This window comes from Carassius gibelio, chromosome A6 (assembly GCF_023724105.1).
Source record: "Carassius gibelio isolate Cgi1373 ecotype wild population from Czech Republic chromosome A6, carGib1.2-hapl.c, whole genome shotgun sequence".
In the NCBI taxonomy this organism is placed as follows: domain Eukaryota; kingdom Metazoa; phylum Chordata; class Actinopteri; order Cypriniformes; family Cyprinidae; genus Carassius; species Carassius gibelio.
Genome location: NC_068376.1, coordinates 21,547,366 through 21,691,544, shown reverse-complemented (window position 1 = coordinate 21,691,544; position 144,179 = coordinate 21,547,366). Strand labels below are relative to the sequence as shown.

At 37.9% G+C, this 144,179-nt stretch overlaps 4 protein-coding genes across 9 annotated transcripts; 1 reads left to right on the top strand and 3 right to left on the bottom strand.

The window, feature by feature from the left end:
• Nucleotides 1-29,878: 29,878 nt before the first annotated feature.
• Nucleotides 29,879-32,477, bottom strand: sft2d2a (SFT2 domain containing 2a). Its single transcript, XM_052598827.1, has 8 exons — nt 32,272-32,477; nt 32,006-32,095; nt 31,664-31,749; nt 31,491-31,572; nt 30,787-30,822; nt 30,627-30,685; nt 30,490-30,519; nt 29,879-30,275 (listed from the first exon to the last, which is right to left on the bottom strand). Exons 1-8 carry the CDS (start codon nt 32,335-32,337, stop codon nt 30,224-30,226), a joined length of 501 nt encoding a protein of 166 aa, XP_052454787.1. The 5' UTR covers nt 32,338-32,477; the 3' UTR covers nt 29,879-30,223.
• A 1,070-nt stretch (nt 32,478-33,547) lies between these two features.
• On the bottom strand, nt 33,548-36,374 carry LOC128015119 (transmembrane protein 45A-like). Its single transcript, XM_052598808.1, is given in 6 exon segments — nt 33,548-33,764; nt 35,150-35,292; nt 35,377-35,561; nt 36,171-36,179; nt 36,210-36,303; nt 36,306-36,374. Coding segments are annotated over 6 exon segments (597 nt in total). The 3' UTR covers nt 33,548-33,667.
• Nucleotides 36,375-39,682: 3,308 nt separating this feature from the next.
• On the bottom strand, nt 39,683-47,902 carry LOC128015695 (leukemia NUP98 fusion partner 1-like). The gene is made up of 4 exons (XM_052599744.1): nt 47,477-47,902; nt 44,471-44,701; nt 41,829-41,927; nt 39,683-41,597 (listed from the first exon to the last, which is right to left on the bottom strand). The coding sequence occupies exons 1-4, from the start codon at nt 47,630-47,632 to the stop codon at nt 41,454-41,456; spliced, it is 630 nt and encodes a 209-aa protein (XP_052455704.1). The 5' UTR covers nt 47,633-47,902; the 3' UTR covers nt 39,683-41,453.
• Nucleotides 47,903-52,556: 4,654 nt separating this feature from the next.
• LOC128015694 (dynamin-like 120 kDa protein, mitochondrial) lies at nt 52,557-88,766 on the top strand. Of its 6 annotated transcripts, none has more exons than XM_052599738.1 (31): nt 52,557-52,745; nt 55,438-55,756; nt 56,069-56,165; nt 56,299-56,406; nt 57,521-57,568; nt 59,676-59,764; nt 61,667-61,819; nt 64,058-64,111; nt 64,237-64,341; nt 64,472-64,558; nt 66,215-66,328; nt 66,426-66,506; nt 66,591-66,665; nt 66,752-66,823; nt 66,919-67,018; nt 67,120-67,250; nt 67,470-67,542; nt 67,631-67,703; nt 67,789-67,904; nt 69,252-69,316; nt 69,973-70,049; nt 70,937-71,102; nt 71,251-71,403; nt 71,517-71,625; nt 71,701-71,780; nt 71,905-72,045; nt 72,135-72,251; nt 72,536-72,629; nt 72,800-72,910; nt 86,843-86,911; nt 87,357-88,766. In XM_052599738.1, the coding sequence occupies exons 1-30, from the start codon at nt 52,717-52,719 to the stop codon at nt 86,905-86,907; spliced, it is 3,102 nt and encodes a 1,033-aa protein (XP_052455698.1). In that variant the 5' UTR covers nt 52,557-52,716; the 3' UTR covers nt 86,908-86,911; nt 87,357-88,766. The 6 variants fall into 6 exon arrangements, with proteins under 6 accessions (XP_052455698.1, XP_052455697.1, XP_052455700.1 ...); XM_052599737.1 differs by having other exon boundaries at nt 61,664-61,819; XM_052599740.1 differs by lacking the exon at nt 57,521-57,568.
• The last annotated feature ends 55,413 nt before the right edge of the window (nt 88,767-144,179 follow it).

Here is a 144,179-nt window from a genome sequence, read left to right as displayed (position 1 = left end):
ATTCAGTTTACCACCTGAATTGATTTCCTTACTTAGGCTTCATTTAAATGCAGCTGATGCATTTCAACCAGGTTTTCCTTTCCCTCTGCAGAGGGACCTCAGCGTCTTCGAAGATTTCAAAGATGCTCTTGGATGACAAAGACAGTTATGTGTGCCATCTGGGATGGTTTTCGAATGAAGGTTTGAATGTTTCATATTCAACATGCTTTCTGTGATCATACCTTGCGTGTGGACAAAAATGCACCGGGGATAAGGCTTGATTTTGTACTTTTATTCTCCTGCTATAATAGTAATTCTTTTTTTCAAAACGCGAATTGTTTTCTTGCATTATAATAAGCCCTGAGTTTTCCCCTTCAACCAAGCACTCAATTCATAGCCAACTCTCAACTGACGTGACTGCACTTGTATTGTTTTTGGAGTACCATCTGATGTCTCCTCTGTGAATTAGTGTTATTTATCTCAGCCACATTCACAGGTTCACGGATAACATGACAAAAAAGGGTGCCGTGTTAACCTGGGCCGTTATGCATTCAAGACAACAATTTTACCAGTGTCCTATTATGACAGAATCAGGATCAAATCGTCAATCTTTTCAAGCTGCTCACTGTCTTCTTCAATAACGGCGCTCGTTTTTTTTTTCCAAATCCATTTATGCCAAAGCACACATCATCTTCGGTTAGAGCTCCTTTTAATATATCGCATATAATGACCACAGGGAATAACAAAGAACTTCTAAATGACCTTTTCTGTCAAGTTATAAAGTTATTATCAGCCAGGTGATTACTGCTGGGGCTCGGCCGACTCACTTGTCTGAGTATTGATGATATTCTATGATATTCAAAATATTATATATATTAAAAACCATCAGCTTGAAGACCATGAACATTAAACCTCTAAATGTTGTATACTTCAATATATAGATGGGATATTTGCTGAACAAGGTACTGTAATCCCAAGAGGTTTTGGCTTGCCAGTCAATGATAGCACTAGTCCAGGAACTGTTAAAGGGAAGAGAAGAAGGCAGTGGCTTGTAAAATTGATTATTCTACTGATCTAAGTTAAAATGATGTGGAAAAACATTTCGTTTCTGGTGTATGTACGGAAAAAGGAAAGGAGTCTCCTTTCAGTTTGATCATTCATGTGTGCAAATGTTCCTATTTCTGTTCCAAATGATCAGAAGTTCCCATTTAACTGGCACACAGAGATCCATCAATCACGTACGTGCAAAAAAATAAAAAAATAAAAATAAAAATAAATAATAGCACAGAGGAATTACAATGGAAAACTGTAAATAATTGTATTCACATTGAATTATTTAACTCTTTATTAATTTTTATGGAGAATTCCAAATGAGCATTACATTTTAACTTGAGATAAATATAGATACTGTCGTAAAATCTTTTTTAGGAAAGCTGGCTTGTAACACATCATCGGATATTCGAATATGAGCTCTACATCTTTTGCCGTTATGACTTCCATTTGACAAATCAGACTGTTCAATATATATCCGCTTAGAGAACAACTTTACAGTCATAAAATAGATATTTTTGGCTGAGGTTATGATCAACACCCTAATTTCCCCCTTCTGCTTCATCAAAGCAATGACCTGGAAATATGTCACCTTGTAGTGTCACCACGTTCTGTCATCTCTGGAGGCCACCTGCAGTTTGAATGTCTCATTTTCAGATTCTGCAGATTAAAGTTTCTTTATGAATGACATTTGGCAAATACTTGAAAATGACTTGTGATGTTTCATATGAGGTTTTATAAAACAAATTCACACTACGTCTTTACAAGGCTCACTGGTACAGTTCAGGGAAGTTAGCAGAAAATAAATGTGTGCCCATTTATCATTTGTCAGACTGCCATCTCCTGATCTCACCCCTTCTGCAAAAAGTATGCGGAAGGTGAAATTAAATCGACGACAGACGGAACCCGGCCTTTAAAAATGTTTGAGACATGATAATGCTCTCTATTGTGAGAAAAAAATAGCCCTTGTGCTATGCTGAAAACAGCACCTAATTTGGTGTTTCTGGTCAAAAATGACTGGCCTTTTAAAAAATATCTCTAATTATGCTATACTATCATCAAAATTTGGATTCCAGCTTTAAGTCAATTTGTTTTCCTTCAGTTAGCACAGGTACTGTATATCTTTTTGGCAGACTTCAGTTTTTGAGCAAAAACAAAAAAACTGAGGTGCATTAGCTCAGACCAATGATGGCAATGGACCAGTAAAAAAAAAAAGTGAAAGTGAAAGCGAAAGAAACAAGATGACAAAAAGATTGACTCAAATATTTGCGAGCAATTTTTGTAGGCCATTCATTTTTGACAGGGAAAATCAATGAATCAGGTGGGGGGACAAATGCAAAAATAATTTGGAAAGTTGTTATACCCTTTGAGAGCAAAGTCAGTTATAGTCCACTGTGAAATTAAAGCTGCAGTTGGTAACTTTTGACGCTCTAGCGGTTAATAAACAGAACTGTTTGCGTCTTGCAGAAGAACATCGTAGCCGGAACTACTTCTCTCTGTTTATGTCTATGAAGAATCACAAAGGTACAGGGTTACTCCGCCGCGGTACCCCCGAAGCAATCTAAAATAGTCAGAATATAAACACTTATTATAGGTGTACCCTAGTGATTCAGGACAAGCTAAAAACACAGTTTGGAAAATTGATTCATGGTGTACTTGCTGATTATATAAATTTTTCTACATTTTGAACACAAACAAAGTTACGCAGCTCTGATTGGTTGTTTTCTTACCGGGAGCGGTCTGTAACTGCAAATGGCAATAGGACCATTGGGAGGAGCCAGAGGAGCTTGATTTCTCATATTCTACTGTCAGGACATAATGACAGGTTTAACAAATATGTAAAAATGATATCTTTACAAAAGTTACCTACTGCAGCTTTAACTAGCATTTTCATGAAAAAGAAAAGCCTCTCCATGCCAAAATGATGAATAATTAACCTTAAATAAAAAAAATTACCAAACTAAATAAACAAATAAAAACAACGGATGCAACTGTAAAGCGTATTGCATCAAAATGATTTATCTTACAGCCAGAAGGCAACCTCCCCACATCCTTGACACCCCATTCTCCCTTAAATTAAGGCACATCAGAAACGAAGCACCTTTTGATATGCCTACTGTTGAGGAAATGAGCTGTGCTGAACAGATGGAGAGAGCAGCGGGGGTCTGGGCGGACACACATTCCTACAGAGATTCCCCCGGACAGACAGTGGAAAGTGACTGTGGTAATTAATCCATCTTCCTCGGTTCTTTCTCTTTCTTTCTTTCATCCCCTATAACAGGATGGGGTCATGGTAGGGCAGCAGTGTTTTTCTGCTATTTTAAATGTCCTTTTTCAGCCGAAAGAAGAGGTTGGTTTAATTGGAGGCTGGTGTGATTACGTATCAGGATTCACTGTGGCCTCTAACAATATAAAGACTGTAGATAGATAGATAGATAGATAGATAGATAGATAGATAGATAGATAGATAGATAGATAGATAGATAGATAGATAGATTTTAATGAGGTGATAGTTCTTCTGGCCCTCCATCACGTGCACAGAATATGTATGTTATCCTTCACATTTCGTTCACTGACCTAGTTTTCTATACTATGCTCATTTCTAATGGACAGCCATTCATGTCAATTCCTGGCTTTAGGGCACAGTAAGACAGGAATAAGAACAGTTTGTGATATGTGTTAGAATAGAGAGTGTATACTAAATTATATTTGAATAAATCAGAAACCGTGGAACCATGGGATATGGGGCCTATTTCCTTTTTAAGATTGTATTTGAAATGTAATGAAGTGTTGTTTTAAGACATATATTTCATGGAATAGTTACCGATGGTGGTTCTCAGCTTTCACTAACAGTGCTTTTTTCTTGCAGTAGTGACCAATAGAGATGAATTTTAATGATGATATAAATAAATAAAATGTCTGCTAAACAGAAATATGCAATAGCCGATAACTGAAAGCAGTCCTTGTAAATGACGGTGACTTATTTTCATTCCCAGAAAATATCTGCCTCTTCCTCCCCCTTTCTAGCTCTTGAAAACAGAAAGTGTAAAATGAACTGTGAAACATGGCTTCAGAAAGAGACTTGAGTGATTCTGAAGGGTTTGTCTCTGAGGAGCTCTGGAATGATTCATAAATTGCTATCAAATTGGTTTAAACGTGGTTTTCATTTATTTCCTAAGTTCGATTTGCTTCTCATGTTCCAGGTTTAATTAATTATGCCACACAATCTCTTAATACAACATACTATTAGAAATTAACTCATTATAATGTATACAGGTCAGGAAGGTCCGACAGTCAAAAGTAACACAGAAAGACACATTTTACCCCATTCAATCTTTATTGTCAGGACTCATACCGCTCTTGAGTGAAGAGCAGGTCTGGGAGGATGACTACTTTGATTTTTTTTGTCTCATTTCAGCTTTCATTGCTTCCCACAGGGCAAGAGATGAAGGCTTTTCCCAAAAGACTGCTGCTGTAGACTCCGTTATTTTTCTGGAGGAGGTCCTTGAACACAGGACTGACCTAAGCATGGAGTTTTGAGCTTGACTACACTGATGTAATGCGGTAAAGCTTCTTTGTCAGTTGTTATATAGAGCTGTGATGCCTCTTCCTTTGTGAGTCACAGAAAAAACACCCAGGCAAATGAGCCAGAGGGGTTCCTTGGATGTGCCGGCTGCATATTTAGTTTTCTCAGACATATCTCACCTGCTGTGAACAACACGTTTGAATTCAACTGACCAAAAATAAGGTCCACATAGGAGAATAATAACAGGCACAATTAGAAAATTTGAGTGTGCCTAGTGGTGGTGTTTTTATTTTATTTTTTGCACTTTCAGCAAGAGAACTGGTTAGCCTATAAATGACAACAGTAACAATGTTTACTTGAAACAAAGCAATATTTAATTGACAAAACAAAACTTTCAGTACACAAAAACTTTTTAAAAGTTGTGAGTTATGAAAATTGCATGATAGGACCTTTATACATTGTGTGCTATTTTTAGTGTCTATCTGTATCATCCAGATCGTCTAACTAGATTGACCCTTTTCACATTTCTGGATGGAAGTTGTCAAATTTGGGTAAACTCCTATTGTGGTGAAGCTGAGATTACATAAAATATATATTTGCGTTCCATTTGCTAAAATAGGAAAAGATAGTGTTTTCACAACTTTCAAAATGAGGAAAAACGGAGAAAGATTGAAGAGTCAGAAGAGGAGAAACACTCGGCAGCCATCTTTGAAACGCCTCTCGGCATGCAAGTGCAATCTCTTTGAATGGGGAAAAATCTAATTCTACAAAATGGTTCACTAAGCTTACGATTAAATGTCATATAAGACATCTGACAACAACTGTGTCATAAATGTTGTTACATTTGATCAAATAGCATTATAAGAAGCTTATTATTCAGACTAGATCAGCCAGTGCTCATGCGCAGTCGTAAGCGCATGTCTCAGAGTGCTGACTTTTTCTATAGGAACCGGGAATTCTAACACCAGCTGCAGTGACACGATGACTTTACCGATTACCGTATTTTATAGTCTTTGTGTATATATGGGGAAGTCGTGTATATATGGGGAAGTTGTGTATATATGGGGAAGTCGTGGCCTAATGGTTAGAGGGTTGGACTCCCAATCGAAGGGTTGTGAGTTCTAGTCTCGGGCCGGACGGAATTGTGGGTGGGGGGAGTGCATGTATCTTGAATCTTGAATCTTGCTCCGTGTGTGTGTGTGTGTGTGTGTGTGTCCACTGCTCTGTGTGTGTGTCCACTGCTCTGTGTGTGTGTCCATTTCGGATGGGTTAAATGCAGAGCACAAATTCTGAGTATGGGTCACCATACTTGGCTGAATGTCACTTCACTTCACTATATATAAAAACACTGCAGGATTTACAATGTTAATGACTGTTGAAATGGATCATCAATTCATCAATTTTTTTCAAATCATCTGTAAAAAAGGGTCCATTGCAAGCACACTGCCATCTTTGGAAAGATGTGTTTGAACTTCCGTTTTTGCAGTAGCTCTCACTGCATAAGAATCAAATACTTCTCTACTACACAGTATGTGAAAAACAGTCTGCCAAAAGTACAGTATGTTTGAATTAATGAATTCGAAAAACAGTAAGCGAAAAGTAGCCGGATGGCCAACTACTTCCACCCAGATTCTGTAGTGCACATTTGATGGATACTTTACTATCCATTGAGGCCATAGGAGAGGATTTATGAATGACAGTGAAGCAACGCAACTGATACTGCTAGGTCATGTAATGGTTGCCGTGATGCACGTCCTGATTTTGCTGAGTTAGATGTGTTCCAGGGTCAACATATTTTGTTGACCCTGGAACATTTTACTCCAAAAATGTATTCTTAAACATATCCCTACACCTAAACCTAACCTTAACCATGAGTAATCCCTAAAATCAGGGGAAATGATAGATTAATGACACTGATGTACAAGCACCAAATAGTGATTTTAAGCATAAACTTCACAAACTGTATAAACTGGTTCTTCAAATCTGATTGGTTAATCACAATGTTGTTCCAGGGACAACAAAGATGTTGTCCCAGGAACATGTCTCACTTAGAAGCACCTAATCCTGATTGAAAGCCTAAAACTGACATTTCCTAAAAAGTTATATCTCAACTCTGATTGGTTGATTGGAATGTTGTTCCTGGATCAACAAGGTTGTTGATCCAGGAACATGTTATACTTGTTGAAATCACGCTCACCGTCATGTAACAGTAACATGGCAGATATGGTTCCTCCGAATTCCATTCCTAGGGCCTGCTACCCATATTCAAATAACATAGAATGTACCTTTTTAATGTGCGCAACATAAGTTCAAATTCAGATGTAGTACCTAACGTACTCAGACACAAGATTTCGGATGCACCCTCTGCATATTTCTACAGCATTGCTGTAAAACAGTAGGCTAATTAGCAGGTGAAGTGAATTTACTTAGTGTACAGTTAACAAAAGTCATCATGAGCACAGTAATGTTTTAAGCTGCTGTAATAACAAATGACAATAGACCGGAAAGGTTTTTAAAATGAGCGGTTCATTCATAAATTCATAACATCTTTCCCTCATGCTGTGAAAATACAAACTGGAAGACAGAAGACTTGAACCGTTGCTGCGCAGAATGCTCAGTGTATGACATGGAGAAGGATCCTTATGTTTTTGAATGCACTTCGCAGTATTTGATGTCATACACTGATTATTCTGCGGCGCCGCTTCAAGTCGAACACACCTAATGAGTGCAGTGCTGGAACAGGGCGTGGCTACATAAAGTCTGAAAGTGTCGCACATATTGTGAAATAAATTTTGTTTCAGTATTATTTTGTTCGAGTTTGTTTTTTAATACTATCATTACTTAGTTTGCATCGGATACAATTGTCGTTTAAACTTTGCCACCTTTTATTGCACTGAATCTTGATGATCTGTGATATTACCATGGCAACAACACTTGGCAATTTTAAGGATCACCCGGCTTCCCCTCTCAGGAACAAAACAGCAGCCCTGATACTTACTGAAGTAACTCCTATAAAATGCTCCCACCAAATGCAATCAAACTGAATGAAATACGGGGCCTTTGGAAGAATCAAAAATGTGAATTCAGCACTTCTTTTTTCTTCCTAGATGAGATGTTTCCTCATTTGATATTCCTGTCTTTATTTGCCATAAAGAACATGTTAAATTGGAATTTAATGTTGAAATACTGTTTCATTGATCTAGTGGGGGTTCAGTAGCCTGACAATGAACTGTTACAGAACATGCTCAAAGAAATCTATTGTGACAGCATCATTTCGCATTATTATATCATCTCCGTAAACAGAGTCAATTGAAGTTGAAAATGGAGGGTGGTTTTTAGGTCATTGTTTGTATATTCATTAATGTCATTTTGTGTCCTAGAACAAAGCTATTCATAGTGTCACAGCTGTATATCACTTTCTAGACTCCACATCGAGGATCAAGAGATGCAACCCCATTGTCAGACTGCTAGAAAAGAGGAAATGTCACTGATCATATATGGCTCTGTATTGAATAATTCAGTAGTGTAAAAATAGAATGTGTGAAACATTCCATTCTGGGTGGAGCTGAAAACGATCTGAAACATAGACCTTATGAGATACTGCCCCCTAAAGGACTACCACGGAAATGCAGATTCTTTACCAGGGCCTGAGCCTTTATTATTATATTGGATTATTACGGATTATTTTCTAATTAGGTCAGAATGCTAATGTACAATAACATCCCCCCAGCAGTATTGATTTGGTATTAGAAAGGAAAATTAAATATTACCATTATACATTTTTTTTTTTTGCAACACATTCAACTATAGTGTTACTGGAGGACAAATAAATAAATAAATAATATATTTTACCTAATTGAAAAACAAATGACCCCTCTTGTGTTAGTGAAAATGTAAGATTATGGTAATAATTTATAATAAACTTCCATAACATTCCACAGAAACATTAGGCTATAACATAAATTAATGCTTAAAAGAACAAATAGTTTCAATAATTACAAAAGCAACTGAATGAACATTAATGCATTTTTAATTAAGAAAAATAGCTATTATCTCAACAACAGCATTGGTTAAAAATGAAAAGGATTTTGATTATATATATATATATATATATATATATATATATATATATATATATATATATATATATATATATATATATATATATATATATATATATATATATATATATATATATAAAGAAAGCAGGCCAACCATCTGATTGTTACTGTACCTCTAATAGGACATGTAAAGAGTGCCATCTTAAGGCACAACAAAGCAAACATCAGAAGTTTTATCCTGTAGGTGATAAATGTGAAGATGTGAAAACACTGTCACTTCATATTTTCACTGACAAACCTTCAAAATAGTTCACAGAGCTGTGGTGCAGTTGATGGATGACATAATCCTGGATTTAACTTGTTTAATCTAAAAATTAACCAGCTATAAAAATACTACGTTAGAGATCCTGTTCCCATAACCTTTTCTGTCACTGCGTTGAGTAATCAATCGTTTTATTTCTCATCTCATTTTAATTACAAACTAATAACAATTTCTCCTCAGCAAATCATTTTTGGATTCTGCTAATATTGTTCATATGAGGATTATGTCAGTCCCTCAATGACCAAATCATCTTGATTATATTGTTACGGTTGATTTATAATAATTAATTCCTGATAAGCCTCAATAGGAAGGTTTACACTTTGTTTAATGGGGCTTAATTAACCTTCAGTAGCTCCTTGAAGACACACTTAATGAATGGAGCTCTCTGATATTCCATCCTGACAGATGTTTGAGAGATTTTAAAACATTTTGACAGGTGTCGATGCTTTTAAGATATATTTCACCCGAAAAAATAATATTCTGACATCATTTACTCACCGTGTGTAATTATTTGAACACAAAAGATGGTTTACTCTCTTAAATAAAAATTTAAGTCTATGGTTGACTGGGGATGACAAACTTCAAAAAGGTGACCCTAAAACTAATTTTGTGGTGGAAAAGACATATTTAAGTTCCCTGAGATATGGGAATGAATGCTGCGTCGATAAGATGCTATGGGAAAAACTGCTTTTCAGATGACTGAAGCCTTATTTTAATAACGCAGGGTAACCGCAAGACCACTGGTTCGAGCAGTGATATAAAAATCTAACCAATGGCTCAGTAGCAGAGTTCCATCTGGATATAGACAGTTTGAACGGCAACAACATAAACATACGTTCCTGCGCATGTTCGATTTTGTGGCCTTAACTTCTGGTAGACTTCCAAATAGAATCAATAACAACAGCTAAGTAGTCCCTCGTAGATTATTTTTGATAACAAGCAAAATACGTTTGCTGTGTATAAATCAGACTCATACCTTTTACTGCGTTTGTAGATGGCGCCATACCCAGACTGGCGCATGCACCCGATGAAATCATCTATATCAGCTGGCCTGTTGCCATAGGATCCTCAGATTACTTCAGCTGAAGCAAAGACCAAGTTGTGCGGCTGCAAAGCACAGGTAGTTATGCAGTAGGCTACTTGTTCCCATATCTCAGGGAACTGAGGTTACGTTAGTAACCGTGTACATTCCCTATCAATACTTCACTCTTGCTGCGTCGCTTCGATGCTATAGGAAACCTGTACAATCCCGCCATGTTATGCTAGAGGAACACCTCATACTATAACATGCCTTAAGTACTACAAGGGGCCCAGAGGGACCAAGAATTTAGCAGGGAATGTCGCACAGGAAGCAATAGGGCTAAACTCACAGAGGTCAGCCCGGCCATGAGTAATTGTTCCAAGACCCTTATAAGAGAGTTGTAGACTACTATAGCTAGTAGGTAGACCTTGAGTGTGGAAGGGGAGAAGCCCTTGTCCAACAGCTCTTGCAGGGTGGACAAAATCTGAGATATGCCACAGGAAGCTGGGTCTTCCCCGTGTGTCATGCACCAGGTGGAGAAGACTAACCGTTTAAGGGCATTTGATGTGCAGCTGTCTTTCCTCTTTCGACCAAGAGCTGGTTTGCAGTCGCACAGAGCTCCCCAACCTGTGTTGGTAATAACCTGTCGAGACTACCTTCTATCTGCTGACCATTCCCAGGAGCACAGCCTGTTCCATACAATGCGGAAGTAAGCTGTTTTCTGTGAATCTGGGAAACTTCCACTTCATTAGCCATGACATGGAAATAACAACAAGAATAACAAAGTGCAATAAATGGTAGAACTGTTTGTGCTACAACCCAGTTTATTAATAATTAAGACAATAGATTAATGTAATACAGTAAGAAAAGATATCAAGCAGGAAAACTAGCCGTTTTGTACAGCTAAATGTAACTGTATGGATGACCTTGAAGCCAGACAAATTAAATTTACAAATGGCCTGCTCTTACAGAAAAATAAGGTGAATTGGTTCTTTCTGGTCTTCGAATCTGGTTGGCTGAGAGCTTTTTGCAGGAGTGCAATATTCTAGTGATAACAGAGCTTCATCTTTTTCACCCTTTGTATCACTCTACTTGCGGTATTTCTCAAAGCATCATAGCTGATGCCCAAATCCATTATTATTGTATAAACAAAACTGTTACTGTTTGTGTCACAGAATGTAGTTTTAAGAGTTTTTTAACTTTAGACTTGTTAATTGAGATACTGTCCATTTGTAAGACTGCTTCAATGTTTTCGGAGCTGTAAGCTCCAGGGTGTACGAGCCATTCATGAGTGCTCATGAACCCGCCGAGAGCAGTCTTACCATGGCCAGATATTCTGGAATTTGCCACTGGCTTTGATATCTCTATAGTGGGTAAACAAGAGATCTAATTCATTTTTGTGGTAAATTAAATGTACAGTCTTGGTCTCAATTGATTATTAGTTCCAGAGCAAATAGTTTTGGCTAAATAATAATACATTGTTTCGCCATTAGATTATGACAAGAGACTCAGCAGTAATGACTTGAAACAGAGTTGTAAACCAAAGCTATTCTTACATTCAACAACACCTTATTAGAGACATCCAACAAATGCACTGAACACCGCTGTTATCAGAGATCACTCTTAACAAATAAAAGGAAAGTACGACAAAGACTCCTTTTATTCAACGTTCTAAAGTGACGGTTTGGAATTAGTAGTGGAAGCTTTAGCTCAGCTGTTAAACTGTCAATTTGACATTTGTATCCATGGCGGAAGGAAGTAATCCCACACAAAAGAGGGACTCTGTTGTTTCTTATGCATTTACACACTCATGCCATCTAATTGTTTTATAAACACAATATCACTCTTGTAGCCCTGCGACATGGCTGTATATTGGCATGCTGTGATTTTAAACATATGATGTTGCTAAAAATAAAATATTTTTTTGTGTATTTGGCGTAATGAGATGTGTTTTGCGGTTTAAGGTTAAAAAAACACATTATTTTTCACATACTATACATTAGTGTTTCTCCTCTATGTCACGCCTTTCTGAAATGTGGCATTTTTTACAAAGCTTATTAGTCTGAAAAGCGAGGTGTGCTCTGATTGACCAGCTATCCAGTGCACTGAGGATGGTCCAAATGCCTCAAGTGTGTGATGGAAATATTATGCCCCCTTAATTATACTGGGATGGCGTGTCATGGTCAGAACCCAATACAAACGAGGCATTTGTTGAATCCAGTAGGGACATAATTACTGATTATAATGACTTGCACAAAACGGATATCGTCCTCTTTTGGAAGGCCAAACAAAGTAGTTTTGCTTTCACTATTAAACACACAGCATCTCCACGACATGGCGCCAGCGGCAACAGCGAGAATAAAAGGTATGCCTTTTTTTTTTGCGTGAACATTTGAGTGGTGTTATGCAAGACTTCCTACACAGTGATGTAGACATGTGGGGGCGTTTTCAAACAAGGCATTTTAGGAGGGCGTGGACAAGTCTTGACATTTATAAAGTTGATAAATATCTCTTTGGATTTGAGACTTTAGTCTTTGCAACTTTACAGATCTTCTTTAAGAGCTTGTAACACTCCAAAGAGAAAGGAAATTTTAAATCACATCATATGACCCCTTTAACTACAACACTGCTACTCTTGTGATATTGCTAATATATATTATTCTGTGGTTGCAGTTATTTTGACTGAGTTTGTACTGCAACTAATTTATTCTTTTTTTAAGATGTGCTCTAAAATATAGGTTAGGTTGAGATGACTTGTACTTTTGTCCCTCCAAAACCTATGATGTCTATTCTTGTACAAGTTGTACAACAAACCATCTTAATTCTTTCTTTTATTAAAGGGGGGGTGAAATGCTCGTTTTCACTCAATATCCTGTTAATCTTGAGAACCTATAGAGTAGTACTGCATCCTTCATAACTCCAAAAAGTCTTTAGTTTAATTATATTCATAAGAGAAAGATAGTCTGTACTGATTTTTCCAGGAAAAACACGACCGGCTGGAGGCATGACGTGTGGGCGGAGCTAAAGAATCACGAGCACCAGTAAGCTTTTGCGTTGAGAGCATGTGGAAGCTGTGACATTACCGTGAGGGAAAAACCATCATCCAAAACAAACCATGGCTTACAGTCAGATTCAGCCGTTTATTTATGATCCAGAATCAGATCCCGAGGCTGAAACTGAACGAGAGCAGCAGCAGCAACGACTCGCTCCGAGCGGGGCTCGAACCCGGGTCTCCGGCATGGGAGTGGACGCACTAACAAGGAGGCAGAGATATTTTAAGCAGTTTTACTCACCGCCTGCGGTTCCAACCATAGACTGTAAAAAAATATGGACGCAGTGTCCGTGACATCACCCATAGACTCCTCAATAGCGGTTTTGAAGCCTAAAGTGTGCAGAGTGGGCCGTCGCCATCTTGGAAGCGCGTCACAGCGCGACTCTCCCGGATAATCGAAAATGGGCAAAAAGGCGGGAGCTGATTGCTGAAGCCACGCCCACCTAGCGCGACTGCATTATCAGCAGCGGCAATCCACCTGTCACTCAAGTGGCCACGCCCTTAATTATGCAGAACTTTAAGGCTTAATATAATTTAAGCGGATGAGTTATAAAAAAAATTTCCCCCCTCACAGTTGTCATGAAGGGCAAAATTAGCAATATAGACCAAAATCATTTTTTGAACCAGGCTGTAAACATGTTTTTTTCTTCTGCAGCCAGCCTCAAGCGGCCAGTCGATGAATTGCAGTTTAAGTCACTTCCTTATTGGCCTCACGAGAGAGAGCGGGAAGTTGCCGCTCGGTTCCAACACACGATCGTGACCCTTTTTCGTTGGGATTGCATCATCCTTAAGAAATAAACGATACGCAAATCCAGCGTCAAACTGGGCCTTGGTTTAAAACAAGCATCTTCGAAATGCAGGGAACAAACTAAAACACTTGCACAACTCCGTTGATGCTCTGTAAAAATAAACTCCATCCACTGGTCCCTTAATGCTGTTTTTTTTTTTTTTTGGTAATCTGTGCAGGGTTGTCTTGCCCTGGCAACCAAAAACACACTCCTTTTGTGACATTTCGCGACGCTCTCGCTCTGATCAGTGAATGTCTGTTGTGCTCTCAGTGCTCTGCTATACGGGAGCGCTCGCTCTTCCGGCAGAAGTGCCCTCAGGACCCATATAAGGAAATTCCCCTCCATCTAACGTCATACAGAGCCATACTCAAAAAAAAACTTTCCGAAACTTGTGACAAACCAGAAGGAGTATTTTGGGAACAAAAATACTCCTTCAAACGTACAACTTAATTTTTGAAACTTTGTCCATGTTTATTATGGGAATCCAACTCTTTAACACTGTAAAAAACTCAGTATGCATGAAATAGCATTTCACCCCACCCCCCCCCCCCCCCCCCCCCCTTAAAATGAAGAGGCCAGGATCATCTAAGAACATGAAAATCTCCATGTTTTGCTAAAAAAAAAAAAAAAAAAAAAACTGGCACATTACTTATGACTCAAAAGGAAATTCTAAGGCACAACACACATTTTTTGTTATAATAAACTCTACAGTGTGTGATGATATTGTAGTACCGGCTTCTTTCAGGTTCTCCCAACAACAAGAAGCATGTGAAAATGTTTGCATCTGAAGATTTCTCCACCTATATTGGGATGGAGACAATAGTGGGCAGCTCTCGGATGGGTGGAGGGTTGTACTTCTCAACACGCATGAGTCGACGAAGAATATCATCACAGTCTCTGGGCCAAGTGAAGATTTGTGTGCTTTGAAGCCATAAAGGGACATGGCACTGACAGAAAGAAGCAGACTGAAATGTTGTTAACTAACAATGAGGCATCATTACATTTAATTGGATTCAAGTGGAATCCAATGGAGCAATCCTTCGGGTGTTACTATAGTACTGTACAAAAAAACACAAATGTTTGTTGCAGTTATCATAATAGCTTATCACAAATTAGCATTTTGGCTCCTTGATCGAGTACTTGTTCAAACACAAACATCCTGCTCATTAAGTAATTGCATTTATACGTTAATGGAAAAAGATGCAGTTTTACCTTCTTGGCACCAGGAAACAAGATGGGGATGAATCTGTAATTCCTGGCACCATTCTGAATAAACTCGTTTTGTAACTAAAAGACATAGCAATTTTATGAGTCATTACACAAGAAAAATAAAGAAAAACCTAGATTATTTTCCAACCAAGTTGTACCTGCTTGTGTATGTAGACAGTGTTGAGTGTTTCATCATTTTCCATGCAGAACGAGGCATTGGTCACAATTTCATGGTACTTTGGACTAATGACTATGATGATCAGATAGTCTTTCTGTGCATAAAAAAAACACAAACATACAAAATTAGACAACTGAATAGATGTGAGGGAAAAATTAATTCAGAAACTCAGCAAAGAAAATCTACTGAAATTAGTCATGAATGCTTTATCGTTCTCAGAGCAACTGACTGGCACTGCAAGAAAATGATGGCAGAAATATGTCCTCCCCCACTTCAGCTCTTAATTAAAATTATATGTTTCATGTTTCTTTTTTTCTTTTTATTAAATGGTCTCCTTTCCTCCCCCTCAAAATGCATAAAATTAAAAGTTTTTTTCGGACTGTTTCCAGCTATCATGCTTTCTTAAATATCAGTCGGATAAATTAATGATTTCCAGCTTCAAAGTTCAAACTGGTTCTATGAATTCAGAAGCAAATATAGTATGTTCAACAACAAGTCGGGTCAATCCTTGCCATTTATCATTTTGACATTCTATCAGACATATAATGTCAATGAACAAAAAAAACTGACATTTGTGAGAGCTGAAAACATCCTCAAAAATGGAGAGCAATAGGCTGTAAGTATGTGTTGACCATAAACATTGATATTAGTTCTTCCACTGTTTGGGATTCAATGGGAAACATTGCTATATTATACAACTATTGAACAAGTTTTCCCAGTTGTGGCCTGTTCTATTTAAAAGGTTACAGGGATTGCCATGTCTTTGATGATATATTAGAAATAATATTTGACCTTTTTTTAAGACAGGGATACATGTATAACCCTCACCAATGACACAGCAGTGAAAGTGTTTTCAGGAAAAAAAAGAAAAATTGTCCCAATCTTCAAAGATTTACTTGTTTAACACTATGAATTAATTATATGTACATGGTATAGAGTTAAAAAACAGCTCCACACCGCAGAGCGTTGATTTTTCCTTAACACCAGTGTAAAGAGTTACAAATTAACACCTTTAAGATAGATATTAACTCTTGATATTTTAACTCCAGTGTATTGAGAAAGCATTACAAAAAGTCTCCTACACAGCAAAAAAGTCAGTGTACAATTAACTCAATTCAATTCAAATTTAACACTCCTTGAATGTATACTTATATGGCAATAAATAAATAAATCCACAAATCAATAAGTTAACATTTATTTATTTAAATTGAATCATTGTAACTTTATCCCTGCACCAAAATATCTTCACATTCAGTGTTTTTAATACATGTAAACATGTTCTTACAAAAATTAAAACATAATGTCAAAGCAAATCAGTCTAAAGGAACAAAATACATATTCTTATTTGGTCCATATGTATTCTGAATTTCATTAGGTTTATCCACCTTTTTCCTGACGTAAAAATGGGTGACTCCATTTGTAAATTCTACGGGTGTAGCTTCAGGTCTCATTTGCGTCCAGCTATTTTTAGCTGTACAAAACAGTTAGTTTTGCTGTTTGATATTGACAATTAATGTGTCCTATTATACTATTTTAATCTGTTATCTATTTTAAGAACACACTTGTTTGTACTGTAAACAGTTTCACCGTTTACTGCACGCTGTTATTCTCCTCGTTATTTACCTATAGAGGCTAATCAGAATCAGAATCAGAATCAGAAAGAGCTTTATTGCCAAGTATGCTTACGCATACAAGGAATTTGTTTTAGTGACATAAGCTTCCAGTACACAGAGACAACAACACACATAAAAAAAAAAAAAAATAAAAATAAAAATAAAAAACAGAGATTTACAAATTGACAAATAAATAAGTGTATAAACAATTGTGCTATAAATGATAATGGGATAGGATTGAGTGAGATGCAGGAATGTTCTAGGATGGAGGGTTAACAAATAAATATAAGGATATTGCACGTTTATAAGCATAAGTAGGGAACATTTAACTGTTCATGAGGTAGATTGCCTGGGGGAAGAAACTGTTCTTGTGCCTTGCTGTTCTGGTGTTTGCGGCTCTGAGGCGCCGGCCAGATGGCAAAAGTTCAAAGATGGGGTGACTTGGATGTGAGGGATCCAGAGTGATTTTCTGAGCCCTTTTCCTCACTCTGGATGTATACAGTTCTTGAAGGGTGGGCAGGGGAGCACCAATAATCCTTTCAGCAGTCTGAACAGTTCTCTGAACATTCGGATGAAATGGAAGTCTCACCCACAGACTTCCTTCTGCGTTGAGGAGAAAGGTGGATAGTGCTAACATTTATCTGCTTAAACCACAGCATCTCATTCATTACCATCAACCATGAATGCTGGGCCATCACAGACGTTTTGTTAATTGAAATAAAAAAAAATGGCATTGGTCATTTAGTAGGGACAACCAATAAGCTTTCAATTTTAAAGCCACCCCAATGTACATGTTAGATGGACTGTCAATGGTCAGTAAGATTACTTTACACAGATATTAATGCTTAGTGAATAAGCTTCAAAGTGTAGTTTTGTAATCCTTATATTTAGATGTTTAATCTTCTAAAATGGGTGTCACTTCTAAAAATGGAAATTGGTTGCTTATTCTGACTGTATAATTGCACAAATGTATCAAAAATGTTTCTAGTTGGAACAGGGTGGATACATTTCCTGCAAGGCTGATAAAGAATTTTAATGACAAAAGGCTTATAAAGTTGGCATTAATTATCATGAGCCTTGACTGACAAATGAAGCTCCATGTACAGTAAATGAAAGAAACTGACTCACTTATGAGGCATTCATAAGAGACAAAGGATTTTAACAAAGAACTGAGACTTACTTGAAGGCCAACAGGGCATGTGGTAATGTGGCCTGTAATAAGAGCCCTGATTGATTTGATACCTGTCTACAGGATATTGACTATAGCAGGACAGCCCACGGGGTGCACAGGGGTGCAGGGGCATGCAGTAGCTGTGAGGTGTGAACGCATTTGGGATAGAGTGCAGTGAATACGCCTGTTCTAGATTTCCCTCTCCTAGACTGTGCCTGTCTGGAGAGCAAGAGTAACTGTAGTAGTTTCCAGACACTAAGCAAGAGGGGAGGTTTCCACTAAGGTATTCCACCGAACCGCTACCCACAGAACTTGAGTGGAGCAGGTCTACACTGTGCGGCTCAAGGGTGCTCAGAAATGCTTCCAGCCGACTAGGAAAATGTGTCTGGGGACTGTAGCCAGAGGGTAGACCTAACGGGGGCTGGTAAGGGCTGTAGCTGATCTTTGTGGAGCTGTAGTTGGTCTTTTCGCCTCTGCAGATATCTGTGAAGTCAGTCTGTGCACTCAAAGAGGAGTCATTTCCAGACATGCAACAGTTGGCATGAGAGAGTAGGGAATCGGTGGAGTTTGAGACACAGATGGAGTCCTCAGTAATGATTTTCTCCATAGCCTCGTCGTTCTATTCTGGAAAATTGAGGGATTGTAAACTGCATTGGTCAAATGGACAAAATATAACTAGTAAATGGAGGGGGTGAGTGGGGTTGGGGTATACTGTATACTCTACCAGTACGTTGAAAAACGTACATTTGAAAATTAACAAGATCAAAAAATATATCCAAAAAAATTTACTGTAGCTAGCAGATTTCTTAATATATATTGAAATAGCAATTACAGCAAAAAAATAAAAATCCTCCTTTATGCATTTTGAAAAACAACAGATGTGGTGCCAGAATAACCTGTCAGACCAAAATGTTTGAAAAAACAGGGCAATAAAAAAGACTGCCAGTGTAAGTTCGGGAAAAAGCTGTGTTGTTGCTATATTTATAATATTATTTACGTGTGGTTTAATACCTATCAAACTTAACTTTTTATTTTTATATATTCAATGTACTAAAGTAGACAGTCCATGTTTTTTTATTATCACTAATAGATTAGAAACATTTTAACTGCAATTGTCACAATATGATTTCAAATAAGTAGAATTATTAAAATAGAAATGTAAAGACATTTCATGACAATGCAAATGTATTTATGTTAATCTGTCGATTTTCTTTTGAAGGCATTAAATATAAAAAAATATTAATAAAAACACTGAATAAAACAATATTATCAATATCTATAAATATATATATTTTTTTATTTGCAGTTAAAAAATATTTTAGTTTGAGCCTTGTATTAAGAAACCTGCAAGCTCCGGAAGTGGGTGGGACTTTATTCTTTCTACAATATTGTGTCACATACACCAATCTGCTATCCAGATTTGTTTTCAAAACTATGTTAAAAAAAAAATTATAAATAAATTATGTAAGGGGCATAAATACAACAGTACAATACAAGAATAAACAATAATTCTATGTTTAAAACATTACATAAACCGGGTCCAAAACTAACACTAGGAATTTGCTAAATGCAAAATGCACTGGCTCCCTATTGAACAATGAATACATTTTAAAATCTTGCTAATTACTTATAAAGCGCTGAATGGTTTAGCTTCTCAGTACTTGAGCAGGCTCATATTGCATTATAGTCCTTCATATCCGCTGCGTTCTCAAAACTCAAGCCATTTAATAATACCTAGAATATCAAAATCAACTTATGGTGGCAGATCCTTTTCCTATTCAGCACCCAGACTCTGGAACAATCTCCCCACACACTCTGTCAATTTAATTTAGATTAAAGTTCCATCACTTTAACCTGGCTTACACATAACACACTATCACATTTCTGGAATTGAAATCCGTTAAAGGATTGTTAGGCTACATTAATTAGGTCAGGTATTAATTAACTGGAACTGGGAACACTTCCCATAACATCCAATGAAATCGCTACATCGTAAGAAAAATGGCATCTACACTAATATAAGTCTCTTTAATTCTTGTTCTGAGGTCACTGTAGCCACCCAGATCCAGGTGGTGGATCAGCACCTAGAGACGACCTCTACGGCCCTGAATGTCAGCTGAGAGCACATCAACTAGATGCGCCCCAGAGACAGATCCCTTGTGAAGACCTCATCGCCTCGACGGCATCAGCACAAGACCATGGGAACCAGACAAGACCTCTGAACATGTGTTGCAACCTGGAATTAAACCAGGCCATGCTGGTTTTGTCTGGCCAGAGAAGAACTGGCCCCCTGACTGACCCTGGTTTCTTCCAAGGTTTTTATTTTCTCCATTTCAGTCACAGATGGAGTTTTGGTCCCTTGCCACTCGCTTAGTTGGGGACGCTTGACTGACTGCACAGACACTATAGGAAGAGAACTGAACTGGATGATGACATCACTGAATCATCAATAAACTGACTTAAGCTGAAAAATGACTCCGTTATCGTCTTCTCTCATCATTGACGAACTATTTTCCTGTTTGAGTCCATAAAGCTGCTTTGACAAAGCCAGTATTGTATAAAGCGCAATACAAATAAAGGTGACTTGACTAATTAAACACACCTGATCCAACTAATCAAGTCCTTCAGGCTTATTTATAAAAACTACATGGCATGTGTGTTGGAGCAGCATTTGTACAAAACTGCAGGGCTCCGGCCCTCCAGGAATTTAGTTTTACACCCCTGCACTATATGGACAAAAGTATTGGGAAACCTGACCATTACACCACCATTCTAAATACATAGATATATCTGCAATGGGGGGACCATTTACATAAAAGCTTCCTTTCTTTTGGGAAGGCTTTCCACAAGATTTTGAAGTGTTTCAATTAAATTAAATTTTCCAATTCATCCCATGCACGGAGCATTTGTGAGGTCAGGTGATGTGGGATGAGAAGGTCTGGTTCTAAACTCCATTCCAGCTGATCCCTAAGGTATTTAATGGGGTTGGGGTTAGGACTCCGTGTGAGCCAGTCAAATTTTTCCATGCCAAAATCATCCAACCACTGAACTCTTCAACTATGAAATGAGAGTGTTGGCATCACACATCTCGGCATTTGATTTGAGAGTTGACATTCAACCAAGTATGGTGACCAATACTCAGAATTTGTGCTCTGCATTTAACCCATCCAAAGTGCACACACAGAGAGCAGTGAACATACACACACACTGTAAACACACACCTGGAGCAGTGGGCAGCCATTTATGCTGCGGCGCCCGGGGAGCAGTTGGGGGTTCGGTGCCTTGCTCAAGGGCCCCTAAGTCGTGGTATTGCCAGCTCAAGATTCGAACCCACAACCCTAGGGTTAGGAGTCAAACTCTCTAACCACTAGCCCAAGACTTCCCATTTTTTTCACAAATATTTGTAAATGCAGAATAAGTGCTTGATTTTAATATACTGGAGCAATGGGTCTGATTGAAACAACTGAATACAATAATTATGAGTTGTGTGTTCCCATACAGTTGTCCATATAGTGTACCTTAATAACATTTGTCCTTATGAGATGTATAGTTTACCTATATTGCAAGCACTGCGAAGAAGGCATTGTTCTTGTGGCTAATACAAAAAAGCTGTAGCTATTCAATATCCCCAGTCAGCATACAAAACTGTAATAAATTATTAAGATATGAACACAAGTAACCTTGAATGATGACCACCCTGTTAAACAAAACTGCATTTGAGAAATACTAGCAATCTTTAGCTACTGAATCCAGGAACCCACAATTCTGTTAAGGGGATTTTTTCTCTAGCTTTTTCTCTGAACTTACAGTATGAAATCTAGTGGACTTTACACCATTAGCGGGAAAACACCTGAGTGGAAACCAACATGAAACATGGGAAATCACAGTTGACTAAGGCCATCAATATCAAATGCACAAATGGGGCAGAGAGGGTACTAATACATACCTGATGCCTTTAATTAGCACAACACTGAAAACCTAAAAAATAAAAATAAAATAATAATAATACATAATGCAATAATCTCTTCATTGACTAGAACACTTAAGAATATAGTGACACCTAGATGCAAAGTTAAATCATGTAATTCTCCTTTCTGAATAGTTGTACAGTTCAAAAATTCACGGATGTTTAAATAAAAAGTATGAATGAGTATTAAAGTAGATACTATACTTTCACAATCTCACAACATTTTAGCACCAGTAAGCATTGTTTCCGTCAAAATACTGTAAGTACTACATCATAATACATTAAATAGGATATTCTAGTAGACATTTATTAACAATAACAACTTTTAAGCAGTATTTTGTAAACATTTCGCGACGTGTCTAGTTCACGCTTTAAAATGATCACTGCCGCGGGGTAACGTTACATAACAAATCTAGGCGACATGTATCACATTTCGCTCTAACTTTGTACCATATTACTTTACAGGTAACACCTCCCAAAACTATAATAGAAGTTTAAATACATTATAATATACACAACACACGTATAAAACTCCCACCCAGCTCTCCTGACAAAACTAAACGTCAGTGTTGTCCGTGACAAACTGCTCGCTGACGTGACATAAACCACATAAAGCAAGTACACCTGTAGGCTGATCAGCAGATTTAGTCGCCAGAATTATTTAACTTAGAATACTTGAATGTCAGTGTACAATATCATGAGGGCACGAGCTGTACATAAACTGCTGTTTGGAAGTTTTTTGACACCTGCCAATTCTCACAGCATATTCCGCCCACTTCCCAGAAAGAACACCCTCGACTCGAGGTTGAGCGGAACCTGATTCTTTTCAGCAGATTCTTTTCTATTCTAAAGAACCGATTCGTGTTTGTAAATTACTTGACAGTAAAGGGGTGAACAATTACTCGCAAGAATACTGAGAAGAAATAATATATATTACTAAAAATGATAATATATTAGCAGTGTTGGGCAGAAGGCTAATTTAGTTACTGTACTGTAATAATATTATTTTTGCAGTAGCTAGCCTAACTAGTGAAACTAATTAACTTAATAATATAAGTTACCGTCCATAAAACAGCATATTACTTATGATGCCTCAACAACGCTGATTTTAAATCCAACAATCAAATAATTCCTAGATTTGTTATCATAATTTTCACAATTCGCACATGTATGTGATGTCCAGAGTGCAGCAGGTAATAGTGGAATATGGAAAAGCTTACATTCAGCAGATAGAAATATTGCATTGTAAGCCTACTGATTATGCCAGGAAAAAAGATGGTCTGAACACTTTTACTTTACTCATCAAGGCATTACATCCCACCCACATCCCTCTGACCAACATACATTATATTACTATTATTACAAATCTTTTTGGAAAGTTTAACAAACAGCTCTGTTACCAATATACGGTTATATTTCATTATGTATTTTTTCAAATCACAATCACAATTTGCTTCAAGCTACACAAGATAATTACTGAGATTAATACTTAATATGTAAAGAGAATAACACTTCTACTTGAACATCACTATCAATCACTATTGAGTGTTTGCAATAATTTCTTACTGTGATCAAATGTGGATTTTGGTCAATAATGAGGCAGCAATATGTTGTTTTTAACATTCTAGAAGAATTTTATGTGGAAGATACACCGTTACAACTTCTGTGGGGTGTGAAGAAAAAGTAATGTAAATAATGGTGTAAATAATTACTGTTACCAGAAAGTAATAAGCAACAATATTACTTTTGTAACTAGTAATGAGTAATTTAATATTATTTGTGTAACTAGCCCAGCTCTGTATATTAGTTACTATTACTGACAACAATAATATCTGAACAATAAAAACAACATTAAACACATGCAGATATTTCACACAAAAAATACAGGTAAATTGCAGCACAAGAACACCTGGGAACATTTTTGAGTCATATTGGGTCTTTGAATAGTAAGGACCAAATTTACAGCAGTTCTGATAAAATGACAAACCATGGGACCAAAAAAAAAAAAAAAAAAAAAAAAAGGACTATATTACTGTGGTTTAAAGGTGCCATATGCAGAAATTGAGGTAAAAATATCCATAACATGACCTACACACATCAAAAGAATGAGAAGAAATAAAGGCGATGATGTCATTAAAAAAATGTCAAGTTATAGTGCTGCAGAGATATCAACCTTAATTAGCATTAGCATTAATAGCCCCGGCCCGGCAGGTGTTGTAATACCAGTTTCGGCCGTGGGAGGCGGTATGCGGAAAACATAACCACCAGCCAACCTGCAACGAATACACGAATAACTCGCAGGGCGTACCTGGACCTGATGTCAATCGTGTGGAAAGTACAGCCCACTACTTTCAGTTCAGAGAAGAGAGCGGAAGGATAGATGAAGCCCTTGGCAAAAGACCAACACCCGCTACAGGGAAACAACCGCGCTCGGAATCACAAATCAAATCCGATAAGAATATCAGAGTAAACATCGGCACTGCTTTTAATCGCTGGAGACAACTGATGGACCTGAAAGAAATGAGGTTTGACTCCGAACTTGCAAGTTAGATGCTGTTAGTATTTCGCTAGAAGTTTGTTTTATATGTTTGTGTATTTGTTTTCGGGAAGTTATAACATAGAAATGTATCGAAGGCTGTTCGATAAACGTGCTAATGTTAGCGATGGCTAACCGTAGCTGCGTTTGATAATTAACGTTAGCTAGCTATAACTTAACGTTACCCATTTTATTATATAGGGCTGTGCATGTCTTTACTCATGTACATCTCATCAGTAAAGACGCTCCTGTAATTAGGAGTATATCTCCAGTACGTGTGTTCAGATCAGGATTGCCAGGTTTTCACAACAAATTCTGCCCAGTTGCTTCTCAAAACTAGCCCAATCTCGCTTCCAGAAGGTTCCCCGATAAAACATTGCTTCCCGGGGTTAAAATATAGTTTTCTTAGCAGGGTTGCCTTGGTATAATTCGCATTTTAGGGGCTAAATATCACGTTATTTGTATTGGGGTCACTGTGACCAGCGGACATGAAAAACAACCACCACAGACTTGGCAACACTGGTTAGCATTTACTACACAGAGCCGTAATTCACTGACAATCTACACAACATCGATGTTAAAATCACAGGCGATTCTTTGTCGATTTTGAAAGCGATTTTGTGTTAGTTGTCGGTAGACTAAGGCTCTGTGCAGTTACTCCCGCTCCACCTGAAGCAGTGTTGCCAAGTCTGCGGTTGTTTTTCATGTCCGCGGTTTGAAGCAATCCCAATACCAATAACGTGATATTTAGCCCCTAAAATGCTAATTTTACCAGGGAAACCCTTCCCAAAAATTTATATTTTAACCCCGGGAAGCAATTTTTATCGGGAAACCTCCCGGAAACGCGATTGGGCTAGTTTTGGACTAGTTTTAAGAAGCAACTGGGCAGGATTTGTTGTGAAAACCTGGCAACCCTGATCTGAATGCACATGCTGTAGATATACTTCTAATTACAGGAGCGTCTTTACTGATGAGAGGTGCATGAAAATCGCATTTGATTTTTTGCACAGCCCTATGTATCATAACTAACCTGCTCTGTCTAGTCTGTTGGTCTCCGTGTCCTCTTTGCTTCGTGGTTTTTCTGTGCGTGAAAAAATTGATGTGTGGCGTGAAAGCGTGTGAAAAGAGTCAACTGCGTGTGTCTCACGGTGAATGCTTGAGTAACGTTTAAGAATAAAACTATTAGCTCATGTCAACATCAACATGCTTTCTTGTCAATAACTGTGATAAAAACATACATGTTGTAGTATATTAGTTTGTTGTCACAGAGGGAATGTGAAAGGAAATGTGTTAAGGTGATAAGATATATACATGAAATATACATGAAGACCTCTCATGAAGTCAGCCTTTCCTGGTGCGCCCTGACCTTGATATGACATAGTGGAGAGTTCTGGTGACTTTGTAAGGTCTTCACTGTTACCAAGGGGACCGGAGAAGTGTAGGGACCCAAATGGCAAGGATGCTGCTGGGTCTGAGGCTGAGTGTGAGGTTGATGGAGTAGTTGTGCATGTTGGGGAAGAAACTGTAGAAGGGTGTGATGTGGATATAATATTATCTGAAAAACAAGTCAAGGATAACAAAAGATGCTCACTGCTATTTCGAAAGGCTCAATATACCTCAAACAAAATCGAAAGCAAAATCAGGGGAAAACAAAGTTTGTTAGTTAAGACTCCAAACCAAGACCTGTGTGTCAGATAAGAGAAACCCCAAAAACGTACAGTGTTGGGGGTTATCCAGGACCAGGTTTGGGGACCACTGGTCTATGGCAATTACATAACAGGAAGGCGTGCTCTGGGGCTCCCACTTTTGTGGCTTGAAAATCTTCTGTGGTTTCTGTTCAGTCTATTGAGGTCAGGTAAAAACATCAACACACCGGAGATCTGACGATTACGTTTTTTTTTAATTCTTATGTTTAATACTAAAAAGCTGCTTGCTTTAAAGCAATCAAAGCTTGTACAAACATATCCACTTCACTATTATTAGATTTATTAGAAAGAACACAGCCTTGAGGGGATCCTGTGGATAAACATAATGCATCTGAGAAGTCCGATTGAGCTGTAAATCCGATTACAAACAGATTATTTGGGTGCATGTAAACATAGTTGTGTTTATTTTGTTATTGAGCTGTTTTTACTTGCATGCTGTTTCTAAAAAAATTAAAGTAGTCTTTTCAGTTCTTTTCAGGTAGGATACATAAATGTGCTGATGCCTTTGGTAGCCAGGTGCTTGTGAATAAGTCTCTGAGTACCATACCAGTTGAAGCCTTTAGTGGAGTGACCAATCCGAGGCAGATGGACACTTGCTATTGAAAGAAAAAAGAAGAGAAAATGTTAAAATTTAAACTAAAGAGCCATTTACAAAGAACATGTTTGTTCAAAGCTGAAGTGCTGCCTTATATCAAATGCAATGGACAAATACATCCGGCCAGTGCATGTTTATACAGAAAAAAACTATGGAAAAGCAGCTTAATCAAATTCAAACACAGTCTGTGTAAATGACTCATTATAAAGCATGATCAGCCAATTAAAATGACAGCTGTTACAGACAAGAACAACCATGTTACAAACTCCCACACAAGGTCACCCGAGTCCAAATAATATGAGAATTTATGATCTCTATCATCTGATAGTCTCAAGCAAATCTAACAGGTGAGTCAAGGAGAGAGAGCATCTAATCTACACCAGGCTGGCCTTACGAATCTGACACATTTTTATGCTCTGCCATGTTTGTGAGTTAACAGATGTTTTTTCTCTGTCTCACTTAGATCTGTTTGATCATTGTTTTTGCGTAAAGCAGTCACAGCACTATGATTTTCACCACAAACAGCAATTACAGCAAACCAGTTAAAGAATATAGCTTTTAAAAGCATGACGGTCTAAACATAAAACCCTTAAGGTCAATGATGGCAGTTAATTGCTGAAACATTTGCTAAAACCAGCAGCTGTAAGTGTTAATAAGGTGCAAAGGTTTATGCTGCCAAACCAAGAGCAGGTTCAGTCTGTACGTCTGTGTGTAGGCACTAACAAAGTCCTTAATGGCTTCAGGCAGAAACAGACTGGGCTGGGTGAAGGTGAGGAGGAAAAAAAAACTTTTTGCAAGTTATTCTGAATAGGGGTGCCCAACAGCACTCGAAAACCCACTGTTAACTGTGAAGGCAGATGTCAGATGGCAGTCAATTTCAAGGAAAAGCTGAAACTGACAAGCAAGGTTAGGTTTATTATCAGGGGTTTTACAGACTGACAGCGACTGTAACCGCAATGAAGATGTAATCGGGTAACTTCTGAGGGTTTGGTGGAGCAATGATTCCTGGTACCTGGTGAGCCTCTTCGACAACTAAAATCTTCCATTTCCTTTTAACTGTGGAAAGAGTGGAGTGGTTAAATTAAATATGCAGTCACATACACCAATAAACTGATAATTATTTTTATTTTATGGCTGATAACTGATAAATATTATTTTAAAGATATTAGAATTCTACAGTTTTGTCTAAACAAATTTAAAAAACAACACTACAACATTTCTTTCTTTTATTTTTATTTTTAATAAAACACTACAAACTAAAACCTAACTTTTAAAGACTTCAAGTTACTAAATTATTAGTATATAGCTTTTAAAGATTAGATGGCCGCAAAGTTGCCTGCAAAAGGCCAAGTTATTGCAGAATTGTACTTTTTAAATATCGTCTATAGTGTAAATTATAAAACATAAATTATTTTTAAATAACTATAAAACAATTTTTTGACAAAATGTAATGATTATACAGTATTAAGACAAAGGTACACAAAACAGAATTCAACTAAAAACTACAAGTACATTTAGATATAAAAACAATATTTATAATGTACAATTTTGCAATTTGCTAAATGCTATTATTAGTAATCAGCTTTTATAGATTAACTACATGAATGTTAGAAGACCACCAAAGGTGTGTGTGTGTGTTTATATGTATGTATGTATATATATATATATATATATATATATATATATCTCCCTCTAGTGACAGTGACAACACATTGTCTTTCATTTAAAATCGGTTCATGCTGGAATATTCACACATTCATAAAGTGGCATAGTTTCACAGACCTGTAACAGAAATACATCAGTTGGCTATATCTTTAATATGCCTTCTTTGTAATCTAAACTGATGACTCAAGTCTGATTGTATACCAGCATCCCTTACCCTTCTACCTCTTGTCTCCAGTTCTCCAAAACAGATAAGGGACCGAGCATGAGGAACGGTCTGTTCATCTTAAGGTATCCTCAAGCATATGCCAGCAAAGAGGACACCAGAGGATGGTATCTCCGTTATCTGATATGTGACATCTTGGAACAAATCGCTGACTTAAAAGCATACATTACAAGCAAGATAACCCCATCCCCTTACAAACCTGGCAGGTCTTGCCCCGACTCATCTCATCATCAAGGATGCAGCCCCGCTGGTTCTTCATACACTGTGACAGCCACCTGATAACACCTCAGATGAGCTGCTTTTTGGAAGGAAGTAAAGATTGCAGTGTTGTTCACAAGAACACTTTTAGAGTCAAACCATAAAGTGGGCCTTCAATGCATTTCTTTTTCACTGGTTAAATTAATGTTCCACATAAAAAGCCAACACTGTCCGAAAGTTCTGTATGGTGAAAAAGATGCCATCGGCTCCAAAAGTGAACTTCTTGAGTTTGCCATGTACAGGAAGTAATAAAATACATAATTTCAGAAATACAAGTATTCAGCTTCATTCGTGCTTATTAGATTGAGACAAAGACACAATATCATGAATGCAGTCCATAAATACTATAATTATATTACAGATCATTAGTGAAACATTCTCATGCAAAAAAAAACAAAACAAACAAAAAAAAAAACAAATAACCTTAAATGACACACAAATACTTGGCTGTTTCTTTTTAACATATTAAAAGATTCTCTCGAGTCACACACCTCCTGATCCCCATTTTTCCAGGTCACTCTCAATTAATTCCGATTTTTCCTTTTCTGGTATGTTGCTTTTTACATCTCGAAGAAATTTTGACATTGTTGTGATTGATTTACGCTCACCTTAAGTCTTTCTATCTTTACACACTTCATTTAGTCAAGAAGGCTACTAATGTCAATTGCTTGCCAGAGTTTGATGTCAACTTCAGCATGACTAATTCCTGCAACAGTGAGTGGGCGGGTTCCCAAACAGAGGTCGTCCAATGACTAGTCTACTTTGCAGACGCGTACTTTAAAGGCACCATTCTTAAAAAGATAAATACGTTTTACACACGAACACACGAAGGTTAACCCAACCAAAGCCATGGAGCTGTACTGCAGGTCTTGAATTCACAACATCCAGATAAATCATCTGTGATAGTGTCAATTACAAAGCGATTTTTAGATATTCACACACACACACACACACACAGTTAGCTGATAAAACTAGGCTTTATTTACAGGGTGTTATCATACAATATTAAGAGAAAGGTAGACAAAATTTAAAGTGCAACTTTCAAAAGCCACCCCCAAACTATTTGATTATATAAATATTCATTTTAAAGCAGGCCTATAACCCTTTCTGATTTATAACACATTTCAAATAAAACACATTCAATAGAAGGCAGACTTATTCTTTACATTCAGATTTAACAAAATGTCCAACTAGCCATTACAGCAATGTCCCATCGTGCCATTCTGTTAATGATCATTTCGTGAAATCACAGAATACTTGAGCAAAACGTTCCTGGAGTAGTGAAAGGCCAAACCCCAGCTCTTCACTTCACACACATGCCAAACATCATGGAGAAAAACTTCAGGACGGCATCTCTGGTTAAGATAAAGAGAGTATGATGGCCTTAAAAAAGAAGTCTAGCAGACTACATTTTAAAACGTGATTACTGCTGTCATTTACCAGAGTAAAATATTGCTAAATATTTAACTTATATTTCCATACAATAAAAAAAATAACACACATTCATCAGTCTGTTAATATCTGTATTACTGTTAATTCAACATTTGGAAATCACGAAACATAACTCACCTTGCAAAAGGAATGTATGACAAGCTATACCTATAGAGAAGAAAAATTCAATTTATAAAATGTATTTCAGCACAGTACTAAACTGGGTGCTAAGCTACTTAAAATATATTTACTACACAACAAAAATGGAAACTTACCATGCAAATGCAAGGACTTGCAGAATGACAAATACCAAAGTGAGTGCAAAGATCTTCCACTGTGGCACAGAGATCAGTATTAAAAAGCATTAAATAATGCTGTATCATCTGATCTTCAGACTGAGTTTGAAATCTACATAAAGGATAGACTATAACTCACCCAAAAAGCTGCACAGAGTGTGAGAACCAGACATGTCTGTAGGGCACAAAATAAAAAGTGGAACTCTTAGTACCTATTTAAGCTGGTCAAAAATATTCTATCTATAATCAGAATTTGTATTCGCTATTACTGGCAGATTTCCGATGGATGCACATAAACTAAAATAATAATTTCTCCAATGGCTGGTGCAATTTGGGATGGCACTAATTCCAGGAGAAGTTTAAAAGCCATTTATTTAAATACAACACGAGTTTAACTTCCAAAATGCTAAGTATATACAAATTAAACATGAGATATTTAATGAGTATACAGAATACATGGTGGGACTTCATTGTATCAATAAGAAATGTATTGGATCATGGAAATTCTTCAATATTATTAATGACATTATTATGAATTTTTTGAATTGTGATATGATATGATCATATGATCTGTTCATAATAACACCATGGATCATGGAATAAAAAGGGTACATTTTGATTTCAAATATTTTCATGGCTTTGTATGAATGTTGTACAATTGGTCACCAATAATAAAGTTCTGTCAGTTGGCATTGCCTTTGCATCAAAAGGTTAATAGTCTGAAATTGAAAGACCCAACTGATATATATGCATTATTTTTACAGTCAGTCCAGATCCTAACTTTTGGTTTTATACGAGGATATTATTGTCATAATATAATAATGTTGGAAAGTAATAACTCACTATCATAACAATTGTAGCAAAGGCTCTGGTCTTGTCACACATCCGTTTCAGCTGTTTCACTGGCCCCATCAGAAACATGGTGCTGGGGGATAGGTTCAAATGAAACAGTAAAGTCATCAAAATGCAATAATAAATAGTTAGCACGCATTTAAGTTGCGAGTTTTATGACTTACCTTGCTAAGGTGCATATGTTGCCCAATGTGTAAAACACAATGAAGAGAATCAGCCCTACTTTATGAATGAACAGGCAACATACTCCCTGAGAAAAAAATTATAAAATAAATCAATATATATAAAATGGAACTTGGTCAACAGTAACAACGTATCTTCTCAAGATACTTGAAATGCCATTTTGCAGTGCTCATCCATCTCATTCCTGAGAGCAGGTCTAACCGGTGACACAGCTCTCCTTCCTCCAACTCATCGCCTATCCCTTCTCAACAGTCCGGAAGTTACCCGTGTGTAAGAGTCCACTGATAACCAAAATAAAATGATTTAACGTTTAAGTCACTGACCAGGATAGAGCACACTACTCCGATGACCATACAGATGAGGAATCCTTTCAAGCGCGTTCCCCATCCCAGCGTGGACGCTTCGTTCGCCGCCTTTACAGAGTGAACAGAATGTGATTTTTTTCCCTCCCCAAAATAAAGTTTCAAAATGTGAAGTCGTGATGTCAATACGTTCAAAATCCGCATCAGCTTATTGTTTACACATCTCTTAAGTATTTGTAAAGATTTGAATTAAGAGCTATTAGCAGAGCTCGAAGACTGTCATTTACCTGCAGTACATTTCTGGTGTCGTTGTTTCCATCACGACCGCCCAGAACCGCTCTGAGTTTGTCCATTACTGTACATTCAGTTCCCTTTATTAATCAAATCGGTTCACTCTAAATCCCTGAGAACGTGTTGTATCATCGTCCAGCTGGCACTCGCTTGTCATCACTCGCGTTACCTTCACCTTTTGTCTCCCTTCATTGAACATGATTATCACCTGGTGCTCACGCGCGCCACCTACTGGTACTTCACAGGTGCACGAAAAGTGATTTGGTTCAGAACATGAATCAGGTTCTGTGAGTTTTTTTTATTTTTTTAAGTAGGCTATTAATGGACCTTTTTTTAAGGGAGAGACCCTGTTTATTTCCTTTCCTTTTCTTTCTCTTTTAGTTGGGTCATATTTCTATATTTATCATTATAAAACATTATATATATATTTTTTTATTTATTGTTCTTATTTATTATTGTTCATTGAGAGAATATATATTTGGGTAAAAATGACAGCACATGGCATTTAACATTAATGCACTGTTGTACACTAAGAAAATAGTTAATTAAAAAAAATGTGTTTAGAACTTCTTTAAAAAACATATTTATTATCAAGTCAAAATAAATTGAATCGATCAATAAATTAATTTGATAAGACACTGTAGTTTTTTAAGATTCCACATCTAATGGCCCTTTTTCAGCCAAGGCAAATAATACTATGGCAAAAAAACAAACAGCACACTAGCTGAGGAATTGTTATGGCTGACAAGAATTATCAAGAGAACGCAAAAGCATCATTCATTTGATGAATAAAAAGTGTCTTTCACACCCTGCAAATCTCAGAGGCATTATAATATAACAAATTTAAGCATGCTTATTATACAGGAACCCCTAAAAGCATGATAAAAATATTATATTGACAAAATCTAAAATACTGACAAGGCACACGGAGACTAAAAAATAATAAATACATCATATTTGATTGACTTGATGCAAACATGCATAGAAAAGAATCAAGTTGAATGAATTTATTAGAGTAAGTTGGTCCTGAGGTGCAATAGGTGAAGTGAGTGGAGTAGTGAAATCAAAAAAGGAATTCACCTAGCATGAACAGAGAGCGGTTATCACTGGAGTGATCATACTAGGAACATGAGCGGGAGATATAACACTATGGCTCTGGAGATTTACTTCGAGTCACTCATTATAGTATATGATGAAACAGATCTTTTGAAGCAAGACTGTCACTGTTTATCATTTCCCATCCGCTCTTCAGGAAATGAAGACAGAGCTAATATTTTGTGACAATGCCTCTCTGTTCATATCTATCTCTCACTCTCTGTCGCTATACTTTTCTTTGGGTTCAGGTCCAAATGTATTTGGATGCTGGCTAGAACATGTAAGGATGATAAATACTCATAAAATCTCATCTTCAGACTCTACTTCTTTCTCCCTTGGTTTCAAAAGCCCCATTTCCAAGGGTGGCATCCTCCTTAGTCTGGAACGCACAGCACTGAAGGGAGAACAATGAAGGAAGAAACTGAGAAGAAACTCAATGAATCAAGCACACAAAAAGGAAACTTCAGTAAAAGTATTATTTCATATGCAATGTTCAATGTTGTTAAAATGTCTGAGTAAGTAAGATTTTTAAACGTTTAAGCATTTTAAGTACAAAATGAAGTGTGGGTATATACATGATTTTAGTTTTTTTTATAATGTAGTGAAATGCTATTTCATACATACTGAGTTTTTTACACTGTTATAGAGTTGGATTCCCATGCTAAACATGGACAAAGTTTCAAAAATTAAGTTGTACGTTTGAAGGAGTATTTTTGTTCCAAAAATACTCCTTCTGGTTTGTCACAAGTTTCGGAAAGTTTTTTTCGAGTATGGCTCTGTGTGACATTAGATGGAGCGGAATTTCCTTATATGGGTCCTGAGGGCACTTCTGCCGGAAGAGCGTGCGCTCCTGTATAGCAGAGCACTGAGAGCACAACAGACATTCACTGATCAGAGCGAGGGCGTCGCGAAATGTCACAAAAGGAGTGTGTTTTTGGTTGCCAGGGCAAGACAACCCTGCACAGATTACCAAAAAAAAAAAAAAACAGCATTAAGGGACCAGTGGATGGAGTTTATTTTTAAAGAGCATCAACGGAGTTGTGCAAGTGTTTGTGTTTGTTCCCTGCATTTCGAAGATGCTTGTTTAACAAACAAGGCCCAGTTTGACGCCGGATTTGCACATCGTTTATTTCTTAAGGATAATGCAGTCCCAACGAAAAAGGGTCACGATTGTGTGTTGGAACCGCAGGCGGTGAGTAAAACTGCTTCAAATATCTCTGTGTTGTTAACTTAGCTATCGGCGCGTAAGCACATCAAGTAAACAACATGCGATGTTGTCATCAAACTGCACTTTCCACATGTACAGCTTAAAAAATAAAATAAAGAAAAGACGACAAAGTGGAACTTAGTCATTTTCCAAAACCGCTAAGCAAATATATACAGTTTCAATGCATACCACATAGAGACGTCGTTGCTGATGCTGCTCTTGTTAAATTTCAGCCTCTGGATCTGATTCTGGATCTTAAATATACGCTGAATCTGACTGTTAGCCATGGTTTGTTTTGGATGTTTTTTTTCCTCACGGTAATGTCACAGCTTCCAAACGCTCTCAACACAAAAGCCTACTGGCGCTCGTGATTCTTTGGCTCCGCCCACACATCACGCCTCCAGCCGGTCGTGTTTTTCCGGGAAAAATCGGTACAGACTATCTTTCTCTTATGAATATAATAAAACTAAAGACTTTTTGTAGTTATGAAGGATGCAGTACTACTCTATAGGTACTCAAGATTAACAGGATATTGAGTGAAAACAAGCATTTCATGCTTATGTCATGCTCACCAGAGAACAGACAAGTAAACTATAGCTACAGTGAGCAATGCAAACGCTAGGTGCCAGCAGTAGCATAATGTGACAAAGATAGCGTTGTCATGGTCTATCTGATCCCATTTCACTTGACTGGGTGGGTACAGCACAAAGCCAATCTAGAAAAATACAAGAATGAGACTTAAACAGTGCTGAGTCAAAATGACTTGCACATTTATGTATGCACACACACACACACTAACCTGCCAGAACCAGCTGCCCTGTCGTACAGTGAGAGTGGCTCGGAGCAGTTCTAGTAGAATATTACCTCTGTGGAAAACCTCCAGAAGGCAGATGAAAGCTTGTCCAAAGATGGCATAGAGGAGAAGAGTGTGCACATGGACATCAAGCATATCTCTACCATTAAGATGGTCAAGAAACAGAAATCCTGCAAGAGGCAGACATGTGCAGAATTTTTTTTTTATGTTGAATTATCACAAACATAGAAAATTATTTGAAGAGTAATAAAGAGTGTTCAGTTTGGGTAGCAGTTCACACATTCTCCATTAAAAAAAAAACACATTTATAAAATACTCTTTTGTATGGTATTTTCGGACCATTTTAGAAACAGTAAAATACAAAAAACAAATAAAAAACAAGGTCCTCTCCTCATTAAAGAAAGCAAGAGCAATAAAATTTAAAAAATAAAACGAGGAAGCCCAATTACAAGTGTCACATCCACACCTGAAAAAGTTTATGGGTAGTTTTAAACATTTTTATGAATATAAATTGTCTAGCTATGCCAAGCTCTAAAATATTTTACTGTGTAGAAATTAGTAAAGTATTTATTATTATTATTATTTTTATCCTTATCCTTATCCTTAGCTAGTAAATGAAAAAAAACTGGAAAGTCATGGAACCTTTGTATATTGTTGACAGTGGTGTACCTTGGAGTCAAAATTGTTGAGAACCACTGATCTAGACTATAGCAAGATAAAACATTAATACCAAAGGAGAACCAATACATAAAAAAATTATACAGCCTATAGTTTAATACCAAACTCACCTATAAGAGAAAATGCTAAAATGACAGCTCATTCTTCTATGCGGCACTGGATAGCTCGAGATGCAAGTCTACCCACACCAGCACTTTTATTCCTGCGGGTGGTGTACAAAAATGTCTGTTTTGTTTTGCTGCCCACCACAGGCCTGTGATCAAGAAGAAACTTCCAGGCAATGCATGGCCTTTAAAACTACCCATTATTTCCTTAATGTCCTGGAAATCAGAATAACAATTGTATTTAAAAGTAATATAATAAAAAAAAGAAAAATCTCATAATAATTATGCTTCATTATATCTAAAAATGTGGCAAATCAAAATATAGTGTTTACTGGACACACTTAAAGACAAAATTGGAGACTCAGCAGTCAGAGTCTAACAGACAACTAAATACAGCATATCTATTGCCACCTTGAATAAATTATTCCACACACAACACACTGCAGGGGTTAAGTTGATGTAAAAATCAAAAATGCAGAGGAAGGTGCTGCCAGCCCCAGGCGGCCTAATGAGGGGTCCAGGCGTGCACCTCTCAGTTCTATTTTTAAACAGCAATGTGAGGATTGCTGGGGAAAAACAAGGCCCAAACCAAGTTAAATCAGGAAGTCTATACAATATTAAACTAGGATGTATAAACCTACATACTGAGAGCAGTCTCCTGTCTGAAACATTCACCAGACACAGGAAGAGTAAAGCTGACTTGCACTTGACATATGTTTAATACTGAGTTTAACATTTAACATTAAAGATCAATCTTTTTTTTAAGCTTCTAATCAGTTAAATATAAAGTAATCCAAACAAAACAAGTGTTTTCAGAGTCTGTTCTTGAGAATGTGAACTTTTAGTTGAGACAAAACTGATATTCTTATTGCAGTTTTTTTATTTTTTAATATATACTGTTGTGTAATGGCTTATTTCAATGGAAGGTCCCGTAAATATTATATTTAGAATGAAATTAAATTTATGTCATAATTTACATCATCATGACGACAGAATGAACTACTCCTGTATTTTATTATGCAATATGATATTGAAAATTATTGCAATGAGTAGCGTTTCTGCAGCTTTAATCAAATCAGTCTTTCAGTGTTCTACACTCTATTCTTCAGGATGTTCTGCTGTTACCATAGAGATAAACTGAAGCTTTGAGAGCCTCTCCAGTGAAGAGGCCCGATTCTTTCAGGTATTTATGACAGCATAAGAACGACATTAATATGTTATAATAACAACAGCATGTTTCAAGATAAGATGACAAAACGATAGGAAGGCTTTTTAAATCTTTAAAAATATATATTTTTACCTGAGGAAAAAAAAGTTTTAAAGATTATAAAGATAAAAACGTATATCTATATATATTATAAAGATTATAACGTATATCATTTTATAAATAAATGTCTGCTGTGTTCAAGCTTATGCTCTCAAGACGCTACAGTATAAACACCCATCTCATGCTTTTATATAATTATGTTTTCTTTTTTATTCACAAGAATACAAAAACTGTTTTAATTACGTTACACACATGGAACAGTAATGTTGCGTTAGCTCGCCACCCGTTGTTGTTTGGATATATATATATATTGAATAAAACGAAATCTCAGAGTTGATATTTTTTCTCTAGAGACTGTCATCTGATGCTGTAACAGTTCACTAAATTCTTTCAAACATCCTCACACGACTATTCTCCGTCTCTTTTCAGCATCGTGACATTTTATTCCATCATGGACAAGCACATTAACAACTTTTCCAGCTGTTTCACCACCAGATTTGAGGGTTTATGTTTTCCAGATCGTCTTCTCACTGGAACCCCCCATTCCATAAAACGATTGGTCATGAAGAGTCCAGACGTCATTTTTTTCGAATTTGATTGGTTAGCCTGCCTGTCTATCAACAGTTGGTGTCTTTTTCCACGTGCATTTTTTGTGTACTCTACATTCAAAATAAATTTTAGTCCAGTGGAATAAATGTATAAAATATATTTTAAAAACGTACCTTTGTTTAAAAACCTTGGTAAATCTAATCAATTTATAAATAGATAGATCACAATTTCCACGTTCTCTTTATAGGTCCTGTTCTTCGTGATCCCATGTTTTAAACTTTAGTTAGTGCGTAATGCTGTTGTTAGATTATAAATAATATCTGTAAAATAAGCTCAAAGTTCAATGCCAAGCGAGATATTTTATTTAACAGAAAAACGACCTGTTTGGACTACATCCCTCTAGTTCCTGCAGTAATGACGTCACTAAAACTGTTTTTTTGACTAACCTCCACCCACATGAATACACAAAAAGGGGGCGTGGTCTTGTTGCGCTCCGATGGAGAAGAGAAAGAGTTGAGTTTGTCGCCATGTCGTCGAAACGCTGTTATTTTCATCTCGGAAACCAATCACCTTTGTTTGGTCTTCCTAGGGACGCTGTACTTGGACATTAATGGTTATAATTTATGTTTAACTCGGTTCCCGAAAATTATAATCCACATGTAAAACTATGTTCAGCACATTTTGCTGAGGACAGCTTCCTCAATCTCAATCAGTTTAATGCCGGATTTGCACAAATATTATTCCTGAAAGATGGAGCAGTTCCCTGATTGATTGATTGATTGAGGTGATTGATTTGATTATTTAAGTTGGTGCGTTTTAACAGTTTCTGTAACTTATTACACAAAGGGCAATGCTGTTTAGCTTTGTTAACTAAATGTTAGGGATATGCAAATGCGCATCTCGTCAGTAAAAATGCTCCTGTGATTATAAGTACATCTCCAGCACATGTTCCTGCCCACTTGCTTCTCAAAACTAGCCCAATTGTGTTTCCAGGAGGGCCGCGTGCGCTAAGCTGCTGTCGAATCACAACACAAGAACTGCTGGCACAATCAGAACGTGTTACCTATTTCTGAAGGAGGGACTTAATAGAACACAGAAGTCATCTGCCCGTTTTTATGACAGTGAAAACAGCAGTATACAGATAGGTGAATTGTGTGAAAAATAATGTGTTTTTTTACACGCGAAACATGAACACATGTTATATTGCACACTGTAAACACAATCAAAGCTTCAAAAAAAAACCACGAAAAATGGGATCTTTAAAGTTCTAGTGCAATAGAAGATAATACGCTTGCCAAAGGCTAAAGTTTTCCTAATGGTTTAGTCCAATCGTTGTAGAATATTTTGATGACGTATTCTTTAAAGACAATTTTACAGAGTTTTGTTGGGTTTTTTACAGGTATTGTATGTTTTATTAATGTAGGGCGGTGGGCCATGAGGGCAGGGTTTGGGTATACAGTACGTGCACAAAGGCACTGTCACGAGAGGGTCTGGCAACAGAGAAGTGTGTCATTTCACTCTGTTATTTATTTGACACTTTATAACGTGGCACTCATATTACGTTGTCACATAGAAACTGAATTCATTTAAACTAAACAACATTCTGGCACCAAATAAATAAATGATGTAAAAACAAAGTAGGGTAGCCAATTAAACAACAGTCTACTTTAAAAATAACAGCACTATAGAAAATCTTTTCAACGAAATAGGTATTTATTAGTCGAACATACATCTTTGAAATTTACATTTCTGATCATTATAGAAACATCACAATATGTTGGACAGAGTCTAAGATTCTCTGCCTTTGAATTTGGCATGTGTACGTTTATGGGTAAGTCAGATGTGCTTTGTGCAATACATGAGATATGAAAAAAAGAAAACCAAAAGGCTCTGTGGTCAGATACTTCGCATGCATGGTTTTCAGCCTATCCAAACTTCCTGTCCTCCCCAAACCACAGAGGAAAATATGCAAGAAAGATGGAAAAGGAGGGTCACAAAAAAATAAAGACAAAACTCTCGAGATTCATAGACTAAAGGATGCACTTTCAAAACGGTCTTATCCTAGCTAGCGTGTGCAAGCAAAAGACATAATCATGCAGGACTGCTACATACATCCTCGCTTCCACCTCGAGAAGATGGTCTTTTTTATTCACATACAGTATAAACACAGAAAATCAGTGTCCGGGGTCACAGGTTACAAGCAGACATGCAGTGATGAAAAATGGATATTGTCAGGGAAACTGGACACGAGCAGAGGACCAGTAGAGGGGCTCAGGAATGGTCACATGAACTCGACAGGAGGGACAGGACTGTTTCTGCCAAAACCATTTCTCAATGCACTGAAAGAAAGGAGAGCCAAATTATGGAGGGTCATTCAAAGCCAGAATGAGGCTGTATATAAAAACTGAAAACTATTGAAACATACGTCTGCACATGCTAAACATATTGAAACATTTATTGCTTTTAAAGAACTGCAAGCTTAGTAAAACACACTACCAGTCCAAATGTAAGTTTACATGATGTTAAAAACCTTTTGATTTGCATATTTATGCTTAAATTCCTGAAACAAAAACAATTATTTGTCCACAAATATTTCTTATGAATTACAAATAGATGACTTGTAGTGTAGCCTATGCCAGATAAATGCTAAAGAAAATAATGTTCAACTATGTGAAATGTTTTTTATATATACATTTATATCACTAAGACCCATAGCGGAGGCATGATTGTACTTGCATGACAACTTCTTGCGTGAAAAACCGATCTGTTGACCTTTGAGGGGCAGTACTGTGACCCATCATTGATTTCCATTACAGTGGTACATGATTAGCTGCCACCAGCTAATTTCCATCATATGCATTTAACAAGCAACTGTAGCAGCTCCTGACTGCAAATTCAGGATTTTACCACATTCACAGAGCATCCATAATTCCAAATCAAAAACAAGTCAAAACATTTTATATTCACAGTTTGGTTTTCTAATCCAAAATAGCTGTATAAAATGAACAACAAGATCATGAATAATAGCAACAATCACAGACTATAAAAAAACATATTATTACATTATGTCACCATATAGGAAAAGGACAAAAAGTGCAAAATCATGACATTTCAAACAGCAATGTTTATAAAATGTAAATGATTTGTAATTTTGGAAAATAAATACAAATTTTAAGCAGTAGTAGTGAACCTAAAAACAAACTAAAACTGACAATTAAAATGTTTAAAAAATATATGTAATATACTGAATGATTACTGTTTAGTTTAACTACTTCTCATGCATACAGTACAATAATAATAATAAAAAAAGTAACTTTTTTTTTCTTCAAAATATTTAGAACCCTTTTCCACTGAAGAACCTTTTGTGCAATGGAAATGTTCCACAGATGGTAAAGGTCCTTTATATCTAATTAATAAATATAAAGAACCTTTATTTTTCAGACTGTATTTTAAACAAAAAACAATCAACGTTGTCTACGTAAAGAGAGTTGGCGACGGGGTAAGCTATATTCCTCTTGTCCAGGGCAGAAAGGCATCTCCTTTCCTCGCTCACAAGCAGGTGCAGAACTCCCACTACGTGGACGTGCGCTGGGCTCCGGCCATTTTGCCTTCCCAATCCATAATCAGAAACATCAGATTCAGTGTAATAGCTGGTACAAAAGTAGCAAGTAACCAGACAAACATGCATGCCAGGTGGGGAAAAGCACAGATTTTGAAAATACCCTTGTTCACTTGGTGATATGTGTAAACTTCTATTTCCATAAACCCACTGCTTCAGTTAACAATCTGATACTGTTAGAAGACAACAAGAGGAGAGAAATGATGCAGGAAATGTGTACCTCTTTGTGAAAATGATGGCCACAGTGAAGTTCTTGGACGCCACCCCTTCCATTCCGTAGTCCTTCATGGCAAATAAGACATTTGCTATCTGCATTACCCTACAAACAAACCAGAGAAAATCATCAAAAAGTGTTATATTATTATATTAATGCACTTTATGCATATTAAAATATATGAGATGCATCTCATTAAAGGGGGGGTGAAATGTTTTTTACAATGTTAAAGAGTTGGATTCCCATGCTAAACATGGACAAAGTTTAAAAAATTAAGTTGTACGTTTGAAGTAGTATTTTTGTTCCAAAAATACCTCTTCCGGTTTGTCACAAGTTTCGGAAAGTTTTTTTTGAGTATGGCTCTGTGTGACGTTAGATGGAGCGGAATTTCCTTATATGGGTCCTAAGGGCACTTCTCCCGGAAGAGCGCGCGCTCCCGTATAGCAGAGCACTGAGAGCACAGACATTCACTGATCAGAGCGAGAGACCGAATTGTCACAAAAAAAAGGGCAAGACAACCTTGCACAGATTACCAAAAAAAAAAACATCATTAGGGGACCAGTGGATGGAGTTTATTTTTACAGAGCATCAACAGAGTTCTGCAAGTGTTTGTGTTTGTTCCCCTGCATTTCGAAAATGCTTGTTTTACAAACAAGGCCCAGTTTGACGCCGGATTTGCACATCGTTTATTTCTTAAGGATAATGCAATCCCAACGAAAAAGGGTCACGATTGTGTGTTGGAACCGCATGCGGTGAGTAAAACTGCTTCAAATATCTCTGTGTTGTTAACTTAGCTATCGGCGCGTAAGCACATCAAGTAAACAACATGCGATGTTGTCATCAAACTGCACTTTCCACATGTACAGCTTAAAAAAAAAAAGACGACAAAGTGGAACTTAGTCATTTTCCAAAACCGCTAAGCAAATATATACAGTTTCAGTACATACCACATAGAGATGTCGTTGCTGATTCTGCTCTTGTTAAATTTCAGCCTCTGGATCTGATTCTGGATCATAAATATACGCTGAATCTGACTGTTAGCCGTGGTTTGTTTTGGATGTTTTTTTCCTCATGGTAATGTCACAGCTTCCAAACGCTCTCAACACAAAAGCCTACTGGCGCTCGTGATTCTTTAGCTCCGCCCACATGTCACGCCTCCAGCCACTCGTGTTTTTCCGGGAAAAATCGGTACAGACTATCTTTCTCTTATAAATATAATAAAACTAAAGACTTTTTGGAGTTATGAAGGATGCAGTACTACTCTATAGGTACTCAAGATTAACAGGATATTGAGTGAAAACGAGCATTTCACCCCCCCTTTAAATTAAAATGTTGTGGGAAAAGTTCATTTATTTCAGTAATTCTACTCAAATTGTGAAACGCTTGTATTAAATGAATTCAGTGCACAAAGTAGTCTAAGTCTTTGGTTCTGTTAATTGTGATGAGATTGGAACAATTTCAGTTCCGATCTCAACAAATCAGAATACTTCATAAGACCAATACAAAAAAAGTGAATTGTTGGCCTTCTGGAAAGTATGTTCATTTACTGTACATGTACTCAATACTTGGTAGGTGCTCCTTTTGTTTTAATTACTGCCTCAAGTCAGCATGGCATGGAAGTGATCAGTTTGTGGCGCTGCTGAGGTGGTCTGGAAGCCCAGGTTTCTTTGACAATGGCCTTCAGCTTATCTCCATTTTTGGTCTCTTTTTTGTTTATGAACATTAAGTAAACACTAAAGCAAAATAATTGAAATTGAACTTGAAAATGTTGTAGACATACAATACACAAAAATAAAGCTGCTTCACGAAAGAACCTTTAACATCTGAAGTTTTCTTTATGGCTAAAAAAAGTTCTTCAGATTATAAAAAGGTAAGAAAGAGATGGTTCTTTAAAGAACCTTTGACTGAATGGTTCTTTGTGGAACCAAAAATGATTATTCTATGGCATAGCTTGAAGAACCCTTTGAAGCACCTTTATTTTTAAGAATGTAGTGAATTGGGATGTGTTATATAAATGATAATAATAAAAAAAGCCTTTCCATTTAAGAGGATATTAACGAGATGAACAAATGGGGTATTTACACACAACAAAACATTTAATGCATTTCAACCATTCATTTGCATGACACTGGCATCTTGGGGGCTGAAAATGCTATTTTTGAAAACAAATCTCTGTGTAAATTAGCCACAACATGGCTAATTGGTAAATTCATGTTCAATTTGTGCACAGGCACATAGTGTGAGGCCTGGTGTAATGGAGGCCAACTAGTAAGAGCTGTTCAGATAAAACTCCCTCCCCTGATCTCAAAAAGCACCTACTGACACTAGGGGTCCTGGTCTTTAGTGTCCTTGTTAGCGTGCCCGCCTCCCATTTGAATCCTGCTCATAGCAGGTTAAGTAGAACCAGAGGGGTTACACTTGTGCCATGACCCAGATTGGACTGAGGTTTGGGGGGTGGGGGGGGTTAATGGAAGCCAGCTAATAACAGCCTTGGAGGTAATCTTAACTCCCCTGATCTTAAAAAGCATACTGGTGACTTATGCTGGTTCGATATTTGAATCGTATGCAATGATATTGAGACATTTTTAGTATTTTTTAAAGACTTTTCTGGTGTGCTGTATGTGACATGACATCTTCTGGTTCCTCACCTTCTGGTTATTGAGACGTAGCCTCTTCTCTAAGCACTCAGTGAGCTCTGGAATGGTGCTGATGTGACATTCAGGTCCCACCGCTTTGGTTCGGCTGTTTTCGTCTGAAGATACACGGCGGGCACGAGGATGAGAGTGCACCTCCTTCTCCTCACGGCCCTTTAGGTGGGAAGGGCCAGGGGCCATGGTGTTAGCATGGTGATGATTCACCTGCATTGCTTCTAGCTGAGACTTTTCAATACAGAATCCAAGATATGAAAAGCGGGAGAAAGACCAGGACACGGAAAAAGTAATAAGCAACACATTAATAATAATGTTAATCTTATTTAAATAATCAGAATCATTAAATGCTGAATTAATTAATCTCATGAATGACCATTGATTATTTGTACATTTTGAAGTATAGTAGATATTTTATATTGAGCTGAATGACATACATGGGTAAGCATTTGTGATTTCCTATAGCAAATGAATAATAAAGTTAGGGTTCAATATAAACACCTGTATAAGAAACTTGTATAATCATTTTGCACATAATTGCAGTAAATATACATAATAGTCTGTACGCTCTACCATGGAAAGGGTCAAAATAGGTTAATTATACTTGAGCAGCCCATAATGACTTGTGTAAGCATTTCACTTGAAGACAAGCTAATCATAGGAGCTTCACCTATTAACCTTGAGCTATTTACTGCCATTCACTACTGCCTCTTGGGCTGGATTAAGCTGTTCCCAAATAGCTAAATTACTTTCCCCAAGATATACTCAGCATGTATGCATTTCCAAAACTAGTTTCCTGACCTAATGCAACATAGTTCAGACATGTACTTATCTGCTGCTTGCAGAATATTACACATTAAAAAAAAAAGAAAAAAAAAGAAAAGAAAAAGGAAAACAATCTGAGAAAATGTATAAACCTATTTAACATGCCATCATGCCACCATGGAATGCTGAAAATCTATATAAATAGGTACATAAGTATGTAAGGATTGATTGAATTATTAAATTCCCACAAAAAGGTCAATTTTCTGTTCCAATTTAGTTAGATTCTGCGCATGTAAAATCATGCAAAGCCACCTTAGCTTGTGACCTTTGGAATATTTTTTTTTACACTGATGGCATTTCAATCAGATCTTAGCATAATGAATAATATGATTTCAGCAACAAAACAAATAGATACTGTGACATATAAAGCAAGTGGTAAACTTATGTGAAAGGATTTGATCTTATTTTCAAGAGAGAACTGCTTTCTACTCAAGATATCACTGTAATTCATTTAATCTACTTTGCACACCAACCAGCTGTAGATATATGCATAGTATATTAAGTATGTGTAAGAAAGCGCATGTGAAGTGCTGATGTGTGGGGGAAGAGAACAAATTGCTGCTGGGTCACTATATTGCTAATCAGAGCACTCTTTCCTTTTATGGGTTTTCATCCAAAAAATGTGTTACCCAACTTTGTTTATATGATCAGCTCAGGTTACATGTAAAACAGCAAAAACCATGTCTTAAGCCATAAACACACAGTAATAGACCCCTGCTGGACCTCTACTTACATCGGACATTGATAAAGGATTAGCTGGCTCCCAGATGAATTAAAGAAATAAGGTGTGAGGCTGTCTTACAGTGTTTTATTTACCACAGTAAGGGACAAATACATCCTTTCTTATGGATGTATAATGGATATAATGGATTCTTATGGATATATAAAATATATCATTCCTTTTATAAAATGGCAGCAACAGTACAATAATAAAAGACATCAATGCTTAATAAACAGTTGGATCTATTGTTAATAATTATGAATATTATTTATAATAATTTTAAACTGTATAAAATTATTTGAATTATTATAAAAAATATAAAATTTTATTTAATATTTATATTAATTAATTCTAAAATTATAATATTGTGGTCATGATCATTTATGAATATTATATTTATTATATATTTTACAGTCTAATTCATTAATTAATAAAATAAAATTAAGTTGATGTATTTGAATGATATAGTTCCTAACCCAATAACCTTTTTTACAATAATTTTGTCTCAGCATATCAGACTTTTACATTTAATAATTATATATATATATATATATATATATATATATATATATATATATATATATATATATATATATATATATATATATATAATGTATTTATAATTGTAATATATTTATAGTTTATGATCATATCATATCTAAAACAAGCCAAGCAACATAGTTCATAATCATAACTGTTGCCTCATTAATGACTTTGAACATGCCTCGTCAAATCAGAATTTTAAGTTTAAGAATTTTAAACAATATAATATAGTATTTAATTATTATAAATAATATCACATTTTTATATTTTATTTATAATATGTTTGTAGTTCATGATCATTGCTGAATATTATATGTAATACTGATGAGATTATTTAACAATTTACTATATTTATTTGCTTGGTCAATGTTGTGGATTTAGGTTCTTGCTGTTGTAGGCTGTAAATACCTTTTGAAATAACATTATTATATTATATTATATTATATTATATTATATTATATTATATTATATTATATTATATTATATTATATTATATTATATTATACAGTTCCTTATCCTTACTGTTTGCTCGTTTCATTTGTAATCAAATCAGAATTTTAAGCTGAATCATGTAAAACACTATACAATTATATTTAATTACTATAAATTAAAAACGTATATAAAAAATTATTGTAAATTATAAAAAAAAGTTTATATTATTTTTAAATTATATTATACATTTAGAATTATTAATATATTATGATAATTTCTGAATACTATATTATCCTAACTGTTGGGTCATTTTAAAATGACTTTGAATATAACTTTTCCAGTCAGTTGACACTATAATTTTTATAACAGAAAACTCTTACTATATAATCCAATATTGTTTTAGTTTAGTATTGTACAATTATTACTGCATAACTGATTATTCCCATTCTATAAACATAATTCCACATGTGTGATCACTACCTTACCATGCAGGGCAAAGAGGCACGACGGTCAGCTTTGTAGCGTGAAGGCCTCCTAAAACTTCTCTTCCTATCTTTGGCATGCTCGTCCCCTACCCCGTGCCCCCAGTAGCTGCTCATCCACTTGGTGAAGTTCCCATCATCGTCCTCGTCATTGTCCATAATAAACGCGGGAAGCAGCCGAAGAGACAGCTTGGGAACCGGTGTGCGGAGCTCTCGGTGAGGCTCCTGTCTCCTGCAAAGAAAAAACGCACCAGGGTGCAGCCGAGCGTACAATGATCCAGCTGGGTCAGGCGGGACTGCTGCTGCCGCCGCTGCTTGTCCTGGAGCTTCCAAGGAACTCTTTCGTGGAAGGCAATTTGAAGTCCAGACTCCAGACTGTATATGATGGGCTGGGCTGGGCTTGGCGGTAGTTGCAATTAGATTCCTCCAGTTAGGTGCTCACAATGTGTGGGTTTAATTGCTCTAAGCCGACCCAAAGATATGCACACACAGCTTTTGTTGAAGTGTAATCTATTTAACAGGAGAGGGAGGAGAATATTATATAGATGTGGGAAACAGGTAGAGGAGGGAGAGGGTGAGCTAGATAGACAGACAGAGAGAGGGAGAGAGAGAGAGAGAGAGAGGATGGTGTTTTTGGGTTGGTGCTCTGCTTTTAATCTTTCCATTACAGAGCGATGGGCCTGAGGGTGGGAGTTAGTCACACACACTCTGTGCAACTCCAATTCTCCCATACTTTCCACTCACTGAGCACATCAAACCTCTCAATAATTATGGACTGCTGCAGGCGAGAACCAGTATGCGTGAGTCCGTGTGATTGTGTATCTATGTTTCAGAACTGTCTGCAATGAGTAAATCAAGGCTGCCAATCGATGCAGATGACATCTATTGAATACAATAGGTACACTTTGTTCTAATCATGACAAATGCCTTGTAGTATAACCATTAATGCTGTAATATCAGTTGGGTAACAGTTTATTTGAAGCCTTTGTGTGTAATTTATTATATATGCCTTTATAATGTATGTTGTAAAGCATTAATATTTTCACCAAACTTAAGATACATTTTAATGTTTTCATCATTGGACCTCTTTGACTCATTGTATGGACTTTATTTTTTTTTTGCATGAACCATCAACCAAACATTTATGTCTGCCTATATCAAGCTTCACTGTATATTTGCAAAATGCACCACATTTAGCCATTCACAAATTAGCCTCAGATTCCAAATGTTACAGCTGCATGTGTTTTACCATGTATTTTCAGCTGACCCCATTTTAGAATATGATAAACCCCCTCCCCTTCAGGAAGAAGCAATCTAGGGCACACAGCAACCACCCCCAAGCTTCGTCTACTGTCCCGCTCCAGTTGTTCCCACCGCTGGACTCTGGGGCAACAGAGCGTACAGTATGATAGGACAGAGTCACTGATGATACATAACACCTGTGGCCATGTCTGTTTGATCTTTGCCCTTGTCCTTGGTGTTGTCGTGGGAACTCTGTGAATTCTAGGTCACCAAACACCTATTTACTTATTTTTTTCCTTGTGTTCAGCAAGAAATATTACCTTCATTAGTTATGGTTGAAACGGAATGGAAATATGGGGAAATATTTTGGATGTCTATGTCCTATGTACATGGAGAATTCTGAATGTCTTTAACAGCATCTTACACTCAAGTCTGCATTTACTTAAAGACTGGGTTAATTTGAAATATTTTACAATTAAAAATTTCTGTCTTATATTTTTATATATTTTAAATTGTGATTTATTAATTTGATAAAAGTTTGTGGCAATTACTCAAGTCTTTAATGTCACATGATCCTGCAGAAATCACATATCGATTTTGTGCTTAAGAAGCCATTTTCTAATAATTTTGAATGTTGAAACCAGTCGTGAAACCAGCTTAAAAAAATTCTGGATTCTTTGATGAATGATCCTCAAAAGAATAGCATTTATTTCAAATGAATTTATTTATTTCAATTTTTGATTGATTCAATGTATGTACACATGCACACACACATATGTATCAAACATACTTTAGTGTACAGTATATTAAAATAAAAAAAATCACTGACTTTAGATATTACATTTTCTCAACAGATTTTTCAAACAAAAGCAATATGAGAATGTGTAAAACAAACAACTACAACTATTTTTTTAGCTCCTTATTATCCAAATGAAATTCTATACTGTAAGAAGAAAATACAATATGTGATCTCTCAGATGTACAAGAAAGACCTGTACTCACCTTCAGTAAATGGTTTTAGACTAATCCATGCCTCAAGGACTGTGCCTTACATACATCAACACAACAAGGTGTTTCTAATCAAAGAAATCTAAATGAACAATTTTTGCAATTCAAGAACCTTAATCTTCCTATCTTGCCATGACATGCAGGTATTCACATAATTTTGATTGTATCATGGGTTTAAAGTTGAATAATCATGTTGTAGTGGATGACAAGTAAAAGAGGTCTTTCAGGGTTGGGTTGAGTGTGACCAAATACAACATCTTCCTGACAAAAGGAGCATGTCAGGGTTTGCAAGGGAGGAACTCAAGTGCAGACAGGATTCAACACAAAAGGGTTTATTAAATACAAAAAGGGAAAACAAAAACCCACGAGGGGGAAAACAAGGGCTAGGGTAAGGACTAAATAACCAAACAAGACAGGGCTGACCAGATAAAGACACTAAACACTAACTATAAACAAACACTCACGGTATACAGGATACAATCACAGTCACCAGTGTGGAACACATCTGAGAAGCACATAAGTAACACAATGAACCGACGCAAGACAGAGCACACTAGGAGATCTAAATAGGGGTACTAATCAAGACACGACAGGTGTTACAGATAGGACAATCAAGACACGACTAGGTTAACAAGGGGGGCGGGGCAAGGGAACGAGACAACACAAGCACATGGCCCAAAGACAAGGCCATGCGCTTGTACACAAAACAAGGGTCTGCCATGATCCTGCCTCAAGACTAGGAAAAATCAAGGACACGAGGGCAGGATCATGACAGAGCAATTCAGCATGGATAAATGAATCAGAATCAGAATCAGAAATGTTGAACATTATTACAGTAAAACAGTCTTGTTCCCAAACTTTTGTGCATGAAGCAACTGTTTATTTGATATAAAGGCCCCCCTTTTCGTAGTTTTATTTCAGGTGTTTTCATACACTAAAATAGTCTTTATTTCATATGCTCCCATCTAAAAAAAGCAGGGAGGACAATATCTGTTCTTGGTTTCTAAAAAGAGCTCTGAATAATGAACGTATGGTCCAAATAGGACAGAGTGCTTCTAAAATTGGAGCCAATCCTGTTGTGTTGTATCACACGCAGTATAAGTAATCGTCTCTAGAGGAGGTCACCTACACACTCTAAGGTTCTGATGACAACAGCATTTACATGTGGGAATGGACTCTTAAGTTATTATTCGCTCTATGTACAGAATAGAAAAGTCAATCCTGAGATTGCCATTTACAATACTAGTTAATACTAGTAGTTTATACTGTGCTCTGTCTGTACAGAACTGGGTTAAGTTGCCATTTACATGGCCTGAGAGAGTTTATTAGGCCTTAGAAGGCCCCATGACTTAGTTTACCGCACTGAGGAGAAAGTGCGAGTGACTTATGACGATAACCACTATCCTTAAGGCGTCTAACATAGAAACGACATGGTATGTAATTTTAATATATTTTCAGTGTTTTCCTTGGATTCTTAATTTTCAATGACTTTAACCTAGATTAACTGAAACGTGTGAAGAGACCTTTGCTCTTTTCTAGGCTGAATGCATACAGGGAGACAGCAGCCTTGGTCTCATAACTACAGTACGTTACAGGCACAAACAAAAATTGATCATGTCTCGTGTACTAGCTAAGAGCTATGATTGACCTAAACTTGTTATGGCAGTGTGCATTCAATTGACATTTTACAACATGTGTCAACCAGAGCACCTAGTTACAGCGTAGCAGACTTTTGTGACTACGAACTTTCACATTGAAAATGTCAAATCAAACCTGTATTTTAATCAACACACGAAGAGAATTTATTATATTTGTAATATATAAACTAAAATGTACTTGTATATGTGTGTGCTTATTTTGGTAATTATTTGATAAATTTACTAGCAAGTTCTGAGTGCAAAATTAGTTTCTACACCACCACCACCCCACCCACTTTCATACCCAATAGGTAGTCTATAATATATCAATATCGTGGCATAATCCAAAGAGGTTACATGCCATAGGCACATGCAGTGTGCCTGAAAAACTTGTCTATACACTATTCACAGTCCAGAACCTGAACAAAGAGCACCACCAGTTTAATAAAATTTGACCTTGCCAACTGATGACACTCAAGGAGGAAGACAATGCACTCAGTACGATCTTTGTTCAACTGACGGGACATTCATTACAGAAAAGAATACATTCCTTCTTCAACTTACCTTATTACCTTCACCAGTGAGGATGACTGAAGTCTTAGTTCTAAAGTCGTTTTATTAGATCATAAGTTAAAGATTCTGTTATTAAAGCCAGTTGCTCAATTGCTTTTGCTGTACAGTGTCAAATTTGCCCCTCTAGTGGAATTAATTTGTACTGCAATCATCCAAGTAATCTCAGGGAGAAATTAGATTTGATCGAGTCTTATAACATCCTTTTTTTTTCAGTTTTACATTTTCTGATCTCACGGCAGCAATAAATGTCATTATAGTTAGTTATCCTCTCTGTGTTTGTGTATGTAGTTTCTCTTCCACTTTGAAAAGGAAAGGGGAAAAAATACAAACAGGTAAAAAAAAAACATCACCGTAATCAGCAAGTAAGAAAGATAAAATCATTGTTCTTAAGAAATGTGTTGTTGGTATTCTTATAATTATTTATGAGTTATAGTAAACTTTATAGTATGGGAAAGAATCACTTCAAATAGAGGCAAAGTTTGACATTTGTGAAAAATAAATTAACAATATACTGCCAGAAGAAATTAGATTGCTAGACAGGTTTGATGACATAGTTAAAAGTCCTTAAGACTTTTGGCTCTGCTGACTTTTAATATGACAGCATGACGTCACATTGTGGACCAGGAACTACTTCCACTCGAGCAGCACTTGACACTAGTGGCATGCTATGCCCTTGTAGCCACGCCGCTAACCTAAGTGTCTCATATGGAAAAATGAATTAAAATTGATATCAGAAAGAAATCTGATAGACACCCATATTTGCCATTAGTTGCTAATAGCAGGATGTTACGAGCCGGAAGTACAGTTACCTGGTAAGTAGAGAAGCTCGTTTTCAGCTAACGTTACTGAATTTAACGCAGATACAGGAGACTGCACTGATTGGAAATATAACGTCGTTAAATATAAAATTGCTAATCACGTCTTTGATATGCATACACCAATCTATATTAATAAGGGTGAAATGTTAGGATTAGTCCTTAGTGACAACTGTTAAGTTACCTGATAGCGTTTCGTAAATGACACACAGGCTACACTACTGAATGACACCACACAAAACACCGACTGCGTTTTGTCAACTGAATTAAGTTTTAGATTAATTATATTAATAACAGATCTGCATTGGTATCATACGAATTTTCTTTTCACTATAATACTAATAACTGTCTAATTTGACGTATTACTTCCCGTTTTCAAGCACTAACGCCATCCATTGGACAACTGAACAGAGGTGGGTAGAGTACCCAAAAACTTTACTCAAGTAAAAGTAAAAGTAATTCTAGAAATATTTACTCAAGTAAAAGTAAAAGTACTAGTCTCGAATAGTTACTTGAGTAAGAGTAAAAGAGTATCGGATAAAAAATCTACTCAAGTAGTTAGTTACTAGTTACTTTGGGTCATATATACGGAGCCTTTTTTTATATAGATATATAGACAAAAATTTTATGTAATGTATGTGTGTGTGTATAAATGTATATATTTCATCAGCCTTTAATCCAATTTATGTAATTTATTATAAAACCCTGTCTGTTTATTTAAGTAACAAATATAGGTGTCATGCCATAAACTATTTTTAATACGACTGACTTTATTTTAAATGTGAATTTAACATTGAAAGTTAATGTGATATAAATATTGCTACTAATCTTTCATTGTTCAGAAAGAGAGCAAATAACATTTACATTATTAAACATAATTTTCACTGACAGTCTAGATTTCATTCACTCTCAGAAACTACCATTAAAATCACTGAAACTGTTAACACTGTGAAATCAATATCTTAATTATAGTTTCGTACACATATCTGCACTTTGTTGTTTCTGACGAGAGAATTCGGCAGAAAGAGCAAAGAGGTATTCAGTAAGTGAGCGAGTGAAGCACCGGCATTTCAGCGATGACTCATCGGAACAGAACCGTGTGTGTTTGGTTAATGCGCAGCGCTGTAAAAAAGCGTCTGTCTCTGGCTCAGCGCCAGCAAGTGATCACAGATCTGAATTTAGCAGCTGATGATATGACTTGCTGAACGTACTCGCACTGGTGTGATTGTATTAAAATTAATAAAATCTTAATCGGCTATTCTTTGTCTTTTGGAAGCTGCATTCAACCTGTTACAAGCCACACACGTACAACAAACTAATGTCACAGTGGTATCGTGAACTGTAATCGAATGTAGCCCAAGTTATTACCTGTTAAACAGTAGACAGCACACGCGTTCATCTAATAAGGATCTCCATCGCAAGCAAATAATAGCCTTTGCAGATTAGCTTTCAATTCAGTGCAGTTCCATAGCCCCGTTTTCAACGCTGCTGATGTTAAACGTTACAACTCTGAGTGAACCGCTTCAGACGCTCAGCGCGTGCAGCATGGAACTGAACGACTCAATCAAACTGATTCATGAACCAATTCACTCGTTTGCCAATTGGTTTGATCAAGCCTTTGAACAGAGTTGACTCAAAAGAATGAATCATTCGCGAATGGGCATCGCTCATTGTCCAGAGAAAAGTAGACGGCGCGTTTGGAATAAACTGAAGCATTTATTGCATTAAGAAAAAGTAACGAGAGGGGCGTCGCCCACAGTAACGAAGTAAAAGTACAGATTTTTCCCAAAAAATGTACTCAAGTAAGAGTATAAAGTACCCATCTTTAAATATACTCCGAAAAGTATTAGTTACCCCGAAAAATTACTCAAGTAAATGTAACGAAGTAAATGTAACTCGTTACTACCCACCTCTGCAACTGAACCACTAAGAACTCTAATTTTATTTGCGTTCTTGCTTGAAAATGTATCTATAATCACTCAAGCTGTCGTTTTAAGGTATTTGGTAATCTATCAACACAGCTGTCAAAGCTCAGGACCTCATATCATATGTTGTTTTGTGGTTTTGCATGCAGCGCCCTTCTGTCAGAAACCTGCCAATGTGTTCTTTATTTTAAATAGCTTTTAATAGTAGTACATTTTGTATTCTTATGTCAGAAGTAGCTTTATATTTTTCATTAAACATTTATTTCTGCGTTTTGTTAAAAAAAAAAAACATTAAAAAATAAACAAACAAAAAACAAATGTACACTCTTGACAGGAAACAATGTCATATTCTGCCAACCATTACTGTTTTGCTTATGATTTTCAACCCATTCGAACTCGAACTCCCAAGACTACCACAAGTCCTTCAGTCAAGTTTCAAAAATGTTTAACAGTATATGTTTATTTCAAATATATATTTATAGTTTTTTTTTATTACCTTTATTTATATATTTACAAAACAAAAACAATGACACGTCATAACACTTAGAAATTGAACTATTTATACTATTATAAATTGATATTAAACAATGGCATAGTGTGAGTTCTATCAGCTGACTCAAAACTCTCCTTACACTAGCTCCAGGTCACCAAGCCATCCGGACTCTTGAGTCCTGCATTTGAATGACATGGGCGACATTCTTCAAATATTCTTACGTGTAGTGTGTAAATGTGGCAGAATGATCACAGTGTCTCTCTCTCTCCAGCATTGCCTGCAAGAATCTGCTTCCCTCCAGAATGGGGGTGAAGTTCAGAGTTCCGTTGCAGAAACTGCACCCGTTTTCCCGTGCCATCCATCACCGGTACTCTTCTAACAACAATCAACAGAGACCACCTCACTGCTCAGCTGCCCGCCATTACACATCTCTCTCCAGGCTCCCCATGCGTCCCCACAAATCCCGGTCAGGAGGCCACGGCTATCAACAGCACCGGTCCTTCTGGGTGGCCCGTCTTGCTGTCAGACTGCTGAAACTGAGGTACATCTTGCTGGGCTCAGCAGTTGGAGGCGGATATACAGCAAAAAAGGTAGGCTTAAGTAGTTGATTCTGTTGTGCCTTTGAAATGGCTGACCCCAAGGTCATTTTACTTGCAAATTCAGAGTCCACATCCACAATAAGCTTGAATCTGATTTTGAACACATCAGGTGTGCTGTTTGTCTTTTTTTTAAACAGGATGCAGTTTTGACTTTCATTGCCACATGACATTTCATTTCATTGACCTTTAGATTTAAAGTATCAGTTATCAAACAGAAAAAACATTACTGAATGTTGGTATCAGACAAAATGTTTATTATTGCACCACTAGTCAGTGCAGCATGTTTGTTTTGTTTGTTTCCAGACTTATGATGAATGGAAGGATATGTTTCCTGATATGAGCCAATACACATGGATTGTGCCAGATTTTGTTTGGGAGCTGAGTGAAAATATCGATTTAGGTAAGTAATTTGTAGAGCCATATTTTGATCAGACCTGTTAAACAATATGCCTATGCTGCAGTATAAAATTATTTGGTTTTATTGACTTTCTAATGATATGCTGCGAATGTTATTTCTGTGTCCCTGAATAAAGACAAACTAGCCAGTGCTTTGCCTCAACTAGAAGAGATAGCCAAACTACTACCTGATATGGAAAAGATCGGAGAGAACTTCACCTTCCTGAAGAGCCTCCTCTCCACTGGTGAGCAACGGTGTTTACACACAGTTCATGATAGAATCAAAGTCAATACAGGGGGATGATTTGGTTAAATAAGAAGGTCAATTAGAAATGTATTCTGCTGTTCAAATGTTTGGGGTCAGTAAGAAAAAAAGAAAAGTATATTAATTCATTTATTCAACATGCCAGTTTTGTATTTTTTTAATTCATCGAATAATCCTGAAAAAAAGTATCATGGTTCACACAAAAATATTGAGCAGCACAACTGTTTTTCAACATTGATAATAATAAGAAATGTTTCTTGAGCACCATATCATCATATCGTTTCTCAAGGGTCATGTGACACTGAAGACTGAAGTAAAGGCTTCTTAATTTTTTTTTTAGCTTTCCCATCTCAGGAATAAATGATTACAATATGAAATATTACTTGAAATAGAAGAGAGGTGTTATATATTTGAATAATATTTCACAATATTACTATTTTTATGGTATGTAGAGTTTTGATCAAATAAATGTAGACTTGATAAGAATAAGGGAACTATTTCAAAAACATTAAAACAATTTTACTGACCCTAAACTTCTGAAGGGTTTGTGTAAATGTTATAATATTTTGTAAAAACAAATATAGGGATATAACCATAGAAACTATAGGCTTTTGACCTGATAAAATAATAATAATATTAATAATTTCAGTGCACTGCAATGTTATTTTTTGTAAATGTGACTTTATGTGAAAATGTGTGTAGATTTTTTATGTTTTTAAACCTAAAAGTACTAAATCTAACCTTGTCTTCCATGTGTTTTGTCTCTTTGATTTCAATAACTGAATTAATTAGAATATTCTTGGACAGTCTTTTTTAAAACATCTGTTCATTGCTTATAATCACTTTCATATACGCACAATCAGCATCTTCCTAATGATAATATGATTTAAGATTATTCACATAAATTGGAGTTATTAGTGTGCATTAACATATTTTTCCGTATACAGACCTGACACTGCACATCTGCTAGAATCCCAAACCAATGTTCAATGGAATGAGCTCTTCACACTTTTCTTACAGTATTTATTTTATTTGAATTTCATTTGTTCCTCTTGTTCCTCCCTCCTGTCTCCCTCCCTTCACATTCTTCACAGGTTTGGGTAGTGAAGTCAATGGAGCATCTGGTCTGCATCTGTTATTAGGTGTGTAAACACCTCACTTAGTGTGTCCTGATTCCTCCTGTGCTGCAACAGTGATGTAAAATGGATTTGAGTTGAAGGGTTGTGAATCTCTAAGGATGGACCAGCAAAACCCTTTATCAAATAAAATTACCTTTAACATATCATATTAATGTTGTTAGTCAGAAATCACTTTTCTGCACATAGCTGCTACTTCATGTCACAAAAACTCAATTTGAAAAGCATCAATTGTTCCTGCGGTTGCAGTTGTGTTACACTGTGTTTACACTGGATGTGACAGCTGTCATGTCACTCCTCACGATGATCCAACATCTAAAGGCTGTCTACACTGGATGCGAGAAAGCAGCCGTTGCAAACCGTTTGGACTTTGTGTCAGTTACGTCATAAATAGAACGAGGCATCAGTTTACTGTCGTGGCGCATGTAGTGTAGATAACATCACTGACAGGGGCGTAGCCATCTTTCAGAAGTCAAGGGGGGCAGAATTGACATATGTAAGGAATAATTGACGACCGTTATTTTAAATGGGCTAGTAAAAATATTTCAAAATGTTACTGTTTTCCTGTACTTTGGATCAAATAAATGCAGTGTTGGTGAACAGAAGAGACTTCTTTAAAAAAACATTAACAAGCTTACTGTTCAAAAACTTTTGACCGGTAGTGGATACTTTAGGCAAGTTCATTTTTTTCTCTAATTTCTCGCTTTTAATTGGCTTAGAAATCTATAACTGCTGGACAATAACAAATGATAATGATTTGTTTACATATATACTATAGACACTTTTTTATCGCATAATAAGGCAGAATAGTTTCTATACAGTAATAAATGCTGTGTCACTTAGCACTGCATTGTTCATATACTTTATATATCACCTGCAGGAGATGACTTTAAAACCAAACATTGTTGCAATCGTATGTTTAATGTCTTTATGTTTCCAAAAGTTTCAGTTGTTCTGTCCCCCACGTCCCCCGCGTAATCTGCGCCCCTGATTGTAATGGGTTCGATTTGTCACATCTCACTGCTTTTTTTTCCCAGTGTAGACATGGTGTTACAGTATTGCATTGCTATTTATGCTACCTTAAGTCAGTAAGTTTTTTTTAGTTATTTTTATTTTATTTTTTTCTTTTGAAATAAGCTGTTTTTTGTTGTTGTTTTTTTTTCATTCCTGTGAGGGCAAAGCTTTTATGGCCAGGCTTCTGCATCATATGATCTTTCATAAATCATTGTGATTTGCTAATTTAAGCCGAATAATTATTTCTTGTCACAGTTGAAAATGGTTGTGCTGCTTAATATTTCTGTGGAAGTTATGATACTTTTATTCAGCATTTTCTTTTGATGAATAGAAAGTTCAGAGTTCTAAAAAATGTCCGTTTTGTATCAATATAAATGTGCCTAGTGTCACTTATGGTCAATTAAATTCATCTTTGCTGATTTAATGTATCAGTAATTAAAAGTTTTAATGGTAGTGTATATTTAGTTTAGATTACAAAGACGAGTGTTAATTAGTTTGAGTTTTTATAATTTAGCCAATGTTTTTGAACATTTTAAATATGATAAAACATTCCGTTAACATGGGTCAGTTGCAGATGCAGTTTCAGACACTAACAGAATCTGTAAATGTGAGATTTTTCTGATTTTAATAATCTTGCCACTTGGTCCCTTGACTTCACCTTTCATTGTGTTTGTCTTTCTCTTTTTCTATCGTGATAACTAATTTTTCCTATATGTTTGAAGTTCTTACAGCTCAAGAGTTTTGAAAAGTAGCAGATTGCACATATTGCTTTCTGTAGCAGATTGCACATATTGTCTCATATTCTCATAATCACTACACTAAAACTATGATTATTATTGTCTATTATTTGGTCTTCTATATGTGTGCCTAGATTATTTACAAACTATTTCTCTAGCACTTTTGCACCATTTACTTTTCAAACCTTTGAGTCTCTTTGGGAATTGGTAACGTAATGTAATTATTTAAAAATGTGAGCAAATAATATTGCTAATTTAATTGTCAATTGATGTGTAATTATTTTCTCTAAATGCTAAATGTGTGGTTTCAAGAAGGGGGAGAAATAATTTGCACGTGTATGTTTCTTTTTAAATTTTTTCAGAAACCACAGGTGAATCTACCCTGAGAGTGACTGATGTCCCACCAACATCTGCATCTAGGGCTGACAGCAGCGACAAACAGTTTAAGAAGGTAAGCCACTCTTCTCTGAATGCTCAAGCACATCCATGATACATGATGGCCCTTTTGATTCTTTTGTTATTCAGCTACTATAATAATTAAAGCAGCTTAAGTTTTTTACCTGCATTTTTCTGCCTAGCTGTGTTGCTTGGGCTTTTAACTGAGCTGCTAACTGCTACACATTTATTTTGACTATTTACTGCAAGACACAGATGTGCTCTGCTGTTTTAGTAGCTTGTGTAACCTGGCTAATGCTGAGGGGGGGGGGTTATTTGTGAGCAGTGCTGTAGTTTACTTTGCTCTTGATATTTTACGTCTCTGAAAGAAATTTCTCTCTTAATGTGCACTATACGACTGCACTGTTTTTCTCCATTTAAATGCTGAACCATTGACTGATGAGCATTAAGGCTATTAAAGATAAGCTTGTATCCATTTCTTCACATATTTTTCCTGCAACTGTACTGTACCTCTTGTTGCATTAGATTCATTTCTGTCTTTTTTTGTTTGTCTGCCATGGCCATTACACTCTCTCTTAAAAAAAAAACAACAACAACTGTTGCTTCTCTGAGAGCAAATAATTCACTCATTGTTATTTTAATGTTTAAGTTCAGTGTTCTGTTTTTTCATTTTCTTTGTTTCCTCACTCATAAATCCATCATTATCTGCATTGAAGCAAAACACTTTTCAGTTTAGATTAACACTAATTAAAGTTTTTCATATTACTTCAAATAGGATATAGACCACAGAAAAGGTTTTAGCAGTAATATTGGCAGTCTAAGCATGTACATTACCATTCAAATGTTTGTGGTTCAGAATGTTCATCAAAGAATCATACATTTGTCACGGTTTCCGTCAAAATATTAAGCAGCACAGCTGTTTTCGATTAGGGCTTGGGCAAAAATAGATTTTTCGATTAATTGTTTTTTTAAATGACGCCGATTCAATATCGATTCTTGAAAGTCGTTAAAAGATCTTTTCCGATATTTATTTCCGCAAACATTTAAAAGATGATTTGATTAATGTGAATCTTTTTATGAGTCTTCTCCACTAGATATCACCCTCTTATTTATATTGCGCAATGTTACAACAGAAAACCTGAAAAAAAAAAAGATTTAAAGGGTTAGTTCAATGAAAAAATGAAAATTATGTCATTAATGACTCACCCTCATGTTGTTCCAAACCCGTGAGACCTCCATTTATCTTCGGAACACAGTTTAAGATATTTTAGATTTAGTCCGAGAGCTTTCTGTCCCTCCATTGAAAACGTATGTACGGTATACTGTCCATGTCCAGAAAGGTAAGAAAAACATCATCAAAGAAGTCCATGTGACATCAGAGGGTCAGTTAGAATTTGTTGAAGCATTGAAAATACACTTTGGCCTAAAAATAACAAAAATTAAGACTTTATTCAGCATTGTCTTCTCTTCCAGGTCTGTCGTGAAACCATGTCTAATAATATTTGCTCTCTCTCCAGCTTCAGTTTTTGAAATCACTCATTCCTCAAATGCCCGCTTGCCCTAGTAGCAGTAATTACATGTGATATTAGTTAATCTATTAAAAGCTATTAGAATTGCTTTTGCTGCCGTTATATCAGCTTCACTATATTGACTGTGAATACTGGTCTTAAATGTGATTCAACATTATTAGTGTTAATAAATGTTTGTAATTCCCTTTGATCTTCGCACTTCAAATCTTCTTCTTGTCTTTTTCTGAGAGAAAAGCTCATTCTGAGCTCTTTCTCTTTTTAAGATTTTAGGGTCATCATAACGGAGTTAGATTCAAAACTGCTGTATTACCAAAACAGTATATTAACGTGAGGCCAACCATTTCCCAAAAGCTCTGCCATGTCCTCCTATTAGTTGGTAAGCAGGTTGATTGACTGCCCGTCTCTGTCACTGTGCCGTCCCTCAGCAGGGGCTGCTCAGCGAGCTCATTCTCATTCAGCAGCAGATCCAGCAACATGAGGAGGAGATGCGGCGGGCGGCAGCTGATAATGCTCCGCCTCCGCCACGTGAACCCAGTCCCACCCCGGCCCCGAACCCCAGCCCCTCACAGTCCAAACGCAAGGTGAAGGTCCACTCCCCCACCATCCTTCTGATGCTGTGGCTCTCATGACAGTCTTTGACTGCCCCACACCATTCTTTTGTAACTATTTTGTGCCTTTGAATGGATATATTGCATATATGAAACTCAGCAATACATTTTTACCCAAATTCTTAGCTGAATGGTGGAAGTATTAACAACTGGTGTGAGAGAATACAGCACTAATATACACTATTTACAAACCAAAGAAGTAGCTTCAGCCAACAAAGACCTTTTATTTTGCATCTTCAGTGTAGTGTAATCTGCACTTGTATATTAATTTGATCTGAGAATCTATATTCCTACATGCTTTTTCCACCAAACCGAGATTTCACTGTGACCTTATTCCATTTTATAGCTTGGGGACCAAAGTCTGAGACCAGTAGATAAAACAATTACTTGGCTGGTTGAGGAAAGTTGTCATAAAGGCTGTTTTTCTCTTGGAACATATAAATAAAAACTGCCTTAAATTAAGATAACTTGGAATTCTGTCATCCAAACTGAAATTGCAATATCATATTTTTGTAATAGGTAGATTTTTGAGTTAGATTATTATAAAAAAAAATTGTCCTTGTTCTCATTTCAAGGGTATTTTTCAGAAAGGTTCAGTCAGGGCCAGATGAAATGTTTAAGATATTCTTAATGTATTAATTACAACATTTGCTGGTCAAACAATGATCTGAAAGTTTAGTACCATATCTTACATTTTTGTGATTTTGTTTCAAAATTATTTTACTGTTCAGGTGTTGCAGAAGGGCCTGTAATAGTTTATTTTAAATGTTTACTGTGACAACTTGGTGTGGCAAATTTTCCCCCATAAGTGAATATTTCAAATATAATTTTGTGAGCTTCAGTGCAAGGAAATCGTATCTTTTGTACAAATGAGTTCACATGACCAGTGCCACAATATTTTGTTATTTTATTAGTGACCAAGAAATAGTGCAAAATCTTTATGTATGACATATTTCTCATTCGTTTTCTGCTGCATTGTTTCTTGGTTTTTATTTCAGCAAATTCCTACAGCTTAAAACTAGTGATGCACGAATAAATATCAGCTGAAATTTAATGCACATCTTGTCAGTTAAGCTGGTTCTGTAATCAGCGGTAAATTTCGACACGTGTGTGATTTCACATGGAACAGCATTTACAACACAGAGCCGTTGTTCATGTAGTAAAGAGTAGTAAATCCTGCTCAAGAACATAACTGGCTTTACTGACAAGATACACATTAAATATCAGCTGATATTTATCATGAATCCGTACTTAAAACTGTTTTTATAGTTTAAATTAAATGTAGATTTTGAATCACAGATTTTGAGGGTGGTCTCAGACTTTTAAACCTCATGGTATATGCTATAGTTATCGAGTTTTAACAATCAAATTCTGAGTGACTTTGAAAACATTTATCAGTCGAATGCTTCAATATTTCATTCAAGCAGCTTTCAAAAGACCCCTGCTCTAAATATGTTTTCATTGTTAAAGGAAAATACATCATATTGCCATGCACCTATCACTAGCAAAATAAATGAAATTTGTTAAGTTTCATCATTTTATTGCATTAAGCCCGATTCTGCCTTGCTCATGCAAACCCATTTATTTACACAGTCCCACATGTACAGTTAATATTCACTGCATGGAGTGGTATGCTGCTCTTCTTTCCATCAATGCACTTTGCTCCAGCTGTTGGCCAGCAAAACTAACCTGCGTAATACCAGAACTAATTACCTATATAATTGCATATAGGAAAAATACATGCTATTCAGTAGTTATCAAAGGCAATTTCATATCACACATAATAGTTTTTTATATATATATATATATATATATATATATAGATGTGCGTTTGTGTGTTTAATGTTTTCCTTTGTGTTCTTCTCTCATCTAATCCTTCACCTCTTTTCTGTGATTTGGCACTCCAGCAATTGCATTGTAGGTTCGGGCCAAGAAATGATTCAGCTCTTTGATGCATTGATTTATAATTGAAGCATCCTTTACAAATCATTTTTGGAAGTGTGGTGATTTGTGTAAAGAACAAATGATTGACTAAATGCTTGAAAAACCTGGAAGTGAAATTTCTTCTCTTTGCATAACCTTTCCTCTTCTGGGATGCCTGCTGGAATTGAATGCACAAGATCTGGACAGGGGTATATTAGGAAGATGATCAGCTGTCCTGAAAAGAAATAACATGGTCATAGTCTGCTGCATTGTTTCTTGTGCTTTCAGTCATCTGATAAAGAAAGAATTGACCAGCTTCAGGAAGAACTTCTTCGAACTCAGGTATTAATAGCTATATGCCTTGCTTTGGTTTCAGTTTTACTAAACTTTGGACCTTGTAGCCTTTTATTTATTATCATAATCAGTTTATACATGTTTTATATTCAGTTTTTCTCATGCTTATATAGTTGAAGTACCAGCGGATGCTGGAGCGTCTGGAAAAGGAGAATAAAGAACTGAGGAAAGTCGTATTGCAGAAAGATGACAAGGGTATTCACCAAAGAAATGTGAAGGTCAGATTTGAACTTTCTTCAATTCTGCATAAAACTGATTGGGAGTGGGGTTGGGTTTTTCATTGCTGTACATACAAAACAGATCACTGGTTAACACTGATACATTTCTCCTGGTTTTGATCCTGTGTAGAAGTCTTTGATTGATATGTACTCTGAGGTCCTGGACATTCTCTCATATTATGACTCCAACTACAATACTCAAGATCATCTGCCAAGGGTCAGTGCTATTCTTATTTATTCTTCTTTTAGAATGTCAAATATTTACGTAGAACTTTGCTTTATCATTGCACCTAGCAGCTATTGTAGTAAACGAATAATGTGTAGATTATTTTTTGATTAAACAAATAACTGGATATGCTTTCCATCAAAATAATATCTTTTTTTTTATGCTGCAAAAAATACGTGCTATAAAATGTATAGGTTTACTAGGGGTGTCACGATTTCGATTTTAAATCGAAATCGATCGAAATTAGGTCACAGTCTCAAACTTCGAATTAAAAAATGGAATCGTCGATGCTGCCACGCCCCCATGTTGTATGACGGCAAATCAATGACAAAAATAACCGAGCATACAACTGATGCTATATGGCTTCCGTGAGAGGAAAACTGAATCGGATGCGAAGAAACGGGAGCCCGCGATCTCATTTCAAACTCTCGCGCGCGTGACATGTACTCTGCGCGCAATACAAGCCCTCGCGCGCGCATGGCCATTCCCCACATCCTCGCGCTCGATAATCTCACCTCTGCTCGCGCGAACAATTTAATTTTTGTAAATCGTGGGGCGGGGCTTGCTGTTTTAGTTGTTATCTCAAATGTCATTGGTTATTCCCCTTTTCCTAAAGTCAGTATTCGACGCCTGTTAGAAAATGATTAATAATTCACTTGACTTGACCCATGACTTCATCAATGGACCAGATACATGTGAGTAATTATTTCTTTTGCTTGTTTAATTTATTTTTGTATTTAATGTAATTTAATGCATTGTTTATAGAGTAGATCTTTTGTAGATACTTGATTAACTGGAATTCTTCTGATTGCTAGTGATTGCAGTCTAGTAATAAGAGATACACATATTTTACAGACTGTAATGATGAACACACACACACACACACACACACATACATACATATATATAAATCTAAATCTAAATGAATGACAGAGAAAGTGTTTAACAAGTGTTTTATCTTTAATCTTTTAAATAGATACATCGTAATATCTTTTGTGAAGAAGACTGCACTTACAAAAGAGAAACTGGATGGCAGTTTATTTTAAGTTTTCAATTGACTAAAGATATAAGTTATTGTTACATTATGTTGTTAATAAAAGTTTTAAATTTGATAATGTAGTGTGGTACATTGCAAACAAAGGTCAGATATTATATTGCATAAAAGTCTAGTTTGAAAAATGACAATCTGTGCTTTAAAAAGAATAAATGTAAAAATCGAGAATCGAATCGAACCGTGAGCTTAGAAACGAAAATGCAATCGAATCGAGGATTTGGAGAATCGTGACACCCCTAAGGTTTACAGGTAAAAGTTAGAAAATACACATTGCCTTAGCTGATGATAATACATTACTGTTATCTGAATATACTTATTCATAGATGGACACATGCACATTCACACAATGCATGCATACTGTACATATTACACATCCATTGACACAAACACATTTACATACTATTTACCTCTGTGTTGTTGTTGTTATTATGGTTGCACTTTTTTCATTAGTTTGATGTAGTTTGAAGTTTATTTGTACACACGCATACATCTTTTATTGAAATAAATTAAGCTTATTATTTTCCTATTATGTTATCTCATGAAACGCCTCTTAATGGTTCAGACATAATCAGCTTCTGTCTTCTCTTCACTAGGTGGTGGTCGTTGGAGACCAGAGTGCAGGAAAGACCAGTGTGTTGGAGATGATTGCTCAAGCTAGGATCTTTCCTAGAGGCTCTGGAGAAATGATGACCAGATCTCCTGTCAAGGTGAATTAGACAAACTACACTCAAATAGTAGTTTCGGGACACATGAATCCTAATGATATAGGAAATATTGTAATAATTGTGATGTGTTTACCTGTAGGTGACATTGAGTGAAGGCCCTCACCATGTAGCAATGTTTAAAGACAGCACTCGTGAGTTTGACCTCGGGAAAGAGGAGGATGTAGGTTCCCTAAATCAAATTACGTTGCACAAATTTGTCATTCTCTGTATTTGACTGTCAGATCACTGAGATGATGTTTTCTAGCTTGCAGCATTGAGGCATGAGATTGAACTCAGGATGAGGAAGAGTGTGAAGGAAGGCCAGACAGTCAGTCCTGAGGTGAGACCATCCTTCATTTACATTCACACTTGAATCTGCCCGGATAATTTGATATTAATCATTCCTGTGTTTATATTCTCTATTAGACCATCTCTTTGAGTGTAAAGGGTCCAGGGATCCAGAGAATGGTCCTTGTTGACTTGCCGGGGGTCATCAGTGTACGTTTTGTCTTCATTTTCATACAGTTTAACACATTAACCTTATACATCTATGCAAAACGTTTGATGTCACTCACTGTTTTATTTATATACAGACTGTGACATCCGGCATGGCTGCTGACACAAAAGAAACCATTTTTGGCATTAGCAAAGCCTACATGCAGAATCCAAATGCCATCATCCTCTGTATTCAGGGTGAGATTTCACACAGATTTTCATTAAAATATTTGCCACCAGCATCGTATTAAGACAGTTCTGTTAATTCTCTGTATCTTGCTTTTATTTTTCTCTTTCAGATGGCTCCGTAGATGCAGAGCGCAGTATAGTCACTGATCTGGTCAGTCAGATGGACCCTCAGGGCAAAAGGACCATCTTTGTTCTTACAAAGGTTGACCTGGCAGAAAAGAACCTAGCTAGTCCAAGCAGAGTAAGACCTTTAGATATGTCATTACATGAACTCTCAGTATTGTGTGTTACTTACTTTATTAGCCACTAGAGGGAGACTTTTTGTGACCTTTGACACTAAACAAGCAATACTGACTAATGTTGTGTGCGGAAGATGACATTTATGGGAATTTTTTACACTTCATAAAAATATGTATTTTATTATTTGCCTCTAATTACACATTTTTTCCCCAATTGGTAGATCCAGCAAATAGTTGAAGGCAAATTATTCCCAATGAAGGCTTTGGGCTACTTTGCTGTAGTAACTGGAAAAGGTAAACATGAGATTGTTCTAGAAACCTTTTTCATTTTGAAATGTGTTGCACTTAGATCAAATCTTTCAGACTCATGATTCTTTTGCAGGCAGTTCTAATGAGAGCATAGACTCCATCAAAGACTACGAAGAGGACTTCTTTCAGAACTCAAGACTGCTGAGGTAGGACTCCAATGCATGTTTCTAACTTAGTATTTCTTTAATCTGTCACATTTTGATCGGACGATCTTTTCCCGAACTGCTGAAGGGATGGCATGTTGAAAGCTCATCAAGTGACCACAAAGAACCTCAGTCTTGCAGTGTCAGACTGCTTCTGGAAAATGGTCAGGGAGTCGGTGGAACAACAAGCAGATGCCTTTAAAGGTGAGATATAATAGAGATTCATATCTTATATTACTGTGGTTCATACTATGACTTCAACTTACAGATCTTAAAGGCAGTGTTTGTAGATTGTTAAAAAAGTTACATTCTGTTTACTCACTGGAGCACAAAAGAAGTAATTAAGCAGAATGTCCATGCTATGCTTTTCCATACAAGACAAGTATCAAATGAGATGGGCATGTTCCAGAAAACTGCAAAAAGATGGAATAAAACCTAATAACCCATCAAAACCTTGAAATAAAAAAGGCACAAGAACTATGTTTTGGGGCCTTTAACTTGATCACAGCTGTTTTTATCCTCTAATAAGATGCTGATTTTCAAGGGCATTTTGTGAAGCAGAGTGCACATCAGCTCTCAGGAGACTCCGTAAATAAACCTTAATAGAATCCAAACCAACAGCTTGACAGCCACTTAACTCTGAAACCCACCTCAGCAGAGCTCTCACCCTGTTCCATGCGTGCTGATTTCCCGTCACACCTCACCTCAGATCAGACGTTCAGCACAGGGCATGCTGTAGACCTCCACGCTGCCAATTAACAGGCCAGCCCTGCTAACTCTCTGCCTCTAGATTTATTGCCTGACCCAGGATGCTTCTCAAACCTTTGTGTGGGCTATCGATCTCCACGGCTGCACTGGGGCCAGCCTGATAACCAGAGCAATTAGCGTCATCTCCATTGTGTGAGCGAGACGCCCGGCCCGTGTGTATGCTGGGGACGCAGGGCCCTTGGGGAGCGTGGGGTTGCTGATACAGTGCACGCCTGGCTCCATGTGCATTGATCACGGCCACGCCGCAGTCTGGTGTCTCTGTATGGGGAACAAGACAGAGGGAGATGGGAAGTGTCTGAGGAATAGGGCTACTGTCACTGAAAAGTTTTTGTAAAAGTTTGCTCTATTATTATAGGTGAACTTTAAATACATTGTTTATAGAAAATATCTATTTTAAGTATGAGATTAATAGCTAAGGTTACTAATGATCATATTTAAATTACATCTGACCTACTTATTGCATTATTATTATTTTTTTAATCGTATTTGTTTTTTTTATCATGTTTCTTATCGGTACTGAAATTTCACAGTTGTGACCTTACGTAAGATAAGATAAGACCTGTCCATAAAGTTAGTATATTAAAGGTATTCCACCCAAAAATGAAAATTCTGTCGTCATTTACTCGCACTCAAGTCATTACCAATCTTTATGGATTTCTTTATATGTGTAACACAGGATATTTTGAAGAATGTTGGTAACCAAACAGTTTGTTCCCGATGAGTTTAGTATTAATGAAATTAGTGATCTAAATTCAACTTAACTTCCTGTTTCCTGTTGACCAGCATCCCGATTTAACCTGGAGACCGAATGGAAGAACAACTATCCTCGTTTACGAGAGCTGGACCGGGTAAGAATCGGCTCCTTCTTATATAGTCTATATTTTTAAGTCTAGGAATCCTTTTTAAATGTCAGATCAATATTCTAATTTAAGTATGGCAAAAAAAATCTGAACAAAATTGGGGAATATATTAACATAATATGTGACCCTGGACCATCTTAAGTTGTTGGGATATATTTTTAGCAATATACAAAAAATCTATAATTTTGACCCTTACAATGTTTTTTTGGCTAAGATATTTATGTACAGATCATATTCCATGAAGATATTTTGTAAATTTCATACTGTAAATATATCAAAACTTTATTTTTTATTAGCGATATGCTTTACTTAAAACTTAATTTGGACAATTTTAAAGGTGATTTTCTTTTGCACTGTTAGATTACAGATATTGTCTGATCCTAACAAATACGCTTTTTCTAAATAAGCTTTCAGTTTTCAAAAAAATTATACTTAACACTGGTTTTGTGGTCCATATGTGACATATTGTTCCTAATATACTGTCCTTACAAAATGGATTTTGAAAAAATAACAAAGTACTGTTATTAAAAATCCTGCATTGTACTCTACATTATTTTGGCAGCATTAATAATCATATGTGCCCTATGACTCGATGAGATGAAGTATATTTTTAATACTGTGTATGCAATGCTCTTTGTTCATAGAACGAGCTGTATGAGAAGGCCAAAAATGAGATTTTGGATGAGGTGATCAGCTTGAGTCAAGTTACACCAAAACACTGGTAAACGCTTCTCTTTTCATTTACTACAAAATTAATTGTAGGGCTGTCTGTTGTTTAAAAAAGTTAATTAAAATCAGATTAATTACATATCATTCATCCTGTGTGTACGACATCCTACTAATTGTGTTCTGCCTACTCCCTGATTGGGGATATATGTACAGTATATACATAAAATGTTATTGTTTATTATTTGATGATAATTTTGTTATTTATGTTTTGATAAACATATGATTTGACACATCCAAGGTCAAAAACTATTATGAGTAACAGGATGTATATAGATGCGAATGAACAGGATATGTATATATATAGAAAACTTGTTTTTCCACACAACCACAACCAGTAAGGAGGTATTCTCAATCTTTGACTCTTTGCTGGCTGTCAGATTTTAAACTTGACATCTCCATCTCCATGGCTTCAGGGTTGACTCCACCTTCAGAATGCAAAGCTACAAGCTGTACCCGGAGTTATGAACCTAAAACCCAGAGGAGCAAGCTAAATGAATAGATCAGATGTTTGTATGGGGACCAGTGTGCTCTATCAGCCTCTCAAATCAATGGCATGATGAATAGCTGGAGGGGGGCTTCTCTGGGCAGCGCTAGTTTGGTGGTATTGGAGATGTGTGTGTATTGATGTACCATGCTAGAAACAAAGCAAACAGGAAGCTATGAAATATGCTTTCCTTTTATGATAAATGAGCTTGACCGTCACCAGCTGAATATTCTCATCATTGTCTTAATGTCAAGTCCTTGACGTTATTTTTTACATTATTTAATGGTTGAGAGAACTGCAAGCAAATTGTTTATTGTGCTCACTGTCTCCATTTAATAGCAGCTTGCTCATGTATATTTGAAGATTTACCAAACATGATTTTTATGTCATTTTAGGGAGTCTATCTTACAGAAGAAGCTCTGGGAAAGAGTCTCGACTCATGTGATTGAGAACATCTACCTGCCTGCTGCCCAGACCATGAACTCCGGCACTTTCAACACCACTGTAGACATCAAACTCAAGCAATGGACTGATAAACAACTTCCACATAAAGCACTGGAGGTAATGAAACTCTGGTATGTCTTTGTGCTGATAGTTGGTAGTTAAATCTCTCAAATCATCAGGTAAAAAAAAAAAAGACTATATGTGAAATGCTTATGTAAAATATTTCTCTCATCCAATTGAAATATCGGTTTTCTTTGCTACTCAGGTTGCTTGGGAGACATTGCAGGAGGAGTTTGCCCGCTTCATGGCAGAGTACAAAGGGAAAGACCAGGATGACATCTTTGATAAGCTTAAGGAAGCTGTCAAGGATGAGAGCATCAAACGACACAAATGGAATGAAAGAGCCATGGACAGCTTGGTAAGTAGACCCATATATATAATTACCAGAAGTAGTCGATGATTTTGCTAATGCAGCACACATTTGTTTCTCAAGTGTTGTTGGTAAATGTCTCTTACGTGTGTGCGGTACAGAGAGTGATTCAGCACAACGCTCTGGAGGATCGTTCTATCACAGACAAGCCCCAGTGGGACGCCGCTATTCAGTTCATGGAGGAAACGCTACAGTCTCGCCTTAAAGACAGTATGTCTACCCCTCATAAAGCCGCTTCTTGTCTATCAGTCTGTGGAGTGTGTGACTCATCTTCCTGTGTTACAGCTGACTCAATAATATCAGATATGGTGGGGCCAGACTGGAAGCAAAGGTGGTTGAGCTGGACAAATCGAACACCGGAGCAGGTTGAACAGACAACACTATAATCTAGTTTTAATGATTTTAGAGACAGATCTTTATGTCAGTTTGTGGCAATACTATAGGTACTATTAAAAAGAGAGTCAACATAATTTTGTTGTCTAACTCTAGCACATACGTAATGAGACCAAAAACGAGTTGGAGCGTCTGTTGAAGCTGCATGAGGATCACACAGCCTACCTGGCCAATGATGAGGTCACAACAGTCCGCAAAAACCTGGAGGCCCGCGGAGTGGAAGTGGACCCTGTACTGGTAGATAGAGAATATCTGACATTGCTATCTGCGCATCTGATTGAATGATTTTTCACTAATGCATCTGATGCATTGATTTCTCTCTGTAGATCAAGGACACGTGGCACCAATTGTATCGACGTCATTTCCTGCAGAAGGCGTTACTGCATTGTAACCTCTGCCGGCGAGGTTTCTACTACTACCAGAGGCACTTTGTAGACTCTGAGGTAGAGAAGATGATAATAATTAGGTTCTCCTAAAATGTTCTCTTTTGAGAATAATGTTTAAGTGGAATACATTTGTTTTAATTTATTCAACCAAATATTATAAATTATCCATAACAAAAGAAAAGGAATTTGCTCTACTTGTAATATATAATCTTTCAGCCAAAGAAAATGTTGTGCTTCTGTACTATAAAAAACACACAGTTTCTGTAAAATGTAATAGCAGTTCGTTTTAGTGTAAAAGGTTCTGTTTATCTAATTGTTTCAAATATTTCTCTGTGTTCCAGCTTGAGTGCAATGATGTGGTTCTTTTCTGGAGGATCCAGAGGATGCTGGCTATCACAGCCAATACTCTTAGACAGCAGCTCACTAATACAGAGGGTACGTCTGTGGGTTCTCAAGCCTTTAGTTCTGGTTGCTTAGCACGAATCATCTCATGTTATGAATTAAACAGGCTTCAGTGGTAGGGAACAGTGACTGAGACTACTATCAAGACGTTCCGTGTTCAAGCAACTCAAATCGGTGAATTTTTTATTTGTATTTTTGTGCAGTGCGGCGCTTGGAGAAGAACGTTAAAGAAGTATTAGAGGACTTTGGAGAGGATACTGAGAAGAAAGGCCAGCTGATCACAGGCAGGAGGGTTCAGTTGGCAGAAGACCTCAGTAAGTCCATCCTCATACGTTTTCACCATTTAGTCCCTGAAACAGCAGCAAGACAGGGCGACCACCAGAGGGCAGTGTTGTTTTGCACTTGAGTACTTTTGTGTTATCTATAACAGATCATTTAACCAATTATCAAATTTCACTCCAGCATTACATTTCCATTCATGTTGCGTTTATAGAAATTCTTTAATCTTTTTTTTTGGGAATACTTTTGATGTGTATTTTACATTATTTTTAGTGCTTTAATTAGGGTTGCACAATTAATCGAATTTCTAATCACGCCTCCACAATTACGTAATTGTTCAAAGCACCAATGAATCGTTCAAAGACGACTCATGTTATTCTGCGTGCTTAAGATGTGTTTATTTTTCTACATGTTATCTTAAGGGTTTTTCCCATTTATTTAAATTTAGTATAACATTTTAATACCGTTTTTTTTTTTTTTTTACTTTTTTATATCTTAAAAGAAAAAAACAATCCAATGTTTGTATTAATACTATAGAAAAGCACTAAAGGTTTTTGAGTTAGTGTTTTCAGCTTGTTAATTTTCATATAGAAATACGGCATGCAGTTGCATCAAACAATGGTATAAACATCATTCAATGTAAATTGTGATAACCGTTATTAATAATCGCTATTACAATTTCAAGGGAATAATCGACAATTATGACTTTTGTTTATTTAGTAATTATTTTTTTGTGATATTTTGTGTCAAAATGGTTAACAAAACCTCAGTGTCAGGTATTTGCGGCTGGAATTTTGTAGCTTCTAACCTGTTTTAATTGATATTCGTTCCGAATAGGTTATAGATAACTTTCCACACTCTCTACACTCTCACACTCCCTCTTATTTTTTTTTTTCCTGTTCCTTCCTCTGTTGAGGCTTGAACCCTTAATTGCCCTTCACAGTGCGAGAGAGCTCCTGGCTGCACACTGCCTGCTGTCTGTCATGTCTTCAGCCCTGGTTAATGTTAAACACTCCGTTGATTAAAGCAGCAATTTGTGGAGGCACGACTGACATGCTCAGACTTGATCTCGCGCAGACACACGACTCGCGCACACATGCTGTCATTACTGTGATAACAGAGAGTGAGGTAATGGCACTGCCGCCCAGGTTAATGTGTGCTGAGACACAATGGTCTGCCCATACAGCGTCTTGAGTCGTAAAGAGCCTCTCTGTCTTTTTGATGAAGAATTGCTTTGCATATATAAGAGGCCTCTCTAAATGTTTACCGAGCACTGTCTCTTTTGAATAGGTTGCGGAACTTAAGTGTCTTTGCAGTTGACTAAGACACATTCACCCAGATGTTTTGATATCCAGTTTTATATATTCTACCTGTTCACAACAAGGATGGTAACAAACGATAACTATAAAGTTTTGATTATCATTCTAATGCTACGAGAATGGGGAAGCCCACACCACAATAACAACTTTAATGGCAGAGAGAAATTATATTGTGATCACTTTCAGAATGATTTAATCAAGCTAATGAACAATAAATACATTGCAAGCAAATCAGAATCCACCCAAGCTTGTGCTTATAATAAACTATTATTGTGCATTAGTGTGATTCAATAGTGTTATAGTGTCTTTATTATTACAGTTCTTGGTATGAACAGGCCTTAAGTATTTCGGACACTGTCTTTTAGGACAGAAATGTACCAAAGAGAGCTTGATCTGTTTTGTCCCTCCCTAAATGTGAAGACCAGGATGTTGGGCTGTTTTTGGTCCCGTGAGCATGTCCACTAGTCTAAGTAGATGTCCGGCCCTCTACCGTTGAAGCCTGATGCTTGGCGTTGGGTAACCCTTTGAGTGGATTCCTGTGCTGTAAGGCATGACGTTGCCTGGTGGACAACCAGCATTTAGGGAAAACACAAGCATGACCTCCCAAGAAGTGGCTGTTATGCTAATAAAAGCAAGTCTGGGCATGCATGCATCAGTGCCCTAACTGTTGCCACTGCACAAAACAACATGGTCACTCTATTAAGGTGCAGTCAGTCTTTCTGAGAGAGAGAGAGCGGGCTGCAGTGACAGCTTTTGGATTGTTAATAATGGTTGCCATGATGTGAAAAACAATGGCTGCGTTTAACAAAAGTAATAACTAGGCCCACCAGAATGGTCACTTTTGAGATTAACAGCATAAACGGCATTAATATTTTAAGTTTATGACTTTTAAAAATACGTGATTTTGTTTTGAAAAAACAAACAAAAAAAAAAACAATTTTTAAAGTAAAAAAATAGTAAAATAAATGTAATGCCATTTAATACTTAATAATTCTCACTGGTGGAATATCGATGCACATGTAGTCATTAATTGATTTATTGTTTTAATCTGTTGACAGGCCTTATAATACATTGCATTTTGTTAATTAATACACATTAAGCATGAATCTGACTGCAATGCATATTTTTTATTTTCTAAATTGAAGCAGAAGCTTTCTTATGAATTCAATAATTTCAGACCCAGCTGTTTTCGTCATAGCATCGTTGACCATTTTGTTTACAGTTTGAGGTAGAAAATGACTATTTGGCTATCTTAGCTGTTCTATTTGGCGTTTTGTGTACATGGGATAAATCAAAAGCATGATTATAGTTGTAAGGCCAGAGGTTTGCAGATGTGTTTAGTGTAAGCATGCTACATTATCTGTTCTGTCTATACACAATTTATGCAATGTGGTGTTGTGCAAACGGTGATGTTTTTGTCAGTGCAACAACAGTTTTGCCACCCTTTGTGGGCTACCCTTGCAGTTTCTCCCACATCCTGAAGGGATGTGCAAAGAACATGAGTTTGGACAGAATCCTGGTTATTTCCAATTTCTTTGACAAATAGCGGGGAGGAATTTGTGGGCCTGTCTGGCCTTGCTGCCTTTCCTGTGTGAGGTGGCATCATGTTCCAAGAGCTTTTGATGTATTCTGATGCACTGTCCCGGCTTCCTCTCAGAGAGAACAAATGATCTTATTTCAACTGTGCTCACCTCTTACATTCTTAAACCACTTAAACAGTGAGGTTTTCAGTCTGGCCTGGTTTCAAACACCAGTATTCTACTCTCAAATTATTATTACAGTATTATTATTATTATTATTTTTTTTTTTATATATATATTGGCATCTACATTTCTGTGAAGAACCTTAAAGTTCACTCATAAATGAAAATTCTGTCATTACTCACCCTCATGTGGTTCTAAACTCGTAAGACCTCCATTCATCTTCGGAACAAAAATGAAGATATTTTTGATGGAATCTGACCCTCCCATTGACAGCAAGGGTGCTAACATGATCAACGTCCAGAAACCTAGCAAGGAGATTGGTAAAAACGAGAATACGTTTTGTGCGTAAAAAAAATAAAATAAATTTGTTATACAACCATTTTAGAGAGTGTCACATAGGTAAACAAACGTATGCAGCCGCACCACATACATTAATACTGAGACATTAATAGAACATATCAACCCCAATTCAAGATTTATAATTTTCTTCTTATGCTTCGAGCATTGTGAAAAGTGATCTTGCTCTGCCCGCTACAGTATTTAGTATATTCTCCTCTTTGTGTTCATCTTCAGCATCTCTGGCCTCTGTTAACATCCTGTTTAAAGACTCGGGCGTGATGTGTTTTTCATTATCACTGTCCCAGTAGCTCCCGAAATATAACTACAAAAAATACAGTACAAAGAATGAACATAAAAAAATCATGGAAAGGATTTCCACATGATTAATTTAGTTTATTTCAGCATTATGCAATTCTGTTATTCCAAATTAATGTATTATGTTGGGTCAACTTAATTTATTAAGGTGGATTCAACTTATTTACTATGGTTGGGCACAGCTTAATTTAATAGTGTCAGTCCAACTAATTTGCAATGTTTTGGACAATGTTTTTAATAATTTAATTCATTTTACAAAAGAAGTTTAAGTAAATTTAGCAAACCTTAGTAGAGTCAACAAGCAACATATGAGTTAATTGTACATTAAAAACGTAATTAATGAATGACATAAAATTTGAATAATGCCATTTCAGGAACACCACCCCCCTAATTAGAATTTATTAAGTCCATAACACTGAATCAACCAATAAGAGAGCAAATAACCCATACAATTTAACAGACAGATCTTTCTTTAATTATAGTTTATCAAACATATTAAAAACATATTTGAAATGCAATGTTACATTTCTGTGCCATTGCTTGGTACCTTGGGCCGTTTTAGCGGACTTAAAACCTAAAAAAGACATAAGCTTTCATTTCTCACCTTCCCAGAAATCACATTGTCAAATAAAACCCCCAAATTTCCAGAGCTTTAATGACCCTAGCATACTCTCTCAGTTGGCTCTTCATAAAGTTCCATCCACTTTGAAGTATCACTTTCTGACCAGCATTTCTGACAAGCTCCTCATAGACGTCTGACTTCTGGAGAGCTTCTTGAGGTTTTTACAAATCAGTGAAGCTCGTTACTCTTTACGAAGCACTCTGAATGTTGTGCTTCGTTTCACTTTGATGACCCTTTGGTAGAGCCAATCTTAAAACTGTACAGAGTTCACAAAATTGGATCTTTTTGATTTGTTTTACGCCACTGATATATTCCTGGATGGTGATTTTAGAAGTTGGAAAGTGAAGGATTCATTTTGGGAATATTTCTTCAAGCCACATCTATTCCACGTCGCCCACCATACAAGACCCAACAGGAAAAGATTCCAGAATCCAGTAGCAGACGGGAGGGGTTAGGAAACAGGGATTTCGAGCTCCGTGATCTTTAAATCACCTATGAGCTGTTGTTACACGCTCCCTGTCTCGCTCCCTGTTTGCTTTTTCTTTTTTCTTCTTGACAGATTGGAAAAACTGACAGCCCCCTTCATAAAGCGAGAGATGTATTGACAGGCTCATGGAACCTGGGGCTAGGCAAGGGGTTGAGTCCGGCTCTCATGAGGCAGAGAGGGGCTATCACTCCCACAGGTGCAGGGAGCTGAGCCGCTGACCCTGGCCTCACCTGTCTGCCTATTTGAAGATGAGGAGCTGGGGGAGGAAAGGGGCACTTCCCTTAACAAAAAGAAAAAAAAAATTCCCCTTGGGGTAAAGTCTGGTGTTAAGAGCGATTTGCCCTTACTTGCAGGCAGGCAGGCAGCGAGTTGCTCTGGTTTCACACTCGGGGATTGTGTGTGTGTGAGAGGGAATGCATGGGATTAGATGTGCAATATGGCTGCATTCAGGCTTGTTACTGTGGCTGCTGCCTGTGGGTGATGTGTCGTGTGTGTGTGTACGCTGTGCCAGGGCAGCTGTATGGCACTGTGCCTCCGCTGGAACTCTGCCTAAATTGCTAATATGCAACTGCAGGCACGTCAGGGCGGTTTTATGAGGCTTTGATTTACCTAATAGACTCAGTTCAATTACAGCAGTTTGGGTTGTATGTGACTCCCTCTCTTGTCAATCTGTATGACAGTAGTAGACTTGGCTTTTTGTTTCTATTCATTTATTTAGTTTTATGATGTGTGAACATCCAGGGTAGTCTTTTTTTTGGGGGGGGGGGGTACTTCTTTTTTAAGCTTTTTAAAGGCCCTCAAGCATTCAAAAATTAGCTTTTGAGACAAAGTGTGTTTTTTCCACATTTTGAGGTTGAAAAAACACCCACACTTTTATGGGGTGACAGGATATTTTGTGGAGACATGGGAGGGGGAATCAAGGCAAAAATAGCCTGGACTAAAATTTGCATCCCTGAAGCAGCAATACAAGTCTACAGCATGTGCACAGGACAATAGAAACCATCATAGAAATTCTTATTGTTTCCATTAAAACAATTACAAAATTCCTTTTTGTAGTGTGTTTTGGGCATTATTCCAATAGGAATTACTGTTGTTTTATTGTTTCCCATCTCCCAGATTACATCCCACCAATAGAATCCATCAAATACCAGACATCATTATAGTTTACATTAAAGCCAATATAATACCCATTGTAACCCTTAAATCCATACACATTTTTTCAATAGTCCAATATTTTTTATTTTGTTTTATTTTTTATTATTTTATTTTTTTTAGCAGGGAATATTATAATGTATTACTAATTTTACATTTGTTTTAAATGCGGAGCCAGGCGTGAGTTGACACAGGTTGCGGGCATGCTTCAAGTCATATTGCCTGTAGAGTATATAGAGCTGTCAGTCTTACACTCCCCCTTATCACCTTTGCATCCATTTGTCTCCCTTGTGAAGGGATGACGTTGAAACCAGTTTTAATGCTCAATGAAAACCACTCCTTCGTTTCCTCTTTGCGTAGTAATGTACTGTTGCTGCCCCTGAGCTCTGTATACACAGGGTTTAACTTTGTTTGCATGAGGCGTTAGGTCACCACTGAAGCTAGTGTAACACCTCTTTACAGTGTCTTTCTCTCTCACTCGTTTTACCCTCTATCTAATCATTGCCTTAACTGTTTGTTTTGGCCTTTTATCAGTTTATCTAGAGGTTGGAATACGAAACGTATGGTGCATATGTTGCAACTCAGGTGTGAACTGTTGATCCAGTGAGTGTTGTCACAGCTCGTGATGTTGCACAGCTAGCCAGACTGTAGAATGTTTCATCAAAGAGCTGAACTGTAGAAATAATCATTTATATGTTTAGGAAATCTTAAGAACAATGCTATTGTAGTATAATTTGTTTTTGAATAAGGTTTTATTTTTATATTTTCTGTTTTGATTTTGATTTTGGTTACAGTATTAATTTTGTATTGTTTTTGGAATTGTATTAGTTTTTTTTTATGTATATATGATTTTGAATACGTATTTTAAGTTTTTAGTTATTATTTCAACTGAAACTAAAAACAAATGATGCCTGTGTAACTAAAAATGCTGGGTTGTTTCAAACCATCTTTGGATGAAATTTGGACTAACCCAGCTGTTGGGTTACATTTTTTAATTTCATTTTTAATTTTTTTTTTATTGGGTTAGTCCATATTTGACTCAGAGTTGGGTTGAGACAGCCCAGCAATTTGTTTAGAGTGTAGCTGAAAAGTTTTAAGTTTTATATTTTACTTTTTAAGTTGTTTATTTTACTTTAAGTGATGAAAAGTTTTTTTTGTTATGGTTTTAGTTAACAATAATAATGCCGTTAAGAATGTGAAAATGGGCATTGTGTGGTCCCCATTAACCTGTTGAATGCGTTCATTTATTATTTATTTATTTACTGATATTTTTACTTGATTTTTCTCTATTTATTTATAATAAACTTAAGTATTCTTAACTCACAGCAGTACAAAGTGATACAGCCATAATGCACCTCCATAAAGAACACTTGTTCTGATCCCTTCAGCTGGCAACCATTGAGTCATTCTTGCTTTATTGACATGGAAACTTGTTTTTATTGATTTATGCAAATAGATGTTCAGTTCAGCAAAAACATGTACAAAAACCAAACCGATGAACTCCTAGTCAACACAAAATCTGCAGGCTTTAGGATGTCACACATCAATTTATGGGGAGTTATATGCACTTGCCTTTCATCTGTGGCCAGCTTCTGTGTTTTTTTCTCTTTTCCAACTCTCGCCTCTTCTTTCTCACACGCTCCCACCGTATTCCCTGCACCCCAACGTTCTAATGTGAAAAGCATATTTTTGGCCTGCCCCTCCAGTGACAGAAAGACGAATAAACCTTTCTTTCAGGCCGAGAGGAAACCGCTCCCATCTCTAAAACAGCTGGAGTGAGCCGCATCCCCCCCCAAAGCTGGCTTGTAGCCCCAGTCTTCCCATGCAAGCTGATAATGGACCGCCCACTCCCACCAACGCATCCCCGCCACCCCACCCAAGTGCTCTCAATGGTCCTGCCTCCAACGAATAAATCTCTCAACACTCGTTGTCCCAGTGAAGGAAGTATTTCCCCTCTTCTCTCTTTTGCCGTCACCCACACTACCCAAACTTGGGGAAGCAGAAGTCAAATGAGTGGGAAATGAACTGGACAACTTGCATTTCCATTTCACAATTTGTCCCGTCATGGAAAGTGCCTCAGGGGTCGGCAGGATCGAGTCCCATTGTCATTTGGTCTCCTGCAAGGCTGTTCTCAAAGCCTCCGCACACTATAAATCTATCTGTCAGAGAGTCTGTTATGAGGTAATAGGAAAACCATACATATCCTTCCTCGCTGAGTAAAAATAGGGAACTTGTTGCAATGCCTCACCTTCTAGACCAGTCGCGATGACACTGCATGACGTAGTGCTGTTCCTTTATCATGTCTTTGTACAGTTCATAGTTAAAAGAAGGGATTTACTGAAGCTATAATTTCAGTCCCCACATCACTTTAATGCATTCCGTGAACTGCAGCAACAAAGTGTGTATTCTCTAATCAGAGTCCTACAGTTGAACTCCTAACCAGTGCTGATCATCCTTCACTAAATATAATGTCCCACCTAATGATCCATTAAATCAGGGTCTGATGAAAAACCTTTATGGATCTTTGCACACACATATATCCAGTTATAATGAGTGTAATATTCAGACAGATCAAGGGTCTCATTTATAAAATTCTCCATAGATTTCATCCTAAAATTTTACATAGGAACAAAAGCTAGATTTTGCGTTCGCCAAAGAGTTTTCATACTTATAAAACCATGCGCACACTAGAATCGGTGTAAGTTGCTGATAAGATAAACACATTTTAGCTATTTTAGTGGAAACAGATAAACGCATATTTATTGCAGTGTATTGTAAAAGTATTGTAAAAAGCAAACCTTACCGTTTTCTCTTAGTTATGTCCTGCAAATATAGTGGAATTTTTCATAATGTAGTAGAGATGACTTTACACGACATTAACACCTCCGTGCAGCTGTGGTTGTACAGTAATCCAGCAGTGTCCGCCATAATATCACAATATCATCAGTAAGTATGCATCATCGATCATTGTTCTCGCTAAAATATTTCTCATAACATGTGGTCTGTAGTTTAGTTTAAAGATTAATTATTGTGCACTTATAGCACTCCTCGCTTTAATTAAAATAACATGTCCCAGGAAAATTGTTTATTGTTAATGAAATTATACAATTATGTTGTTTGTAAAATAATGTAATTTCAGTGTTAAACTCTTTTAATGCGAGTGAAATATTTAATGTAAATGTGTATATCGACATGAAAACAGAGTTTAAAGTCGTTGCATGGTTTATAATGTCCGTACGTTGCGTTACGCCAAGTTTATTTTTTTAGAAATCCCGACATGTACCTTAAAAAATGCGTACGCTATTTCTATGCCTATTTTGTGCATATACAACGCTTATAAATGAGACCCCAGGTTCCACACAAGTGGGATTAAAGAGATAGCATCCTAAGATCACTAACACTAAGATCTTTTGCAGAATATGTGGCACTCACAACATGAGGGTGAGTAAATTATGACAGAATTTTCATTTTTGGGTGAACTGTCCCTTTAAGATGACCACCAGTGGAATAGACCAACAGTGTTCTGTTGTCCGGTTGACTGTTTTCTGGCTGTTCCACGTCTTGACTTGCCCCTGTCTTACTTGTGCCAAAGCCCTGTAATTAAATGCTTATTGGAGGCCAGGCTGGAGGGAGGTTGTGAAGGGGAGGTGAGGAGTTCACTGTACACCTGGGTTGACAAGATGCTGTCTGCACCGCTCTCATAAGCAAGGGTCTCTATCGCGGCCTAAGGGAAAAGTGAAGTGAAAATTCCCATTAGTTGCACCATCAGATGTTGTTCAAAGGTTCTGACTGTTGGGTATGTTGAGATGAATGTTACAAAAGTCTGTAGTGGTTTGTTACCTTTTTTTTTTTTTAACCTAGAACACAAAAATAAGTTATAAAAAAAAAAAAAAAAAAAAAAAAAAAATCATACAATGAAAGTCAATGGGCTCTGGTGTTCTGCAGAAAATTGTATACAGGTTTGGAATGACATGACAGAATAAAATTTTTTGGATGACCTTGTCCTTTAATGTATCCATTATTTTTTTTTGCAGATTTATCGTGCATCCCTATGATATATTTTCCATTGTGGTTGCATTAGCAAAATAGTATAGCTCTATGGTATGTGGTCTAAGATATGTAATTCTAATAAGTGGATCCAGAGGTTAAAATGCTGGAAAAAAATGGCTTTGTCATTTTTTGGATAGAAGGAATATATGTTAAAATTTGTTTGTCAAGAATGCCATTTTCAGCCAGTAATGCCAATGAAGTTTTTTTCTGGGAAGTCAGCCTGCTTGTAGCTTACTAGTTGTCACTACATTTTAGGCTATGATGGGATTATTGTTTAAACAAAAAAAAAAAAAAAAAAAAACTTTAACTGGTTTTGTGTAAGATTTCACACAGCCGAATAAGCCTGTTTCCTGAGGTTAACTGGAAGCTACCCTTGTGTTGAACCCTGAGGTTTTAACAGCAGAGCTCTGACAGTGGTTTCTTTCCTCTGTGTGGCCATATGTTTTCGAGATAACTCTGAGAGCTGATATGTGGGAAAAACTGCCCATGCTGGTCGGTGATCCTGTGTGAATGTTTAGATGTATGAAGTTTCATTAATGAGAAAGATCACCCGAAAATTTTAATTCTGTCATTATTTACTCACCTTCATTTGCTTAAAGTTGTTCTGGACTCCACTGACTTTCATTGAATGCACAAAAACAGTTGTTTGGAATTTAATTTTTTGTGTAAAAACTTCTAGCTGCGTGTCTTTTTTAGTTTCTCGAGAAGCTTAATTTCCGAGTTCTCTGTTACCACTCAGGTTCACACCTGATGTGACACTGATTTTCTGTGGACAGTCTTCAGTCTTGTGTTTCCGGGAAGGCATGGTGGGAAACGTGAGCTGCTGAAAAGGCTGTTGCCACATTTTAATTTCTTTCCCATTTTCCCTATTAATGGTCATGCTTCTTGATGGCAAATACCAAGGCTACCATTTATATCAAAAGGGATTGAGTTTCTCTTCAGCTCCTTGCAGCTCCATCTCCTTGGCGGTCTCCCGTACCCTGACTCTCGCTTTTTTCCTCGTCCCTCTGTTCTCCACGGCCACACTGTTTCACAGTCTAATTACAGGTCAATTAAGGGCTTTTTCCAGCCTTCTGCCGATCCGGCCCGTGAGGCTTAGAGGCCCGCAAGAGTGGGAGTGAAAGAGATATCATTTCATGTGGAGATCAGGCGAGACCCCCTTTCAAAGAAGGGATTGAGGAGGAATCCTGAAAGAGAGAAAGCCACCCCACACCTCCCAAAAAAGGAGGCTACTGGGACAGGGGCCAGAGGATTATGGGGAATATTCATGACCAGATAAAGAGAGAAGACCTATGAATGGATGTGTCCAAAAAGCTCATCTCTTAGGTAAACAGGGGTCTAAATGGAGTTTGGACCCTGTTCTCGGGCTCAGTGGAAGGAGCGTTCTCTCGCGTCACATTTCCGAGGCACTGAAAAGACCGTCTTGTTTTGGCCTTTTCTTGGCCGCCATTCTGTGTTCCTCCATGTGGAACAAACAGATGGCAACCAGAAATAAATATGTTTCTCACAGTCTTTTCAGACACTTTAAGCCCATATACACACAAGTTCGCATCATCCTTAGCTGTCCATTCTTCTTTAAAACTCCATTGGCTGTTAACGCACACATTATCAGTTTGACTGTTTCTGCAGACTTGCGATTTGCCCATACAGCATAGTAGTTCCATCACGTCCTCTTGATTTCATCCCATATCCAGTATTTTTGAGTCTCTATTTGTGTGTTACAAAGTCTTTTTTGATTAGCGTATTTTCCGGCCTATAAGTCACACTTTTTTCATAGTTTGGCTGGTCCTGCGACTTATAGTCTGGTGCGTCTTATTTATGAAAATGTATTTAACATGAACCGAAAGAAATGAACCAAGAGAAAACATTAAGGTCTACAACCGCGAGAGGGCGCTCTATGCTGCTCAGTGCTTCTGTAGCATACCACTGAAAACAAGGAGTGCCCTCCCGCGGTTGTAGATGGTAATGTTTTCTCTTGGTTCTTGGTTCTATATAAATGTGACTTATAGTCCAGTGCGACTTAAATATGTTTTTTTTTTTCCTCGTCATGACGTATATTTGGACTGATGCGACTTATGCTTAGATGCAACTTATAGTCCGAAAAATACGGTAATAAAATTTGTACAACCATGCTGTTAAACAAAGCAAGCCACAAATTCCATAAAAATATATGCAAAAACTTGTAACTTTTAAAATGCATACAGTTATCCAGTGGGATACATTTTTTTTTTATCTATCCTTGCTGTTGTCCTGCATTTTTCAAAAAAGACCGCAGGTGGCTTGAGCTTCATTTCCACACCAGCTGTGTCATAAGGTCCTCTCCAAAATGTAATGCCTGTTACATTGACTAACCTTCACCATTACTCTTTATGTCCCTAGGCACAAAACAGATACTCCAAGTCTAAGCCACAAGATTGTGTGTGTGTGCGTGTGTGCGCACGCAGAAGGTGCTTAAGGGTCATGTTTCCAGGCTTCAGGATATTTGTGAAAGTATGTGTGTTTGTGCGTGTGAGCACGTGTGCAGTTGTGTGTGGGTCATAGTATTGTATTTCAGATCTTAGAGATGTCAGATGTCCACAAAGGCCATCTTATTTCTTTCATCTTACAGCTCTGAGTAGAATGGGGAATCCCCACACCACAAATACACCTAAAACGGCTGCACGAGCCTCAGATGACAATATTTAGTTACAGCCACAAACTTGTAGCCCAATGTCCACTTGAAAAGCCCAGTTAACCTGTTGTCATATGAGACTTTAGATTGTTTGTTCTCACACTATTAGGCCACAAATGGTCTTCCATGCGTACATAACATACATGAGAGCTCGGATCCAAAACCTACTGAGCTGCCGTGCTGCCAACTGGTCATTGAACCTCATAAGTGATTTAGGAGCTTCTCAATTGGACTTTGAATTTATTTTATTGCAAAATTATTTAAAAATGATATTTTACTATTGTTACTTAAAAAAATAAATAAAAAGAATGAATTCATTTTAAATGTTTTATTATCTATTATTTTCTTTTCCTCTTTTGGAATACTTTGTGACTTAGACCTCATTGTTGGATTCACCCATGCAAGAACGTCAATTCTAAATGGAGAATGATATTTTCTGTGTCACATGGAGGAACACAACATTTCTGTAAAAAAAAAAAAAAGACATAAAAAATGATGAAATGAAATAAATATATATATATATATATATATATATATATATATATATATATATATATATATATATATATATATATATATATATATATAAAACCTTTTCATTACCTTCGTCTCACTCTTTCACATAGTTAGAAGTTGTCACCCATGGGGACAGGCTTTGAAGTAGCATGTAGAGGTGAGGAGGTGCAATAGAACACCACCTCTTCATCATCTGCTCCTCAACCGCACGCACCTTGGAGTATTGAACTGTCAGTGGCCACCATCTGCTGTATGGGTGTCAGAGAATGTACCCACAGTGGGACTTGACACGACTTGATACTTAATCTGCAGGAAAATCTAGAAATATTTGTATGCATACGAGTCCACTTTAAAGTGTGTCTTTTCAATAATGTGGCCAAGTTAGGGTTTTTCCCAGGAGGAGCGTGAACTTGAGAAGACTAATGAATTCCAGAGGAGATCAAATGTGACCCTGGAGCACAAAACCAGTCTTAAGTCACTGGGGTATATTTTGATTAGTAATATGCATTGCTAAGGACTTCATTTGGACAACTTTAAAGGCGATTTTCTCAGTATTTAGATTTTTTTGCACCCTCAGATTCCAGATTTTCAAATAGTTGTATCTCTGTTGGTCCTATTCTAACAAACCATACATCAATGGAAAGCTTATTTATTCAGCTTTCTGGTCGTGTATAATCTTAATATCTTAAAATTGACACTTTTGTGATCCAGGGTCACAAATGGGAGTTCTGTGCTATTGAAATAGCAGAATTAATAGTATGTGATGTATTCACATTTGTATTTCTCTTTACAGAAAAAGTACGTGAAATTCAGGAGAAACTTGAAGCTTTCATTGAAGCTCTTCACAAAGAGAAATAAAGCAGTAGGTGGTTTTAATTCTACTGCATGGTTAAAGAGAGAAATGAATAGAAATCGTTAACGTTTCAATTAATTAATTATTAATATTTTATATATTATCTATATTTCACGATCATATTTACGAATTTATATAAATGTATGATTTTTCTACTTTAATATTACTTTTTTATAGTTTTATATGAAATATATAAAACAATTGGTGCTGCCAAGTACACGTTAACTTTTTGTTTTCTATTATTATTATTATTCTGGGGCTATTAATATAATTATTCAACACACTACATCATCTAAAATAATGTGTTCATAAAGTAAATCAATGGACAGCCCTAATGCATGGGATGTTATGTAATGTTCATTATAGTGTGACAGTTTTTATTTTTTTCATGACTTATAAATTAAATAATTAAAAATAAAATAACTTAAATAATTCTTAATCTCTTGTCTTTCAGGATCATCTTGTTTCTGGACCGTCATGCCCTTACAGAGAAATGCACTGATTAAATACAACATCATTTTTTGCTCTTTGCCCTTCGTAAATGAATATCTTCGCTGCTTCTCCTCCTCTCTCTCTCTCTCTCTCTCTCTCTCTCTCTCTCTCTCTTTTAATGTATCCTGCTCCAGCTTTCAGTCTTCTCACACACATGAACACACGCGTTCTTCTCCCTTAAAAACAGTGAAAGTAAGCAAAGTGAGCTGGAGTCCCTTTACATTTGCTGCATATTTAATCACTGTTGGAGAACAAGCACTTACTCAGCTAGAGAATGGAGAATGGCTTTCTTCCTCCAGTGCTTAAAAGCCACTCATGTTTTCCAGAGAAACCAGTCAGACAGACATTCATACACATCTCCCAATCCCTCGTTCCCAATAAAATACTTTGTCCGGGTCTCTCTTTCCCCTGACTTTCTTTATTAATTAAGGTGATGTTTATGGAGAAGCCAAAAGGTAAAATGTATATTTTATTAATTGGCCTTGCTATGACTAGAGAAAATATTCAAAAATGTCTTGTCACCAATTGCCACCTTCGTTCACATTTTGGAGTTGTTCTTTCACCACGTTTTTTTCACAGTTAGTGGCGTGCAGTCACAGTAAAAAATTATACGTCTTAACATCTAAACACCATCTAAATCCTTTGTAATTATTTTGTAGAATCTGCAACCGATATATGGAGTCGTTTGTATCGTAAAGCTCATCTGCACCTCATTTGCTTGTGGTCACACTTAGCTAAGTTTAATATACTCAAGAAACGGCTATGAGGCTTGGTCTTAAAGATGCAGAACATTTCTTTATAAGAAGATCAGATGACACCATCTGCTCATACAGGTGGACGGAAATGCATTGGCATATCTTGTTTGTTTCTTTGACTCTGCACACCATTTCCTCTCACTTTGTTTTGTTTTATTTTATGACCGTTTATTTTGAAAGATTCAAATGGTTCTGATTTTCATCAGTCGTCTTCAGCTTTAGTGCACTTTTAATTCTCTGCTTGTACATTTTATATTTCGCGGCCTAGAATTTTTGTGGTCTGATTAGGTTTTATATAAAATCCACTTTACACATGTCCTGATAATTTTGGGTGTAAAGGACAACACAACGTTGTTCCTGGTAGCTCATAAATGTAAATGGGTAAATATACATGTACTTGAAAAGTATCCAAGTTCTCTGAAATCACGGATCTGTTGTCACATCGGGAATATATCTGAGTGTGGTGCTTGTATCAGAATATCTGTCAGTTGATTTAAGAATGTTTTCCACTTGTTGTTGTAGATTTTAATGTTTGCCTGTCATACCTCATCAGATGTGGTTTATTTATTAAATTAGTGTTTAAAAAAAAAGGAGGAATAAAAGTCACTTTAAATGTATGTTAATCAGAGTGGGTGGGCTTGGACAAAATCCAATGTGTGTAAACTTCTAACTTGATTTAATTTGACGATTGCTGGTAAACTTTTTGACAGATACAGTGCATGTTCCCTCAGCTGGTTTTACACTGGCTAAATTATAAAGCATTTTATTTGAGGTAAAATTACGTTACCTTGTCATTTCTTTCTTTGGAACACAAGATATTTTGAATAATGTTGATAACAACATTATACATGCATGAAAAAAAAATCTCAAATTTTCCTCAGAAGAATGAAATTTTTACAGGTTTTTAATGGAATGAGGGTAAGTAAATTATTATTATTTTTATTATTAGGCATTTTTGAATGGTACATTTTGCTAGTGTGTTGGTTGCCTCTTAATATCTAGAATGAGAACCACTAACCTAGGTCATTTGACAAAAAAAAAAAAAAAAAAAAGTGTATATAACTGTTATTTTGAATCCCTGTATAATAGCCAATTTCTAGATGCTGTATGCATGTGAGTCTGTGTACGTCAATGTGCATTTCCTGCAGCTAATGAAGCTGGAATGATGTATGTTAGGGGTGAGTGGCCCTTGCTCTGAGGTATGACTCTGTGCTCCGTGGCCGGTGCTCATCAGTGCAGGGTCGTGGAGCCGGAGCTCTGAGCTATGTGTGGAAGTGTGGGGCCCTTGAGCTCTCAGCTCCATCCCACACTGATGAATAACACAGTGGGCAAGAGGTCTTTAACTCCTGGGCATCGTCTCCTATTTCACAAGGCCTTGATTGTTACTGGCATCGTTACCTCGCTGGAGGGGTGTGGAGGGAATTGCGGGGTGTCTGTTTTATAGAGAGCGCTCTATTTCTTTTCCAGCACCTGAGGGGCCACATGCATACATATGCTCCGGCCTCTCTCTCGTCTCTGAGAATGATTATATTCTCCGTTTGTTAAAAAAGGATAGTCTGAGTAGGAGAAGTGTTTGGACGGGGGGAAAAAAAGAGAAAGACTTTAACCTAATGACTCTGTAGCGTTTCAATAGGGGCGAAGAAGTCGACCTCAAGCGAAATGCCTTTGTGCTGTAAGATAACCGGCTTCTGAAGACGGGGGAGGACACACTATATGACCATTAGCATCTCCAAAGGCCGTCACGTTGACTAATAGCCCGGGCCACATCACCACAGTGGCTCAGTTTGTGTTTTGCTCCATTATGTGAGTGACACAAAGGAGATGAAGACTGGTAAAGACCTGTCAAATGTGCCACCACTGCCGTTGCTCACAAAGCTTTATTTTTTCCTCAAAAGACACTGAATAGTTCTGTCTATGCCCCTTCTGTCATCGGCCCCCAGTTTACCTCACCGCCCGCCTATTTTGGGGAGGGTGGCCACGCAGAGTCAACTTTGTGAATAAAGCTTGGGAAAAGGAAATAAATTCAGCAGTTCAGCTCTTGTGCTGTTTTTGCCATGTAACCATTTGTTCACAGGCTTGTCTTTTGGAACGGGCCAGCCTCTCTGGGCTTTGTGCTGTCCCGCTCCTATACAGATCGCAGTTGATAAAGGACTGTAAGACAGGGTGGGATTTGAGTTTTTACTGCTCTGATAAAACCAAATGCCAACGACAACTGGATTGAAGATGTTTATGTTATACATATAGTTGTACTCTTAATACTTTGAGTTATTTGACTTTTAATTAACTTTTACAAGTTTTCTTACCCTTTGACTAAAAATATATATTTTAAACAAACTTTATTGTTCTTCTTGTGTTATCTGTTCTGTTGAAATGAACTTAGATGAAAAAAGTGAACTTAAAGGAAAAAAAGATGGTTGTTCAAAAGCTGTAGTGCATGCCAGTGTTTCCTGTGCAGCAAAATCTTTAATTTGCAAACAAATTGCTATTTTGCACTGGCTGTATTTATATCTCAATCAAAATGATTTAGCTAATGCTAATTTCTCTGCCTTCCAAAGTTCCAGTATGGTGGACTCTGTCCTGCAAACTCACGATAAAAGATTGATACATCACTGCGTGAACTCTTAGCTGAAATAAAATACCACTCATCTTGCAGTGCTGCAAAATAGTAAAATAGCCTGGAGTAGGCTGCATCTTTTTACATTTTGGATGTATTATGTTATATTGTTTTTCAAAAAAGATGCCACAGATTGTGACATTCCTATTATTACCATTGCATTTATTTATATAACACTTACAGTTTGTATTTATATAATGTAAAGTGCTTTACAATATGTTTTTATGCTATACTAAAGTAAGAAGCTGTGTGCTCACGTGGACACAGGCGAATTTTTAATTATTGCCACAAAATTTGTATTTATTATTTATTTTTACTTATTTATTTTGAGCCTGAAGCACTGCATTCTCTCTGTCCCTTAAAAAAAAACAAAGATTATTGCCTTCTCAAACTTTTAAGAACACTTTTATTACTGTAAACATGCTAAACAGCTTTAGTGTCTATCTGAAATTCATGTTCTTATATATTTCACAATGATATCCTGTTGCCCCTCTTGATTGCTGAGTCGACACCCCTTCATCAGTGAGTGTCATCGTGCCTGAGGAAAGCAACAGGCTTCATCCACCCTTTACTGTCCCCTGGGCTGTTTGCTTTATGTCGAGGAGAGTAACCACTGCACAATTGTCTATTGTGTGCATTATGTTTGAGGCATCTTCCCATTGCTGCTGTGGGGTCCTTTTCCCTAGCTCAATTAGGCCCATGGGGATTTTGACCAAGGCACAAAGGTCACTTATTTTCTTACCATCCCCCTGACCTACGACTCAAGACGAGTCATAAATTACTATAACTATTTAGCATAGATATTAACCACCAGTTGTGACGCACGATCCCTAATGCTTATGGAAGAAGCTGAATAGATTCAGTTTCTCAAGTGTTGGATGTTTTTTTTTCTTTCCTTCACTGTTCATCTGAATAGTAAAAGTGGGAAAAATCAATAAGATGACCGCACTGTCTCATGGCCTCGAATGTCATAAATGAATTAGCTCCTTTGTTGGGGGAACAACGCCATTTAATGGATTCCCAATGGCAAATCTATATTTCGGCTCCCTAATCCCTCCGTGGCTCTTTTGCACTCACAAGACAAAACAAGCCAGACTCTTTCTCTCACTCATAAAGGGACACAAATGCTTACTGTTAGAGGTTTAATTTAACATGCCGAGTGCTGGGAGTAAACACGCAGCATCCCATGAAAGGCTCTGTGAAGGCGGGAGGGTGGTGAAGGCAGCGAATGTGGTCCACATCATGACAGGCTCCCACTTTCATGTGGAGATAAGGGCTGCTGCCATAGCAAACTGATCAACAACAGAACATCGCCTCTGCTGGGCCGAGCGACTCAGCCTTGGCGAATTTGCATGGACTTAGAGGGATTATTGGGGTATTCATGGCAACCTCAGGCCAGCAGGTGAGGTCCTAGCTCAGCTCCCTTATCCTTTAGGTAAACACTGCTGTTTGGTATGTTGAAGGGACGAATGGGGGATCGGTTGCCAGGATGAAAGTGTATCCAGAGGCCGGCTCATCCCTCCTAGCGGAGTGGCTCTTGTAGGGGCTTGCTACTACAGCGTAGGGGACTCTAAGGGCCGCATTCACTGTATAAGTGGTATAGTGTGTCTGCACCAAACGGAGTCTGGTGACATTACTTCATTGGCAAGAATGGTATCTTAGCAGATGCTAAAGCCTTTGGCAAACAAGTGTAGAGCCTTTGCATTGAAGAAGAGATTCTTTACAAGACTGAATGCTGGTTGCATTTCCTTTGTAGCTTAGCAGCATTAGATGGGATCAAATTGAATCTAGTTGAAATGGTGGTTACACTTTATTTTATGGTGTTCCTGTTATACATGTTACATATACTAATGTAACAATAAATTATGTATAATTACATGAAACTTACCCAAAACAAAACCCTCATCTTAACCCTAACCAAATAAGTAAAAACTCAGTGCTTAAATGTATAATTACACTGAAACAAGGACACCATAAAATAAAGTGTTACCACATTTTTTATTTACCCACCATTACGTTACATATATTTTAATTAATATACTTCAAATTAACCCTAATATTAACCTATATAAAGAAACCCTTAGAGTAACATTTATATGTGTGTTTTTAATGAAGTAACGTATGCTAACCAAGCCTGTATGTAAAAACAGTAATACTGTGAAATATTTGTTAGAATATTTTAATATACTCTAAAAAGAAATTTATTCCTGAGATGGCAAAACTGAATATTCTGTTTCGGAGCTCAAGAAACATTTATTTTTGTTATCTTGAAAACAACTACTACTTTTTTTTTTTGTAATGGTGAGGCATTTTTTTTCCAGGATTCTTCGAGGAATAGAAAATTCAAATAAATAGGATTCATCTGAAATTAAAATCTTGTATAATATTATTAATGTCTTTACAGACACTTTTGATCAATTTTATGTCCTTGCTGATAAAATTTTATTTTTCTTACTTACTTTCTTTCTGAAGTATTATTGGATGTAATGAGTTTTATATAGTAATTTCTATTTTTATATAGTAATTTGTAACTTATTTAAATAGAACATTCAGCAGCACATCATTTACATTTGGGAATTACTAATTAAATGTCACATGACAAATTCTTAATCCAGGATGCATATGTTGGATGAGCAAACAAGAATTCTTGTTTGTCCTTGTGAGACACACAAAATGTCCTGTGCGTGCAGGCATGGAGCCCAGTACCTTGGTACGAGCCCTAGAGTCCCCAGAGTACACAGCTGATAAACATCACTGGTGTCACCAGGGATACTGTGGACAGCATGTTTATTCACCTGCTCGTTAGGGAGGGAACATCTCCCTGGTCTGATCTGAAAGTATACTTCACCAACCATGAGGACGCTCGTTCTGTGGTCAACACGCCCACAGGCCTGGTCAAATATTAGGTTAGGACCTTGAGGATGGTTGACACACACCCTACAGCCTTTGACAGTTGCTGTCTAATTGCCATTGTGTTCATTGTCCAGGCTGACTGCTGTGCCCCTCACCAGACCAGGACCTGCCCTTTGCAGCCAGGGGACAAGAATGCATGTGCGTAAATATGTGTGTGGGTGGGTGCCAGGACTGTTGGTTTGTGTGTGTATGGGGGGTGGCGATTACGAGTTTGTGTACCCATCGCTGTGAGCCTGTGCTCAGGAATGTTTGCTCTGACAATAGACAGCAACTGTAGTCTGTCTAGTCCAAACCCTCTCCAGCCTCAACTCAAACAGCACTTGCAAAGCAAGAGGCTCTTCTTTATCTGAGAGACGTTGCCCTTCTTTAGGATGGGGAAGGTAAATAATTACAAGGCTTTAATAGGTGGATAATGTGCTCCCAGGGTGCTGGGACTCACCCTGAGCAAACAGGGAGATCCGCTGGCTCTGTTGCACAGCACGTTCCAGTACATTGCAAGCTTTTGTAGACACTACCAGGACGTGCCATCTGCAACCTGTAAGAGCAAATCCTGGTAATATTTAACAGTGCCAATGTTTGGAATGAAATAGCTTACTCTGAATACTGAACTGTATGGACTGTATACTGTGTTCCTTTCTACACTGTTACACATTTCAAAGGGTTTACTGTAATTAAGATTTACATTATCATAACCGTATTTCAGTTTTACAGTAAATATGGTACTGTAGTCATGTAATACCGTGAAATTACTGTAAAAATCCAAGTCATCAGTATACTACTGTAATTAATTAATTTGAATATAGATTTCATTAGATTTTAGATTTTTTATGAAGAATTTATTTTATTTGTATCCTACATAGGTACTACTGAGATTCAGATAAAAAGAGAAATAATCTTTTAAACACTGAATATATAACATTTAAAAAACACAGTCTTCCAATGCTGCAACAGAGCATCCTCACAGCTTCTCCTGTTCTATGGCTTTTTGCAGTGTGCAGTGCATTATGTTGCATCCTTTGGATTTATCCTCACAAAGGATATTTTGGCAAAAAACATATATAAGGCATATACATATAAGGCATCTGCAATATTGCTCCAAAATGTAGGCCACCATCTTTGCTCACCATCCAAGTTGTTACAGACAGAAATACGTTCCCTGAAAAACAAGAAATAGAAAATACACACTTTTAAAAGGCAAACCCCATATGGAATACACAAATCTTGAAAACCAGGCAAGTTCTTCTCTTCAGTTCAATTGCCTTTAAAACACACACACGCACACACACACACACACACACACACACACAATATGCAGTAAATGTTAAATTCCAATAAAATTATTGCAAACTAATTCTAAAACAAGAAAGCAGCTAGCCATAATACTTTAGTTTACCAATGATGCATGGCAATATTTTCCTTCAAAAATTTTGGAATGACCATAAAATTATTTTTTTGTTTTTGTTTTTTCAGATTGTAAAATCATTGAAGTGTCTGTTGCTTCCGCTTTCCTGTTTTATTTGTTTAAGTGGATTTTGTTTTGTTGAATTGAAAACAAGAAGAAAAAACGTTGATCACAAAAAAAAAGAAAAGAAAACCTATCTAACATACGATTTATGATACTGCCATGTTGTAATACCATTCAGTGCCGTAAAGACCATTCAGGTAACAAGAGCAAGATTTCCTTTGTCATGATTCAGGCTGATATAGAGACCAGAGATGCACTGCTTCACAAGCCCTGGAGCATGATGGTTAAATGAGCTGAGAAAGGTCTGCTCTTATTTTGAACTCAGCGCATTACAGAAAAGCACAGCTATATGACATTATTTTTTTTGCCCTCTCTTACTGTAGCCTCTACACAGCTGCGTTTTCTGCATCTCACACTATCTTTCCTCTTCAGCCGGACACATTCCTGTCATTCAGAGAGAGACAAAAAAGAGATGTGACCCTCACCTTTTCCTCACACTCTCTACATCTCTCTGTATCCTTTTCCAGCTGCAGGCCCACTCTTGTTAATGAAATTACCCTGCACTCTGTAATGCTTCTAAGTTGAGGTAATGACAGTTATGTCAACAAACTGGCCAGGACAAATACAAAAACTTTGCACAGAGATGAGGGAGTGGACTTTGAAGGTTATGGAGAATAGAGCATCTTGTAAATGTTAAGTGCAGTTACGTTTAGTTTGGCTAGTGATTGGGAGAGGTCACTGGCAATAGAAAGCTAATGATACCACAGTTCAAACTTTGAGAATGCTTTATAAAATGTCCAAAATTGCAATTCATTTCCTGAAGGATTGATCCTGCTGTATTCCACAGGAAGTATATACAGATATCCCACAGGCATTTTCTCTGAAATCTTCACCCCATGACAGTTCTCTTCCTCCGGTCATTATCATAAATGCTCCAAGTTCACCACAGACTCACTCCCCGACAGGCACAGAAAATCTTCCCTTCTCCCAAAGGACCAATTATGAGCCTACCTGCCTGAGGCCTCAGAACTCCCTCCACACCTCCAGACCTGACCTTTCCGCCCTGACACACGACCCCTGTGCTGAATGAGAACACACAGGAGCATCAGAGCGAGACCCACCCCCCACACCCTCTGGCTTTGCATTCCCGACAGGAAATGACCAAGCAGACCACCAGTTTACGGGTAAAGGGGAAAAGTGATAGGACCCAGTCACCAGGTCAATATGGGGACTTTGCACAATTATGGCACACTTTGGTGTCCCATTACTACACACACACACACACACACACACACACATATATATATACATATACACTTCACCCAGTAATTCACTTTGTTTAGACAATTTCTACAATATTTAATCTACACATTCAGTACCAAACTAGCTTGTTCCGATACAGAGTGCTGCAGTAAAGACATATTTTTATTGGCCAGCCCAGAAGTTAGCATCATGTTTCCCTTGCCAAAACCCCAATAGAATCTTTCCATTGCCATTTGAATTACTGCAGAAAATAAGCTATGTGACAGACATTCAACTTTATGATGCGTATACATTTTGTTCATCATGATGATGTCCTCAAACTTCACAACTATTATGTATTTTGAAGCCTAAATACAAACAGCAGATGTAAAAGGTAAACCTAGGCTATAAATGAACTTCACCATCACTAAGTCTTTATTTAATTTTGTATTTAATTTTTTTTTTAACTGAAAGTTGGAATAAGAATAATTCTGAATTAGAAGGTTGTGATTATAGACACAACAAAGCTGTAAAAGCAGACTAGTGGGTAGACGAGTTTACCTGTTCCATGTGATGACATTTAATGTCCCTCTGCAGTCCCATTTAGCCACTTGTTAGCAACTGCCTATTTTAAAACAAGTAAAAGCTTTAAAAATCACAAAAGGATTTTGCTAATGCATTTTGTGTCATAGAATAAAACGTGAAAACATGTTAATCACAGACCTTATTTTAGGCATTTAACAAAAAAATCATAAAAAAAGAAATAAAAAAAAACCCATTGACCTCAGGATGATGGAATCAGAGTGCTGAAATGCTAACTCATTTTCAGGTTTTGGCCTACAAAAATATGTCATCCCTGCAGCACTCTATCAACCCTATATTATGTTAAGCTTAGTGACAGATTTAAATGTTATTTTTGTTATTATATAGATATAGATATTTTAATAATAATTTTATAATTGTTTTTAAATCAGTTTTGATTACTTTTTTTTCTTTTTCATTTTTAGTTAATTTTTTTTTAGAATACAACTGGACAAACTTGGTCAGCTGCTGTCTGTGGGCGGATGGGCTCGATTAAGGATGGTGCACAGTTACCATGGGTCTAAGGGTCAAACAAGGGGGTTTTGGCATGCATATAAACATCTTGTGTATTCAGTGCATTCTCAGTTCTGAAGAATTGATTTTCATCAAGCTTAAATATTAGTGCAATCTCTCTCTCACATCCTGTGGCATATTTATATCAATTTGTCTCCAAAAAAAAAAAAAAAAAAAGTAGATTAGAGTAGAGCCTTGGCAGCAAAGTATCTACATTTATTATGCACACAAATAAATGTTGCAAATTAATATGTTCTGCAGTCATAGCAATATTTCAACGCGATACAGTCTTTACCTAATCACACATTTCACAGAGAAGAAAAGGCTCAAGCCACAGCATGGCCAAACACGATCACTGATTTCATGGGAAACACTCGAAAGATCACGCTGAATACAGATTTGGGATGATTCCTTATAATACATGCCCACAAATCCATCTTTAAAAAGAGCAGAAGATGAGACTGTGTTTATCGACTTACGATTTGTCCATCTCCATGCCAACACTCTCTTTGCTGGCCCTGCATTCACCATGGTGGGTGCACAGGTCCGTAGCCTTATGCCCTCTTTTATCCTCCCCGTATGCTAATCTGCTGGATTAGACCCTGTGCAGCATTATACTCACATGTGTTCAAACATGACAGGGGTCCGAAAGGGTCACAGTGGATGCTGACCTTGGCCACTGAGGCCTCGCTGGCCAGTGGAGGGACCCGGGAGGGCACTGGAGCAGAGTGTTACGGAGCTCTAATCAGCTCAACAGCTAGACTGAGACCTCCTGCACTTTGTCCAGTGGTCCGACAAAGGCTGCTAGCTGAATGAACCAAGACTCAAAGGTCAGACTGGCCGCAGAGGACGGCAGCTTTGAAATACAATCCACAATGCGCTTCCAGCCTTCATCCTCTGCTTTCTTTTCACAGAGATGTAAAAAGGCAGTCTGTGTTAACTGTATAGCTTTACTTTGTTTTCACACAGATGTCCAGATTAAATCCCGATAGGGGTTGTTCTTGGTTTTCTTTTGCTAGTTTAATCCAGCAACACAGGATTAAATATTTGTCGACTTAAAATAATACTTTTCTCATTAAGATTTTAACTCTTTCTGAGTTCTAATATCAAAGTTCAGGTTTTGTATGGATAATTATGTTGATGTGTTAAGGAGAAATATTCAGTTAGCTGGCATTTCTGGTCAGGTGAAGGAGATCTGTAGCTGTTGACACAGTGCTTAATTAAGGCCAATAGATGCCTGGGTTGAGTGTGTTAACCAGTGCTGTTAGTATCTTATAGAAACCCCTAACCGCTAATTCTATATGAGCCATCTGCTTTGTACCATTTGTAATTTCACCAAGTGTTCTTAATTTATACACGATAATCATATTTTGGGAAGCTAATGCTAGCCAAGAAGCTAGAGAGGAGTCTATGGGATGTACTGTACCATTGCTAAATAGCAGGATTTCATTTGTTTATACTAATATACATGAATGTTGTTCTTTAAATTCAGAGAGCTCTTGTCAGTTGCTACATGTTAAGTAATGCCACAGAATGAAACAGTACTTGTCTCAAATGTTGTTGGTCCTCATGTTTTTCCAAACACAAAAGTCTTTCGTTCAACTGTGAAACAAAAAATTAAGATATTTTTAATGAAACCTGAGAGATTTCTGTCACTCCTTTGAAAGTCCATTTATTAAGAGACTGTAAAAGATCCATAAACATTGAGAGGTTTAATTCAACTTTTCTGAAGATGCTTTTATTCACATATAAACGAGGAAGGTCAACATAAGGTTGAGTAATTGATGACATAATTTTCATTTTCGAGTGAACTATCCCTTTAAATTGATCTGTTCAATTAATCATTTTTTTAATCACTTGGTTTACACAAACTGTCCAAAAAAACTGCTCATTAATTCAATTGGATTTCAAAATATCACTTGAGAGAGGACAGTTTAGGTGAATGTGTTTGATATTTTTTTCATATTGCTCTATTATCCCATATGAAAGAAAATATATTTACCAATATATTTCTTAAAATATATTGTGATATATTGTAATATATTATTTCCCCTTTTTATTTTCTAACATTTTATATATTTGAATACATTTAATAATATATTGATGATACATATATTATATAATATATTGCAAAATATACAAATGATTGCCACTTTCAATATATTGCAATATATTGGAAAAAATAAATATATATAAGAATATATGCCTAATATATTACATGATATTTTCCAATATACTGCAATATATTTTTGTTTCATTAAGCTGTGTACGGAATACAATGCAACAGAAAAAAATGTTGTTTTATCATACTACACCATTACAAGTTTGCCCACTCCTTCCGTAACAAGCAAAATTTTGTTAAAAACTCCTGTGCAACTGTCATACTGCTGAAAAATGTCTTTTTGTTAGTAACTCCCCGAGGTTGAACGTAACAATACTTTAACTGTACAGAAAAGCTTCCTGAAACCATTCATAACTCTGGTCTTTAGTAAAAGCTGTGAAAATAATTGCTGTGAAATCTTGCCAATAGGGCCTTTTCAGGTCACAAACCAAAACGAGCAATTAAATCAAATTGGAGACTTTGGTGAGTGCTGGGCCCCTGTGGACTTGACCAAATGCTTGATGCTGTGACCTACTTGTGCAGCCTGATGAATAGCCACTGGAAGTGAAACCAGTGGGCAGTCATTAATCTGGAACAGATCAGGATCCAAGTATGTCTCTATTCGGTGTTAATTGGCCAGTTGTTTTGTTGCAAGTTGCAAGGGTAGGGGAGAACTAGCTAGTGGTAGTCATATAGATCTATGAGTCTATACTATGAGTATATATATATATATATATATATATATATATATATATATATATATATATATATATATAATTATTGTCTTTCACTAAATAACTTTTGTCTTTTATGTGTTTTCAATCTCTCTGTCATCGTACTGTTCTTTGTAACTGCACAAATATGTCAGATCAGTGAGCGGTGAGGTGTAATTCCAGGATAGATGGATGGATGTAGAATGGCAGTTTAGCTTCGTCCTGATAAGGCCTATCTCTAGCAGGGCTTCCTTAAATGTTTGGAAGAAGTCAAACACTGTCAGGCCAGAAGGATTGGGACTGGATTGATGAGGGGCTACAGGCAATCGAGCTGTTTTCCTCACTCTTATCATGCGGCCGTTTTGGCTGGAGCAGCATTCCCTGTTGCGGAGAAGAACAGTTTCCTTATGTCACTCAACTTATCAGTCCTGTGCAAAGGAGATGAGAAAGACCATCTTACGTAAACAGGAAGGATGTCACACATTTGGGAAAGACACGTGTCTGACTGATGGTGCTAATGGAGGTGTTGGGTAACAGAATCCTTTTTTTCATGCCATTACACCAGGGACATTAGTCGGCTTGACTTAAAAATGTGTAAAACTGTAATGCTCAATATGATTGCCATAGACCCACCTTGCAGTTAAAGAGATTATTTCATTTTTATGCATTCACATTTGAGGCATCACCTTATTTGTTTACTCACGTTAGCCAAACACAAAAAGCACAATTTGTGATATCAATGATGTCAGAGTTTATTGGCAATTTGTATTTTGCAAATTTTAATAAAACATAATATTGACAAGCATTTCGTGAGATTTCGGTCTTATAGCTGTACTTTCATGACTGGAAATAGGTGTTCATGTGTGCGGCAAAGCCTTTTGTGACTTGAATTCCAATTAAGAACAAGAGTTTCTATTTAGAGCGCGCTATACTTTTTTATTTATGCTTTACCCTAGGGTTAATGTCTATTTGAATCCTGAGTTTTGAACCAGGGTTAAACAATATTTATCTTTTTTTCTTTTGAAAGCGGGACATAATTGCTCTTAACCTTGGCCATGAAACCCTCGCAGCTGTCTAATTTGTTTTGTTTTAACCAGCCAGCTGAACAGCCAGCCAATCAGGGCTTACCATGTTTTTTTTCTTTCTCTAGCATATGAGGAAAACAGATGACAGTGTTCATAATTAACTTTTCGGCAGTCATTACTTCAGTCTTCAGCATCACATGATGCTTCAGAAATCATTCTTATATACTGATTTGGTGCTTAAGATATTAAAATTATAAATTTTGAAAAATAATTTTAAGTTCCAAAGAAAAAATTGTAACAATAAAAAAAGTCTTGACCTTTGATGAATTTTATGCATCCTTGCAAACGTAAAAAACGTAAACTTAATCTCTTAAAAAAAGACTGCATTATTAGTAGAAAAAGTTTGATTACAGATAACAGTTTAAAGTGTGAAATGCCCAAAAGAGTCTATATGACTGCAACTGTCTCACATCTCACAGCGCTCACATCCTGCATTAAGTCTCAGCGTTGAAATGAGCAGGAAGTCACAGGTCTCTGCACCAGATGACCTGCGCTTCCTTGGGTGGTCAGAGCTAAGACGTCTGAGTGTTCATCTCTCCTTTCTGTCTTCTCAGGCCAGAAAAGCGCTGACCCACTGAGCTCCAGGCCAGGGTTGACCTGGTGTCAACTACTGAGAGCTTTCAGTCTGTGGGTACATCGCTAGGATTGGCCCCGTGTGGGATGGGGGATCTTGGTCCCCAGGTGGGCATTGTGCACATTGCTGACCATTGACAAAAAGTTCTTTAGAGGCCAGTGGTCAAGATGAGAAGCTGGTGAGGTGAAAGGAGAGAGAACGTACTCCCTGCTGCTTTTGTCTAATTTGGCAGTATGCCGACCGACTCTTCTCTAGAGCAAGCACTGGCATGGAAAAGCAACTCTACACAATGCTGTTTGTATAAAGCATTTCTGCAGTCAATTCAAGTTTCTCCAGCCACCATCTGCCCAAGATAAGCACTCACATATATATTTGCTTTCAATGCTTATCAAAACACTCTTTGTTCCTACTATCTGTGTATCTGAATATATATCCTCTTTCTGTATCATAATATGCCACTGTTCAAAATTTGTGGTTAGAAAGGTTTTTTTTATTGTTTATGAAAGAAGTCACTTATGCTCACAAAGGCTGCATTTACAAAAGAAATCATTCAAATATGCGGATTTGGTTCTCAAGAAACATTTGTTATTATCAGTGTTGAAACTAGTTGTTCTGCTCAACACTTTTGTGGATTTTTCCAGTATTATTAAAATTATTGAAAACAAAAAACAAAAAAACATTTGTTATAAATGTATTAGCTGTCCCTTTTGATAAATTCAATTAAAAAATCAATCAATCAATCAATTCATAACAAGTTACTAATGGCTCACAACAACTTGCAATATGTTTCAGATTTAGTTAAGTTGAATGTAGTTGGATCTGGATCCTGTTACTTTCATTGCCATATATGTAATTATATTAGCAAATTTGGCAGACATTTTTTATATTATACATCTATAGTATGCAAGATCATGCATCCTCAGGGAATTAATCCCATGACCTAGGTGTTTTTAGTGCTATATGCTACTATTTAAGTTATACACTCTTTGTGAAGCAGAAGTCATCAAAATTCCTGATTTTAAACTCCTTAAATTCAGACATGTATGTCTGAACTGAACAGAGGACAATAGAGATGAGCAACATGCAGGCTTTCATATCTACCCCAGGCTAGTGGCCAGAGGGCAAGAGCGAGAGAGTTAAGACACGAAACCCCTAACATGATACAGATGGTGAAGAAGGAGAGCCAGGGCTGTGAGGGATCTCACCGTGGAGTGTGATCGGTACAACCTGTTGGCCCTGCTGAGACAGCTGGGAAAATCTGAGATTCCACGCTTTCAGTCGAGCTCAGAGCCGTCCTCTCTCATAAATTCCCCATATGCACAGGCCTTTCATCCAGCAAGCACATTTATAATATAATGATGTTTCTCTTTCCTTTAAAAGAGAGCTCTCAAAATCTCAAATCCGAAGAGATATTCTTTATAAAAGTTAAGACTTGTCCACGACCTCCTAAAAGACCTTACTGGATAGCTGGCCAATCAGCGCACATCTCGCTTTTCAGCAAAAACCGACGTGTTTTAGAAAGGCGGGGCATAGAGGGGCAACAATAATGTACATTATGTTGAAATAATTTGTTATTTAAACCTCAGACTGCATAAACACATTGCATTACACCAAATACACAACATATTGTTCTTTTTAGCAACGTCATATGGCCTGTTTAAAGGTGTGATTTGTTCAGCATTAAAATATTTTCTGTGATATTTGATGAAAGGCACGGTATTCGTAAGTTATTTGTATGTTGATTTCCCCTAAAAATGGCAACACTGAGGCTTTGTGGTGCTACAAAAATTTAAATTATTTCATTTATTAAATAATTAAATTTTTGAGCAGCCCAACACAGCAATACTGGCTCATAATCACAATTGTGAGATATTAGTTCACAGTTGGATTATATAAAGTTGCATTAATTCTAAATCAAGCCACAATTGTGAGATATGAAGTCACAATTATGAGAAACAAAGTCACAATTAAATTATTTTCATTCATTCATTCATTCATTCATTCATTCATTCATTCATTCATTCATTCATTCATTCATGCATGCATTCATTCATGCATAAAGCAGAAACGGGCTTCAATACTCACCAATTATGAGAAATAAAGCTACAAATTCATGAATTAATTAGCTTATTTATTAGGCAGAAACATGCTTTCATATTATTTATTCTCATTCATTCATTCATTCATTAGGCAGAAACAGGCTTCCATTAGTTACAATGCAGAAATTACACTTTATTCAAAAAGTATCACTCAAACATTTTTTGCACTAGCACAAAATGTGTTTTGTGCTAACTTCTAACTTATCTCAGCCAATGAATTGTGTGCATTGACAGAATGACTATAGACAGGTCTTTTGCAATATAACATGACATCATCTGTTCCCTGGAAGAGGCAGGCGGTGTGCTTTATTAGGTAGTGAGTCATTTTAGAATAAACTCTGCTCTGCTTTATAGCAGTGTGACATGGAAGTGATGGTGGATGCTTAGCTGGAGTCTGGCTGCTGCTTCTGGAACCACACATTTAATGAATAGCTGGGAGAAGGAACAAAAGTAAGGCAAACAAGTTGCCTGCATGCCTGGCTCCTGCAGACAAGATTGTGGGATTGTAGCAGGTGGTCAAAACTCAGCATGGCGTTTTGAGCACCTCAAAAAATTGCTGGAGTGTGGTATTGTGATATATGGGAAAGTAGTGTGTGTAAGATAGAAATTATGCACGGTTGTGTCCAGCATACTCCATTATAATTTGCACCAGCTGCACACTCAAGTATACTGCTGGGCAGCTAACCCATCGGAACATGAACTCCAAGAGTGAAATGCTGAGATTCCTACATTGTGCATATTCTCTTAAGAGCTAAAGGTAGAGGTCACCCAAAAATTACAAAATGCTATTCATGTTGTTTCAAACCTGTATAACTTTTACTTCACATATTACAAGTACACATATAACTACTAAATTTACTAAATATATATAAATATACTAAATACTACTTTATCTATAATAGAATAAGAATGAGAAAGAGCTTTATTGCTAGGTATGTCTACAAGAATTAGGGTCCCACTTTATATAAAGGGGCCTTAACTACTATGTACTTACTGTACATTTAAAAATGAAGTACAATGTACTTATTGTGTTCATATTGTACTGCAAAACACTTTAGCTGCTTTTGAGGTGGGATATGGATACATTTAGGGACCAGTTTGGTGGTATGGGTAGGATTAAGGGTGGGTTAAAGTGTAAGGGATGGGTCAACAGTGTAATTGAAAATGTAATTACAGAAATTAATTACAGATGTAATTACATGCAGGTTTTTTCAAAATATTCTAATTTGAGATTTTTTTTTCACAGAGAGAGAGAGAGAAAAAAGTTAAACACTGTAAATTATTTATATTTTTTTTGATTTACCACCCTTTAACAAAATATTCTAACCACAATATTATGAAGTGACACACACGCAAAAAAAAAGTCTTCCTGTACTTTTGAACTATTCATGACCATGACAGCAGGGTTGTCAAGACATTCTGTCACAACATGTCATGTCACACACCCGTTTAGGACACCCTGTAAAGCCTTTATACACTGTTCTGGCCTGTAGACACACTGTTTAAAGATAAAATATTAGTTGTATTGTAATCACATGCACTTCATAGAAAAGACCAACAATTTTATGCTAGCGCATCTAGAGGATAACACAGATCGAGAGAGAGAGAGAGAGAGAAAGAGAGAGAGAAAGCATATGTATGTGAGGGGGTCATTTAACTCTTCTAACTTGAGCAAATTGCTGCTTTCCCCTGCTTGACAGCCCTTTTTCCTTTACTTGTTAAAAGGTCTTCCATTGTTAGCCGAAGCTCCACTGACAAGTCGCTGCTGGTCATGATGTCAGGGGGAGACTAATAAGGGCTAATTCACAAGCTGTCCTAAGAGCTCGGCTGCACTGTTAGCTGGGTTCCCAGGATACTTTCAGTCCACTTCAGATGGAGAAAGAGTGAGAGGAGAGAGTTTGCCCAAAAGAGAACAAAAAGGGACAGAGGGGAAGCAGCAGCGGGCAAGACGGCGAAGTCAGCCAGGGACTGCATTCAGAGCCCATGCAGGTAGTCTGACTAAAGGGCCCAATTTGTTATAAATGACACAGACTCATTGAGTAAGGACAGGATGTCGTCTGCTAGAGGCTCTGTCCCTTTCTCTCTCTGCTGTCACCAGAGTCGAGGTCCCGTCTGCCTTTTGTTGACACAGTGATGGTTATAGGAGGGGGAGCTTTGGATATGTCGAAAGCAATTTTATGTGTGTCCAGGAAAAGCAGAAAACATTTACAACCAAATCTAGTTAGCGAGCATCCAGCAATAAAGCACATGCCAATGGGAACAAAAGACGTCTATTTTAACATGTAAATTACCCCTGATTAATTCCTTAATGTAGACATCTAGACGATTATCCTGTCTTCAGTTTGTCTCATGTCATACCAAGCTTGCTTTCTCAGGCTTAACATATCAGTTCAAATCACATTATTTTGTTAAAATTATTTCTAAAAAAACATAAAAACTACACTTTTCCTGAGTGGGACTATACTGGACTGGACAAACAGGCAAAGATGGATATGTTTTAATACAATCCGACATTATAAATTGCATCACTTTAAAATACCTTCTATATCCAGCAGTTAAAGAATAATATGCAAAATAAATACATTTGAAATATCATTTAAAGTTTTTTAATTAACATCACTTTAAATTTTGTTTATATCTAATAGTTAAAGTATATAAATAGTTGAAGTAAATACCAAAACACTACAACCAAATATCGGAAATAAAATAAAATTTTACTGCAGGGGTGACATCACAAGGGTTGATCATGACACCAATCACAACAGATATTATTTAAATTTTTATGAAACATCATACAGACCATATTAGATTTGAGGTAGTCGAGCTGCTGAGAAAGTACATACTTTTTATTTTATTTATTTATTTTTTAAGTCTGTTTCTCTCACAAAGTAATCATATATTCTGAAGGCTCTGCATATAATATTTCAGTTCCCATGACATGGCATTGCAAACGGCATGCTCTGCATTTTGAGCTACACAAATGGAGTTCAGAGGATTAAAAATGTCAAACAATATTATGTGACAGCATCATTATTAATGATCAAAAGCACTGTGACAAATCTGTATCACATGACTGCAAGTGTATATCAAAGTATAGTATTATTCGACAATGTTAATTGCTGTTGAGGAGTCCCTCCATTCAGCTTAACTGTACGCCTAGCCTTGTTCCAGAGGATGCTTTTATATTATACAAGATAGAATGGTATCATGTCCCATTCCCCATCTGTGCCTGTGTAACTCCTACTGAGTAGTGTGTCGACTTGATGAACAGTTCTTATGCTTTATGATGTGACTACTGAGTTATACTTTAGACCTTCCCCTCTTCAGGCCATGAAACATAAAGCATTTCACCCCAGTTCAACCTCTCCCCATTTAAGAAACATATCCAAGTTCATATTTCAAAGTGCAGGTGGTGAAAGAAGCAACTTTAGTAGATATTCAGTCATGTCCGATACAAAGGCCAGAAGAATGAATTTGTCATCTAAAAATGTGTTAGAAGCAAAGCAAGAGCAAGAATCAGAAACACCATGACAACAAGGATGAAAACATGCACTTCCCAGAAGATAAGCGCCATGTAAAGGTGCATTCAAGTATGGAGAAGTTCACAAAACCTTTAATGTCACACACTGGCGATTTTCTTTTGTGTTAGCAACCATAAACTGTGACTTCTACAAAAACTCCAAGAGCAAATGGATTAGAATGCCATTAGAAAAAATGACTGAATCAAACCCAGTGGATTGTGGAGATTATCATGGCGAAGGAGATCAAAACGGAAACCATGTGGTGATTCGAAAACTCTGAAAGTGGACTTTAATGCAACTTCTCTACTTCTCAACTTCTATCAGTTGACAATCATCAGCTGATCATTTCTAAGCTGTTTGTCCAAACATATAATTAGTATTAAGCACAGGATATCCATATACGAGAGACTAAACAATTTCTAAAATAACAGGGGAAAAAAGGGTTTCGTGAAGAATGCTCCTTCTAATGTCCCCTTAGCATCTTGGCTGGTCACTGTGGAGATCTCTGCTATTCTCATCACATGCCTCTCTCCCCGCCCCCTCCCGCCCACCATTCATGCTTTCCCTTCTTCCCCGCATAAAACAAAAGCGGGCTGCTGAAAGCGCTCTGAGGTAGGTAAATGTATTCAGTGACATCGGCCGGATGATTCTATTCTGCGCCGGCCCTGTAACATTTGTTTCCAGCCTTGTCTGAGGGCTGGGACACCGTGTTGGGCCTTTTGTCCCACGTGCTCTCCACACAGGGCCGCAGTTAATGGTGGCCTTGTCCAAAACCACTGGAGCAGAAACTTTAGCCAGCCAGAGTAGGGAGGTTGAGCTATGAGGGGGGTTTTACGTAAGACTGAAAAAAAAGGTGCCGGGCCACCTCAGAGGTTTCCATGGGAAGACAGCAAGACAGCTCTTGGAAAACCCTCTCAAAGGAAGTGGTGCAGGAAAAGAAAGAGCATAGGGCAGCCCTCCCTTCTCTTTTCCCATATCTCCTCCGTCCTCTGTTTTGCCTGTCTCCACATCTGGTGTATCTGGCATCTGGATCTTTTTGCAAGAGATCTAGATCAATTCTTTCTTTGGAATTCTAATGGAGATGGAGGCTATCTCTGATTGATTCGCACTCTCTTTTCCTGTGAAACTCTTCGGGACAGGGCCCATAGGGTGCATGGAGTTGGTAGGCTCAGAACCAGGTGTGACTGGAGAGGAGGAATGTGAACCTGCTCGGCACCATTCTCCATAGTTGAGTGGAATCTTCAGAAGAGAGGCTCTCCTCTTTGTTGGCCTCGCAGCTGGGCTTGGGTGGCTGTGCCATGCTGATCTCTGTCATGACCAGTGATGAGCTTTTTGCTTGCATTGACTAATCTTCTGATGAAAAAAAAAAAAAAAAAATAGAAATGCTTGCTGGAAAGTGCCTTCAAACTTATATAATTAAATCTATTAAATTCTGTGTTAATTTTTACATAACAATGTACTTCATGTTTGTTTTATTAAATACATAAAAAAAAAATTAAAAAAATTGGCTGTAGCAGGAATATCAAAAACTAGAAGTTCGACATCATAAAACAAGATTATATCCCCAAACTGGGGACTATGGATTAATTAATTAATTAATTAATTAATGAATAATGATGCATATTATGATATTATGTGTGTAAATTAGATCCTTAATAGCATTAAAAAGTTTTAACAAATATATCAAAATAATATTTTATTGAATTAATCTTCTACTCATTTATTATATATTTTAGAATTAGTTCTGTCTTTATTTTTGTACATTTTATGTCTAACTGTATGTCTAACTGTAATTTCATGTCTTTATTAGAGTGATGTTCACATGTTGAATACATCTCAGACCCAGTAAAAAAAATAAATAAATAATAATATTCTGTTGTTATACTCATACATAATTCCCACATTTGACAAGGTTATAACTCTTGATGCTTATTAGCTTACTGTGAGAGCTAAATAAGCTCAATTTAAGCATGTGGGTTTTCATCTTTTGTTATGAATCATACATGCTTCTGCAATAGTAACCTACTCTGGGCCAACGTGACACTGATTGCATAATGAAGTTATAATGAAAGAGACTGGCTGTTGGAAAATCCAAACCTATTTAACTCAAAGAGATTTTACTTACAATTATTCACTCGTGAAAATCTGCCAAAGAAATGCTCTTCATCTATCATGCTGTGTTTCCTGGGATCAAATTCTCACAAGACTTTAGTGAGGCTAGAATGGCTGTCTAGTGTGCCGTCAGTGAAGAATAGAGGAGCCCCAGCGAACATCACAGCATTCCTTTTCATTTTATGGGATGCAAGACTGCGAGGGGGTTGCCGTGGAATCAAAAATGAAGCCCTCTCTATTTTTCTGTCTTTCTGTGTATTTGTCTCTCTCAAGCACACACACACACAGAATGCCATGAGAAGCTTCGGTATGGGGCACCTTTATTAGATAGATATTGAGGGATTAGAGATTCTCAGTGGCCCACAGAATAGCACACACAGTATGGCCACTATGATTATGACACTTAGATACTCCAGAAATACAAAGAGAAAGAAGGGAGAGGGATATGGGGTCCGCCGAGGAACCAACCACACATTTTTTCAAGGATGAAATGAGCCCTTAACCTAAAGCAAAGGAGTAGCCATTAAGGGGAATTTTGGTGCACATGCTGAGGGCAGTATTTTGGCCAACTATTTCAAAAATGCAGCTTTAGATTCAGAGTCACAATAATGATTAATAAAGAAGGAGACAGTGCTGAATGGAAATAGATGTTGAGGCACAGCTTGTGTTAAACTCCTGGATAACAGCAATGCATTCGGGAAATGATTCATAGAGCAAAGGAGTCTAGGAGAACAAAGCTCCATGGTATACCTCTCACTCCTTATTACAGTGTTTTCAACTTTTTGTGTGTGTGTGTGTGTGTGTGTTTGGTACCCTCCCATGCCTGTCCAAGAAGGGTCACCAAACTAGACGTTGCCTTTTTTTAGCATTATATATATTTAAAAATTTGGGACCTGTATACTCACCCTAATTCAACTTTGACTTTATTTATTGAGAATTACAATAATTCAGAATCAATGCCCTGTTAGTTTGGAACTGGAAGGATGAAAAGATAAAGATTTGAAAACAACATGTAAGTATGTTTTATGCAGAATAAAACAGAACAAATCTAAATAAATCTATTTAATTACCAGCCCAGTGTCCATCTGCAGACTGGCACTTTGTCATATATATATATATATATATATATTATATATATATATATATATATTTTTTTTTTTTTTTTTTTCGTACTCATTACCTAAAAAGAGAAGCCATTTTGACAGGCGTTGATTTGTTCAAAGCCTCAAGAATAAAATACATTGTTATTTAGTAAGGGGTATTTCCTCCCCTCAGTTGTCATGTTTCTCACTTATATGTTCATTTTCTGCCATCGTCTGGGAGGTTTGTTTTTGTTTATGGGTTCATTCGCTTTGTGGTGCCTGTAAGATGATCTGTTGAGATCCCTCTAGATTTCACCGGTGAGAGTCACTTTGGGTGGTCAAGTGCTTGTTTCTCTTGTTGTGTGATGTCTTTGAGAGATGATGTAATTTAACTGCTTTTTACATTTGTAAAATCTTTGAGAGATGGTGTAATTTACTCATTTTTAAATTAAATTTGTTGTGTTTATGGTAATAATAATTACAATAATTATAGTAGTTGTATTGAATTATTATTATTATTTTTAAGTCTAAAGCTTTATATAAAAAATTTATATAAATGATGCCTCAGAAAAGAATAAAAATTAGAAAACATGTTAAATCAATATGCACAGGAAGGTCCAAATAGCTTAGAAAACTAGTGAAAATGCAAATTCAGTACACTTTTTAAGGCTTTAAAATTTGAGTGAAAAGATGAATTAATGATTAATAATAATAGTAAGAATAATAATTTTAGTGTTTGAATGGGTCCTTCCTTGCTTTAATAACATGAACTCCACAAGTTTGAGTAAATTATGATATCCAGCATTCTGCTTCACATAGACTAAACAAGTTCACAAAGACTAATTTTTAAATATCTTAAGTCATGGTATAAATATGTCAAAAGGTTCTGAAATAAAAAAAAAAAAGTTTCTCACAGCCTAGTGCAAAAAATAAAATAAAATACAAAAACACTGATGTATACATGTGGACCACTAGAGGGTGGTCTTGGTTCTTAAAGTTTGTATCTTCTCCAAGCCCATGGAGTGTCATCAACTGCTGTTTGGGATTTGGTGTGAGGATAGGGCCTGTTTTAAATTGACCACTGGTTTTGTTAATCTCAGCCTGCAACGCTGTCTTTGTAAATAATGCTTTCAGCATTTATATTTCTGCTGTTCTGTTGAATGACTTGCAATAGTGACTGATATATGTGGGTCTCTCTGTATTAAAACACACTGAAACAAGCACCAGCGTGCTATAACTGTGTATGCTTTCAGTCAGCACCTCTTATGCAACCACTTGCTTTGAATGACTCCAAAACCAGACTCTTTCAACAATTCCAGCTCTTAGCATTGTCATAGTTTCACTCCACAACAGTCATACAGTATTTGCTATGTGGATTACTATGCTGGACGTCTGTGGGACAGCCAAGCAAACCTGTTAATGTCAAAGGCACACCCAGCTGAGATGTAATGAGATGAGAGCTACAGGTCCCGGAGCTGCTGTTGACTCAGATGTGCTGGGTAAACAGGACTCCAGGAGCTCCACTAGAATGGGCCACAGACCCAGTGGATTAGGGTAATGCTAACCCGTGAGGAGGCGGAGATCCAGGGTTGCCTTTAACAGAGCATGATGGATTAGAGTGCTGGTTTGGGGGTGGGTGGAGAAGGGATGGTAGATGGAGGAGTTACCTTAAAAAAGGGCAGGAGCAGGGAGCTTGGCCAGGCCAGGATCAGAGTCTTGTCGACAGGGGATAATCCCATTTGTCATGTCACTCTAGGGCACAGGTCTGGGCCCTGCTATAGGGATCAGGGCAGTCATGTAGGGATCGCTCCAGGGCACATGCTCCACCTGAGACATGAAGGTTGGGACAGGATGTTCAGTCCATGTGTTTTTCCTGTTTTTAAACAAAAGTGCAGTAAATTCAGCTGCATTAGCATGCATTTTGTAAATAAAAAAATGAAATGTGTAGCTGATCATCCCTCTACCCAGACAGAACATGATGATACTTTTATAGTGTATTTTTGAAGTTTGACAGCCCCAATTCTCATGCAACTTCATTATGTTATGTTCTTCATCATATTATGTCCTTCAAAGTCATACAGGTGCAGTATAATGAGAGTAAATAATTAAATTTTTGGTTGAACTGTGCCGTTAACATATGCCATCTTGCACACTCTAACAGTTACTGGGAACAAATTGATGCAACAGACTACTGCCAAAGCTGCCATCGTCTCAAATGAAACCAAAAAGTCTTCTTAATACATCCATTATGATCAGTCAGAGATCACAGCTAAAGGTAAATTAAAATAAAGCGGCAGTCACTTAGACTCCAAAATAAATCTTGTTGTTTGAGGTGGAATATTATTCAGAGAGGAGGAGGTGACATTGTTAGGCCCTTCGCCCAGCCTGCTCTACTCAAGGCTCTCGTGTGTGACATGTGGCATGGAGGTTTTGGATTTGGCGGGTGTGCTGGCCGTCATTTCACCTCCTCCCAATTTTTCACAAGACTCGTGTGTCACGCGTGGGCGCCCCCGTCACTTCTCTCACTCCGTCTGGCCTGACACTGGCTACGGAGCCTTGTTTTTAGGAAGTGCCTACATAACACCACTGTCTGCCGCGCCAAGACGAACTGCCTCCTTGGCCAGACAGAGCCTCTGTCAGAAAATAAAATACATTTAAAGAAACCCATCAGCTTTCGTTCAGTGTTTTTTTTTTTTCTATTGGAAAACTCTCAGAATCATTTACTTTCAGATTTATATATCGGCAGCATCATTACATTTCATGTAATTATACAGGAGTGGGATTTGTGGATAGACCAATGCTTAGGAAAGTGTAGTGGCACAAATTAACCAAAGCTTCTAGCGAGGTCTGCTAGTCACATATACCACACACCATGGTGCACTTCACCTCGCTAGCAGCTCTGTAATTGCTCGCTTTTGGGGCAGCTGTAATGCGGACCTGCATTCTAAAGGCTGTTATGTTGACAGGCCATTTGCAGTGAGATTTAAAACCTGTTTATTATTCTACACCTAATCATGCTTATGACACTCATTTCAACATGGAGAACTCTGGTGTTTAAGGACAGTTGTACAGTAGTCAGATGCCCATAAAGTTATTTTTATGGGCAGGAAATTCAACTCTTGCAGTTGGTTAATTGATGCTGAATGAATGGAAATTCACTAGAAAGCTAGTGAGCCACTCTGCACTGAATATATATTTGTCGTGTGCATGTTGGATTTCTTTTTTTACATGGGGTTATGGTACGTTACAAAGATAGAGATGTGAGTTGTTTGTTATCCAAAGGTGTGAGATGTAGTTACTGTTTTCTACTGGATCTGTTTGGTGGCCTGGGTGCAAGTTATATTTATGCATTTGGCTTTTACACATCGCCCAAATCAACTTAAAGCTGCTAATGTTTATCAGTATGCAGGTTTTATGGGATTTGAACCCTTGTCCCTGGCGTTACTAGTGCTATGCTCTACTAGTTGAACTACAGAAATGCTGAATTGGCACCCTGACTATGGAATTGACTTCTATAGCAATGTAATCTCACAGAAAACATAAAAACTTTAATCCTCTCTGGGGCAAGTCCTTTCGTTTCATGTCCAATCTTGCTCCTCGAGGTCCGCTGTCCTGCAGAGTTTACCTCCAACCCCAACCTCAATTAAACACATCTGAACCATCTAATGAGGGACTTAGTAGGTATACTAGAAATGTCCAGGCAGGTGTGCTGAGGCCCAGGACAGAGTTAAGACACCCCTGTTCTAGGTTGCTAGGATAGGCTCTATCATTAGGAAAAGTGGTTTTGTAAAATATACTGATGGTCTCTTAGATCTCAGTTTCATTGTTAGCGTATCTATGACATTTTGCTTTTAAATGTTTCTGCGTCGCAGTCCTTTATTCTCTTTTAGGCAGCAGCTTCCAATCCATTTCCAGTTAAAATCATATGTAGATATTACTCATGCTGCCTTCACAATAATGCTTGCTAACTCAACCACTCTGAGTTAGCAAGCTCAAGGCATAGAGCACACTATAACTCAGAGAGATGGGCCAGCTGGTAAACAACAGTTTAAGCGGTGAATGGACAAAATCACGAGACTGTGTTGTCAGTGATTTAAGTGTTTCAACATTTCTGTTCCTAATAAATCAGTGTCTTTGGCTGAACAGTACTTTGAAATTTGAATCTGCAATACCAGATTTAACATCTGTCCTGAGGTTTTTGTTATGCTCAGGGTGTTGTACTACTTTTGGGGATGGTGGGAAACCATGATGGGAATTTTTGCATTAAAAATTTGTGTATCCCACTCAAAATGGAGGTGTGTGTAGGCGTTAGACCCCCGGAATTCGCCCACTCAGCAGAGTGGGATGGGTCCTAAAGAAGAAGGGAGGGGACCCTGAAAGTGTGGGGACAATGACCCCATCCGGTCTCTCTCCGTGGGTGTGGGTGGGAGGCAGTTATGCGTCATTCAGCCCCCACTGAGTGCTCCCAAGCTGCCCCCGCATTCTGGAGATGCCTACCTGCCCAGGATCCCTCCTCTTTCCATCTGTCCAGTTTGGGGATGTTAATGCAAGGGGAGAAACAAATGTGCCTGAATACCAAGTAAAAGATATTTTAAAAACAGCTTTTAAGAATAGCAAGATAACTATCAAGACAACTTTAAACTTTAACAAGAAATGCTTTATCATTGTTAACTATCTTAACTTACACTCTGAGTGTTAATTCATAATACCACAGCAAAATTAGGCAACAATGGTTATCAGAAATAACCCAGTACTGCTTGCTACCCAAGATAACATACACTCCTCTGTAAAGCTGTTAAACTGTATTACACCCAGAGTGGGAGAGATGGGAGGAGGTAACGGTTCATTTCAACACCCTAAACTGTGTCAGTTGATTCAGAGCTTAGACATGAAAAAGGCCTCAGTCTGATGATATGCATCCGTGCTCCAGCAAACTTTGCAGTACCCATCCAATAATCTCAAGGGTCTGAAAGGAGGGAGATGGCTGTGGTTTTGGGGGAGCTCAACACAGCAGCCGGTCTGCCATTTATTTTGTTAACGCAAACCCAAATAATTCCTGTCAGGATCTGCTCTAGAGGGTCTTGACTCAGCCCTTTTTAAGTTTGCAGTGGGAAGTATGTATTTCCAAAGTGGGAGTAACTATTGAAACAGCTGCATTTCTAGAAGGAATGAGTGCAAAAATCACGAAGGGGATTGCTCATTGTTATATTTCTTGTTTTATCAGTTTGTCCATTGCAGATCAAGAAATGTGCAGCTCATTGGTTTCCTTTGCATATGAGACCTTTATTATGAAGAAATGCTTATGTGTTTACATTTACACATTTTGGTAGACACTTTTACCCAACAGAACTTCCTATGCATTCAAATTACACACTTTTTGTTATTTTCTGGATTCCATTGGTAATACCAAAGCCCTGCATTTACTTTTGTTATTTGGATATCTCATACAATTAGTGTATGAAAATGAGTGTATTTGTTTTAAGACTATAATCAGGAATGCTAATAACTTACCCAAATTAGCTGTCTAGAATTTGCTGGTGCATAAGTAGGCTATAAAGATATAACCAGTCAAGCCACTGGTTGTTTAATCACAATCTCTTGATCTGTATTATAGGGTAACTGCATGTATAAACACCATGTATGTTTTGAGGCCTTTGAGGAGATTATTTAGACAGCAGTACCATCGTTCTCCTACCTCTAGCTGGCAATTACTCGCTACTGTTGGTGAACTCCCATCCTCGGAGCTACACTCATCTTTTGAGGCTTATAAAGTGGGCAAGTGAGACTTCTTTTGGTTTTTTTAACTTTGCTGATGGCAACACTTCATTCAGTCTTGAAAATGTCTCACATTGTTGCTTAGTAATGCTCGCTACCTCTGATCTTACACTGATTATGCTTGATAAGTCAGCAATGTATATGCTCGTGAAAATCTTAAATGGTCTCTTTTAATGTTCAAATGTTTTTTTTTTTTTTTTTGGAAGGGGCAGGCAGGTGAGATGCCCACGATAGTATTTGTCCCTCCTACTTTTTGGTTTTGTTTGGAGAGCTACCCACAGCTACCTGTAGAGTCCCTCTAAACCTCATGCTGGGGAACAGTTTCCCAGCTCATCTCCACCCTTAATGCATATCCAGCCCCTCGGAAAATCCCCTAATTTCACCCAGCCCTGTCTTGTTTGACCTCCCTGTCATTTGGGTTTCGACAGCATGTGGCTTTTGACAGTTTGAGTTTAGCTCAACAGCTTAGAGGGGGTCTTCTTGGACATTAGAGGACATGTGTCCACATTCAGGCAAGTCCTTACATGTCTAAACTCTCATCTGAAGATATCCTTCAAAGGAAATGTGGTGTGGAATAATTATAAAGTGTTTATTCACTGAGATTTTCCATAATCAAAATCTTATTTCTTGGATGCATAGAACCTATTTGATCATGCAACCAAACTAGTTCAACTGAAGTTTAAGGTGGCATTACACAACATGCTGTTTTCCATTTTCACATCAACACATATTTTGCTTGGCGCTTGAAATTATTTTTACAGGACTTCTGCATGCTTTTGATTGATAAATCCTCCCTTAGATTAACTATTAAGTTGTAGCAAACGTGGCATTAGCTATAAATGTCTTATCAGAATGACATAATTTAATCAGTATTGAAAACTTAGTTTTTAAAACGTTTTTAGCCCCTGGAGGGCTACTGGAACAAGAAATCTGTCAGTGGCTGTCTTTTATTTGCTTGCTTGACAGCATTCTCATGAGATCCATGTGAACATTAGACTTCTTCATGCCCACTTCTAAAAACACTTTGATAAACTATATGGACAGCTAAATATATTGCAGCTTTGATGTAAAATATCTCAACTTGACTTTTTTAATTTGTTTCACTGGGGGAATATCCTTAGTTTGAAATTGGACCTCAAGTCAGTTTACCCTCTGAAACGGTATAACTGTTAAAAATATATCGAATTCAATAGATTTGAAATGTGTTCCTTTTTCATGACCACGTTAGAAGTACTCTTTTTTTCCTCTCACTTTTCCTTCCCCCAGAGCATACAGTCATTCCAGTGTTTGTCTTCAATGGTTTTGTCTGATGATTAGTTAATGTAACTTAATAGTTTGCATCTATGTTTGTTCTTCTCGTTGGATGACTGACTGAAAGTATGTTTTCTATCTATCTATCTATCTATCTATCTATCTATCTATCTATCTATCTATCTATCTATCTATCTATCTATCTATCTATCTATCTATCTATCTATCTATCTAAATCTGTAGGAAAATAAATTAATCAAAACTGTCCAAAGCCCTGCAAAAAAATGCATTATATATTCAGTTGCCACAATAAATGCATCAGAGTTTATACATTTTAAATTTGAAAACCATTCTGCTGTTGTACTGCATTAAATCAATCATTTAACAATCTAACATCTCTAATAGAGCTGAAAAGGTCCCTGCTGTTAAACTGTTCTCCTTGTGTGATCTTGCATATATCTTTGAATATATCTTTAAATGGGATACCTATGTCAGCCAACACGCTGCTCTCCCCTGGACCAGGAAGACTGTACAGCACTCGGCTCATTGAATACCTCGCTCTGTTCAACTCACTTCAGGAAAAACAACAGTGTCTTGTACTCTCCTTCCATTCAGGCATTCCCACCTGCAGTCCGCGTGGCACACAAGTGTGAAATATCAGTTCGCAAAGGCTGGGTCTCTTGTACAGGGCAGCTGTTTGTCTAATATCACCCATGGGTCATGGGAAAAGGTGGGTGTAGTACGATGGACATGTGCTATATCCTGTCTGGAGCTGCTGAGTCTTGGCATATGTTCCAGTTGGGACAGTGAGAGGCCATGGGGTCGGGTTAGCGTATGTATGTGTGTGTGTGTGTGTGTGTGTTGTGACAGCTGGAACATGGCCTCATGCTCTATGTGTGCTGGAAGATACATGGCAGACTCTACAGATAGTCTGGATGAAAATGCAAGTCAGAGGAAAGTTCTGAATGAATGACACAGCACTTTGTTGGGTTCTTAAAGTGGAATACAAATCAGAATATTAAAGGGGTAATATGATGCTTTTTTAAAGATTATTATTTTGTGTATTTGGAGAAACAGAATATGTTAACATGTTTTAATGTTCAAAAAAAACATTATTTTTCAAATACTGTACATTATTGTAGGTCCTCTATGCCCAACCTCTCTCTAACGAGTCATTTTCTACAAATTCCCTCCTTTGACAAGCACAGTCTGCTCTGATTGGCCAACTGACCCGGTGCATTGTGATTGGCCAAACATTACCAGCTGTCATCGGAAATGTAATGCCCCTTTCCATAATTGCGAGCTTATCTTTCAAAATAAATGTAAATACAGTTCATAATGTCTTTAGTTAGACCATCAGTTCCATCAAGCCCGAAAGGGGAACAGAGTGGTTTGACAGACACAATGATGCGCACGCACACACACACACACGTGACATGCAAAACAACGCATTTGAATATTCAGTAGAAAATACTTAAACTAATAACAAAACATACTTACAGTAGCTGATTCAGAAGCGCCAGATTGTCGTAGCAAAGTCAGAATTACCTCCTCTCCTATTTTCAAGAAATGGTCCTAACTGCATCTACTTTCGTAAGACCAATTAAAGTGATTGTGCTCGTTACTGAAACCGCACCTTCTTTCTTTGCGTGGACATTTGGGCAGCATTACGCAAATATTTCCACAAAGTGACATAGATATGTGGGGGCGTGTTTGTATGAGCCATTTTAAGGGGGTGTGGCAGAATCTTAACTTTAATAAAGAATATCTCTTTGGGTTTGAGACTTTAGTCTTTGCAACTTTACAGATCTTCTTCATGCACCAAGAGCTTGTAAATTTAAATAGCATCATATGACCCCTTTAAATAACTATATGCATGTAAAGGCCACTTCAGAAACTGTAAGTTAAAGTTGAGGGTGTCATTTCTAGACCCCTACTGGCTTTAAACTGTAAACAGACTGTTTTCAAGACGTTTCAAACACTTACCCTATCTTTCACTGGTCAGACAAACAAACCAGCTCAAATGAACATATTCAAGATTCCAATATGGTTAAACACTTTTTTTTAAAGAAACAATTTAGGGATTATAGTAATAAACTACTAAAAATATTTATATTAATTAATATTCATATTATGAATCGTATGCATGTATGCAGGGTTTGTTATATTTTAGGTTTCTTGATTAATTATACAATTCCTTTAATTTGAATATTAAGAGAGTTTATAGATATTACTATTATTAAATATTTTTTTATTAATTATTACATAATAAACATCCTATCGGGCATCTTAATATCAATTTGTCAATAAAATTGTCATGATTCTGCCCTCGTGTCCTTGATTTTTCCCCAGTCTTGAGGCGGGATCATGACAGACCCGTGTTTTGTGTGCAAGCACATTGCCTGGTCGTTGGGCCATGTGCTTGTGTTGTCTCGTTTCCCTTGCTCCGCCCCCTTGTTATCCTAGTTTGTTCATTATTACTTTACCTGTGTCACCTGTTTTGTTTTGATTAGTCTCCCTATTTATATCCCCTTGTGTTCACTGTCTTGTGCGGTTCATTGTTATATTGTTACCCATTGAAGATACATTGTCTAGCCTGTGATTGTTTATCTGTAGAGTTTCTGTGTTAAGAGTCTTTTGTTTATCGTGTCTACCTAGTCTTGTTAAAGTATCTGTCCTTGCCCTAGTCGTTGTTTTCCCCCTCGTGGGTTTTGTTTTTCCCCTTTTGTCTTGAATAAACCGCGTTGTGTTGTGCATCCTGTCTGCGATTGAGTTCATCCCTTACCTCCACATGACAGAATGAACCGCCGAACTAAGAACTCAGCAGACAGGATGACATCCGAACTTCAGCGACAACTGGAGTTCCGCCAGCAATGCTGGTTGTCATCCCCCACTGACAAGAGGAGGGTCTGCCCTCCATTATCGTCCCAGGGTGAGTGGATCCTGAGAGACTATGCCCAGCTATGGGAGAGCTTCTCCCAAGAAGAGCCGCAGGTTTGCTCATTGAGGTCACCACCCACTGCCCAGCTGCCAGTGATCCCGGAGGGTCGTCTCCTGGCCGTTGCGACACAGGGGGATCAGGCACATCCCTCCCCAAATCCTGAGGCACCTCCCAAAACCCATCAGTCTCCCCAAGAAGCGCGGGAGACGGTTTTCGTGGGAATCTGCCTCGGAATCCTCAGCGTCAGAATCAGCACTGCCTGAGACCGAACTTCCCCAACCAGTCTCAGACCCAGCTGTGACCCCTGCACCGCGGCCAAGGAGAAAGAGGAGGAAGAAGGGGTCTTCCGGTCCTCCATCTCTGTCTCCTCCTGAGTCCGCGATGCCTCTCCAACCCGCAGCCACGGTGAGCGCGGACCCCGAGCCAGGCACGATGAGTGCTGGTCCCGAACCAGCAGCAGTGAGCGCTGATCCTGAACCAGCTACAGAAGGAACTGTGTCAGAGTCAGCAGTCGTGAGCGCTGAGGAGAGAGCCGCGGCCAACACTGCTGCTGACGCAGTGTTGCAGGCTGTTTCGGCTTGTCAAGAGATGCCTGTAGTCATTGCTGCCAGGACCTTGTCAGAATATTTGTCACGCCTAATTCAGATCCTAGAAGTCCCTGCCAGTCCTGTCTTGTCCCCAGACCCTGTTCCCAGAGATCCCGAGCCAGCCGCAGTGAGCGCTGATCCCGAGCCAGCCGCACTGAGAGCGGTTCCAGAGCCAGCTTCTGTCTCCACAGATGTTGTCATGTGTCCAGAAGATGTTGTCATGTGTCCAGAAGATGTTGTCATGTGTCCAGAAGATGTTGTCATGTGTCCAGTAGATGTTGTCATGTGTCCAGAGGATGTAGTCGTGTGTCCAGAAAATGTTGTCAAGTGTCCAGTGATTACTCCTGTCATGTCCACAGATGTTGTCAGTTGTCCAGAGACCACTCCCCACCCTACACCGCCCAGATCTGCCCGGACCCCTCGTCGTCAGTCTTCGTCCCGTCCGCCTTAGACTCCTGTCCCACCCTCCCACCCTGGACTTCCCCCCCATTAACTTTGTGGTCCCGCCTCCTCCCCTTCCTTGTTTTTTATTTTTTATTTGCCACCCTAACCCTGTCATAGTGTTTTCATGTTTACCTTTATTGTTATTTGTCATGTCTTGTTGGGTTGTGTCTGTGTCCCAGTCTGTCATGTCAGTCATGTCCCGTGTTTGATGTTCCCTTGAGGAGCGTCTGGAAGCCGCTCCTTAAGGGAGGGGTTCTGTCATGATTCTGCCCTCGTGTCCTTGATTTTTCCCTAGTCTTGAGACAGGATCATGACAGACCCGTGTTTTGTGTGCAAGCACATGGCCCGACGACCAGGCCATGTGCTTGCTGTTGCCCCGCCCCCTTGTTATCCTGGTTTGTTCATTATTGCTTTACCTGTGTCACCTGTTTTGTTTTGATTAGTCTTCCTATTTATATCCCTTTGTGTTCACTGTCTTGTGCGGTTCATTGTTATATTGTTACCCATTGAAGATAGGTTGTCTAGCCTGTGATTGTTTATCTGTAGAGTTTCTGTGTTAAGAGTCTTTTGTTTATCGTGTCTACCTAGTCTTGTTAAAGTATCTGTCCTTGCCCTAGTCGTCGTTTTCCCCCTTGTGGGTTTTGTTTTTCCCCTTTCGTCTTTAAAAAACCCTGTTGTGTTGTGCATCCTGTCTGCGATTGAGTTCATCCCTTACCTCCACATGACAAAAATATTATTTTTCGATCAAATATTAGTCAAGACTTTTCAAGATGCTGTAACATCATTTTAAAATGAGTTTGGATGGCAGTTTGTGGTTAGTGGAAATTGAGTTAATTTAGCAGTAATTGAGCATTCGTTCAGCATTGTTGCAATAAAAAAATAAATTGAAGCAAGGCCCTTTATGATTCATAAATCACAAATATATAATTATTATCCTTTACCAGTTAATACTGTAAATTAGAGGAAGGGTTTGATGTCTTATTAGTAGTTTCATGAGCCCTAAAACAAGAAAGAGTAATAACTGTTTTTCTCATGATTAGCTCATTTATGATGGTTCGATTGCATGGGAAAGTGAGAGACAATTTAAAAGCTTTACTGCTCTGTAATTAATGCCCACGTGAATTGCGATTGACCCTGCAATAACTGTCTAAATGCACTGGTGAATTTCAAGTGGGATCTAGTCTTTTGATATAAATCCATCCTCAGACTCTACTTTAATGAGTAGAATAAAAGTGGAGAATGTAACTCACTCCTAAAACTAGAAAAAGAACGGATTACCATAGAGAACTGAACTCACCCAACTATTCATGGTGAATTAGTAAATAATACCTCTTCCTCTACCTGGGATCAGGACTACTCTAAACTAATATGAAACTGCCTTTGAAGGATACAAATTAATTAAGTACATTTTGCACTTCCTCTAATTAGGCCCTCAGACTCAAAAAGCAGGCCACTAGAATAAAGTGTTTCATTTTGCTTATAATACTACATGCCTTTGAGCAACTTCTAAGTTTAAGGGACTGTCCACCCAGAAATGAAAAATCTGTGAACATTTACTCACCCTCATGCCATTCTAAACCTGTATGACTTTCTTCATTCTGCAGACCACACACACAAAGATATTTTAAAGAATGATGTTGACTAAACGGTTTTGGTTCCCACTGGCTTATAGACAAAAAATACAATGGAAGTCAGTAGGAACCTAATTCTTCAAAATATCTTCTTTTGTTTTCATTAGAAGAAAGAAAGTCATACAGTTTTTGGGTCTCAACTTGAAATGGTTATGAATACATGGACATGAAATTGGTTCATGCAATGTCAAAAATCTATCATAAACCAGGCTCAACTTTGTTAATTGTATCATAACGAATATTTGCGCTCTTAAAGGCTAATGACTACCAGTCAAAAAACTAAAATATGGAGAATCAGTGTCTAGTTGCTAGGGGTCAAAGGTTACATTTAACTTTATGGTTTAGAATTGAGGCTTTACTGATATGCGTTGGCCCAAAGTGAGAAGGGAGAGCCTCAGGAGGGCATCCTGTGCTCTGCAGCCACCATAACCTCAAATAAGTCAGTCTAATCGAGTTATCGTATCAACAAATCTCTCATCAGGAGCCCACGCATGACACCAGCAGAAAGAGAAGTCTGTTGACGACTAATTTCCAGCAGCGGGATATTACCAAGGAGGATACCACCATCCCACAGTGTGGGTCAGTCACCTCAGGACCCATGCTGCCTTTCCATGTCCTTTGACCAGAACAGGCTCCATAACTGGTGAGGGGGGCTATTATTTCCTGCAACTCACAATAGGAAAAGTATACAATGCCGGCAGTTTATCACGCAAATGCCAATAAATTTCAGGGCCAGCCCACGGCCAATTAGCTGAAAGGGTGAGGAGCTTTCCAGACCCGTCTCCCTGGTCCGATGCAGACAAACAGTCCACCCACACATGCTGGCAGCTGCTGGGGCTTTTCAGCAAGCTAAGTTAACATTGCTGGGCCTTTGATTCAGCCTTGAATAGGTTGCACAATTCAAAACTATGACTCACTAAATTCCTATCTATTTAATGTATTAATATTCATTTGGAATAATATAAAACACAACTGTCTCGGTTGCTAAGATTGCTCACGAAGTCGCCATCGATCTTATTTACGGCGACGCACGCAGCTAAAATGACTCATTAGAGTCTTATGAATGGCGTGAGCAATGGCGAAGGATTTGGAAATGAGTTTTTCATGTGAGATAATTTAAAAAAGATTTGCTTTGTAGTTCACATGTAGTTTTGACAAATATATCCAGCTAAAGAAATGTTAGAAGAAGCCCATCTGTTCATAACAGCTTAACAAGAACAAAGGGGCAAAGAAAATATGCCTGCCGCCTTCTTCCAATAACTGGTTTGGCAGTAGATAAACTACTGTCAGAGGGATGAGTGACAATGCCATTTCTTAATTTTGCCTTTGGGGAGATGGTCACCACAACTAATGGAAATGTGATTTTCAAACATCAAAGATCTTCTGAAGGCCTAAAGCTTTTAGTACGCACATGGGAGAACAATCCACAAAGGCCATCTGAAAACGTCTGCCATATTTCATCCACCAATCCAAGAAAACAGTGACTTTAGGCATGCTTACTTCAAGAAGAACGTCATGAAGCAGGTTGGCAATAGCACATTCTGCACTTGGAACAAGGAGAACGGAATCTGACAAAGGCCTTGCTGTTTGAGTTTGATGCCCAGCGGGTGTGTTGTAGCGTGGAAAGGCCTGTAATCTGAACAGCCATTAATCACTTCACTAGCTACCGCAGACTACATTTGTCATGAGCATCGCTTGTGTCCGGCCAGGCCAGTGACCCATGAACTGGTCAGGAAGCTTTGGCCAATGGGAGGAGATGGTCAGCGCACTGGCCGAAGCTTGTGGGCTACCTGCTGCTCTGGATGAATGCGATTGGACACAGCTTTCAGGATGATGGAGAGCTGTGGATTTGCTATGCTGACCGTTCCTCTGGTCAACCCACTGACCAATGCATGGCAAAAAGAGATGGTTTTGTACTGAACTATTGATGCTCTTTTGTCATGGTCAACAGTGCTGTTTCATTTTTGGAGATCGCGTAGAGGGCTTTTCTAACCTTAAAGGCCACAAGGATCATATCTTTTGTATTTCAACGCACATGTCCCTTTTTGATAGTTTCTGCTGCACCAGATGAGAAGCATCTGCGGACAACAACATTAAAATAGTAAAGAAACACGAGATTATTCAGGATTTTACATCAACATTAAATATAACTACTAGGTTGAAGTTTGGAAGGAAAAGGTTCCAAAGCTTAGTTGTCAACAGATTTGAACAAATCGGATCTCACAGTAGGATAGCTAAAGACAAACCATCTGTGCTTTATTCGTCCACTCTGCCTAATGGTTGATTCTGTTGTGCTCCTCACTCATGAGCTGCAGTGTTGAGTGTTGTTAAAAGCTTTTACAGGTTGGCAGCATAATTACTAACTTACTCTGTTTGTGAATAGCCCAGCAGGAACCTGGCATCATACAGTTCACCCCCTACGTCTTAGCCCTGAGGTGTGTGTATGCCATCATTGCAGGTGTTTCCCTCCAAACCAACCTGAAGAACCCCTGCCATGGCAACACAATCACACACTATGTGGTCAACACAGGAAATGCAAATGTGAACACCTGCATGAATACCTCAGCGAACAATTAATTTAAGGATTAGCATTAATGAAGTAATGTTCTGCTTGTTTGTTTAACAACATATAACCAGCTTGATTGTGTATGTTTTATTTAGTATAGTTTGGATTATTCAATAAGAAACTTTTATATACGAATGAAGAATTATTTTGGTTTAACATCTTTGGTCTGTGTAGAAACACTCAATACTACCATGACTACTACTGCTACGGTAATGATACTAATGATTTAATAATAATAATAATAATAATAATAATAATAATAATAATAATAATAATAATGCAATTATAAAAAATAAAATATATTAAAATAATATACAACTTACATAATAGTATAACAATATTGCGACAAATAAAGTGTATTGTAATAAATTATATTTGTATATTTGTTTGCCACTTCACTTATAATGTCCAGATATGCATATGATTATATTACATAAATTATCTTTGAAAAGTACCCATTCTAAATTCAGGAAAAGCAGTCATTTAGCAGTGTGACCATGTGCAAAAAAAAAAAAAAAAAAAAAAAAATAATAATAATAATAAAAAATGGGGTTAAATTTTCTACAATAGGTCTATAATTAGTGTTTTATATAGGCCTAAAATGTATTGGCAATTTGAATAAGTCAGAGTGCTTACATTCTATGGTGTAAAAATCTGTATTTATGTTCAAAGATCTGAATAGTGGCCTAAACTGAATAGCCTCAAGCAGAACGCTGATAACAGCATCTGTTGTCTTTGTTCACTGAGGAGCGTTTGATAGAGGAATCAAGCAGTGTGTGCCTTGTGAGAGAGTCAGGGGACAAAGATTGATGGAAGCGGGGTTATGTGCATTGGCCGGCACAAACTAGTACTATCTTATCTCTGGACCCCAGTGGCCAATTGATTTGCTGTGGAATATAACTCATAAGCCACTGAACCGCCAGTCATTATCTTAAAGACAAGATGCCATGCCATTGTTAAAGAATACCTGTTTGTGTTTTAATTATTCTGTAATAAGCTTTTCCCAAATTTGAGATTTGAGAAATATGGGTTTGAAACATGGGGTTGAGTAAACGATAATGGAATTTTCTTTATAATTCCGAGTGGGGCTATATTTCAGCACACCTTCAGTTCTTAATGTTCAAGTTTTCAGAAACAATTCATTTTTGAGCACCAATGTGAAATGCCAAAGAATGAGGTATAATGGGGGGAGGGACATATCTTCTTAATTTTTGAGTGTAGCTATAGGGTTGTAGATATAGGACATGATATCCTGTGGGGTGTCCTTAAAGAGAAGGAAGCCCGGAGGATGTCTGCGCTGCAGGTGTCTAATCTAGACCCCTGAGCTGTCCATCGGAAGAGAGGAGTTCCTGAGCCACTGGGGCAACCAGCAGGTGCTTTAATAGGCCCAGGAATATTGGCTGACTCTCTCAGAGGCTGGATACTTTTGTTACTCACTAAGCCTATTGGAGCATTAGCTTCTTGCTACATTGACTGCCATGTAAAAGTCAGCAGGGGCATCGTTTTCAGCATGGGTAGCTATATTGTTCCTTTTTGTGACAAAGAATTTCCTCTGCTCCCCAAATCAAGGATTTAGACCCAGGAAATCCAAATCATGTCAACAAAACATTTTCAACAAAAGTGACATCATTACGCTACATGCATATATTGTATAGATTTGTTAACAACTTTGGGAACACCACTGATAAATCTCTCCATCCTGCTCATTAGGGTGCGCTGAGAGTAATCTTAAACTTCTTATGCAAATGTTGTAATATTAACCATAAATGATACAAGAGACAATATTACACCAGCTGCCAAAAGTCAAAATGTAAAAAGTTTGGTAATATTAAAGGTAGTAGTTCAAACATGAGCTATTGTCGGTAAAAAAAATATTTTATAAAACAGTTTAATTTACTTGTTTTGCAAGAAAATACTATTTCAGTTCTAGTTTAAAATGTCATGTTTCAGTTCAATGTGATACTTGCCATTTCCTTGTAATTATTTTTGAATCTAAATAATTTCTGAGTAAAAAAGTTTTGACCATTAATTTTCTCTCTCTTTTTTTAGATAGATTCTTATACCTTTCATTGAGCATTTGTATTATTATTATTATTATTTTTTTTTTTTTTTTGTCTTGTGGCATCTGTTCAGCCCACTGTTTGATCATTTAAGATTGGGTTAAAAGTCTCTGAGCTCATTTGGACCAAGGCTACACTGGCAGAGAGAGAAATTAATTGTGTGCTAAGCAGAGTGGAATTAGCGGCTCATGCTCAAATCTCTGCTCAGGACCACAGCTTATCTCCCACCGATCCCCCCTTATCCTCGCTTGTTCTTAGAAACTTGTCATTGTCGACAGTAGATGGTTTGGGCAATCTTTCAGGCCTTGTGTCTGTCTCCTTTGTGACCAAGAGGAATCCATCTTTTGTTCTCTCCTCGTCCCTTTTCACGGATCACCACAGATGCCCTCTTCATTCAGTGGATGACCCCTCACCCAATAGTCTACTGTAAAAGGAAAGGGGGTTAGAAAACAGAAAGACTGACAGATAGCAAGACTATGTCATCAGGCCATGAACAATGGTGGTGTCCAAGCTTGTAGATGTTAATGTGACCTGGGGTACAGTAAAAGTTGCTTCTGATATTCTTTGTGTAATACTGATGTAGTGAAACTGTGGTAACACTTTAGTATATGGACCAATTCTCTCTATTAAGTAGTTGCTTATTAGCCTGCTTGATATTAAGATATTGGCTGTTTAATAATACTTATAAAGCACATATTCGGCATGACCATATTCTACACATCTAATCCTACCCAATACCTAATGTCTTTAATAACTATTAAAAGAAGAAAATTGTGAGTTGAATGAGGCAAAAAGCATAGTTAATGGCTTGTTAATAGCGAGAACTGGACCTTAAAAGAAAGTGTGACTGAAACTGTCGTTTCTGTACAACTTCATGCTTCATTCACACATAAACCTCACTTGTTTTGAAATCAGATCTGTTTGTTCAGACAGTGTAGCTGTCATTTTTGACAGGACAAGACGGGACAGAAAATGTGGAATTTGGCATCTGCATCTTTGCATCTTGCTGCCGTGCTGAACTCATGAGGTGAATCTTAAGAATTACTGTAATATTTATGTATATATTAAAGCACATGCTGTCTTCAAAATGTATTTGACTCAGATATCTAGCATCTCCCAAAAAAACTGTTTTTTCTTGAATAGAAATGATTTCAGACTTTTATAGGATATCCGGATATCAATTTACAAGCATGTTTGTATTAATCTGCCATCTAATCTTTGCAGCACGTTTTTTAAGATTCATTTTATGTTCATTCCAGCTTCATCTCTAGCACATTAGTTCTAAAGTCAATTTGGGTTAAAGTTGGTTGCTAAAGTTAGCTTGTTTTGTCTGGCCATCTGTCACCTAAAATGTTACAGACTCATTGAAGTCTGCAGAAACAAAACTAAAATGGCTAAACAATTACCCCTCAACAGCTTGTTAATGATTTTATTGCTCAGGGAATGACACCCTCAAAAATAAAATTACAGGATCCCCACAAAAACCTTACATGGCTGTAAATATGTATTAACCAGAAAATGGGCCTTGTTTGGGACCATTTAAAGAAGACAAAAGCTGACATTACCACAAAAGACAAAGATGCAATAAGAAAAGAGGAGTTTCTACTTAGCTAATGAGTTGCCCCATAGAGATGTAAAGAATTGGGTCTTTAGGGAAAGCGAATGAAACTCTGGTTTGGCCTGATAGACTGTAAAGTGTGTGAAGCTTGAGCTGTACATGGACTGGCTTTTGTCTGAATGCTAATTTAGCTCAGAATAGTCATGTTTCTATGTGAGTTTATTGTAGTGTGGAAGGGAAACCTTTCGATCAGGCAATTGAGAGAATAAACCTTTGTTACTTTTTTCCCTCCTTCTGGCATTTTTGTTTCAAAGTGGTGCCCCTTTACTCAAAAAACCTTCATAGGAAAGCAATAGGGAAAGTGGGGAAACTGTGCTCTCACAGACCCTCCATGGGCTAAAGGACCTCTTAAGCACTTTACTCATTTCAGCACAGCACTGTTGCCTCATTTTACAAAGAAGTTGTCAACTATATTGTGAAAGTGCACTTCAGTTCCCCTTAAATGAGCAGCTATGCTCATTAAAAAAAAATTCAATACAAATCCTTGCAAGAGAAATACATTCATTATTTTTGTAAACATACATTTTGTTGTGGTTGTTGATTTAAAAGTCTCTTTAGTAAACTAACACTTTATTGCTCTTACATAAAAATCCTTTATATACATATATATTTATATGCATATTATATACATATATAATTGAGATTGGCAATGTTTGAATAAAATTGTGAACAAGCAATTGGTTGCAGTATTGCATATATTTTTAAATCTTCTTTATTTTCCTCTGATTTTTGCTTTGAGTGACCCTTCATATAAAAGGATATTAACAATAATTATCCATAGTAATTGTCCAAAAATAAAACAGTGCAATAACCATCTATCTTTTCATGTCAATGTGTATGGATTATATATGTATGGCAATACTTCAAACAATAGAATTGTTTTCAAAGATAATGTTACCATTTAAAAAGGACTACAGAGTAAAAATAAAATAAATAATAATAAAATAAAATAATATAATAGAGAGACCTACTCATTGGCAATTAAAATGTTTGGCTTGCCACTGCTGACATTGTTAGTCCAAAATGTTTAATCTAGCTACCACAGTAAATACCATATATTGGTATATCATATTGGTTTCTTTTGACAGCTTAACCCTTAATAGGATGTCATTTTAAATGTGGATTTGATATTTTACACTGTAATGTTCTATAAATCTCAAACAGGCTGTACAGATTCCTCATTGATCATGAGCAGCATGGAAGGTGTTCCCTGACTCAATGCTTCTTAGTTGGAAACGCTGTCGATATTAGCATGTTAATACTGTGAAACTTCCAAAGGATCAGAGTGGGAGGTCGGAGAGACTCATTCTGGGTCTCTTGGTTGGTTTGTCTGTTGTCTGTTCTTCTACTGGTTTGTCTCTGCATTTCAGATTAGTTCAGATGGGCAAAAGGGTCACACACATACAAACCTGTAATACCCCGAATGGCCAAGGTTCCACTGCGCTCAGCTCAGGCTTTTATGTTTGCTGTACTGCTAATTACAACCTTTTATCACATTGTGTTGGTTGAAGATAAAGTCTGGCTTCAGCCCTCTTGAGAGAGGCCAATCCCTTAAATCTTGCAGCCCAATAGGCAAAGCATACGAGACAGATGTGGGACGGGGTCCAAGACGCTCTGTCTGTTTGCCATTCCGATCCCCTCGGTCAACAAACCTCTCTATTTCTCTCTATCATGCCAACAATGATATTGGAACATGTCTTTGTTGCTGATGTAGACTGTGTAGCTTGTCTCACAAGATTTGACTTTAGGTTTGTGTTTGCTCATCAGTTGTATGTGTACTCTGATTTGGACTCTTACATGGGCTCCACTTCAAGACTGTTGCAATGTTTGGACTGGCTGATTAGCATCAACAAAAAGCAGTGAAATGACTTTTTTGCAACATATCAAAGAAACCTGATAGTACACGTTGAAAAGTACCAAGAATGTTTCTTTCACTGAACAAAACTGATTAATCAGTCTTTATATATTCTCAGCTGATAACTAATATCTTTTAACAAATACTGGAAGCAAATGATATTTGTTTCAAATTAATGGTTGGTACATACTCTTTGTTTGCCGCTATACCAATTTTGCAATGGTGCAGCACCATTGTTGAATCTACGACATAAAAAAGAGCTGTGGTGGCTCATATGTAGTTAAAGATATTTTTAAGATATCCTTGCTAAATAAAATTATTTAATATTTATTTCATACATACTCAAAAAGAGCAATTCAAGACCAGATACTCATTTTTACGGGTGTTTTTTGAGGCCAATGCGATTCTGACTACGTTTACACGTCAACAATGTAGTCAATAATGGAAAAGTTTTCCCCTTGCGTTTTTAAAACGTTTCACATGTAAACAACATTTTTTTCTAAATAGTTAGCATTTACATATATCTGGACAAAAACGCTGTATTAAGTATGCAAGGCCAGTAGTTGGTGCTGTCACAGTACTTGTAGGGAAGTCACAATTATATGTTGTATGCATCTCCGCTGTTGATTGTAATATTGGTGAAGTAAATCCACACTTTGTTGAAGAAGCGTTAACAATCTCTTGAGCAGCAACTAACTCTGCTATTGTTGTGTATGTTTGTTTGTGCTTGCCTTTAAAATTGACACGTACTGCTCATGTCTACATACCTAACATGTACTACGCATGTGCATGAAGTCACCGTTCCTGTATTGGGCGTTTACACCGAATTTTTAACACAGATTTTAACACTTACAGCACGTACTGACCCTACATCTTTTGGACACATTTACTGAAAAAAAAAGCTTCCTGATTAGCTCCTTTCTCACGACTTGGGTCTCAGGATTTTACCATGTACCGTACATGTCCAGAAATCGAATCTGGAGGAAGAACAGTCCAACCGACCAACCAAGCACCTCCTCGTTGGGAAATAAGACAGCCCTGGGTCTTTAAAAATCTTGAGTAACACTCACCAGGGGAGATGGGTGTGAGTGTTTGCAAAAGGAAGCTGTTTCATCACAGGCTCTTGGCCTCAAGGTGTGAAACATTAACACCCTCTAAAGTGGATGTTGTTAGTAGTTAGAATGTCAATTTACTGCACACTTGCGTAGACCCAAGGCTCATTAGATCTGGTTTACTCAACATTTACAAAGTCAGGTTACAGTTTTTATGCTTTTCCTGGTCACACAAGAGGGACATATAGTATCTGACCAGTAAACTACACGTGTCAACCCCCTACCAATTTAAAAATGAATTTACAAGGCAGGACATGGTTAATTCTTAGCATGATGCCTAAGATCACTGCTGACAGGCAAGAACAGCAGGTTCCTTGTTGAGCGGAGTAGCCTGCAGTTTTCGGACAGGGTGTGTTCACCTCAGGCCCGTGCCTCTCCCTACCATACATTCTGATGAAGCCCCAGGAGGTGAGCTCTCCTGTCAGGCAGCCCATGACAGACCAGTCCTGCTATTGTCATGCAGCTTTTGCCTCAGGTTGAGCTGGTGGGAGGTCGCTATACTCTGCCTTAAGCAACGACACTCAGACTATGCAAATCCAACAGCTTATTTTGTAATTTTTGCATGTCTTCTGCTTCTGCACAGCTGATGTCCTGTATGGGGTAACATAACGGACATACTATGCAGTTTAAGACTAATGTTTGGATGGCTAAAATATGCTTGCAATGGAGTAGACCAAAATAAGACCAAATACTTTTTGTGTACTACATCAAACTATAATCATATTGGTAACACTTTACAATATTGTTATTTTAGTATCATTGATATACTTGTGTATATATATATATATATATATATATATATATATATATATATATATATATATATATATATATATTTTTTTTTTTTTTTCAATGAGAATTAATTTTTATGCTTTCTGTTTTTATTTTAATATGAATTCTTTAGTAATCTTGTTGTGTTTTTATAATTTTTTAAAAATGTTTTTATTATACATACTATGCTATATCGTTTACAATATCATAACTCTACTTTGCAATAAGGTTCTATAGGACAACATTAGTTAATGCACTAGTTAACACAAACTAGCAATTATCTTGATTAATGCTAAATGGACAGGTAATCCAAAAAAATTGTCAAAATTTACTCACCCTCATTTCATTCGAAACCTGTATGACTGTGGAAGACAAAAGAAGATTTTATTTTATTTATATATATATATATATATATATATTTACAATAAACAATGCAATTTGAATAAACATGAGTTAGCCAAGCATAACAGTATATTAACATTCATCAATTAATGATTACTAAATTTGGATAAATAAATCTTTTTAAATGTTATTTATTGTTAGCTTGTGTATTAACTAAGGTTAAAAATTTTACATCACATTTAGCCAGACATGAAGATTTTTTAGTATTAACACTTAAAAAGTAATCACCTTCTCTTTTCATAAGTCTGTGTGAGTCAAATTTATGTTCTCACTTCATCAGAGGTTAACTTTGTGCTCAGGGCACATTAGACCTGTAAAAGTCTTGGTACTCTCCATTGCTCTTGGAAATGACACATTTTATTTTCTGATCACTCCTCTTGTCGTAGCTCACACATCATTGTAAATTATTTTCATCCGTCCAGTGTGGGTCCCTTGAGTATCATTTAAGAGTCTGAATGTAGCAAAAACAACTATGATCATAAGTGTCAACCCCCATAACACAATAACCCAAGCTGTCTGCGACTCCAGACCAGCTTCTCTATGCGGTTTAAAGTTCAGCTGACTTAAACTTGGTCTCCAGTGCCCTGATGGTTTTGTGGCCCTATCATTTTATTTTCAAATACAGGTGACATCACTGGTGCCAGTGCAGTCTTATTCATTTATTGCATGTCTAACCTGGTTGGCTGGGTGACTCATTAGGTCTTTAATTGAGTGCGTGGGGTGCTGAGGTCATATGAGTGAGGGGTGATTTACCCTCATTCTCTGACAGCACCTGCATGAACTCATTTATGACTCAGCTACCAGCCCAACCTTCTACAGATTGCTAGATGACCTCACGGCCACAGACGGCTCATGTTTATGGTATTGGGGGAGAATGGTCAGCTTTCCTGTCTGGGCACATTGGCTTCCAACTCTGAAAAAACAAAGCAAAATCAAAAATAAAATCAATTTGGTACTAACTATACTGCTTTCTTTACCCAGAGGCCATGTAGAATTTTAGGACGATTGCTGGTAAGAGGTCAAAGGTCGAGATGTGGATCCAAAGCTATGTCAATATTCAAATGAAAAAAAAAAAAAAAAAAATTACAAAAAAATATATATATATTGTCTATTATTCAGCTTCACGGAGAAGTGGAAATTGGTTCTAGTTTATTCTTTTTCTGTTAGAGGGAAACTCCACCCAAAAAGAAAGGTCTCTCATTATTTACTCACCCTCATGTATATTACTTTCTTTCTTCAGATGAACATAAATGCAGGTTTGTAGAAATATTATACATGTCTATGAGATGTATATACCTCATCACTCTCTACATCATATAGGCTAATTCAACTGTATGTGAATGCCAAACAAACACAGCGGTAGTCCATATTACTGAGTGTCAGACTTTTTGACCCGTTTTGCCTCCGTAGTTCTTCATGTGTTTCCGTGTATGTTTCTTCCTGTGTATTTGGTCATGTTCCTTTCATAGTTTATTTTGATTAAGATTTCCTTGCACCTGTGTTTGTTAATTATCCCCTGTATTTAATTCCTACTTGTTCAGTTGTTCCTTTGGAGGGTATATGTGTTCACTATTTGGTTAAATGTGTTTCCTCTTCAGGAACTCGAGCTGCGTCGAGAACGATTGGGGAACGCGTCCAGCGTGACGTCTCTGAATAATATGTATAATCAGTCCAAAGGAAGGGCGAGACGTCATAGGCGGGTGACGTCAGAGACCAGGAAGCATAAAAGCAGGAGAGGCACAGCCGGCCCCAGCCTTGTGTCTTCAGCAAGCGCTCTGTGTGTGTGTCAGCCGCTATTTGTTTGTGAGACAGGCGCTGCCTGTCTTTCTCTGAGGAGATTGATGTGGATAGGCGTCGACGAGCTCGCCAGTCACACAAGCACCAGTTACACAAGCATGTTATGCCTAATATTAACATAAGCAGCATTAATGAAGAGTGGAGCTCGCGCAGTCAGCTCTCGGGGGGCTGACTGTGCTTTTTCTCACTGTTAAGCGCTCCGCTCTCGCCGGGCACGCTCTGAGGAGTGTGTCCGTGCATGCGATCTTGCGGTCGCAGTCTCGCTGTTGCTGAGGCACGGCGGCGACCGTGATAGCAGGAATCGCACATGATCTGGCGAACGGGTTGGAGACGGCTCGTCCTATCTCCGCCCGTGTTCAATAGATCTAGAGCTCGTGCTCGAGGCCTGGAAGCCAGCGCTCGGTTCTTTCGCCCTCTGAGACAGCTCGCTGCTGCTGCTGCATGCTCTCTCGCCGGGCACGCTCTGAGGAGTGTGTCCGTGCATGCGATCTTGCGGTCGCAGTCTCGCTGTTGCTGAGGCACGGCGGCGACCGCGATAGCAGGAATCGCACATGATCTGGCGAACGGGTTGGAGACGGCTCGTCCTATCTCCACCCGTGTTCACTAGATCTAGAGCTTGTGCTCGAGGCCTGGAAACCAGCGCTGCGGTTCTTTCGCCCTCTGAGACAGCTCGCTGCAGCATCCATATTTCTCTGAGGAGATTTATGTTATTTGTGTCACTGAGTAGCATAAAATAATATATATATATAAAAAGACATGAGCGCTGCCGAGGCAACGCGTGTATTACATGGTTTCATTTTTATGTGATTTTTTCTACACCAGATCGCGTTGACTAGTCTGGTTGCTGACTACATTTAATTCTAAGGAATAAAATGTCATATTTATCTGACTATGTGAAGTTAGATGTACAGGGGCTCTAGGGATGTGATTTCTTTTGTGAGAACACGTGTGTACCGCTCTTCCTCTGAGGAGGTTGAGGCAGTCAGGGGCTGCTGGGCGGAGCAGTCCCAAAGTGTTCCAGCCCCACGTGCCGGGGGTGTCACTTTTGTTCTCCGCAGACGCTAGAGTCAAAGTGGCGCTCCCAGGCCGAAGGCTGCTAGTGGAAAGCAGTTCTACGGACTGTTGTTTTCGCTGGATAGCCTTCATCATAACGTCCTGACGCCTAGGACGTTTTGAGGGCCAGCTCCCTCTGGGGAAGAGTGGTGTACACCGCATTACACGGTGCCCGTCTCTCCTCAGTGCCCTCAGGAGATCATTCTGCCAACCCTGCCATTGTTCCAGGGCGCAGCGATCTCCGGCGAGCGCTTCTCTCAGTTACCGCCCGGAAACGTAGCGGTGCTGAGAGGCTCGCTACCTCTACGGAGGTCTCTAGAGCAGCTAGTACGGTCATCCCCTGCCGGTCCACGGCTTCAAGGCACCGAGCTAGTGGCTCTAGGCGCAGCAGAGGCCAGTCTCGCGAGACTGGTTCCCTTAGGAGGTCACATGGCGGTGTGGGAGCCCCTGCCAAGTGTACTTCACGGGGTCCTGCCCCGAGCAGGCTCTGGTCTAGTCTTCCTGACAGACGATATGAGTCTGAGGACCTTCGTTTTTAGGAGACTTCAGCTATGATAGTCCTGATGCTGTAGCTCAGGACCTCGGAGGGCAGGCCCCTCTGGGGAAGAGCGGTGTACACCGCATTACACGGTGCCCGTCTCTCCTCAGTGCCCTCAGGAGATCGATCTGCCAACCCTGCCGGTGTTCCAGGGCGCAGCGGTCTCCAGCGAGCGCTTCTCTCAGTTACCGCCCGGAAACGTAGCGGTGCTAAGAGGCTCGCGACCTCCTGGGAGGTTTCCAGAGCAGCTAGTTCGGCCGTCTCCTGCCGGTGCGCCGCTTCAGGGCACCGAGCTAATTGCTCTGATGCAACCAGAGATCAGTCTTGAGAGGCTGATTCCCTTAGTAGACTATATTGCAGTGTGAAAACTACTGCCAAATGTGTTTCAGTGGGTCCTGCACACTGTAGTGAGAGGCCACAGAATCCAATTCTGGTGGGCCCCAAGCAGGGTCTGGTAATGGAACAGAAGTAGACTCTCTCTGAGGATGGAGACCATAGAGGTGGTCCCTCCTTGGGTTGCAGAGTCCGGGTCCTACAGCCGGTACTTCACTGTTCCCGAGGAAGGATGAGGTGTTGTGTCCTTTTCTAGATCTGTGCTTTGAACCTCTCAGTCAGGGGACTGAAGTTTAGCACGCCTGCACAGGCCAAGTCCGAGGACTCGTGTGTCACGATCTATCAAAAGATGCACTTATCTCCATCCTTCTTCATCGGAAGTTCCTGAGGTTTGCTTTTGGGGGCAAAAGCCTACCACTAAGGATCTTCCACTGGCCTTGCACTCTCACCCCACACTTTCACGACTCAACCACGTTGACGATTGGTTGATGTCAGCTCAACTTGAGCAGATGACGGTTCGGCACCGAGGTGTCGTTCTCGCTCACACGAAAGAGCTGGGGTTAAGACTTAACGCCAAGGAAAGTGTGCTTTCTCCAGTTCAGAGAACCACTTATCTGGGCATGGTGTGGGATTCGACCACGATGCAGGCATGTATGTCACCTGCTCGGATCGAGTCGATCCTCACTGCAGTCGCGAGAGTGTGAGAAGGCCGGTCACTCACTGTCAAGCAGTCACAGAGATTGCTGGGTCTGATGGCAGCTGCGTCCAACCTGAATACTATTGGCCTGCTGTACATGAGACCCCTACAGTGGTGGCTCAAGACCAAGGGGTTCTCCCTGAGGGGAAACCAACTTTGCATGCTAAAGGTCACGCGGCGCTGCCTACGTGCCTTGGAAATGTGGAGGAATCCTTGGTTCTTGTCCCAGGGCCTGGTGCTGGGAGCTCCTTGTCGCCGCGTGATGCTAGCGACGGATGCGTCCCTCACCCGCTGGGGTGTGGTCATGAGTGGCCACCCTGCCCGTGGTCTGTGGAGTGGTCGCCATCTGACATGGCACATCAACTGCCTGGAGATGCTGGCCGTGCTTCATGCACTTCGTTAATTTCTCCCAGACTTAAGAGGTCACCATGTGTTGGTGCGCACCGACAACACAGCGGTGGTCTCTTACATCAACCACCAAGGAGGTCTGCACTCACCCCGTTTATACAACTAGCGTACCAGATCCTTGTGTGGGCCCAGGACGAATTCCTCTTGCTCAGAGCAGTTCACATTCCTGGGCATCTTAATATGGGAGCAGACATCCTGTTGAGCAGGGGCCGAGGCCCGGGGAATGGCGGCTTCACACTGAGGTGATGAAGCAGAGTTGGAAATGTTGGCCAGACTCGGGTGGATCTGTTTGCGACTCGAGAGACATCGCACTGTCTCCTCTGGCTTCCTCTGACTCATCCAGCTCCACTGGGGCTGGACGCCATGGTACACGAAGGCTTCATCTGTACATTTTCCCCCGATTGCTCTGCTCTCGGGAGTTCTGGAGAGAGTGTGCCGGGACGGAGTCCGGCTGCTGTTAGTAGCCCCGTTCTGGATGGGCCGGGTATGGTTCCTGGGCCTGATTTCTCTTTTTGATGGCACTCCATGGGAGGTTCCCGTCAGGAGAGATCTCCTCTCGCAGGCGGAGGGTGCGCCCCCGCATGGAGCTTAGAGGCTGTAGGTGTTGTCTCGAGGAGGCACAACTCTTAGCTTCCGGTCTCTCAACCGAGGTTGTAAGACCGTTCTCCAATCCAGAGCTCCCTCAATGAGGAAACTGTATGCCTTGAAGTGGAAGCTTTTCACTTCTTGGTGCGGAGACCGCCAGCTCGACCCAGTTAACTGCCCGTATGGTACAGTGCTGGAGTTCCTGCAGGCTCTCCGCAGGGTTGACCCACTCCACCTTGAAGGTCTACGTGGCGGCCATGGTGGCCTACCACGCCTCTCTCGGTGGCCAGTCAGTGAGCAGAAACCCTCTGGTTACATGTTTCCTCCATGGTGCGCTGAGGCTGAGGCCTCCGGCCAGAAGAAGCTTATGCTAAGCGGTGATCAGGATGCTGTCCTAAGCCTCGAGTCCTCTGGTCTCCCCTCTCCTGGGGGTCAAGGCTCACTCCACTAGAAGTGTGGCGGCCTCCAAGGCATTCCTAGCAGGTGTCTCTATGCGTGACATCTGCGAGGCTGCGGGGTGGTCCACGCCCTTGACCTTCGTAAGATTTTACGGTCTAGATTTACGAGCCGCTCCAGGCCCCTCTGTTCTCTCGTCCTAGCTGTGCAGTTTCCCACACTGGCAGAGATTTGTAAGTCTGGCGGCGTGGGCATTCTCGTTCCCCAATCGTTCTCGACGCAGCTCGAGTTCCTGAAGAGGAACGTCTAAGGTTACGTATGTAACCCTGGTTCCTCGAAGGAACGAGACGCTGCGTCGCAGTGCCACACTTCCGGCATCTCTGGCTGGCGCTTGCTTCATCCTTTGAGGCTGGGGCCGGCTGTGCCTCTCCTGCTTTTATGCTTCCTGGTCTCTGACGTCACCCGCCTATGACGTCTCGCCCTTCCTTTGGACTGATTATACATATTATTCAGAGACGTCACGCTGGACGCGTTCCCCAATCGTTCTCGACGCAGCGTCTCGTTCCTTCGAGGAACCAGGGTTACATACGTAACCTTAGACGTTTTGCAGCCTTCTTTGTTGGAATATCTCTTGCGTTTTTCTTTCATTAAAAACTGTTTAAAGAGCCAGTAAGATGAAAATTCTAAGCTTCCTATCACTGTTTATAAGTCCTGTACAATAGGTTTAAATCCATCCAAGGTTAAAAAACATTGTCATTTTGTCAAAATATCATTTTAAAATGACCTCAATTCTCAGAGATCCCCAAACGGTTCGCGTGAAGCTGTTCAAAAGATTCAGTTTCCTTAAACCCCACCTTTGGGTAGCATACTGTGTTCTGATTGGTCAACTAACATAGTCAGATTTGATTGGTTGTTCGGCACACAACTTCACGGTAAACAATGCGTTAGCATCTTTTTGGGGTGAATTATGTCTTATTCCTCTCATCGCGAAGCAAACAGTAAAATAAACTTGAACAGTCTCGCTGCTTTTTCTTCTGTGTGGGTGTATTCAAGCCACGCGCTTCAGTTTGAATCTGAATAGCGCGTTCAGCGCGGGGGCATGGTCACATTAGATATAATGAAGGGAGACGTGAAAAACAGACATCGCGTTGTTTTCATATGGATTACTTTATCACAGAATATCTGTTAGCAGCACTTGTTACACTTCATTTTAATGACGTGTTTGTAAATGAAGATCAACACAGACAAAGGCTGCAGACAGCACACATACTGATAAGACGCTCGAGAGAAAACAAACACATAACTTCCTAATGATACTTTGCGTTGTAATTCGGAGATGCTTGTTGGTCTAAATAAAGTTGGTAATGAACCCTCTTTTATGGCCAAACGCTTTGAAAATCCCGCCTTGTACTCACTGAGATTAGAAAAGCAGTCATCAGTGAAATGTTGTGAACACAACAAAAGGGATTTGTTGTACTGCTCTCTGTTATTGTGGTAAAAATTAATTTTAGCCATTGGTTCTTCTGATCTTCATTCTTTGGCAGTGAAAATAAAACAAACTTGCCTTTACAATTAAAAACACACTGTCTCCTCGACATGATGCTATCACAACAACCAGAGCGTCTGTGTGGGGGGTGGGGCAGGTCAGAGTTCCGTTTCTCTCAAGACAGTAGGCGGAGATTATTATGCAAAGTGTTCCTAGTGACGTACATATAGATGGGCAAAAGATTTGAAATCTATAACGACTCGTTTCAGCGATTCAGAGTCGACTCCTTACTTTAGAAGCCAATAACTTTATAAATCGTGTACTTTTTGGTTTAATTACTTTGCACATTGTTTACACTGATGGACAGCTACATCATACACTGTAATACAGGTAATTTTTGATTTCCCATCTGTGTGGCTCTTTAAGTTTATATGTGCCTCCTGCGTGCTCGCTGCAAGACACATTGTGACACGGAGTTCATCAATTGTATTTTGAAGTAAAACGATAATACATAAATGTTAATATTTTAAACTTTATAAACTGTTCGCTTTGTTGTGAATCTCACACAAGAAGTGATGTGGAAGCACTGAGGACATCACTGCTTACTTGAGTTCCACAATGCGATTACATCAAGCTTCAAAATATGCAGAAGTTTATGTCAAGCATGAACTCATGAACCTAAATATGACAGTTAAGTAAAAAATGTTGAAAACATTTATATTTTCTTACTCACAACAGAAAACAGAATACTCACATTGTGTGTTTTAGAAGCGGTAACATTTATATGGACTCACAGTTATGGCTTATATTTATAAATCTTCATTTGCGTTCATCTGAATAAGAAGAACCATATACATTTCGGACAGCAAGAGGGCAAGTAAATTATGAGATTTTTCCATTTGTTGGTGAAGTATGCCTCTTAAAAATATTTATGAACATGTAATTTATGTTTTTATTATCACAGGCTATTAAGTTTACAAGAAGACGCTATTCCTGCCAGACTTTCATTCATGTATCTAATTGTCCAAATGTATTTGCATTTAATATCATAAGATGTTCACAGTTCAGATGACAAGATAAACATAGTTTCGATTGGTTCTGACATATATTGCCTATAATGGGTCGACATACCTCATGACTTCATTGATGTCTGTTGTTGCTAGTGTGACTGCTGAACCGAGAGGTCAAAGTTCACTCTTATCATCCACTTGCATCCCTGCAGCTGACTGGGAGCTTCTTTATGAGCAATATCAGCGGCAGCAGGCCCTGCAATAGTTGCCGGAGAGTCAAAGGCAGAGGTTGTTCAGTTGATCACACACATAAACACACACGCACACCCTCCCTGGGCCTTCTTTCTGTCTTTCCCACAGTGATAGTGATCTAGAGCATGCCATAAAGGCCAGTCGTAGATCAGAGAAAACAACAAAGGGACTCCTCGCTCCCTCCCCGACCGTCTCTCGGGAGTGGTGACTGGGCCGTAGGGGCTGATAAGGGCAGCCTGGCGCCTTGCCACTCCCACCGGTCCCACACATACTGGCCCACCGCACCTGATATACAGTATGCTGTTTCCTCATATTTGTACAGGTGATTTGTCAGACAATGCTAAGATGTTCAGATTAGTCATAAACTATAACAACACAGATGGACCGAACTGAAAGGTCATGTTGAAATGATATCTCAGTTGTTCTATAATACTGAATTTTGGTATAGTTTAAACCCTGCGCTGAACATGTAGGGGAGTGTGTGTAGGAGTGTATGTTCATTTAAGGCAGGATGTTTTGAGGAACTGGTGATTACAGACAGTAATCTCTGTGATTGTCTTTACTGACAAACGTGATTGCTTAATTGGTTGTAAACTACCCATGACAATCATACCAGGATAAACATCCCTCTCTCATGAGATGAGTTTGCGTCAGCATTTTGCTGTTAACTATAAGACATGTGTTGCAAGTTATTATCACAAACAAGCTATTATAAAAATGAAAATAAAACTAAAAATAAGAATTTTTTGGAAATAAGAGAAATGAAAGTTGCTATTGGACATATTTTATTTCAAGGTCAAATTCTCACTATTAACAAACCATTAACAATGACTTTTGCCTCAATAAATTCATAATTTGCTTCTTATTAATAATTAGTAAGGAATGTGTTTAATATGCATTAATTAAGTAAGTTAATTACTACATTTTCAGCAAGAATGCATTAAACTGGTCAAACATTATTGTGTAATAATAATAATAATACTATTTCAAGTAAATGCTGTTCTTTTGAACATCAGTTTTGCCATCACCACAATAAATTACATTTTAAAATATTTAAAAGACAATATTTATTATTTTAAGTTGTATTATTATTTCAAAAAAATTTTTCTCAACCTCAGAATTTTAAACTATATTGTACACACAAAAATGTAAGACAAATAAAGAGAAAATGACTTTAGTTGTCATACTTTTAATCAAGATTGATTTAATAAATTTTCCAAGCCTTACTTCTGCCGAAAACCACTTAGTTACACCCCCTCTCAATTACACCCCCACAATTATAATTACATAAAAATAAATAAAATAACATAAATGCTAATGCTTTATAATTGAATTACTGTTACAATAGTCTATATATGATTTAAACCAGATATCATGTTGCACAGGATATGATGTAATAAAGCTTGAATCAATCTAGATATTCTAGACAAAACCCAAGAATCGTTCTAATCCATTAACTCATCAATTACTGCTGTTGCTGTGCAGTTAAAGGTGGCACTTTTACAACTACCATCCTAAAGGGAAGATGTGTGCAAACTCGTTATTCGCCAGCATGTTTCCTCACGGATGACACACCACTTTAGAAAAGCTGTCAGTATGCTGACACACACATACACACGCTCACTCTCACATTGTATCCTCAGCAGGTATCACCAACTGATGGCTGACATCGACAGACAAGCATTTCATTCCTCCTTTTTTCAACCATTGTACGACGAGTGCAAGCGCTCGGACCACAGAATGTTCAATACACAGGCGCCCGGTCCCATGTCTCCGGCCCAGCCCAGCCTTTTTTGTGAGCCAGTCACTGGGATTGAATTGAGCCTGGTCGTGGGTGCCAAGGAGG

Bases quoted from the DNA above. Each gene is read 5' to 3' on its own strand.
- sft2d2a (XM_052598827.1), bottom strand. From the start codon at position 32,337: ATGGACAAACTCAGAGCGGTTCTGGGCGGTCGTGATGGAAACAACGAC. The intron at 32,096-32,271 runs GTAAATGACAGT...CACTCTGTAAAG, and splicing joins ACACCAGAAATGTACTGCAG to GCGGCGAACGAAGCGTCCAC. The intron at 30,520-30,626 runs GTAAGTTTCCAT...TCTTCTCTATAG, and splicing joins CAAGTCCTTGCATTTGCATG to GTATAGCTTGTCATACATTC.
- LOC128015695 (XM_052599744.1), bottom strand. From the start codon at position 47,632: ATGGACAATGACGAGGACGATGATGGGAACTTCACCAAGTGGATGAGC. The intron at 41,928-44,470 runs GTGAGGAACCAG...GTTTGTTTGTAG, and splicing joins TACGTCTCAATAACCAGAAG to GGTAATGCAGATAGCAAATG. The intron at 41,598-41,828 runs GTACACATTTCC...TGGATTGGGAAG, and splicing joins GCCATCATTTTCACAAAGAG to GCAAAATGGCCGGAGCCCAG.
- LOC128015694 (XM_052599737.1), top strand. From the start codon at position 52,717: ATGTTACGAGCCGGAAGTACAGTTACCTG. The intron at 55,757-56,068 runs GTAGGCTTAAGT...GTTTGTTTCCAG, and splicing joins GCGGATATACAGCAAAAAAG to ACTTATGATGAATGGAAGGA. The intron at 66,329-66,425 runs GTGAATTAGACA...GTTTACCTGTAG, and splicing joins TGACCAGATCTCCTGTCAAG to GTGACATTGAGTGAAGGCCC.